At 33.7% G+C, this 144,179-nt stretch overlaps 1 pseudogene; it reads right to left on the bottom strand.

Annotated features, from left to right (window-relative positions):
• Window positions 1-96,349: 96,349 nt before the first annotated feature.
• Window positions 96,350-97,976, bottom strand: LOC128566442 (leiomodin-3-like; annotated as a pseudogene).
• Window positions 97,977-144,179: the final 46,203 nt, after the last annotated feature.

Raw genomic sequence — 144,179 nt, 5'->3', positions numbered from 1 at the left:
ATTATTCAGCAACCTCTATTTTATGACAATCATATTGCTAAAACATTTTAACTGGAGATTGTTGCTATGTCTAGACAACATCATTAAAAACAGTAAGTAATACATTTAATATGTATAATTTGAGGTATATGAATTAGAGCTTTTGAGTCTTAGTATAGCAAATTATTTTTAATAAATGTTTTAGCATGTTTGTTTTAAATAATGCCAATTTATTGTCTTGATGTCATAATGCAACAAATTTGCAATTTTTTTCCTTTTTTTTTATTAAATCGTAGCTGTGTACATTGATATGATCATGGGGCATCATTCACTAGCATCACAGACCATTTACCAAGTTTCACATATACCCTTGTAAGATGCACCGCTGGTGTAATCCCACCAATCCCCTTCCCTCTACCCACCTTCTCCCTCCCTACCCTCCCTTTCCCCTTTCCCCCTATTGTTAGGTTGTAACTGGGTTATAGCTTTCATGTGAAAACCCTAAATTAGTTTCATAGTAAGGCTGAGTACATTGGGTACTTTTTCTTCCATTCTTGACAAACTTGCAATTTTAATGAATGCTGTTGTACTGATTTTTGTTATATCATTGCACTTTACATATCTAAATACTATTTTGCACTTCAATGTCCTTTGAATAATAATTTTATTCTGTAATATAGAACATAAATAATTTTCTAATACAGTATGATCATTTAATAAATCATTGCCTAAAATATCCTGGTTCCAGAGGCTAACATATATTTTTAAAAATCAAAGAACGTGTGTGTGTGTGTGTGTGTGTGTGTGTGTGTGTTGCTCTGTTGCCCCAGGTAGAATGCCATGTCATTGTCATAGCTCACAGCAATCTCAAACTCCAGGGTGAAAGGATCCTTTTTGCCTCAGCCTCCTGAGTAGTTGAGGCTTCAGGTTTCCACCAAGATGCCTAGGTAATTTTTCTATTTTTTGTAGAGGTGGGGGTCTCACTCTTGCTCAGGCAAGAGTGGTCTCTAACTCCCATGCTCAAGTGATCCACCCACCTTCACCCCCAGGAGTGCTAGGATTTCAGGTGTGAGCCACTGTGCATGGCTCCAATCAATTAATTATATGAATCACACATGAGGACAGGCCCAGGAAACAAGAATTCTTAGAAATTTATAGTTGGAATTACCCACTGCACAAATTTGTATAAAAATACATTCAATTTTAACTAGATTCACAGAGAAGAATCACAATATGAGAAATGTATAAAGATTTTCAAAGTTCAGCCAGTAAGAATTACATCATTTGGTTTTCATAATTTGTTACTTTGATTTAAACCACATAGACAATTTCAAGTGAAAATCTGGTTACATGAAAGATATCTGACTGGCCGAGGATATTAACAAAGATTATACACCAAAATAGAATGCTTTATTTTGTAGAATTTGAAAATGTGTTTGCATTTAATGTAAAATTAATTGTTAATTAAAGGAAATACAATACTATTGAGAGATGCTAAAATATTTTAAAGTACTGTGGTAAGGTCACAATTACTGACCCAGAAAGAGTGCAATGTACACATGCAATGTACCCACTGAAAAGGAATTTACCCATCACTTTCTTACCTCTCCCACTCTCTTAAGTCACTAGGCTTTACTTCCTTATGCACACAGATCTGCTGATCAACTAATTTCACTTTAGTATTGAGCACATGTGTGTTTTGTTTTTCCATTCTTGTAATACTTCACTTAGAAGAATGTCTCCCAACTCTATCTAGGTTGCTACAATAGATATTTGATCATCTATTTTTTATGGTTGAATAGTATTCCATGGCATACAAATACCACATTGTTTTTGATCCATTCATGAATTGGTGGGCACTTGGGTTGCTTCCCCAGTCATCTTTTTTTCAGTTATCATTGTATGAGGTGAACTACACTTAGTTTCCACTATGTTTCCATATGCCCAATATAAATAATTTAATGTAATAGCTATATTGTCACATTTTGCAAATAATATATACATGAACACATGCATACATACGTATATCTCTCTGTGTGTATATGCAAATAAACATATGTGTGTGTATATACACAACATACACACTATACACACACATACATGTTGTGTGTGTGTGTTTTCCTAAGAAACCAATACATGGCTATGAAATATTTTTGGTAAAAATTTGTTTTTCAAAATATTTTCAAAATAACATTATTTTGAAAAATGTTCAAAATAATGTTATTTTGTTCCTCAGGTATGAAATCAATTTTCTTAATAATCTTGTTACTATATTAAAAAGATAATAGTAGTGGCTAAAGATAACTCCCCTCAAAGAGAAACCAAGTAATAAGTCATTTTTCTCTTTATAATCTTTTTCCATTAAAAAATAACTCACTCTGTCTAGTATTTGCCAACATTGTTATCTGCTCATTCTGAACACTGCCTATTGTTACAACCTGCCAAGTACTTTAAAAAAACTGGTTTTTTTAATGTAGATAAATTATCTGACACACTTGTAAAGAGGGAGAAAATTAGTTATTTAAAATAAATGAAAGGTCAATATTTCCAATTTGGAAATAGAATAACATTTTTAAGGCTCTCAATTGTGGAGCAATGGACTTGGCAGAGAGTTGTAAGGAGTACTTAAAGAGATACAACTCATTCCTTAAATAATTTAATTCTATTATAGCCCTAATGTACAAGGGTAAAGGAAAATCCACAAAGTGTACAAGCTTGAGTTGTGTATTTATTTATTTATTTATTTATTTATTTATTTATTTGACAGAGTCTTATTCTGTTGCCCTGTGTAGAGTGCTGTGGTGTCACAGTTCACAACAACCTCAAATTCTTGGCTCAAGCAATCCTCCTGCCTCAGCCTCCCAAGCAGTTGGAACTACATTTGCATGCCACTATGCCTGGCTCATTTTTCTATTTTTAGTCTCACTTTTGCTCAAGCTGTTCTTGAACTTCAGAACTCAGGCAATACAGTCTCCTCAACCTTCCAGAGTGCTAGGATTACAGGTGCGAACCATCCCACCCAGCCTTTATTTTTCAATTTTAAAAATCTTTTACCTGGAATGACATATGGTCATAATTACAATTTTATATTGATTCACAGACTATGGCAAATGGTTTGGTTGAAAGATCAAAAATTTAGATATCAATGGAGAAGAGAAATATCACCCAGAGAGTCTGTATTCTTTTCTGGAAAAATGCTTAAAAGGTTTTGATTATATGCCAGGTAGCTGTGTTTTGTAAATGGAAGCATGATTTTGTGATTGTCTACAGTTAAGAGATTAAGTGCTATTTAAGGAAATGTGTATAGGTGCCTAATTGACAGTGGTGAACTATGATGACTTTGTGGTGTGTTGAATTGAGTTGAAGTGTGTTTCCCAGTATTTTCTTACTAGTGGGTCAAGGTAGGATGGAATACAAAATATATTCTCTTGTGAGACTTGGAGAACAAGGGAGATCCGGTAGCCATTGGTAGCACCCACAACTCCTCAAAGTAACTCAAACACACACTAGTCAATGTGTTCTATGAAGAGATTTTTTTGGATGAAATGAAAGCCCCCAGTTTGATAACTGTAAATTAATGAGATTATCATGGATATATTTGATTTTATCAGTTGGAAATTTTTAAAGTGAGTTTTGGCCTTCTCTAGAGAGAAAGAGAGTGGTCTTCACTTATTACAATAGCTTTGGTTCATGCTCATGTGGGTCTAACCTGTTCTTTATCTTACAGACATTGGACTAACTGAACCAGCAACTCCACGTTTTTGGATTTACTGAACAAGCACCCAAAATTGCTTTAGCAAAAATTCCTTTGTACATCATAGTATCCACTGGATCTTTCTTTGGACCCCAGTTAATAAGAATTTTGATATCAAAGGTGATAAGAGAAGAACAGATTCGTCAGCTTATGTTATTTTAAATTATCCAGGTTTGCTGAAATTGGTTTTCTAATATTATAGTACTTAAAGACATGAATGGCTCTGTTTCCAGTGGTAAAGACAGCATTTCTAGTCTGTGGTACAAGATGATTAAAATGTTATTCATTGTGTCTTCGTAATTGCCATTGTGTCCTTGTTATTCACTATCTAAAGAAAATGAGGTTCAGGGAAGTCTTTCAAAGAGAATCAACAGATCCAAAGTTAAACATATCTAAGAAAGTTGAAGCAGTCTAGACATTAAGAAAACAATGATTTTTTAGAGAGTTCCACATGACAGAGAAAAATAAGCAGCCTTTTAGATGAGAGGCCCTCAATCCTGCAACCACAAAATACTAAGTTCTACCAAAAATATTTGAGCTTGGAAGAGAACTCCAAGACCCAGATAAGATTCCAGGCCTTTCTAAAACCTTAATTTCAGCATGGTGAGATCCTGAGTAGATGATCCACCTAAAGTGTGCCTGTACTTTTGACTGGAAAAATTGTTAAATAATAAATTTGTATTTCTTTTGTTATAAATGCTGGGTTTGTATTAATTATTATGCAACAATTGAAAAATAATAGAAAGGATAATATCTAGATTTTATTAATCAGGTATTAAATACATTATATGGTAAAAATTGTATACCACACAGTATGTATGTACATAATATGTGTATATTATTGCACAGAAAGATTATATATGCACCATTCATCTATTTCATTCATTCATTTACATTTCTTCATTATGCTGGGACTATGTGATTGAGTTTCACTCAATAGAATCTGAACAGAAGTCTATATACAATATCTAGTCCTGGATATAAGATACTTTTCGAGATACCCTAATGTGTCTCTTGTTTAATCTTCCCACAAATTGGAAGGACTGAGATCTCTGTTACCACTTGCCAGAAGCTTGCAGTATTACATGTGAGCTTCAAAGAACTTGATTTTAGACAATAAGATATAAATTTTAGTTATATTGAGCCACTAAAACTTGGGATTTCAATGCAGTAGATAGATAGCATTAATTGACCCAATCCACTACAGTATATGTATGATTTTCTGGTAGACAATATTGTTACCTTATATAAAGTCTGAGTCTGAAGGTTGGAAGCCTTGATGAAATACAGACAGTAGATCAACTAGAAAGTGACTTTGATAATATGTTATGCAATTACAAAAGTATGAGTTCTAGGACACGGATAATGCTAGAAATGTGGATACCGTCTTGCAACTGTGGGCTGCTCTTTTCCTCTTCCTTCTCTTTTCTCCTTTTCTTCCACGTCTTTCTTACTCTCTTTATCCTCCATGTCTTCTTTCTCTTTGTCCTCTTTCATTCCTTTCTCCCCACCAACTCCTCTAACTTCTGCCCCTTTTCTACCTTTTTCTCCTTCTTCGCTTTGTTCTTTTTGCCTTTAGTTTTGTGTATTTTGGCTGACATCTTGAAGTTCAGTGATTTGTTTTTCAATCATACAAAGTGACAGAGGTGTCCACAAACACATCCTTTGCTTGTTATTGTTTTATGTTTGTTATTTATAGAATTAACATTTAATATTTCTCATAATTTTCATATCTGTGCTGAAATTTATCATTTGATCATGTGTGCAGTTGACCTTTTCCATCAGAGCTTTTAACACGTTATTTATTGTTATTTTCAATTCCTCTTTGTTTCCATTATCAATAGTACAGCTGAATTTACTCTTAATCTCTTCTTTTCCATTTCCTACTTTGCTTGTTTGTACTTTTTAATGCTTTTAAATTTTAAATATCTCGGTTTGAAAACACAATTTATCTTGTGGAATGTAGAGCATGAGATAAATCTCTTTTTAAAAAATTGAGATATAATTTATATACCATGAAATTTGCCCATTTAAAATTTAAAATTTACTTATTTGGGTTAGATTCACTGGTTGTTTAACGATCATCACCATTTATCCACTTAATTTCAGATTTTTTTTTATGCTGATAAGAAACGTCATATTCATTAGTAGCCACTTGCCATTCCCTCTTTTCTCCTGCCCCTGGAACTCACTGATGCACTTTTACCCTATTAATTTGCCTATGCTGGACATTGTATATCAGTGGAATCATATTCTTTTGCATCTAACTTTTTTCACTTAACATAATGTTCTTTTTTTTTTTTTTTGTGGTTTTGGCCAGGGCTAGGTTTGAACCTGCCACCTCCGGCATATGGGACTGGCGCCCTTCTCCTTGAGCCACAGGCGCCGCCCAACATAATGTTCTTAACGTTCATCCTTGTTAGACGCTCCTGTGGATATTTTATTCTTGTTTACAAACATTCCATTGTATGAATAGATTTTTTTTTTATATATCCATCAGCTGAACATAAATGGTTTTGTGGTTTTCATTTCTCTTAGGTACATAAGTAATAGTCAAATTTCTTGGTCATATTTCAACTCTATGCTCAAATTTTGAAGAATTATTTTCCAAAACAATTGTAGCATTTTCTTTTCCTATAAGTAATTTGTGAGTATTCTGATTTTTTAAAATATTTTTGCCAATATTTGTAATTGTGTTTTCAACTTAAATTATACCAATAGGTATGAAGTAGTATTTCTCTGTAGTTTTATATTACCTTTCCTAAATGACTAGTGATACTGGGCATTTTTTTTTTTCTGTGCTTATTGATAGTTCTTAAATCTCTGAAAAAATGTCTATTTGATTCCTGTATCCACATTTAAAAAGTCACTTGTCTACTTATTGTTGAATTTTAAAGTTTTTGAGTATATATTATATGTATACTATAGTTTTACCCATATCAAATACATAATATTTAAATATTTTCACGTATATTGTGAGTTATCTTCTCACTATTTTGATGATGTCTTTTGAAAAAAATACAAATATTTCATTTGATGAAGTCTCCTTTAACTATTTTATCCTAATTGTTTGTACCATGGGTGTCATGACCATGTGTTGAAAATGTTACATAATAAAAGTCACAAATTTTACGCTTATAATTTCTTTTGTTCTTTGAACTTGTTCTTACATTTAGATCACTGATACATTTTCATCTAATTATTGTATATGGTGTGAAGTAGGAGTCCAACCCTGTGTCTCTTCTGTCTCTCTTTGTCTCTCTTTCTCTTTCTTCTTTCTGTGCATGTGGATATCCAGTTTTCAAATAAATACTTGTTGAAAGACAGTTTTTCTTATTGAATCATATTGACACCTTTGTGGAAATTATTGACTCAAAATCTATGGGTTATTTTCTTGGTTCTCAATTCTAATAGTACACGTTCTCGATTACTATAATTTTGTAGTGAGTTTTGAAAAAAAGGACATGTAAGTTTCCCAACTTTGCATTGTTTTCTCAATATTGTTTCTATATTTTGTGTCAATTTCCAGTTTCAGATGAAGTTTAAGAACAGTTTATCAATTTGTGCAAAAAAAAAAATGAAAGACAGATTGGATTTTTTTAGCAAGTGCACGGAACTTATAGGTCAATTTGTAATATATTATTGCCTTATAATAACAAATTTAGAAATCCTCAAAATGTGTTCTATTTCAATTTATTTAAGTCTATTTTCTTTCAGCAATATTTATAATCTTTAGTGTTCCATATATTATATATACATATTCATATATATATATCCATATATACAAAATACATCCATATATATCCATATATATTTGCATATGTATAAAATTTGGTGTGTGGCTACTGATTTACTAGGTTTTGTTGTCCCATTAGATAAAGTATTAATGACACTGGGAATAGATGAGTAGACACGTAGCACAAAACATAGGATCATGCTCTGGTAGGAATTCTTAATTTATATTTATCAAATAATCTTTTTTCCACTTTTGAAATTTTATTTAGGGCTTATTGTTATCAGAGTGGCCACTTATATTGTTATAATACATTTCTCTTGTTTATGAGTTTGTTCTTATGCTCAATAAAGTAATTACACATTAGGACAATATCTCTCATAAACATGAAGATCAAATGTTATTTTGTTGAATTAAAACTCTGTTAGATGGAGTTCTGATTACAAAGAACTCAGAAAAAAAGCTTCGTTTCCTTTTATTTATTTATTTTTGAGACAGAATCTCATTTGGTCATCCTTGGTAGAGTGCTGTGACCTCTTAGCTCACAGTAATCTCAAACTCTTAGGTCCAAGTGATCCTCTTGCCTCAGCCTCCCAAGTAGCTGGGACTACAGACGATGGCCACAATGCCCAGCAATTTTTTAGTGACAAGGTCTCACTGTGGATCAGGCTGGTCTCGAACCTGTGAACCCGGGCAATCCGCCTGCCTTGGCCTCACAAGTTCTGGGATTACAGGCATGAGCCACCATGTTCAGCCCTAAAAAAAAAAAAGAAAGAAAGAAAAATTTAGTTTAATTTCATCACTTGCTCAGTAGAATACCAAACACAAATAATTTTTTTATGAATGCAAAATTATGATTTTCATCAGAAAATGTATTTCAAAAGTATTAATACTTATTAACTTATCACTTGTTTGAAATAACAGAACCATGCAAAAGTAAAGAAACAAGTATCGAATCACTTTTACATTTCCACCAGATGAAAATTCAGTTATTCATGTTTATCACAATTTAGCATTATTAATAACCAATTAAAAGACAATCTGTGCATCTATATTGTATAAATTGAGTACCTTTAAGAATAATAGAACAAGAACATGAAAATACAGAGATATTTTCAACTCTACTATTCCATCTTACATAAGAGAATAGCTATAGATTTTCCAAATGAGGTAACAAAAATAAGTAAGCACCCAGGCAGGTGTGCTTTAAAATAGCTACTTCTTTCTAAAGACATAGATTTGAAACAAAGTAAAATTGTAAGATGATCAGAGACTTGAGGGAGCCTAGCTAGAGAATACAGTTCAGAAAAATTTTGGCTCAGAAGCAATGAAAAATATCTTCAGTTTTAATTTTGAATTAGGATTTAGACTTAGATCAGACTGCTATTGCAAAAATCACCCACTGAGTGAATACTACCCTGTATGCTCCACAATCACCACCATCCCACAAAGTGCGGAAAAGCACTATTTTTTTTAGATTATTGAACTTTCATTTTTTCACACCTCCTTCACATGCAGCTGGAGTGGCTTAAAGTCTCAGTAATAGGCTTGATTCATTGCTGCTGTTCTGAAGACTCGGCTTTCATATTTTTAGATTTTCACTGAAAGGAATAAAACATATTAAGAGTTTATGTGTTTCATGATGAATTTTCTATTATTACTGATCCCTTTAAATATATGAATTTTAAATTAAAAATGTCTCATCTGGAAGTAAAAAAGTGACCGAAAAATATGAACACACAAGGTTAATGTTTTGATCATACTTTCAATGGTACAATTAAATAAATCATGGAATTCTAAAATAATAAATCAATATTTTCTAAAGAGCCTATACTGAATACATAACACATAATAAATTTATGTATAAAACTAAGCCTTATATTATACATGACAAGTGTGTAGATACATATATAAATACGTAGATTGTTTACATGTGTATGCAATATACATACAATACATACACACATAAACCATTTTAAATTTGATAATGGGTATACATATACATTTATAATTAAATGCTATATTACATATGTGGTGGCATATAGAGATACAAATATGTGTATAACGATGCTGTATATATGTTTGTATATTTGTGTATGAATATATTAAATTCTTTTTTTATACCATTTGACATATTTGCATCATACTGGTTAACATAGCCTTCCTGGCATTTTCTTAGTTATTGTGTTGAGACATTTACACTCTACACCCAGTAAGTTTTACATGTACCCTTGTAAGATGCACCGTAAATGTGATCCCACCATCACCCTCCCTCAGCCCATCCTCTCCCCTCCCCTCCCCTCCCTCTCCCACTTCCCCATATTCTTAGTTTATAATTGGGTTATAGCTTTCATGTGAAAGCCATAAATTAGTTTCATAGTAGGGCTGAGTACATTGGATACTTTTTCTTCCATTCTTGAGATACTTTACTAAGAAGAATATGTTCCGGCTTCATCCATGTAAACATGAAAAAGGTAAAGTCTCCATCTTTCTTAAAGGCTGCATCATATTCTATGGTGTACATATACCACAGTGCCCATCGATTGGGAATGGATTAACAAATTGTGGAATATTTTAAATTCTAAGATACAGAATCAAGATATTGAATTTAAATATAATGGTGAATAAATACTAATCCCTCATACTAATTCCTACCCAAGTTAGCTACTGGTCTACAACTACACATGCACAAACATAATTAACACAGTGTAAAGCATAAATAATGCTTCTTTTGTATCACAATTTATTAACCCTATAATCTGTATTTATTTTCCAAAGTTCTGATTGCAAAGGAGTTTGGTAACTTACCATCCACCAAGTATAATGTATGGGTAGGACACACTTCCTGGGTGAAGAGCACAACCACAACCTGGACTGTATCTTACAAATGTAGACAATGGGGCCTGGCACAGTGGCTCACACCTGTAATCCCAACACTCTGGGTGGCTGAGATGGGTGGTTTCTTGAGGTCAGGAGTTCCAGACCAGCTTGAGCAAGAGTGAGACCCCATCTCTAAAAATTGCTGGGTATCATGGTGGGGGGGGCACCTGTTGTCGCAGCTAAACAGGAGACTGAGACAAGAGGATCACTTGGGCCTACGAGTTTGAGGTTGCTGTGAGCTATGACACTATGACTCTCTACTGAAGGAGATAAAATGAGACTCTGCCTCAAAAAAAAAAAATGCAAACACTGTAACCTCATCGTATGTGCCTTCACATTAACTTAAAATTAAAAAAAAAAAAGATTGAATAGAAATATCAAGATAAAAAGAAATTAGTGATTGTATTTTTTTTTCCTGAATGCATGCACTCTTAATATGCAGAATTGTGTCTTTAGGGAGCATTTATAATATATCTTCTACACACTATTGTGACTGCAGACTTTCTCAGCTAACAGTTTTATTTAAACATTAAATTTTTCATGTTTTACTCTCTTTATATAAATACTAAAAATAAATTGTACTGGAAGAGTAGTCCTTTTGACTGTTACATCTAGGGGAAAACTGACCTAATGGTATATTAAAACTAAACAAATGCTTTAGGTTAAAAAGTTTTAACTTCTCACTGTGGTCAAAGGAGAGAACAGGAAATCCCTGGGCTCTTTTATCTGTTTACCTAAAAGTGGGACAGAGTGGGAGTGGATTGGGGAGGGTTACAGTCACTCAGTAATCAAACATCAAAAAATAGAGTTAGACTATTACAATATGATAGAAATAAACTATCTGCAAGTATTATTTATTAAAAAGAGTAGACAAATTTGTATTTAATTAAAGAGAGCATGCTTTAAAATGGTTAGTGGTATAACATGTGTAGCAATATTCTTTATAATGAGTTAGGCAGACTAACATATATCTCATGCATCATATTTTAAGCAAATTTAGTTGAAGAACTCTGTCTGTCACTGTAAGACTCTGTTTTTAAAATAGACAATACGTCTGTCTTGTTTGCTGCCAGTCTGCTTGGTATTTTCCAGTTTTCTTAAGCGTCTCTGAGTTTTGTCTTTAAGAAATGAAACTTTGTTATTCTAGTTTGTTACAGGGTATCATCATCAAATAGATTTTCACCCTTATCTATCTGGCTTTCTTTCAAGCAGATGGTAACACCATGTACATTTTTCCTCAACTTAAAATTATTTTTTCTGTCTTTTCATGTCTTTTACAAGACCTCCCAATAAGATAAAAATTGCTTTGCCTGATGGATATTCACAGTGATGTTTCTGCTTCTTCAGGACATGCCAAACTTATATTTTGGGCAGTGCAAAACAGGAAAGATAAACATAAATGTTACATGGGATATCTGAGGTTTTTTTTCTTTATTCATGACTTTAATTTTCATGTATTTGTAAGGAAGCTCCTTAAAGCTCCTAAAGCTCCCTTTGAAATATGGGTCATAGGTGGCCCCTGTGGCTCAGTGAGTAGGGCGCCGGCCCCATATGCCAAGGGTGGTGGGTTCAAACCCAGCTCTGGCCAAAACTGCAACCAAAAAAAAGAAAAAGAAATACGAGTCATAGATTAGATATTTTTATAAACTCATGAAAACTATTAGTAAAAATTTATTAAGACTGAATAAATATTTTATAGTGACATTACCTATTAAATAAGTTAACTTTGTCAGAACACACACTCAATGATAACTGTATCATACTCATTTTTATGAGGTTACCCTTTCTGAGACATACTTCTTTCATAACTTAAATGCCCACATCCCTTTCAGAGAAAAAGCTAAGGAGATATTATGCCACTTGGACCCTATATTATTATGAAAAATAATCCTAAAATGTTCCTTATCAAATATGAAAATATCAAATATCTTCCACCACAGATTGGATAGTAAAGCTAGAGGCTAGTGGTATACTATTCATAATAATGAAGCTATGGATTCTGCTGGTTTCAATCAACAGATGAATAATAAAGAAAATACAGTATACAAGGATTGTAAAGCTTCTGATATTGCCATTCGAACTAAATATAGAGGTCTGAGGTGGCTCTTTTCTTTAGTTAAGCATCTAAAGCACAGAAAAACAAAACAAAACAAAACAACACGGTTAGAATGTTTTGTAGAATAACATAGCTATCTTTCAAAAACAACAACAAAAAGAAAAGGTGAGGCAAAGCCAGGGGCTTTGGGGCAAGTGCAGACTGAGAGGGGGGAAGACAGTAAACACAAAACCATACTATTTACCTATAAAAAAGAACAAAATTCTATCTTTTGTGGCAACATGGATAGACTTGGAGGACATTATGTTAAGTGAAATAAGTCTGGCATAAAAAGGTACATGTTTCACTTATTTGTGGAAGTTAAAATAATTGAACTCATAGAAGCAGAGAGTAAAATAGTGGTTACTAGAGGCGGAGAAGGCTAGGGGATAATCAAATATTCGTTAATGGATTGAAATATCACACTTTGTCCCATAAATATATATAATTATTATGTGTCCATTAAAAATAATAATAAATGTGGAAAAGGATTGAACAGGGTTGGAATATGCTGATGATTCACCTATCTTATCTTTATCATTTATAAAAAAAAGAAATATTCCATGAAGATATGTCTAGAAAAGTGTTCTTATTTCTTTCACTGCATCTCTTTTAAATAAAAAGTGACTTGGAGATACGGAGAAAGATAAAGTATTAGAAACAATTTGAAAGTTAAAATTTGGAGACCTTGTTGCTTGTTCATGTATATGACATTAAGGCATGAGACAGCACAGTTGGTATAATTAATTCTGTGATAAAACATTGGGAAAATGTGGTTTCTAACCATTAGTTGAATGTTGGGCACATTGAGGATTTGGATTCTCTAGGTCCTCCAGATGGGATGTACTGAGTTTGTCTAATGCTTATTTGACATTTGTAACAACTTAAGCTACAGCAACTTTGTCATGTTGACATTTCAAAGCAGAGAATACTTTGCAGTGGGAGGAGGCATTGTTCATTATAGGTTGTTTAGCAGAGTCCTTGGCTTGAGCTCTCTAGGTACCAATATCACCTTCCCATCCAGTTACGACAAATCTTCAGATATTTCCGATTGTCTCCTGGGTGGAGGGGAAAAATCATCACTGGTTGAGAACCGCTGAGCTGAAGTAAAAAAGAAATTCACAGGCATGTGGAGAATTGCCTGTGACTATAGAAATAGAGGAGAATAAAACAAAGGACAGAAATCTTAAAAAAAATAATATTAAATGGTGAACAGATGAAAAAGAATGTGAAAGGTGACTTGAAAAGAGCAAATAGGAAATATAAGAAGGATTAAGACAACATGAAAACACAGAAACTAAAGGCTAAGAGAGTCTGACAGAGACCAAAAAAAGGATTATATAAGTGTTAAGTTAGAGATAAGACTTTTTTAAGAAATCATTTTGTTACAAGTGTAATTTCAAAGTGCAGTGTTGACGTCTCTCAGTCTCTAGACATGGTGATTATGGGATTTCATGTGCACAGGTCACCAGTGTGTCATGAAGAATCTTCAAGAATCCCAGGATAGTTTTTATAACCTTGTGATGCCTAATTTATAATGCTAAATACTCTTCAATATTATTAAATACTAAAATACCCCAACCCTATAGAAAAAATAATTCCAGTTGATATAATCAGACATTAAAGGGAAGAAAGCACAAATACCTTTGGTGAACACTTAGGTGGTATATAAAAATCAATGGGTTTGTAAATGTTTTTAAAATATTGAATTAATCTTCAAAGAAGAGATAAATTACAATTTAATCATATAAACTGGAAATATTTTCATTATCTACCTTCTATTCAAAAAATATAAATTTGGATATATTTCACTTTTTAAAATTGATATAAACACTTCCTCAGAAATATTTTAGTCTAACAAAAATATTAAGTGATATTTAAATGTGCATTTTTATTCTATATTCTATAAGAATAAATTTGATTGTTACAAGATAATGACAGGACAAAGACTTTCTGGATGAACTACTAGAAAAAACACTTTAGCACTCCTAGTGATAGGGAAAAGTGGAGTAATGTGAACTTGAGAACTTGTGTGAGTATAAGAACTTGCTATTAAAACAATTTTTCTGATTTGAGAAGGAGTGGCTAATGAATGGTTTGAAATCTGTCTGCTTATTTGATATAACACTGTGTGTGAATCAAAATCCTTAGTCCCTTTAATCCTACTTAGACCCCTTGCTGTTAGATATTAATTTTTTTTTTAATTTAGAATCATCTAGTTCTCCACACATTTGGCTTGACTCTGTTATTAGTACAGCAGGTCACCAGGAGCAAAAATTATGCAACTGCACACTTTCTCTCAAATGGAATTAGTGACTACTCCATATTAAAATGAATTTGATTAGGAGTAGGGCACCAGCCCCATATGCCAGAGGTGGCAGGTTTAAACCCAGCCCCAGCCAGAAACCGCAAAAAGAAATGTATTTGATTGTTTAAATTGGTGGTATGTAAATTTTCAATTTAATTACTCTTGCTTTGGAAGGGAAAAAGTATTCTTATAGTTTATATCTTAAGTATTATTTATTAAATATTCTTCCAACATTAGGTAAATTCTGTGTAGAATAAAGCAGTATTAAAAAATTAAAGTATTTCACAATCTAAAGACCTAAGCATGGTACAATGTGAAATTGCTCCATATTTTTTGGACATGTAATCATCTTTAAAACCAAATGAAATTCATTTTCTAATAGTCAGCTTTCCTACCTAGCACTATATGGATATGACTCTTTCTCAGTGACCAGAGGAATTCCTAGGATTGTATTGATTAATTATATCATAATAGTTTTAAGACGTTCAAATTATAAAAAAGCCCAAAGAAGACAAGATCAGAATATTAATTAGCCTGGGAGACCACAATAAGTGCAGAGAAGTAAGAGAATCTTATTTAAGTATGTTGTTACTGAAAGGTGTAATGGATAAAGGGTGCTAATGACAATAACTATTTCACTCCAACATATAAATACTTAGCTATACAAAATGATTATAGAAATAGATTTTATATATTTTTAAAATTTTCTTTTTGGTTATAGGTGATGAGGAAAAGTTTATATGTTAACCATTTTATGGGTTTTCTCACTTTCCTTGTCTATTATTTTCTTTTTCCTTTGGTGATATTAATGCTTCTATTAATTTATCTGAAAGTAGGTGATTTAGATAGCCAAATATGTTTTAGAAATGCTTTTCAAATGAGAATAATTTAAGTAGAAAGTAAATAGCATAAGGAAAGGGATAGAGATGACATTGACTAGAGCAGATAATGTTCATTGATGGACAAAAAAAAAAAAAAGTGGCTGCATTAGAGAATAAAATCTAGAGTTTTAAAAATAGGGGAACCTTTCCAGTTGTTATTCAGCAGATATTACAGCTGTAATGAATTTCATAATAACCAATTGACCTAGGGAATATTATCTGGTAGAAAGCAAAGTGGTTTGGAAAGGGAGAAATTGTAGACAGCAACTCCAGGTGGGATGGAGGTGGAAGATAACCAGCTTTCATCAAACTACTCAGAATGCTGCTCAGGTTACAAACTATGAATTGTTTGTTTATGGAATTATTACTTTTTTTGAGACAGAGTCTCACTCTGGCACCCTATTATACTTAGTAGGCCATGACATCATCATAGCTCACAGCAGGCTCAGACTTTTGAGCTTAAGTCTCCTAAGTAGCTAGAACTATTGGCATGTGACACCACAACAGACCAATTTTTTCATTTTTATTAAAGATGGGTATCTTTTTTTATTATTATGTTTTATTGAATCATAACTTTGTATATTGATGCATTTATCAGGTTCAGAGTACTGCTTCGATATACAATGTGAAATGTTTACATTGAACTAAGTAACACATTTATCACAATTATACTCATATCTTAATAGTTTTGTAATGTACCATTGCATCAAGCATATTAGGTGAGGTCCCCCAAAATGCCCTCCTTCTTCTCATAAACCCCCTCCCCTGCCCCCTCTCTCTTCCTCCTTACCACTCTTGCTCAGGCTGGTCTCAAGCTCCCAAGCTCCCAAGCTCAAACAATCCACCTGCTCAGCCTCCCAGAATGCTAGGACCTCATAAGACACTGTCATTAACCCATTTCTGGAAAAATTTATTCAATGTGTTCTAACTACTTTTGACCCCAGGTAACTGAAACCATGAAAAGTAAAACTGTCAGTAAAGTGAGCCTATTATGACAGCCACCCAAAGTATTTTTATCCTCATTTTAACCTTAGAACCTGTGAATAGTCCCTTATAAGTTAAAAAAAAGTATAGATATTAAGAATCTCGATGAGAAAGGGAAATTATCCTGCATTATTTGTATGGACCCTAAACACAATCACATACATCCTTACAAGGTAGAGAGAAGGGAGAAGGCAATGTGACCTCAGAGACAGAGATTGGGTCAAGGAATGCTAGCAACCACTAGAATCCAGAACAGACCATGGCCCCATCATAACTTGATTTAAGCCCAGTGGATGATACTTTTGTTTTCTATCATCCTCAATTAGTGAATAAATCTCTAATGTTTAAGCAACTAGGTGCCTTTGGGAACTAATACAAATAGAATGTTATTTAATTCAGAGGCAACAATCACAATTTGTACAGTATCCATAGTATTAAGGTAATATTGAAGCAAGTGAGGGCAGACACTTTGAAATAAAACAGGTATTTGTGAATCTAAAAAATACAACGTATCTTTGGAACTTGACTTAAATTTCTAAGCCTTAGTTTTCTATCACATAAAATAATATTAATCCCTAGCTCATGGAATTATTATAAAAGATACTATAAATAGAGACACCCATGTAAAATACTTTGAAGAATATAAATATGCCCTACACGGTAATGTATTACATTATTTCCGTATCTATTTTCACTTCTAGTCTCTTAACTTCATATCAACAAATCTTTGCCATACTTATCTTCTTATTCCATATGCTTATCACATAGCTTATGTTCAATGTATTTCTTTTTGAGCAAGCAGATGGCTAGATAGATGAATAAATAGGGAAAATGAATAATGAAAATTATTTCCTTTTCAGAATTTGGCTACTAACATATCTGATAGAGGGGAAATGTTTAATTTAACTTTTATCATTTAGTTTTATTTCAAAATGGGATTTTGTAATGGTGATTTAAGACAAAAAAGCTTTCAGTAACTACCCATAAGGAAATGCAAAACTGAATCCTCTGGATTTACTTAGTTTTGTGAGTGGTGAAATTCTAAAGTGAGGGTGTAATAACTAAACCAAATAAAGGTGAGGTCCTGACACCAGATTTAACTAGAATAATTTTGTTATGTAGGGAATATAATAAACTATAGTAAAGATACATATCAAAATCGTGTTGCCTTTAGCACCACTTCAAATGATATTTTGCTATGTTTATAATAATTAGATTCATTTCTGGAAAAGTACCAAATGTTCATAACACTAAGGTCAGTCCAATGTTTATTCTGTGTTCAAGAGGTCATGCAGCAGTTTCAGTTTTCTATATTCCTTCTTTAGGCTTTTGCTTGCACTTGATAAAATACTCATCAACTGTTAGATTTCTAATTAGGGAATGTTTTGCCATAAGTTTGTGTTTATACAGTTAAAATTTCATAGTGATTCTCTTAAACACATTCCCAACATATAATTCTTCATGTAATTGCAGGCTTTACAAAGGATATTTTCTCTCGTATCACATACTTGCTTTTTCAGGTTCTTTTATTTTAGATTTTCAAATAATATTATGAAGTGCCTGCCTTGTCTTTTCCATCACCTGTCCACATCAGTAGGTGAGTGCTATTTTATCATTTGGGTGAAAATGTTGTTAAGATAGAATGCAACTGTTTCAACTGTTATAAGCAACAGCCAATATCCATCAGTAGTTGAAGTGAAGTGGATGAAGAAGGTGACAACACAATTGTCTTTTAACAATTCAGATAGTTATTTGATAACTACTTTTATTATTACTATATTTATTTGCTTTATTCCCATACTGAATTTTTCACATGTATTATAACATAAGCTACTGCTTTTCAGGAGCTAATGTGGATATAAAAGAACATCTAAAAAGGGAATGCTATTTTTTAAGTAGTCACATTATTTTACACTCAAATATAAAACATTAGAATTATTGTTAAATTAAACTAGTATTTCTGAAAAAAAGGTGATTGTATTAAGTCCTATAAAATAATATAAAAAGGAGTATAGTCCATATATCAGTTTAATTTTATATACATTTTTTAGAGATAGAGTTTCACTTTGTCACCCTTGTTAGAGTGCTGTGGCATTATAGCTCACAGCAATCTCCAGCTCTTGGGCTTAGGCAATTTTCTTGCCTTAGCCTCCCGAGTAGCTGGGACTACAGGCTCCTGCCACAATGCCTGGCTATTTTTTTGTTGCAGTTTGGCAGGGACCGGGTTCGAACCCGCCACCCTCGGTATATGGGGCCGGCACCCTACTCACCAAGCCATAGGCACTGCCCATTAGTTTAACTGTAAATTCTAGATTATGCAAACTCAACAAACAGTGTCCATAGTCAAAATTCATTTTAGCCTTACTAAAAGTATTGAAATTTTGTGAGATAAATTTCTGCTATATATTAATATTATATGATTATTAGAAGAAATAGAGGCTTATTACCAATTATAAACATTTTACTTCAAGCATGGATTGAATTTTGTTATTTAATATGTCTGTAACATATTTCTATTAGAGACATTACCTACTAACCTACTTCTATCAGCCAATCAAAACAGGCACTTTCAAAACACCAGTGTAGATTTCTTAACTTCAATCTCATTTTTAAATCTACTTGAGTCATTCGTTGGAACTGAAATAAATTCATTTCAAAGGAATGCTGTCACAAGATCAATAGCTTTGAAACTGCTTTGCTTGTGACTGAGCATTTTTGTGGAATCATGGTCTGTTATTGGGTGAATGAACTCCACCTCTGTTTTAGGTTATTTCTCCACGTAAATATGCAATCCTATTCATTCTGAATGCTTTGTGAGCATTCTTTATTGATTATCCATTCTTTCCTATATTTTTCAAGAACTTCATCTTTCCTTGCCCCCTATCCTCAGCCTTTAAAACACATGAAAAATCATGCTTTTCACTATTTAACACTTCAGTTCTCAATTTGCTTTCAGAGCAAAGTTAACTGCTACCACTTTTTTCAAAATCTATTCACACTTAAACCTATTGCAAATCGTGTATAGAAAAACCCCTATCCAGTAAATCAGAAGGTACTAAAATTCTTCCATTAACTTATTATCCTAAAAGAGAAGAAAATGGCTCCACAATATTCCTTCTTGCCTTAAATAATATTTTATTCATTTTACCCATTAGGTATGACATTGAAGAAATGCATAATCTTTATTTAGTAAAAACTTAGAAATTGAGATAAAAACTAGTTTCCCTCTTAAGAATGAGGGAAGGATGGCATAACTTCTCCCACATTTTTTCTTACTATATGATAAACATCTCTTTCATTCTATGGCTTCTTGAACTATACTCACACTGCTTGGGAATAAGTAGCTTTAATGGCAAAATATATAGGTCAAGCATTATAAGGTACCAAATAATACTAATACCAAAAATTAGGTCATTGTTGAGGACTTTATAAAAATATCACATTGGCATGAAAAAGTTAAAAAGAGAATATTCTGTAAGATGAAGTAATAAATAAAGCAGATGGGATGAATAAAAATATTAGCAAGAAGAATGGGAGAAAAAAAGTCAAGATAGAATGAAGACCCATCACACATTCATGGAATTATGATCAGCTTGGGGGAGAATATTTTGTTCAGAAATAAATTGATAAAATATGTGAGTGTTTGCATTAGTCTGGGTAAAGAAATGAAAAAGAAAAATATTTCAGACTTAGGATGTAATAAAAGTAATTGTTTAAAAATATTTTGAAAATCTAAAATAAAAAACAATTATTGTGTATGCTAAGAGTAAACGAAAGAGAAGCAACATCAGATACCGAGGGGGGATTGTACCTCTGAAGTCAAGATTACTATAAACCCTGATCCTTTAAAGAAATTCTTGATTTGTTTTTGTTTTTGATCACTAGTTAATGGCTTTTATTTGCTGTTTCTTCACTTCCATTTTTAAGTGAAGTATAGACATAATTCATGATTCATACAGATAACTGTAATTTTGGGGGCATGATTATTTGTTTTGGATCAAAGTTCTAGTTCAGAATTCTAGGACTTTGACATTATATAGGAATTCTTTAATATTCTTTAATCTTTAAATTCAACAAGTTGATTATCACTATTAAAAATAATTTTCTTGGTTCTGAAATATGAAAATATATGACAAGAACATAATATCTTCTCCATCTTAAATAACAGATTATTTCAACTCTTAAGCTAATATCTCATCAATTGAAAACAAATTGTTGCAAGTGATGATTCATTATCTTATTATCTCAATTAGCTTACAAGACTGAAACTCATAATTATTTGCCATAGATGTTCAAGAACTTTTTTTAATAATTCAAATACAAAAAAAATCAAATTTATAAATTTTAGTAGTATAAATTTGATAAATGTGATTTAATGTATATTTATTATATAATTAAATATAAACTAATGTAAACCTTTGTCAGAAGTATGGCATCAAGTTTAATATTCAAGTAAATTCCAGGAAGAGTTGTTGGGGGTGGGGTCATGTAGAGAACAATTGTAAGTAATACAATTGGAACTGGAAAATTTATGGGATATTTCCAGGTGAAGAAGAGATTGTGGTGTTATCCACATGTGTATCACTGAGGAATAGATTGTGCAATATGCATAGTTTATTTTGGAGAAGGCAGGCTGGGTATCTTCCTTGTAGGAGACCCTATCTGCATGAAGCAAAAAGTCAAGAGAGACATCTCAATGACTGACGGTTGCCACTATGACATCTGTTTCTTCTTTTCTTTTGGTGTAATAAATGTGGTAAGAATTTATTAAGAATACAATAAAAAAAGGGTAAAAAGGAATGGCTCTTTGGAACTCTCAGGTATTTTCTGGAAAGTATCAGGAGTTGAAATTGGATCTCAAGATTGTTAGTTCCTACATTAATGACAATGGTTGCCTAAAAACGTGGAAAGGATTTTTTGTTGTTTTTCCATTCCTTATTGCTTAGTGAGGCTTTCTAGACTAATGATAACATTTCCTGCTTTATTTCAGATCAGGTTCTCCTACCATCAATAAAATCTTAAAACTGAACATTGAGCAATTTCATCCAAATATCAGATAGGATGTTGATATATTAGATACATTTGGGCGGCGCCTGTGGTTCGGTGAGGACAGTGACCCCACATACCAAGAGTGGCAGGTTCAAACCTGGCCGTGGCTGAACTGCAACAAAATAAATCCGGGTTTGTAGCGAGCACCTGTAGTTCCAGGTACTTGGGAGGCTGAGGCAAGAGAATCGCCTAAGCCCAGGAACTAACTGGAGGTTGCTGTGGGCTGTGTAATGCCACGGCACTCTACTGAGGGCGATAAAGTGAGATTCTGTCTCTACAAAAAAAAAAAAAAGAAAGAAAGAAAAAAGATATTAGATACATTTGAACAAATTAAATATTCTGTATATTTTGAGCATCTACTGGTGATAAAAAGGTTCTAAGTTCTGAAGTTATAGATATAAACAAAACAGAAAATAAATCCACAAAATAAATATACTATAATGTAAAATCAAGTAATGCTAAATGTTATAGAGAAACAAAGTATATGAAAGAGTAGCTAGTGTTGTGATTAGATTAGATTAATATCTGGAGATCAAAGAAATCTTGGAAGCATTAAATTTGTACTCACATGGAAATGAAAATACTCTAATATTATCAACAAGAATATTTTATAAACTAAGTTTTTCTCATCTTTATTAGTAAACAAGAGGAGAAAATATATTGAAAATAAGAAAAGGATCAATTTCTAATGCTTCTCCTTGATGATATTTAGCCTAATCCAACTGCCAACCTCCCATTGATTTCAAAGTATTGTTACGCTTTGAATCCTCTCCATAGAGATGTAGGGCAAAGTGTGAAATTAACTTAGAGGTGCTTGACAACCAATGTTTTCTTCATCTTTTCTGAAATAAACGAATATAGCATATTCTCAGATTATAAAAAATGGAGTATTATATATATGGCTTTATTGAACCTAAAGTTAATTTTGTGACTCTTCTTCTGATATTTTTTTATAAATAATTATCATTGTTAATTTTCTTCTGATAAAGCATTACTGAAAATTATCACGAAAAATGTAAGAACTCAACATCCCATGTTTTGAATAAAAATTTTCAGCTACTAAGAAAAGAAGTTATTAATTTCTCAGCTTAAGAGATATAATCAGGGGCATTTTATATGATTATAAGTACAAACATGTTTGGATATTAGATATGATTCTTAAATTGTTACTTTTATGCATTTTTTAAGTGTATTAAAAATAACAAGTGTTTGAAAAATTTTATATTCTGATATACACAAATATTATTTGAAAAGTCAGATTTATCCTCAAAAAATACAAAAATCTCATTGTATGTTCTTCATTACAAAATTTAAATTCTGGGCGGCGCCTGTGGTGCAGTGAGCAGGGCACCGGCCCCATATGCCTAGGGTGGCGGGTTCAAACCCAGCCCTGGCCAAACTGCAACAACAACAACAACAAAAAATTAAATTCTAGTATCCACCCTCAGATTTTTTCTTTTTTTGAGGCAAAATGTCACTCTGTTGCTCAGATTACAGTACTGTGGCATCAACCTAGCTTACAACAACCTCAAACACTTGGGTTCAAATGATTCTCCTGCCTCAGCCTCCTGAGTAGCTGGGACTATAGGCATGCTCACCACCACGCCCAGCTACATCCTTAGATATACTTTGAAATAGCACAGAGCCCTTGCTGAAAGAAATGTAGCAAAGTTTAAACATAAAAAGACATTCATAAATGTCATGTTTCAAAATCTTCTCTGACAAGTCTAACATCTTGTTAGAAGGAAATAGTCTAAAGATGCCGAACCAGGTACTTCATCTTCCATTCAGCAATAATTATTAACATATAATATATTTGTTTCCATAAATTGTCCTGGTGTGAATTCAAAGTTTTAAATTGCTTTGGTGTCTTTGTAAACTCAACATCTTATTTCATTTGTAAATACGCCTTGAGGTAACATTACAATAAGGATTCTCATAGTTGGGGTCCTGTAATATTTATAGCATATCATCAGCGACCAGTTTCTCATCACATGAATAGAGGAATAACTTTCAATTTCTAGAAATTTATTAAATCCAGTTATGGAAATGGGACCACATTTTGCAATTTAGGTAAATAAATAAGATATAATTGATAGGTAACAGTAGTATCTTGGACATACATACACATAATTAATGTATTGCATGTTTACATTGTAGGTATATTAATGGTTAAACACTCCTTCAGTCATATATTTCAAATTATCTTTTATAATCTATTCATTCCAAATTCAACATACACTCCTTGTATATTGGTTTATATATTTAAAAACTGACAAGTCATTGTTTACCAGAAAAAAAATATTCTTTTCAAAAATTAAGGAGCTTTTTTTGTCTACATCTATCTTTTGGACAGAGAAATCCTGCTGGTTTTATGATGAGCTTCAAGGGACACGGAACAAGATAAAACAAGCCTAGTGCTATCAAGATCTGCCAGTCAGCAGGCATGATTTCATATATCACTGTGGTCTCTTAAAAGAGAACAAAAATATACAGTGCCTGGGGAAACTAATACTATGCACTTTCCTCTGCTTATGCTCATATTAATGTATCCATGAATTTTCATGATAGAGAAATTTCTTGTTTCCAAAATAAAATTCATGATGGCTTGCAATTTTTTTTTAATGATACTCACATTGTGAGCTAATGTAAAGAAGGAAACAGAGTTATATCTGTTGAGTAAATGACTTATATTCTTAGGAATAATTTCCTTTATGGCCTAGAAGTGTGTTTTATTCATTCACTTAAAAATCCATTCATTTGACAAAATTCTCTGTAAAATCTTGAAAGGCTTTCTATACATACTGCGATGGAATAAAAATCTAAGATACAAATATGATTAAGACAGACCTTATTATAAATTGCATTTTATAACCTGCTGGGTAGAAATCAAAACATGTAAATGTGTAAAGTAAAGGTGATCTATAGAACTTTCTACAATGATGACATTATTCAGTACCAGTGCTTTCAACTCCATGTAGTAGTAGCCATTAGACTTACGTGGTTATTGACCACTTCAAATGTGGCTAGTATAACTGAGAAACTAATATTTAAAGTTTATTTAATTGTAACTAACTTAAATAATCACACACAACTAGTTACTATTATTACATAATGCATATGTGGGATACGATGTTACAATTGTGAATAAATGTATATTTTTTAGTTTAAAATAAACCTTATTTTTTGAACACCTTCCTTCTTTGGATCTAGCACATTTTTACGAGGTAGAACTATTTCTTAGAATAAGACACAGAGAATACCTGCCTTAAGGGAGTTTATATCTAGGGAGGTGAAATGGAAAATAAATAGGCACTCTTTCTGGTGATGATAAATTCCACAAACAAAAAAGGTAAAAGAAGGTAATATACTAAAAAGTATCTGTGAAGAATTTTTTATATGTGATGGAAAGTTTTGCTGTTAAATTGACATTTGACTATAGACTTCACCAAAGTGACAAGAGGAAGCCAGGTTGATATCTGGGAAAAAATAAATAAATAAATAAATAATTCTGGGAAATTGGAATAAGAGATACAAGACCCTACTGTGGGCAGACTCTAAGGAAGGTTCTAGGATAGACAATTCCTGATATTTATGCCGCATGTGATCTATATGCAGGTAAGACAATAACTTGCCTTATTAATAGAATAGTGCATTACTCATTGGAAGTTATTTCTGAAATTAAGTTGCAAAGAGCTCTAATAACTATCCAGCTAGAAAAGATTCTTTTTTTCCCACTTTGATTAAACAAGTAGCTGTTTAGGGAATTAGCATGTGGTTAGAAATTGAGGACCGTGTCCAGAAAAAAAAATCGTCTAGGAACAGTAGTGCAGCCTCTTGCTGACAATTCTCAAGAACTGTGGCCTTCTGGCCAACAGGATGCAAAGAACTAATTTCTGCCATAACCACAAGAGTTTGGAAGAAGATATTTCTCAAATCAAGTCTCAGGTAAGACTGTTATCCCAAATGAAACCTTTTTTCCAACCTTGTGAAGCCCTGAAGAAGAGGACCCAGTTAAGTGAAGCTTGGACTCCTGACCTATAAAGACTATAAGCTATTAAATGGATGTTGTTCTACACCAATAAGGTTGCAGTGATATTGTTGTTCTGAAAAAGGTAACTAATTCAGTCTTGAAGAGCATATTTGAAAGTCATAAAGTAAAATGGTAGTGAATGAATTCACAGAAAAAGTCAGAAGTCATTTAGAAAACAAGCATTAATTTAAATGTAAAAGAATGTTATTAGGAGTAAGGTATAGGAATTTGGAGTGTTTTATTCAGATGTTTACAATATTGTACACTTGGAAGAATCTGTACAAACACTAAGTGAAGAAGAAATGATGGTAGGCCAGACATAGTATGAAGAAGACCTGGTAGAGGCTATCAACGTAAAATGGATAAAAATGATGATGCCCTTGACCAAAGTGATACCAGTGAAACTTCTTGAAAGGGGCTGAATTTTGGATATGCTTGGAAATTGTGGCACAAAAATTTGCTAACACTGATGAATTAAGATATGGCTTCTGAAAGAAATAAAGCAATTCTAATAACCCTAAAATTTTCAGTTTTGAGATTTATGTATCAACTTTCATTTAGCCTATTTGTAATGCTTTTAATGATACAATCAGGCAAAAGTATATATATTTTTATTTTTAAATTCATTTGAATCAGTGCTTGCCTGCCCACTGTATGTCTGAGTAAAGTAAATGGCTCCTGTATATAAAAATAAATACAGATTGGGAAGGTATACTGAAAATCTATCATCAACCTTTTTATTATACTTTTTCATTTTACTTTATTTCAGTGGAGTTTACTAATATAAATTCTGTAGATAATAGCCATAAATATAAATATAAAGAATGTGAATTTATCATTATGGTTCATCACTGAGGAAGAAAACAAATGAAATAAAACCATTAGCTTTTTATATGTTTAATTTATTATAATTTTTCCAGATAAATTACATTTTTTCTATTTTCTGTTAATACTTAAATATCTATATTCACATTATATTTTTAAACCAAATGAATATAAAATCAAAATAATTCATTTTGGTAAAAAAATCAATAGATTGTATGCATGTAATTATATGTATATTCGCTAAAACAAAATAATTGAAGTACACACCACCAAATTATATAATCGATTAATATTTTGCCTTGATTTTTTTCTCATCTTGTATTATTTTTGTTTATCTTTCTATTTTCCTCATATACAAAATAAATAATATTTTCAGTAATAGAAAATTGACTAATGAGAATTAGGCAATTAGAAAAATTGAGAAAATAGTTTGTACAAAATAAATAAAATCATATCCTTCTAAGGAGGCATATTGAAAATCAATCTTCCGAATCTTATTTCAGCCCAACAGCCTCAGAATGGAGATAAATCATAGTGCTAACTTAATTATAACTTATGAATAGTTTTGGTTTTTTTCATTGTACAAGATTTTTAATTTCTCCTAGGATCACTTTGGATTTCTTCTCAAGAAACCCTCATAACAATGCAATAGATCCAAGTACAATAACATCTGTATATTATCTATAATAAAATATGTGTAATGTATTTTTTATGAATTATTTCTTGAGAGAATATGTAACATCTTTTTATCTTTGGTCTACTTAGCATGATAACAGCTTTAAATAACTCACTCATGACTATTGCAGAACAGTTTTCACTTATTTAATAATGATTAAGTAGATTGGAAACCAAAATGATATTGTTTACAGTATGGCCTTTTGAAGATTAGTAGCTCTTAACTATATAAACTCAGATATTAAGAAATTAGGGAAGCATTTCAATCCATTGTATCCCAAATATGTGTAAGAATGTATTAACTTACCTAGAAATGCCATAGTGGCAAATTGTTAAACCATTTGATTGTGGATATAAACAGATTATTCTGAAGGCTTTATATATGAGAAAGAGTATTAGTGTATTGCATTGTATTAGGCTATTAAAAAAACAAATAAGAGGCAAAATTACTTGTTAAGCATATGTCATATTAACAGAGAAACATTTTGATAAGTGTTATAAAGAGTCACGTAAATAATTCAAATAAAAACCTTCTAAAAACAATTTTTATAAAATGTAATGAGTTGCATCCCTTTATATATTTCAGGATCTCCTAAATATAATATTCCAGTGGAAATTACTTGCATAATTCCTTTCTCTAACAACATGTGGAATAATATTCAGCCATTATTTGTATACGGTGCTTTTCTTTAGATCAATTTCCTCTTTATTTTTAAATTTAATTGTACATGATGAAAACAAAAATTGGGAATTACAGGTACTCAATTGAGAATAGTTGTTCTGTTGCTATTTCTTCTTTAGTCATGATACTGCAGTCATAATAGCCACTTGGAATGCAACTACCACATGTTGAGCAGTAAACTAGATACTTATGATAAGTAATCTCACTTACCATTTATAAAATAAACTGAAAGTGTGGATTGGAATAAAACAGTTGACAGAAAGTATGATAATGAAGAAGTGATGATGATGAGTTTAATCAGTCTTTCCCCAAATGTGGTATATGAAACTTCTGATATAGAACCATCTGTGGTGGTGTTTAAAACTTCAGATTCAGAATAAATTATTGCCTGAGATTTGCACATCTGCATTTTAAATAAAAATACACTTTGTCCTGCACAATAACATTTAAAGTGAATTGAACTGTGCTGTCTAGGAATATAGAATATTTGTAAACTAAATTTTATAGTTTCATAATATTACCTTCCTGAACTACCTTGTTCCTTATGGTTTTATGACTAACTTGAAATGAGAGTCTCATAAATGGTAAATGAAGAAATGAATGTGAGTTTAAGAAATGTAGTGGTTTCTACCAAAATTCCATGGATCTGAAATACTTAAAAAAACTTGTTTTGTTTTGAAAATATCATGTAATTATAGATAATATGCAAAAAATCATCTTTCTCAAGTATAAGGAAAGAATAACAAAAAAAAGTGTGTTATTTTGAAGCAGCAGACTTCTTTATAAGAGGTCTATTCTAACTGTCTTTATATTCAAATGAGATCTGTTTCAATCAAGATAAAAGAATGTACTAATGTGCTCTTTCCAGAAAGAGATTATCAATCGTTTACTTAGAAGTTAAAATCTTTCTTCAAGTAAATGCTTAAAAAATATATCCTAGTATAGAATGCAGATAAAACTAGAACAGCCAACCTCCCTTTTTTCTACCACCTCCCTAAACCACTTTGTTGAATCTTCTAAGACTTCACAGAAAATAGTTTGAAAATCATACCTTTAAATACATAAACAAAATAAATTATTTCAACACATATATACAGTTAATGAGAACAGGTTACATGGGAAAGGTGTAAGACAGTATGATGCTGCTTATTCTTCAACAAAGCATAAAACTGCCTTTAAAGTACAATGCTAGAAACAAACAAAAAATGCATATCTAAAGCAAATTCATGCCTTTTACTACCATTGTTTTCTCTATGATCTAAAGAAGATTTTTCAACCTTTTTTTAAATCTAATGGCACACTTGAATTAGATGTTCACATCTAATGATGGCACACTTAAATTATGTTAATAAAAAAGGTGTGATTAAAAAAATACACTTACCTTGCTTTGAACTTCTTTTGAAAATAATTTAAGTTATGATCTTTAAAAATTTTCATGGCACACCAGTTGAAAATCTCTGATCTAGAGGATAAAGGATATGTGAATATTCAAGAAACTCAATTATCATATAATAACTATAGCCAAGGGTAACTTTTTCACAAATGTTTAGTATGAAATTTCTATTAACTTTGCTTCCCCAGAACAGCATGACCTGGCAGTGTTATTCATTTATTCACACTCAATTCCAAGTCATTTGATTTACCTAAAAGTCTGCAGAAAAAGAAAAAAAAAAAAGTATTTTCAAGTGAAAATTAAAGTCTAAAAATTAGATAATAATGTAATTAAAAAATAATTGTAGTAGGGGAAATGAAAATGGTGGACTAAAAACATCCTTTCTAGCCACTCTCAGTGAAGCAGGGAAAAGAAGACTCCAACCACCTCTGCCTGTGTGAATCCACTCAGGGACATCACACAGTGAAGCAGTGGTGGACTACAGGAGCCAGTAAGGAGTTGTAGAGCTGAGGAAATCCAGCAGACAAGGCCAGTGCTTGGAATGGTTGGGGACCAGCCATCCAGCCTGTCCAAATAACTGGGGACAGGAAAGGGCTGTCCTGTAGTTTTGGATTTGGGGCTAAATCTGATCACCGGAGTGGCCTTGGAAGGCTTAAAAGAGTGGGAGTTTTGAACAGTGTCCTGCTGGATTATATAGCAGGTGGGGTATATCTCCCATTGGCTTGCCTCTAGTTGGAACTGCCATTGTGACAAGTCTGTGTGGGGGAAACACTCCACAGGGTCCTAGTGCATGGCTGGTTCTGGTGGGTTTGCTGAGACCAGATGATATGAGATGCCACGGAAATAGTTGTCAGGGGGCACTATGTGACATGCCCCCCTAAGGAATATGGTGAGAGTGTTAGGACCCTATCTCACAGAGATTGAATGCAGAAAAAGCAACCAGGCCCAGAAGGAGGGCACCTAAGTCAGGAAGACAGGACCTAACCTCTGCAACTAAGAAAATGGATTCTAGTCCTAATTTTTCAGGGCAAAACCACATATATTCTCCATCTCCTATCATAACAGCACCACCTGGTGTCCAGAATATATATATATATATATTTTTTTTTTTTTCCCACACATATATATATATATTCTCACACACATTATTTCTTTGTTTGGTTGTATTTTTATTTTTTATCTTTAATTTCTTCAACAACAAGGGCTCCTCCATTGTTGTTATGGTTTTTCAATCCCTGTTTTCCTCTCTTTAATTTTTATTTCTCTCCTTTTTTCTCTCTTTTAATAGAGATTTCCCCACTTTCCTCATCTTTCCCACATATATTTCTCATACAAATATTAAGATATCTTTTTCTTTATCTTATACAATTGTATTTTTAATAATCTATCTATTTTTTATTTTATTATTTTTTTCTTTTTTTTTGGAGTGCTAGAAAGTCATGGCATTGGTCTGGATGGGGGAGGGGGAGTTGCAATATTGTTCTGCCTCAAGGAAGTTAAGAGCTTATGGTCTAGGGTGTCCTAGCTTTGGCCTTGTGAAAGACAGGATTGGCAGGTCCCCACTGTGACATATTACTGAAATTTTAATTAATTTTTGCTTTTTTAAAAAAATTTCTTTTTCTATATTTGTTCGATGTTGGGTCTTGATTTTTCCAGGCACTTTAGGAGCTCCTGAGTTCCAGGGAACTGACCAGTCCAGAACCCCAAAGGCCTCAAGTTACAGATGTGTTAACACCATCCTGTTGAACAACACTATTTCTTCTGTTACCCTCTTTCTCTTCTTTCACCCCTGTTATTTATTTTTTTTTCTTTTAATTCTTTTTATTTTTGTTTTCCCTTGTGGCTTTTCACCCTTCTCTTCCTTTTCATCTTGTACCAAATGCCACTTAAAAACCTAAGCTCTAAGACAACATAATTTAAAGCAAAGGAGGTAGTGAGAAGGAAAAAGTAGGGAAAGGAAGTGAACAAGAAGAAAAAACACATGAGAAGGAACCAAAGAAAAATTCCAGCAACAAAAAAAGCAAAACAGAACAAGCTCCCCCCTCCAAAGAAACATGAGGCAGCCCACACAGGGTATTCCACTTATAGAGAATTAATAGAGATGACAGAGAGAGAATTTAAAATATGGATGGAAAAAGCAAAAAATGGAATTAATGAGAAAGTGGAAAACAGAACCAAAAAATGGATGAAAGATATGAAGATTGTGGAAAGGATATGGTGGAGCTTAAGGAATTGAAAGAACCAATAAGAGAAATAAAAGTTGTACTAGAAAGTTTCAATGACAGATCAGAACAAGGAGAATAAAGAATCTCAGAACTTGAGGATAAAGCTCTTGAGCTCACCAAGGCAGTTAAAGAGGCATAAAAGAAGAGAGATTAAAGCAGAACATTTCCTCAGAGAATTGTGGGACTTCAAGAGGCATTCAAATATATGAATTATGAGGATTCCTGAAGGGGATAAAGATTGTCCCAAAAGAATTGAACACTATTGGAGGATTTAATAATAGTGTTGTTTTAAATGGTCCGGGCCAGAGTCACAGAGGTAAAACCAGCAGTCAGAATGTTTATGGAAAAGCGGAGGACTACAACTCACTCATGCATGCAGCACCTAACTTTATTTTTTGCCAGCTATATAAGCTTAACAACACTATGTTCTGCACATATACATTCTAATAATAAAACTAATTGTCAGCCAATGGTTCATATGATAAGAGTACAAAGAAACTATACAGAGAAACCATAAAAACTTATTCAGACATTTGTCTGAGAAAACAGGTGCAACATGTAACTGAAATGCACATTAACTTATCTTGTTTTCCACTTCCAAGGTCCCTTCCAGGACATTCCACAGACAGCCAGACTCTGCCTGCAGAGTCTCTCTACCAGATGACTAACTTGCTCATCAGTTCAGTGGGTCTTAAAGGAACATCCCTTAATATGGACTCTGAGAAAGCTTCTTCATATATAAGTCAATGGCACTTGAAGTTACATTGAGGCTACATAATAGAAAACATTCCAACTATCACTAAAGATTCTGAAACACTCCTTATATAGGAATATCAAATCCCAAGTCATCTCAACTTAAACAGAATATCTCCAAAACAAGTTGTAATGAATCTGTCCAAAGTGAAGACAAAAGAGAAAATTCTGCAAGCAGAAAGGAGTAAGTGCCAACTGACCTAAGGAAAAGCTCCATCACGGTGATAGAAGACTTCTCAAATGAAACTTTCCAAGCCAGAAGAGTACGGTCATCTACCTTTAACTTTCTTAAATCCCAGAATTCTGTGTCCTGATAAACTAAGCTTCAAAATCAATGGATAAATCAAATCATTTACTGATATGCAAACATTGAGGAAATTTGCCACACATGACAAGCTCTATAAGAAACACTTAGACCTGTTCTCCATACTAACCATCACAACGGACACCAACAAAGTAAACACCCAGAAACCAAAGGAAAAACATAGCTTCCACAAAGGCAAAAAAGATAAACTAGCAACAGACTTTCACAAAACAAAATGAAAAGAACTCCACAACACCTGCCAGTTCCTTCAATAAATGTTAATGGCTTGAATACCTCCACTGAAAAGACACAGGGGTGGCTGATTAGATAAAAAATCACAACCTATCCATATGTTGTCTCCTAGAAGTATAACTAACCTAGAAAGACAAGACAAACCTCAGGGTAAAGGGATGCAAAACAGTATGTCATGCCAATGGAAATCAAGGAAAGGAATTGCAATCTTATCAGATATGAGGATTTAAAGTAACTAAAGTTAGAAAAGACAAAGATGGTCACTAGATTCTGGTAAAAGGAACAATACAATAAATGGACATTTTAATCCTACATATATATGAACACATAAATTTTATATATATATGTATATATATGCACCCAACTTAAGTTTTCCTAGATTTATGAAACCAACCTTGATTGGTCTAAGCCAGTGGTTCTCAACCTTCCTAATGCCATGGCCATTTAATACAGTTCCTGTGGGTCACAACTCACAGGTTGAGAACTGCTGGTCAGCAATATGATATCACATAACACCATGATAACTAGGGACATTAACACCCCTCTAGCAGAACTGGTCAGTACCTCTAAAGAGAAACTAAAGAAAGATATAAGGGACATAACCATGACACACAGGAAAAAATGGGCTTAATAGACATATACAGAACCTATAATCCCAAAGCTAAGTAATATACATTCTTCTCATTAGCCCATGGAGCATACTCTAAAATAGATAATATCCTGGGCTACAAACCAAACGTCAACAAAATTAAAAGAATTAAAATTATACCTTGTATCTCTTAGATCACAAGGCAATAGAGGTGGAATTCAAATCCAACAAAAATTTCATCCCTTTACAAAGGCATGAAAACTAAAAAAACCTATTTTGAATGACAGTTGGGTCAAAGAAGAGATAAAGGAGAAAAATTGTTAAATTTCTTAAACATTAAAAACAAGATGCTACAAGTTACTAAAATTTATGGGATTCTGCAAAGGCAGTCCCGAGAGAGAAATTTATGACATTAGAAGCTTACATCCAAGAAACAAAAAGAGAGAACGTCAACAGCCTATTGAATCATCTTAAGGAAATGGAAAAGGAAGAACAATTTATTCTCAGACATGGAAGAAGAAAAGAAACAAACTAAATTAATTTATAAATAAATTAAATTGAAAACAAAAGAATCATTCAGAAAATCAATGAAACAAAAAGTTGATTCTTTGAAAAAATAAACAAAATTGATAAACTTTTGTTCAGATTAACCTGAAAATTTTTCCATAAAAACATATTCTCTTACATACTCTGAGTAAAATAAAGAGTCTTTTAAGTTGAAAGTTTATTTGATCAGGCAACAATTTCATAACAAATTATCCAGACATTTTTCTATATCAACATTGAAAAAAGATGTCGATCAAGTATTAAGACACGATAGCTTATTATTCTCCTATCCTGCCAAAATATTTTTAAGGCCTATGTTATAGTCACCATGATGAAAAGTCTCTACATTACTAATTTAAAAATAATAATTAACATAAATCTTTAATATTATTTTCCAATTAAATTAAAATCTAATTAAAAAGTGTGTGTGTAGGGATTTTTTATATAGTAATATACTATAAAATTTATTTTTTCTAATATATGTGACTATATTTCCATATTCAAACTTTTCATAAATAAAAGTAAATTTATACCATAAAGCTTAAATATAAAATGCTCTAATGTACTCTCTCAGAGAAAATAATTACTACAGTATGTAGAATCCTTTAAAGACAAAAGTATTATTTAATAATCACAAGTGTACCTTATTGGATAGCAAAAAGAAAAAGAAAAGGAATTATATACTCTGTACAATGCCAGGATACAGGATTGCATTTGCTACTCAGTATTATAATGAGCTTAAAATCTACTTATAATAGCTATCTAAAGAAGAAAGTATATCTTGCTACCTACCCCTCTAATTCTGAAAAATATGGACACTATAATTAACAGCTGCCAATGATGCCCTCTTCCAAAAGAGTACTGCTAAAGAAAACCATACTCACAGGACAATAGTAGAGCTGATCTATTTGTAATGCCCGTGATGGTCATGTATCAAAAATATATAAATAAAAAAACTAGAATTACAAAACCAGAACTGTTTCTTTAGTCACTTTCTGGCAATTTTCAGTGTTTTTAAGAAATGTCTTCTTTGCTGAGTCTAACCAGGAAAATCATTTTACTGCTGGTGCAATAGAGACCTAACTATGCACTTTTTTTCCTGAAATGTGATTATAAGCCCTCTTTTATGGTCAAAAAAAAAAAAGCTAATCTTGCTATTTTATTCTTTGAGTAAGGCAATTTTAAAACCCAAAATAAGAGATTGAAAACCAAGTCTTATTTGATAGTTCAATTTGTAGTTGCAGGTATAGGAAGGGAATAAATTAAGATCTGGGCACTTATCACAGAAAGCAGTAGGTTATTCTCACAATTAAGTGACATAAGCCCAAAGTCACATTTTAATGCAAAAAAAAAAAAAGAAGAAGAAGAAGAAGAAAGAAAAGTAACAAATCTTTTGAGTAGTTGTCCTTTAAGAATTAGAATAGCATAGTGTAGAATATTAAAATTCTAATTATTTTCACAAAAGATGATTTTATCGAGCTGAAAAACACAGTCTTAATAACTAGAGATGCTAGCATGATACCACAGAGTGATTCTTTCAACATAGTACAGAATATTATGAAAAAAGAAAATTTTCATACAGAAACCATATCACCTAAATTCTATATTAGACTTAAATCTTCCAGATGCCAGTCTATTTTATACTTTATACTTAATTCATATTTAAGAATTGTTTCAGAAAATGAGACTAAATTAGATGAGATTTTCATTATTCATATGATATTTAATATTCAAAAAATTAGTTTAATGTTACCTATATTATCATATTTTATATAGTTATATAATTGAAGCCAGAATATTTTTCTATATTCTGTGGTTTTTTCTACTAAAGATATAACAAATTGATATAGCTTGATGAATGTGATATTTTATTTTATTTATTTATTTTTTTTTTTTGAAGTTTTTGCCGGGGCTGGGTTTGAACCCACAACCTCCGGTATATGGGGCCGACACCCTACTCCTTGAGCCACAGGTGCCGCCCAATGAATGTGACTTTTTAAAGACTCAGCTCTGATAGGTTGGCTGCATTTGCTCAATTTTTATCAGTGCAATGAATGATCATATAAGTTTCTCTGTCAATTTGAAATAATTTCTATCCATTTTAAACTAATGTTTAAAAAAAGGAAAAAAAAACTAGCATAATATTTTATTTTAAAGTATTTGGTGGGATTTAATACTACATAAAATTTGTTTTAAAAGAAAAAAGCTTTTTCTGCTTCTCTCATCCTAACTAGTTATTTTTAATCAATACTGATGTCACATTTATTGTAGATTCATTACTATCTGCTTGTTTGTCTATTCTTTTCTGTATCAAGTTATTTAATTATGGAAAAGCAGATCATAGATCACAGACCGATTCATTGCACTAAACCAATTATCTGGGATTCAGTCCTTAGTAAATCCATGATTCCTTTCTCTAATATTCTGTAAATTTTATTATCAATGAAGTCTTTTTCTCTTTTGTGTATTTCACTTGTTTAGAGCTAATTTTATATTCACTAGAAGTTTTAAATATAGTGCAGAGGGGCTTCATGTACTTTCACTCAGTTTCTCCTAATATTTTTTATCTTGTATAACTCAAATATTACCTCAAAACAAGGCAATTTACATCAGTAACATGTGTGTGCAGAGTTCTCTGAAGTTTGTACTGTGTGTAGATTCTTGTAAGTACAAAGACAAACAAGGTGAATAACTACTCTGTCACCACAAAGCTTTGTCTTACTTCCACTTTATACACATCTCTCAATCTCCTCAAGCCATTGTATTTATTATCTCCAATACACTAATTTATTCTTCTTGTCTATAATTGTGTCATTTGAAAATGTCGTATTCAATGAATCTCACAGTGTGCAATCTTTTTTGATTGACTTTTTGCACCCAAGATAATGCTCTTGAGATCTTTAAGATCTGCCAGTAATAATAGTTTCCTCCTATTGCTGCCTAAATCATATGTCATGGAATGAACATAACAAAGGTGACATAATCATTGACCTGTTCTAGGGCGTTTTGGTAGTTTTCTTGTCATAGCTATATAAATGAGTCTGCTGTTAACATTAGCGTACAGGATTTTGTTGGAATAAGGTTTCATTTCTTTGGGATAAATGGTCAAGTATATAATTGTTGGGTTATGTGTAAGTGTGTGTTTTTTCACACTGCTAAACTATTTTCTAGAGTACTGTGTCATTTTGTAATCCTACCAGCAATGTAGGATATATCTAGTTTTTCTGCATTCTTTCCAACATTTGGTGTTATGATTGCTTTTGGGGGGAAGGAGTGTTGCTGTTGGGATAGCTGTGTAGTGACAATTCATTGTGGTCTTAGTTTGCATTTACCTTTTGGCTAATGTTCCTCACTTCTTCCTGTACGTTTCAATGCACCATCTTCAGTCAATTAGGAAAACAATTCTTCTGTTATCAGTTTTCTAATGGGATTTTTTCTGTCGTTTTTCCCATTATTCCCTTTTATATTTTATAACAATTCTGAAACGTGCATTTGTTACTTTGTTAAAGTTTTTTAATTTTTTTTTTTTTTTTTAATTTGGCCGGGGCTGGGTTTGAACCCGCCACCTCCGGCATATGGGACCGGCACCCTACCCGCTGAGCCACAGGCGCCGCCCAAAGTTTTTTAATTTTTTAAAAAGTTTCAGAATACTATGGGGGTACAATGTTTAGGTTATATAAATTGTGTATAGTTTGAGCCACAATTGTAAGTGTACCCATAACCCCGAGATTGTGCATTGTATCCAGGGATGTGAATGTGCCCAGTCCTTTCCTCTCCCCACCTACCTACTTGATTTCTGATCTGAGTGTTTTGTCCTTTTGTGCACATGAGTGTTGATCAATTAGTTTCAATTTAGTAGTGAGTGCCTGTGGTGTTTGTTATTCCATTCTTGTGATACTTCACTTAGAAAAATGGTGTCCAGTTTAATCCAGTTTAAAACAAGAGGTATTAGTTCACCATCTTTTTATGGCTAAGTAGATAGTACTCCATAGTATACATATATCATACTTTATTAATCCACTCTTCAGTTGAAAAGCAGTTGGGGTAATCCACATCTTTGGAATTGTGAATTGCAGTGCTGTAAACATTTGAGTGCAGATGTATTTTTTAATAAAATGTCTCTTTTTATTTTTTTAATTTTGATAAATATCCAGGAGTAAGTGAGAGTTCTGGATCAAAGTGTAGGTTTACTTTGGTTCACTGAAGTATCTCAATACTACTTTCCACAGAGGTTGTACAAGTTTCGGTGTTCCTATCTCTCTGCATCCACACAAGCATTTGTTTTGGGACTTTATTATTATTTTTAAAGTCATTCTCACTGGAGTTAGGTGACATATCATTGTGATTTCAATTTGCATTTCCCTGATGATTAGAGATGTTGAACATTTTTTCATGTTTGTTGAACATTAGTCTATCTTCTTTTGAAAAGTTTCTCTTCATAGTTTTTGAAGAGAACCCCACTTTTTAATGGGGTTATTATTTTTTTTCTTGTTAATTTGCTTTAGTTCATTGCAAATATTTCTCCCATTCTGTAAGTTGTATATTTACTCCATTGACTGTTTCTTTGGCTGTGCAGAAGCCAAATTTAATTAGTTTCTATTTATTCATTTATGCCATTGCTGAGATTATTTTTTTTTTGGGGGGGAGTCTTCTTTATAATTTTTTTGCCCAGGCCAATGTATATAAGAGTTTTTAAAATATTTTCTTCTAGAATACTTGCAGTTTTATACCTTACGTTTAAGTCTGATATCCATCATGAATTAATTTTTTATGAGTGGTGAGACATGCAGATCCTGTTTCAGTTTTCTACGTGTGGTTATCCAATTTTCCCAGAGCCATTTAGGAAATAGAGATTTTTTTCCCTAGAGTATGTTTTTGTCTGCAAGGGCAAAATGAGGATGCCTTTATATCTGGGTTCTCTATTCTAATCTATTAGTATATGTTTCTGCTTTTTTATCAGTACCATGATGTTCTGGTTACATAAGCCCCAGTCAAGCAGGGGTCCTCGAACTGCAGCCCGCGGGCCACATGAAGTGGTTGTATTTGTTCTCGTTTTGTTTTTTTTACTTCAAAATAAGATATGTGCAGTTTGCATAGAAATTTGTTCATAGTTTTTTTTTTTTTTTTTAACTATAGTCTGGCCCTCCAACTGTCTGAAGGACAGTAAATTGGCCCCCTGTTTAAAAAGTTTGAGGACACCTGTAAGATATAGCTTGAAGTCTGGCAAATTGATGCCTCCCAATTTGTTCTTTTTGCTTAGGTTGTTTGACCACGTGGGGTCTTTTCTCACATAAGGACATTTGTCTCTCTTTTTCTTTTTTTGTTGGGTCATTTCCTGGCTTTGGTATCCAGATGATATTGGCTTTGTAGAAGTAGTAGGGAGGGTTCTTTCCTTCTCAATGCTATGAAATAGCTTTTTTCAAAATAGGTACCAGTTATTTTTTAGGTTTGGTAAAATTCAGCTGTGAAACCAAGAACAAAATGGAAATACCCATTTCCTCTGTTCTCAACACCTACTCTACAGCTACAGTAATAAAAACTCTGTGATACTAGTAGAAAGACAGACACATAGATTACATAAATACACACAAATTATTTTCAAAAATTTAAAAAAAGCAATTTGATAAAGAATGCTATAGAAATTGGATATTTATAGGCAAAAGCACATCTTATAAATAAATTAACTTCAAATGATTAAAACTATAAAACAAATAATACTTTAGAAGGTAGCACAAGAGAAACTCTTCTGGCAATGAACTCTTAGATATGAAATCCAAAACATGATCACAAAAGAATAAATAAATTGGATTTCATTAAAATCAAAAAGTTTTATCCTACTGAAGACCATATTGAAATAAAAATACAAGTCATGTTCAGGGATAAATATTTTTAAACCACAGAGCTAACAAAGGATTAATAGTTAGAAATATAAATAAATTTTAAAATTCAATAGAAAAAAAGAACTTAACTATTTTATGTTATTTCAAATTTTAACCAGTTTAAGTTAATTTATGTATAAGGTTAACTTGCTAACAAAAACAACTGTATGTTGTATACATCTTAGCTTTAAGATGTGAGTTTTTTGGGCACTGCCCATGGCTCAAAGGAGTAGGGCGCCAGTCCCATATACCAGAGGTGGCAGGTTCAAACTCGGCCTCAGCCAAAAACTGCAAAATAAAAAAATAAAAAAAAAAGAAAGATGTGAGTGTTTACATCTTACTACATTATAATGCAAAACAAAAAGTTTCACTAGCAATTATTCTAACATAAATATTCTAACATTAATAATTATTAATAGAATAAATAATTCTAACCAATAATGGGACAGTGGTCAGTAACATTTTAAATACTTAGGTGTTAGAATGTTAAAGCTATATGTGTATTTTTATCATATTTGTCTTTGTATGATTCACACATTTCCTTCATTTCAGAATGATCATGGTTATTTGATATGGGCTGATGTGATATTCACCATGAAATTGTAATAAAATTGGAAAGTAACTTAATATTTCAAGACAAAAGGCCCTAGTTGGCATGTAAGTGAGTTCTTTGACAACATAAATGATTGCTCCACTATTAAGAATATCAGAAAAGAAAATGAAAATATTTGGAATTCAGTATATTTTAAACATTGCTGTATATGATTGTAATGCATAGCCAAATTCAAAAATTTCAAAGAATAGATAAACTTAAGAAACAGAAAGACTTTAGAATAAATGTCTTTTTGTGACCTATAATAATTGAACGGAGATCAAATAGTTGAAATATCCAGATCTCTACATCTTTATTTCCTCAGCATTCAAATGAAATGCTGCAAATGACCCGAGAAACATTATTCAGTCATTTTTATTTCCCCCTTCCCTTACTCTTCCTTTTTCTTTTATCCTTTGCCTTGCCCCTCTTCCATCCCTCCCTCGTCCCTTCATTTTTGCTCTCTTCCCATTTTTTCAAATTTCCTAGGTGACCTTACCCAGTGTTATGGCATTAAGTAACTATTATGTTCAACTAACTCATGCACTCCAGCTCAGACCTCTTTCTCAAATTTCTTGATCTTATATTTTCTAATTTCTGATGTTTCCAAGTTGATAACTAAAAGTTGTCTTAAACCTAACATGTACACAAATTAATATCTGGTTATTTGTTTTCCCTTTTCCTCCTACAATCTTTCATCTCTACATTCCCCCAATTTATTTATTATTATTATTTTTTTCAGCCAGGGATGTGTTTGAACCTGCCACCTCCGGTATATGGGGCCAGCACCCTACTCCTTTGAGCCACAGGCACCATTCCCCCAATTTTTTTTCTTTTTGTAATTTCATATTAATTTATGGATACAAATGATTAGATTATATTGTTTGTATTTGTTCTGTAAAGTCCAAGTTGTAGTTAAGCCCTTCACCCATGAGGTTTGCTATGTACCCTACATTGCACCTGTTAGGTGAGAACTTACCAAACCCCTTCTCTCCCTGCTCTTCTCCCCTTGCTTCCCCTACCTCCCACTTGAATTTAATTATGTTTTTTCTTGTGTGGGCTTGTAGTTCTTCATCTATTAGTTTCGTATTAGTATTGAGTGCATTGATGCTTGCTTTTTCACTCTTGTGACACTTTACTTAGGAGGATGTTCTCCAACTCCATCCAGGTAAATACAAAAGATGTAAAGTCTCCATATTTCTTTATGACTAAATAGCTTGACATGGTATAGATATACCATAGTTTATTTATCCCTATTGAGTTGATGGTCACTTGAGTTGTCACATTTTGGTGACTGTGAATTGAGCTGCAATAAACATTTCAGTGCAAACATTCCTCCAATTTCTTAAGTCGTGATCTTTGAGTATTTCTAAATCCACCTATTTTTGTATTGTACATCCAAACCACTTGTAAATTATTTTTGGCTACATACAAAATATATTATGAACCCAGGTAATCATCTTTAGCTCATTTGATAATCTCTAGATTATCCTCTCACTTATTATTATAATTATTATTAACCTCTCACTTAAATTATTTCAACAGCATCTCTAACTTCCACTGGGTTCCCCAACTCCAGTTGACGTGACACAAAGTCTGTTTTTCAGAAAAGGGGTGATCTCTGCCCATCTAAATTGTTACTTCTTTGTGTCTAAACCTATAATTAAACCCCATCATTCTCAAAGAGAAAGATAGTCTTTACGTAGACTCCCACCACTGCTTTCATCTTCTATCTCTGACTCCCCAGTTTACTCTCCTTGAACTACTTATGCTAGCTTTCTTGCTTTTCTTTGCTCGTGATTCATTCTCCAGATGTATATTTAGCTTTCTTCTCCAATTCTAACAATGCACCTTTTCTAGACACTCTGGCCCTTTTACATAAAAAAAAAAAAAATACCCAAATATTTGATTCTTTCTATGTCCCTTAATCACTCTTAGTTCTTCACTGTAATAATTATCATCAATATGTATTATATTTGTTTGTTCCCCTGTTTTCTATTCATTTCCACAAAAATATAAGCTCCAACCTGGAAGTGGTCTTAACTGTTCCTTGTAGCATTCAAAAGACACAGCTGAGGTTCAGCAATTATATAGGAAAGAAGTTTATTTGGCTCACAGTCTTGCAAGCTGTACAAGTATGGTGCCAATATCTGCTTCTGGTGGGATTTAGGGAGACACTAGGCAAGATCAAAGATGAAGGAACAGGTGCAACACATGGCAAGGATCTCACCAGTTGGGCACAATACAATGGTACATTTGAGACTATTAAGAGTGGAGTATAAATGTCTTAGCACAACAAATGGGTGAGTGGGGTGATGGTTATATTAATCAGTTTGATGTGAGCATTCCACATTGTGTATCAAATTGGCACACTGTACCCCATAAATGCATAAATGTACACAGTTATGATTTAATAAAAAATAAATAAAATGTAAAAAATAAAAGAAAAATTGTTAATTTATGTTTTAAAAAAGAGAGAGAGAGAGAGAGATGGCAGTATCTGTGGCTCATTGTGTAGGGTAAGCCCCATATACTGAGGGTGGCAAGTTCAAACCTGGCCCCCACCAAACTCCAAAAACAATAATGATAAAAAATAGCTGGGTGTTGTGGCAGGCACCTTAAGTCCCAGCTACTCGGGAGGATGAGGCAAGAGAATCACCTAAGCCCAAGAGCTGGAGGATGCTGTGAGCTGTGATGCCACAGCACTCCACCGAGGGCAAAAAAGTGAGACTCTGTCTGTAAAAAGAGAGAGAGAGAGAGAAGAAGCAAGGAGCCAGGCTCTTTAAACAATCAACTTTCACATGAACAAATAGATTCAGAACTCATTCATTAGCTTGAAGAAGGCACTAGGACATTCATGAACAATCTGCCCCCCAAACCCAAATAACTCCCACTCAGTCCCACCTATAACACTGGGATCAAATTTCAGAATGAGATTTGGAGAGGACAAATATCCAAATCATATCAATCCTGAAGACCTAAAATACTATTTGACATGTATAGGGCACTAATTACATATTTTTTGGATAACTAAATTAATTTCTCCATCTACAATGTAAATTTAAAAATTTTAAATTATATCTAGTCAGTGAAGTTTAAATTACAATCTTATTTCATAATTGATGATCAACGTATATTACCTTTACTATCTTTAAATTGCCATACATTCATATTTTATAAATAGTATTTATCAAATATGTATCTGTAGTTGTATTTACTGTTATTGCTAATTTGTTAGCACAAGAATTCTGCAAATTTTGAATTATAGGGACTTTTTTCTTTTACATTGCATATTCTAAAAAAATCTAATTCAGTTGTCTATCCCTTTGAATTGACATCTTTTTGATTTATCTGGACATTAACCATCAAGAAATATTTTTCATTGCTTCATTTTACCAGGAGAAAAAAATATAATTAAGTATCTTAAAATCACTTTTATAACATTTGTGTATGAATTGCTTGTTGATATTTGTTTATGCCGCAGTCCCTAGTGTCCCCTATGGACCTGGACTCAATCACCGCAGGAAGGAACCAGATGTGACGCGGATTAGAAGTACAAGCTTGCAGGAGGCAGGCTAACCTTGCTTGCAGGATACCCTTGCGCAACACAGCACAAGACAAGTGAAGAGAGTATTAGATAATGATTGCGTGCTTCAGGATCACCACAGGCTCAGCCTCTTTCTCCACAAGGAGCACCTGTGGAGAAATCACCCGAGGGTCCATTCCCCAGCTGCAAATCATTTTGCTCAGAGGTTGTCTGGCTCTTGGCATCCTCTACATTTCCCCCTCCAGTGTGTTAAAGAAATTTCTGGGTAGGCAAGGGAGAAAATCTGTCGTTGGTTATTTCAGTTGTTCTCATGGAGGAGCTTTCCTTCCTGCTAAGTAAAAGAAACAAAGGGGCATATAAGCATAACACAGAATTATACCAAGGGAACTAATCCCGGCATAAGGGAAACTATTTTAGCCAAACTAGGTATAGGGGAAAACATGTACCCTTTGTGCTAATCTCCACCCAACTATGTTCTACAGGCTGACCCATAGGGTCCATGATGCTTCCATAGGAAGTATTAACCACCACCCGAAGTTAACATTAGTTGGGGAAAGGGCTATATTGAACTCAGACCCTTTCCAAAGAGCAGTATAACTTTAAGTAAAAATCAGGTGCTCAACTAAAACAAATATAAATCCAACAAGTGAAATTCTCTTACCTTAGCCGATACCAGTATGACCGTTACCTTAAAGCCTGCTGTTCGAGGTCTTTGTTGTCACACTTTTTAAAGGTTTAGAAGATGCATACTAAGCTTACCTGGGGCTTGTTATTCAACCCCAAATAATAAAATCCTGTATCAATCTTCCTACTCTGCATAGAAGCTCCAACTGCCTCTTAGGGAAACGGGACACTGACTGCTTTTAACTGCTTCCTGCTGAAGATGGACGGTGATATGGGAGATGCAGCTAGAGTTCCCACAGAGGAGATTGATCCAGGGTTTCTCTATTATGAAATTACCTAGCCTCCAAAAATCCTGTGAATAAAAGAAAAGTTAGTGAAAACTAATTTGTTAAGGTGCTGGCAAGGTGTCCTGCTCATGTCGAGGCTTAATCCAGCAGGCTGGTAACCAGTGTTTCTCTTGATGTTCTGTACATAACCAGTACATAACCAGGCTTCCACTCTGACATGTCAAGTTTTCTATAAAAAATAGGTTGTTGTATGGGAGAGGATGGTGGATGAATGAGAGATGTCCAATGGCGTTCTGCAGCTGTCTTTCCATTGTTGCTGAGATTCAGGAAATTGAGAGTGAAGAGAGCTCAAGTGATCATATACTTAGGACTATTATTCAAGGGGAGGATATCCTCTCCCCCACCCCCGTTTATCTAACATATCTTTCAATGTTTTATGATGTCACTCAATAATGGCTTGTCCTTGAGTATTGTAAGGAATGCCATGAGATAAGTGAATATTCCAAAAAGATAGGAAGGTATTTGATTTGTGAGTAGAATAAGAAGTTGCATTATCAGTTTTAATAGATTTAGGGAGACCCATAATATTAAAGCACTCTAATAAACATTAAATGACATGGTGAGTCCTTTCTTCTGGTAAAGCAGTAGCCCAAGAGAAATGAGAGAAAGTATCTATAGAATGATGAACATGTTTCAGTCTACCAAAGGATGAGACAATGGTCACGTCCATCTGCCATCTCTAATTTGCTGCTTCTCCTCTAGGGTTGGTTCCCTCTGGAAAGGGAGGTAAGTGTATCCTGGAACAAGAAGGGCAGTTATGACATCTAGGACAGTACAAACTGACCCCTTCTTTTAAAGCAGCAGCAAGCAAATTAGCCTTATGGAATTCTGTTCCTATATCAGCCCATGCCCATATATATTCCTCTAAGGGAGCATTTTGTACTCTCAAAGGTCACAAGGCCTTTTGACACTCAGAGTTAGCATTCTCAAATGCTAAAGTTTGGAATAGCATGTCTCTGACCTCTGGCTGAGCAACAGCCTTATTGACTGCAGTTTTTAGTCAGGCTAGAAAGTCAGTATAGGGTCCTTTCCCCAACTGCAATATCTTAATAAAAGATTTAGAGATATCTCCAGGAGCCTGAACCTTTTCCCAGGCCCAAGACAACACAGCCTTGTCTGGACTACAACTATGTCATAGTACTGAAGTTGATTGGAAATCCCCAGCCACTGACCAGAACCAGTGAGCTGTTCTGATGTTATAGGGACGCCTCTCTGCTGGTTTTGGCAACTCATCATGTAAGCCTCCTCCTTCCACCAGGTTTTGAACTTTAAATACTGTCCACACACAAGAACAGTTCTGGTTATCATGTCCCAGTCATTAAGGAATGAGCCACTGCTCTTGTGCAAGCCCCTGTAACAGACCTCTAGAAAATGGGGATTGCATAACATACTGTGCTATAGCCTGTTTCAGATCTTTCAGAACTGCAAAGGTGATCATATAGTGATCAAAATGTTGGCCCCCTTGAGAGTGTTGTGGATTGGGAGGAATATCAGTGACTGTAACCGGAAAAAGCCCTAAAGTGTCTTCCCACTTAAAGTCACCAGTTTTACACCCTTTTAACACAACCTTCATAACAGAAGTCACAGGCATTTGATCTACATAGGGATGTGCTGAGGGCAATTTTGGGTGCTCTAAGTTGACATTTCTGACTGTGAGACTATTTACCCGGTCTTCCAATTGTCTGATCTGAGCGGCCATAATGGCCATAGAGGTAATTCCTTGCTTATTTGTGTCTGTATCATATGCTTTTGATTCCCAGTTCTCCTTAGGTCCAGCTTCCCTCTGAACCTCACTATTCTCCTCACTTTCAAATTCTGTTTGAACATTGCTTTCTTCCTCAGTTTCTAATTCTCACAACTACCCAAACAGGAAGTTACCCATTGTTTTCTCTAAATGTCTTTGCTTATTTATAAAAGACCTCATTTATTCTGAGCGAGGTTCCCTAGATTCTAGATTGGCCAAAGGTCCCACTTGCCCTGAGCAGAGTTTCCCTTTGGACTTCCACCCACTGTCTACCAAAGGCCTCACTTACTTCCAAGTGTCATTTTCCCCCTTGGTCCATGTCCTTGGTGTCCTATTGTCCTTCTGGATCCTGCTGCCTACACCAGATGCTGAAGCCCCTGATGGCCCCTGTGGCCCTGGACTCTATCTCTGCAGGAAGGAACCAGACATAACGTGGATTAGAAGTACAAGCTTGGGGGGAGGGGCAAGATGGTCAACTGGAAACAGCCTCTGACAGAAGCTCCTATCCAGAGAGAAGAATAATGTCCAGAAAATACCTAATTAAGCTGAAGACAGGGAGCCCAGCTAAGAGAGAAGTGAGATAATTCCAGGTCACCCCTGCTGAGACAAGCTGCGACTCCAAGACAACAATCTTCAGGTACAAAACTCAACCGAAAGGAAAAGTGCCTGGCCCCTCCCCCAAGAAAGCTGCAGGTTATTTTTTCCTTTTCCTTTTGCTCCTCGTTTGCTCCTGTGGGTTTTCTACAGGCGAGCAGTGAACTGAGGATCTCTTGTCTCAACCCATGGGTGTGAGCAGTAGGAAGAAGGGACTACTTCCTCCAGAGGGACCCTGAGATGACTCTGAACATTCTCTTACCAGGCAGAAAAAATTGAACTAACATTATCCCTGCCATTCTGAACTTCCAGTCCACCCTTCCCACCTCACAGGATAAACCAGATCCCTAACCCCTGAAAAAATTGAACTAACATTATCCCTGCCATTCTGAACTTCCAGTCCACCCTTCCCACCTCACAGAATAAACCAGATCCCTAACCCCTGCAGAAACTGAGGGAGGAGGCTCATGAGCAGTGCCTCCCCCTCCCAGCCAGCCTGACTGAGTGCCCAGCCCTCCACTCGGAGTCACCTGGAGCCCTGTGCACATACCCTCCCCCACCCACCCTGTCTCCAAGCTGCACTGTAGGTCCTGAGCCGTGCACCATGCCCTGCCTGGAGGGAGACCCACCGAGGCTGCGCACTGTACTGCACCCCGCCAGAGACACACTGAGGCTGCACGCTGGACCCTGCCCAGCCAGAGATAGCTGAGGCCATGCACCGGGCCTGCCCTGCATCCATGCCAGGCCCCTGCCCAACCAGAATCAGTAGTGGAGTAGTGTTCACCTTGCTGAAGTCACTGGGTGTGGGACACTGCCAGAGTCATGTGGAGTGTACCCCTGCTGCCAGATCCATGTGCAGCACGCTCCTGGAGCTGCTCCTACAGCCAGAATTCTCTGTCTTTGACAGTGTCAGAGGAGCTGTGCAGGGGCACTTTCCACAAAGATCCAACATCAATAGTGATCACCCTGGGATTTAATCTTGGAGAAACACCCCCCAACTCTGTGCACTACCAGAGGAAACCAGAACCCACTCTATAGGAATACTGGTGCTGCAGAACAGCAGGGGCAAAGGCACGATGGCTCAGAGAGATAAGCATTTGCTGGCCTGGTACCCCCAGGATTAGACTGAGCCCAAGTGGAACACTTGCCAGTGGATATTGAACACTAGAGGCAGGCAGGCCTCAGCTCCCCCAGCTGGCTGGTAGTGGAGGGCAGTGGCCGGGCCTCAGGGGCATTGACCTTCCTTTGACTCTGACAGGCGCTAAACCCTGGCACTTCGCATTATTGGAGGGAGCAGGACTGCAGCCCTGTAGGGACACCAGTGATTGGGCATGAAAAAGGAACAAAGTGGAAAAAGAGACTCAGCCCCCTGGTCCTACTGTGCTACCAGCGGCCCTTTCTGACTCCATAGAGCACCAGACAGAGACAAATCTGAGCAGCCAGTAGACCTCTGCTATCTAACTGCTGGAGATCTTTCAAACTCTCCCACCTGAGAGTTCATACTGACTGGGTCAATTGGTTCAGAACCCCTGACTTGGGAAAATCACCAAGGACCCTAACGGGTGATACACTGGTTGTGTAGTAACAGGAAGGGTCAATTTTCTCATTCCAGTTGTTGTCTGGGAAGGTGGGGTTTCTTAATTGCTTGTATTTCTTCACAGCTAAGACTTCACCAGAATCACTGATCCACCAGGATCAAAGAAGAACCTGTTGAATACAAGACTAAGCCACCTAACCCCACCACACCAAGCAGGTTTTCCCAGCCTCAGACTGTAATACTGTACAGGTCCTTTGCAAAATTAAAGGGGAAAAAGTCGCAGTCATCAGTCCCAGATCCTTTAACAAAGGGCTGGTTAACCACAACTCCAGGAAACCCCAATCTAATCTCACCTTACCAAACTACCTAGCCAACAGTGAAAAACAATTATGAGGCAGAATCAGCGGAAAAACTCTGGCAACATGAACAATCAGAGCAGATCAACTTGCCCAAGAAATGATAAAGCAGACACAGCACAAGATCCTATTCACAAATAAATGGCTGAGATATCAGAAATCAAGTTCAGAATTTGGATAGCAAATAAGATCGACAACATGGAAGAAATTATGTAATTAGAATTTAAAGCAGAAATTCAAAAGATGTCTCAAGAATTCAAGGAATTTAAAAATAAAATGACCAAAGATTTTGACACATTAAAACAAGAATTTGCAGCCCTCAAAGATCTAAAAAAATACAGTAGAATCCCTCAGTAACAGAATGGAGCATGCAGAAGAAAGGATCTCTGGTACTAAAGACAAAGCTTTTGAATGCTCCCAAACACTCAAAGACTAAAAAAAGTGGGAAACAAAAACAAATCATTCTCTCAGAGAGGTCTGGGATAATTCAAAGAGGTCTAATATTTGCCTTATAGGAATACCTGAAAGTGATGAGCTTGCTGCAAAGGATACAGATGCTTTGCTTCATGAAATAATTAAAGCGAATTTTCCAGACATGCCCAGCAATTCTGAAATTCAGATAGCAGATAGTTTTAGAACACCAGCATGACTCTACCCAAATAAAAATTCTCATAGACATTATAACTAATTTCACTAAAGTTAATATGAAGGAGAAAATTATGAAAGCTGTAAGACAGAAGAAAACTATTACATACAGTGGGAAGAACATTAGAATGACTGCAGATCTCTCTGCTGAAAACTTTCAAGCTAGAAGAAGGTGGTCATTAACCTTTAATCTCCTTAAACAAAATAACTTTCAACAACTTTCAACCCAGGATCCTGTACCCAGCTAAACTGAGTTTCATCTATGATGGAGAAATTAAATACTTTAATGACATTCACATGTTGAAGAAATTTGCCATAACTAAACAAGCTCATCAGAATATTCTCAGACCGATCCTCCATAATGAACAACACAATTCTCCACCACCAAAGTCAAATTACTCAGAAACATTTGATCAAATTCTAACTTCCATAGTGGCAAAAGGATTAAAAATGTCCACTGGGGGCGGCGCCTGTGGCTCAGTGAGTAGGGCACCGGCCCCATATGCCGAGGGTGGTGGGTTCAAACCCAGCCCCGGCCAAACTGCAACAAAAAAATAGCCGGGCGTTGTGGCGGGCGCCTGTAGTCCCAGCTACTCGGGAGGCTGAGGCAAGAGAATCGCGTAAGCCCAAGAGTTAGAGGTTGCTGTGAGCCGTGTGACGCCACGGCACTCTACCCGAGGGCTGTACACTGAGACTCTGTCTCTACAAAAAAAAAAAAAAAAAAAAAAAATGTCCACTGGACTTTTAAAAAACTCGATAACCACAACTCTGCCTGGTTTATCATTACTCTCAATAAATGTGAATGGCTTAAATTGCCCTCTAAAGAGTCATAGGTTGGCTGACTGGATACAAAAACTCAGGCAAGACATCTGCTGCATTCAAGAATCTCACCTTGCCAGACTAACTAGAAATAGAAAAGTAAAATCTCTAATAACCTCAATCAGAAACGATAAAGGGGAAATAACAACTGATCCCACAGAGATATAAGAGATCATCTCTGAATACTACCAGAAACTCTATGCCCAGAAATTTGACAATGTGAAGGAAATGGATCAATATTTGGAATCACACCCTCTCCCTAGACTTAGCCAGGAAGAAATAGAGCTCCTGAACAGACCAATTTCAAGCACTGAGATCAAAGAAACAATAAAAAAGCTTCCAACTAAAAAATGCCCTGGTCCAGATGGCTTCACTCCAGAATTCTATCAAACCTTCAAGGAAGAGCTTATTCCTGTACTGCAGAAATTATTCCAAACAATTGAGGAAGAAGGAATCTTCCCCAACACATTCTATGAAGTAAACATCACCCTGATACCAAAACCAGGAAAAGACCCAAGCAAAAAGGAGAATTTCAGACCAATCTCACTCATGAATATAGATGGAAAAATTCTCAAAAAAATCCTAGCCAATAGATGACAGCTTATCATCAAAAAAGTCATTCATCATGATCAAGTAGGCTTCATCCCAGGGATGCAAGGCTGGTTTAACATACGCAAGTCTATAAACGTTATCCACCATATTAACAGAGGCAAAAATAAAGATCACATGATCCTCTCAATAGATGCAGAAAAAGCATTTGATAAAATCCAGCATCCTTTTCTAATTAGAACACTGAAGAGTATAGGCATAGGTGGCACATTTCTAAAACTGATTGAAGCTATCTATGACAAACCCACAGCCAATATTTTACTGAATGGAGTAAAACTCAAAGCTTTTCCTCTTAGAACTGGAACCAGACAAGGTTGTCCTCTGTCACCTTTACTATTCAACGTAGTGCTGGAAGTTCTAGCCAATACAATTAGGCAAGACAAGGAAATAAAGGGAATCCAAATGGGAGCAGAGGAGGTCAAACTCTCCCTCTTTGCTGACAACATGATCTTATACTTAGAGAACCCCAAAGACTCAACCACAAGACTCCTAGAAGTCATCAAAAAATACAGTAATGTTTCAGGATATAAAATCAATGTCCACAAGTCAGTAGCCTTTGTGTACACCAATAACAGTCAAGATGAGAAGCTAATTAAGGACACAACTCCCTTCACCATAGTTTCAAAGAAAATGAAATACCTAGGAATATACCTAACGAAGGAGGTGAAGGACCTCTATAAAGATAACTATGAACTCCTCAGAAAGGAAATAGCAGAGGATATTAACAAATGGAAGAACATACCATGCTCATGGATGGGAAGAATCAACATTGTTAAAATGTCTATACTTCCCAAAGCAATCTACCTATTCAATGCCATTCCTATCAAAGTACCTACATCGTACTTTCAAGATTTGGAAAAAATGATTCTGCGTTTTGTATGGAACCGGAAAAAACCCCGTATAGCTAAGGCAGTTCTTAGTAACAAAAATAAAGCTGGGGGCATCAGCATACCAAATTTTAGTCTGTACTACAAAGCCATAGAGGTCAAGACAGCATGGTACTGGCACAAAAACAGAGACATAGACACTTGGAATCGAATTGAACACCAAGAAATGAAACTAACATCTTACAACCACCTAATCTTTGATAAACCAAACAAGAACTTACCTTGGGGGAAAGAATCCCTATTCAATAAATGGTGTTGGGAGAACTGGATGTCTACATGTAAAAGACTGAAACTGGACCCGCACCTTTCCCCACTCACAAAAATTGATTCAAGATGGATAAAGGACTTAAATTTAAGGCATGAAACAATAAAAATCCTCCAAGAAAGCATAGGAAAAACACTGGAAGATATTGGCCTGGGGGAAGACCTCATGAAGAAGACTGCCATGGCAATTGCAACAACAACAAAAATAAACAAATGGGACTTCATTAAACTGAAAAGCTTCTGTACAGCTAAGGAGACAATAACCAAAGCAAAGAGACAACCTACACAATGGGAAAGGATATTTGCATATTTTCAATCAGACAAAAGCTTGATAACCAGGATCTATAGAGAACTCAAATTAATCCACATGAAAAAAGCCAACAATCCCTTATATCAATGGGCAAGAGACATGAATAGAACTTTCTCTAAAGACGACAGACGAATGGCCAACAAACACATGAAAAAATGTTCATCATCTCTATGTATTAGAGAAATGCAAATCAAGACAACCCTGAGATATCATCTAACCCCAGTGAGAATGGCCCACATCACAAAATCTCAAAACTGCAGATGCTGGTGTGGATGTGGAGAGAAGGGAACACTTTTACACTGCTGGTGGGACTGCAAACTAGTACAACCTTTCTGGAAGGAAGTCTGGAGAAACCTCAAAGCACTCAAGCTAGACCTCCCATTTGATCCTACAATCCCATTACTGGGCATCTACCCAGAAGGAAAAAAATCCTTTTATCATAAGGACACTTGTACTAGACTGTTTATTGCAGCTCAATTTACAATTGCCAAAATGTGGAAACAGCCTAAATGCCCACCAACCCAGGAATGGATTAACAAGCTGTGGTATATGTATACCATGGAATACTATTCAGCCATTAAAAAAAATGGAGACTTTACATCCTTCGTATTAACCTGGATGGACGTGGAAGACATTATTCTTAGTAAAGCATCACAAAAATGGAGAAGCATGAATCCTATGTACTCAATCTTGATATGAGGACAATTAATGACAATTAAGGTTATGGGGGGGAAGCAGAAAGAGGGATGGAGGGAGGAGGGTGGGGCCTTAGTGTGTGTCACACTTTATGGGGGCAAGACATGATTGCAAGAGGGACTTTACCTAACAATTGCAATCAGTGTAACTGGCTTATTGTACCCTCAATGAATCCCCAACAATAAAAAAAAAATAATAATAATAATAAATAAATAAATAAATAAATAAATAAATAAAAAGAATCTCACCTTAACTGAAAAGATAAACATAGACTCAGGGTGAAGGGATGGTCATCTATAATTCAGGCAAATGGAAATCAGAAAAAAGCAGGTGTTGCAATTTTATTCGCAGATACAGTAGGCTTTAAACAAATCAAAGTAAGAAAAGACAATGATGGTCACTTCTTATTTGTTAGGGGCAATACTTAACATGATGAGATTTCAATTATCAACATTTATGCACCCAACCAGAATGCACCTCAATTTATAGGAGAAATTCTAACTGATGTCAGCAACTTGATTTCCCCCAGCTCCATAATTGTTGGAGACTTTAACACTCCTCTGGCAGTTTTGGATAGATCCTCAAAACGGAAGCTAAGCAAAGAAATTTTAGAATTAAGCTTAACTTTTCAACATTCGCATCTAATAGACATCTATAGAACATTTCATCCTAACAAAATCGAATACACATTCTTCTCATCAGCCCATGGATCATCCTCCAAAATTGATCACATCTTAAGTCACAAGTCCAACCTCAGCAAATTTAAAAGAATAGAAATTATTCCTTGCATTTTCTCGGACCACCACAGAATAAAAGTTGAACTCAGTAACAACAGGAATCTCCACACACATACAAAACATGGAAACTAAATAACCTCATGCTGAATGATAGCTGGGTCATAGATAAGATTAAGAAGGAAATTACCAAATTTTTGGAACAAAACAATAATGAAGAAATGAACTATCAGAACTTCTGGGATACAGCAAAGGCAGTCCTAAGAGGAAAATTTATAGCATTGCAAGCCTTTCTCAAGAGAACAGAAGGAGAGGAAGTCATTAATTTAATGGGACATCTCAAGCAACAGGAAAAGGAAGAACTTTCCAACCCTAAACCCAGCAGAAGAAAAGAAATAACTAAAATTAGAGCAGAACTGAATGAATTTGAAAACAAAAGAATCATACAACAGATCAACCAATCAAAGAGTTGGTTTTTTGAAAAGGTCAATAATATAGATAAACCACTGGCTAGCCTAACCAGAAATAGAAGAGTAAAATTCCTAATTTCATCAATCACAAATGATAAAGGCCAAATAACAACAGACTCCTCAGAAATTCAAAAAATCCTTAATGAATACCACATAAAACTCTACTCTCAGAAGTATGAAAATCTGAAGAAAATAGATCAATACTTGGAAACATGCCACCCTCCTAGACTAGCCAGAAAGAAGTGGAAATGTTGAATAAGCCTATAACGAGCTCCGAAATAGCATCAACTATAAGAAATCTCCCCAAAAAGAAAAGCCCGGGACCAGATGGCTTCACATCAGAATTCTACCAAACCTTTGAAGAAGAACTAGTACCTGTATTACTTAATCTTTTCTAAAACATAGAAAAAGAAGGAATACTTCCCAACTCCATTCTATGAAGCAAATATAACCCTGATATTCAAACCAGGAAAAACCCAACAAGAAAAGAAAATTACAGACCAATATCTCTAATGAATATTGATGTAAAAATGTTCAATAAGATCCTAACAAACAGGATCTAACAATACTTCAAACAAATTATACACCATGACAAGGCGGGTTTTATCCCAGGGTCCCAAGGATGGTTTAATATATGTAAATCCATAAATATAATACATCACATAAACAAATTAAAAAACAAAGGCCATATGATTCTCTCAGTTGATGCAGAAAAACCTTTTAACAATATCCAGCATCCTTTCTTGATCAGAACGCTTAAGAAAATAAGTATAGATGGAACATTTCTTAAACTGATAGAGACCATCTACAGCAAACCCACCACCAATATCATAGTGAATGGAGTAAAATTGAAATCATTTCCACTAAGATCAGGAACCAGGCAAGGATGCCCACTGTCTCCACTGCTTTTTAACATTGTAATGGAAGTCTTAGCCACCACAATCAGGCAAGAGAAGGCAATCAAGTGGATCCAAATAGGACCAGAGAGATCAAACTGTCACTCTTCGCAGACGATATGATTAGGTATCTGGAAAACCCCGGGGAATCAACTACAAAACTCCTCGAAGTGATCAAGGAATATAGTAACATCTCAGGATACAAAATTAACACTGAGAAATCTGTAGCCTTTATATACACCAACAATAATGAAGGGAAAAAAACAATCAAGGATTCTATTCCCTTTACAATCGTGCCAAAGAAGATAAAATATCTGGGAGTGTATCTAAGGATGTGAAAGATCTCTATAAAGAGAACTATGAAACTCTGAGAAAAGAAATAGCTGAAGATGTTAACAAACGGAAAAATATACCATGCTAATGGCTGGGAAGCATCAACATTTTTAAAATGTCTATACTACCTAAAGCAATTTATAGATTTAACGTGATCACTATTAAAGCACCTCTCTCATATTTTAAAGACCTGGAAAAATTAGTAGTTCATTTTATATGGAAACAGAAAAAACCTTGAATAGCCAAGACATTACTCAGAAATAAAAACAAATTGAGATGAATTACACTTCCAGACTTCAGACTATATTATAAATAGATAATGATCAAAACAGCATTGTACTGGCACAAAAATAGAGAGGTAGATGTATGGAACAGAATTGAAGACCAAGATGTGAACCCAGAAACTTATCATCATTTGATTTTCATTAAGCCTATTAAAAATGTAAATTGGGGGAAAGATTCTCTATTCAATAAATGGTGTTGGACGAATTGGCTGGCAACTTGTAGAAGACTGAAACTGGACCCACACCTTTCTCCTCTAACAAAAATTGACTCTCACTGGTTAAAGGACTTAAACTTAAGACATGAAACTATACATATTCTTAGAGAGACTGCAGGGGATATGCTTGAAAAAATTGGCCTGGGAGAATACTTCTTCAGGGAGACACTGGATAATCGAAGCAACATCAAGAATACATTACTGGGATCTGATCAAATTAAAAAGCTTCTGCACTGCCAAGAACACACTGCATAAAGCAAATAGACAGCCCTCAGAATGGGAGAGGATTTTTGAAAGTTATACTACCGACAAAGGTCTAATAATCAGAATCCACAGAGAACTCAAACTTTTTATTAAGCAAAAAACAAGTGATCCCATTTCATTGTGGGCAAGAGACATGAACAAAAACTTCTCTGAAGAAGACAGGTGCATGGCCTACAGACACATGAAAAAATGCTCAACATCTTTAATTGTCAGAGAAATGCAAACCAAAACTACTCTGAGATACCATCTAACTCCAGTAAGAGTAGCCCACATCACAAAATCCCCAAACTACAGATGTTGGCATGGATGTGGAGAAAAGGGAACACTTCTGCACTGCTGGTGGGAATGCAAGCTAGTATGTTCCTTTTGGAAGAAAGTTTGGAAAACTCTCAGGGATCTAAATGTAGACTTGCCATTTGATCCTGCAATTTCTCTTCTAGATGTATATCCAAAGGACCAAAAATCATTTGGCAATAAAGATATTTGCACCAGATTGTTCATTACAGTGCAATTTATAATAGCCAAGTCATGGATGAAGCCCAAGTGCCCATCGACCCATGAATGGATTAATAAATTCTAGTATACGTATACCATGGAATACTATGCATCAGTAAAACAAAATGGAGACTTTACCTCTTTTATGTTTACATGGATGGAACTGGAAAATATTCTTAGTAAAGTATCTCAGGAATGGAAAAAAAAATATCCAATGTACTCAGTACTACTGTGAAACCAATTTATAATAACTCACACTTGCATATGAAAAATGAAACACAACTTTAGCCTAAGATGAAGGAGGGAAGGGGAGGGAGAAGGATCGGGAGGGAGAGGGGTAGAGAGGGGGTGGGATGGATAGTAGGGGATAGTAGGGGGACCACAACTATGGAGCACATTGCAAGTACAAGTTGGATCTATCATTTGTAGAGCACAAATGTCCTAATGTTATAATTGGGTAAATGAGGCGAAAGCTATATTGATTAGTATGATGTAAACACTCCAATTTGTACAAATAATCAACACACTGAAATTGGCATAAATGTATTTATGATCTACATGCAAAAGAATTAATAAAAAAAAAAAGTAGAAGAAGAAGAAGTACAAGCTTGCAGGAGGTGGGCTAACCTTGCTTGCAGGATACCCCGAGCAACCTCCGCAGTAGCCTTTTATTGACACAGCACAAGACAGGTGATGAGAATATTAGATAATGATTGCATGCCTAAGGATCACCATGGGCTCCAGCTCTTTCTCCACAAGGATGACCTGTGGATGAATCGCCAGCTGCAAATCATCTTGCTCAGAGGTCGTCTGGCTCTTGGTGTCCTCTACATGTTTGTTTTTATGATCAGCAAAATATAAAAAATTTCTATGGTCATTAAAGACTTGAGACTGTTTAAATACTTTACACATACTGTAGACTAGGCTATACTTGTGATAGTACTCAAGTCTCAGATAAAACCATTTTATAGACTGGGGTTGCATGTCTGAGTGGGGACGTCTACCGTTTTAAATAGGTATGTAATGTCTATTCTTATATATTATAGGCCCACTTTTTTCTTCCTATATCTTTGTTCTATGATGACATTTACTGTTCAAATGTGAAAATATGCTTTTAATTTTAAAAGCATCAATATTAAGTTTACATATTTATTTAACAGCAAAGACTTATTTTGGGGATAAATGGACAATCTATTCAGTTTTGATACAAAACATTGTAAATTTTATTTTTATATACTTTCATATATTCTCTAATGATTTTTACATTGAAGGTAGTGTATTTATTAGCCATTTTTATAAACAATACATGTCTTGTATCATGATTTTTAAAAATATATTTGAATTATTTGTGTATGTTACTGCTGAAAGTACAACATAAGTACATTTGAAGACAACAATTTCAGATGACTTCCTAAAACAATAAATGTTGAGTTAAATTGAAATCAAATTTCTTTAATTTTAATTTTATTTTTTTCTACCTTTTAAAATACAGTGGCTATACACCAAAGGAAGAACTTATCATAGCCTCTTGTATTTATGGGCCACCTCTTAATACACTAGATAAATGTGTGTACTTGTGTGAGCCCACACTATGTTAGCAATTTAGAATGCTGTATTGAATAAGACATTGCTTTGTCTTTGAAAACATTCTGTTTGAAAGAGAATAAAATTAATTAATTATTACAGCATGAAAGAATGACCTACAAAAACTTGCCCAATGTCATATTCACATAGAAGAAGGATAAAAAGGGATTAGAATTTTTTACTAAAACCGGACGTACTCTGTTTTTATTTCCCCTCCTTGAATCAAGTGACATTTTTGTTCAATAGTGGCTTTAAATTTTAAAGAAAGAATCAACAAGGTAATGGGTAAAGATATTTGGTGAGATGATCACTCCATGAAAAGGAACAAATAAAAGTGAAAACTAACACCAACCAAACAATCAAACAAATAAACAAACAAAAAAACGAAGCTTTTTGTCAGGTTCAGACTATAGGTATTTTATTTTAGCTAGAGTGTATACTACAAATAATTGTCATAGTAACGATAGTAATTTGAAGTATTCCTAATACATTCCTGTCAGAGTATAATCATTTGCTTAGAATAATTTTCATAAGTGGTGGCTACATTTATTATGGTATTTCCTTTTACTAATTATTTCCACTACACTTAGAAATGAAGGCCATGTTTGTCACCTTATCCTTAAAAAGAGAAATGAATGGCATATTCATATTGAGGGCAATTTTAAAATTGAGCACCAATGGTTTTTATCTAAAATATTTTATTTTTTTAATTTTTTATTATTTTGGGTTGAGAGAATGTTAACATTAAAACTATAATATCAGGTAATGGTAATCTTTTTAATGCTTAGAATTATATGCAAATTTAGAGATTTCAGTATACATAAATTATGATTCTTTACTTATGCCTTTGAAAAAGAAAGGAAAAATAGTTTGAGAAGACAGTTTAAGAAAAACAATAATCACAACAATTCTATTGATCTGATGAGGAGTTTCCTTTGGATTGGCAGCTCTTTGTTCAATGACACTGGACAACTTTGTGAAGTTGGCCTATTTCTATTTCACTAGATTCTTGCTATTTATACTTCTATATTCCATTACCAGAGACATCTACTAAAAAATAAAAAAATGTATAGCCTGATAATATTTATCTATTCAGTTGACAAACATTTCTTGAGCACTGACATTGTGCCAGACACTTTTTTTTTTTTAAACAAAGTGGGTAAAAAACAGGTTGCAGTTTGGAATATTCATTTTAAACACTTTTAAAACTCAAAGAGAGGCATCTGTAGTTGGGAATTTGCAGGTTCCAAGAGAAGTGATAGATAAAATATTTTGACATTGTATTCCGTTTCTTTTTCAATAATGTCATGTGGGATTTTAAGGTCCCTACAACCTATTAAAATCATTATTTAAGAATATAATGAATCACCAGGCTAGCTTACTAGTTGACTACTAGTGATTATCTTGGTATATTTCTTGTTTTAAGAGATTTCACATTTATATTATTAATATAGTATTCATCTGTGTGAAGAAAAAATAATTTCATAGGCATAAACTCTATTGAAGAAAAATAAAATTAATATAATTCATAAAATGGTTGAAGTGTTAAATGAGGCAATAAAATTAGTTCTAATGGCAACAATTTATTTATTTCAATGAATAAAATATGATTCAATGATCATAGCTAGCTAAACTTTTAATTCTTATTTAATTGAAAACCTCTGAAAAATCATACTTTACCCTATGAAGTATTCCCAGTTGTAAGAGCTCTATATCTCATCAAAAGTACCTTCTTTGACTTCAATTTGCTGAATAATACTCCCTGTGATTTTCATAGGCAATTACAAATCTTGAATATAAGTTAAATTTTAAAAATTATAAACATAACTGATCTGAAAAAGATCAGTATTGGGGAGTCTTCACAATATATTATTGGATTAGCATTTAATGACTTTAGAAACAGTGTTAGACTTGCCCCACATTATGATTTAGTTGTGCAAAAATTCTGTAAATAAATTCTTTTTCCAAGTATCCAAAGTAGTCAAGCACAACAAGTGGACAAAGGCATGTGTGTTAAATCCTGTGTTTGCTAGAATGTGACTGTCTGATTTACCCTTCAAAAAATTATATGGCAATGATACAATGAAAATATTAGAAAATATTAAATTTTTTATCATATTTATGGAAGTTTTTAATTTTATAATTATTATGCTTACATTAATAGTTCTATGTATTCACAGAATACATGTGATTTTTGATACAGGCATATAATATGTATTAATAAATTAGGGCAATTGGTGGATCCATCAGCTAACCATGATTCATTTCTTTGTGTTAGAAATGTTCCAATTTGATTTCTTCAGTTACTTTAAAGTATACCCTAAATTATTGTTGACTATCGTCCTTTCCTTGTGGTATCAAATACTGTTCATTCTACCCATATGTATTATCAACTCATTAACCATCACATTGTATCCCCACCACATCATTGTACTCTATGTCTCCATGAGAACAATTGTTTTGTAACTTATTTCCTACATGTGAGTGAGAACATGCAAGATTTGTATTCCTGAGCTTTATTTATTTCACTTAATATGATGCTCTCCAGTTCCATCCTTGTTACAAATAGCAGGATCTCATGCTCTTTTTTTGACTATATGATATTCCCCTGGCTATAAGTGCCACAATTTTTTTTTTTTTTATCCATTCATCTATTTATGGACATTTAGGTTGAAGCCACATTAGCTGTTATAAATAGTGTTGCAATAAACCTGAGAGTAGAGATACCTTGTTGATATACTGATTTCCTTTCTTTTGGATACATGCTGCAGGTGCATGTGGGAATACTTAAGGGAAGAGTCATATCCTGATGTGCTTACATTCCTAGTAATAATGATTTAATAAGCTTAAAACCAATATTCAAGTATTAGTTATAAGTATGTTAGGAATTGAGTTAAGAAACAATCGCCAAAATGTGGAAACAGCCTAAATGCCCACCAACCCAGGAATGGATTAACAAGCTGTGGTATATGTATACCATGGAATACTATCCAGCTATTTAAAAAAAATGGAGACTTTACATCCTTTGTATTAACCTGGATGGAAGTGGAAGACATTATTCTTAGTAAAGCATCACAAGAATGGAGAAGCATGAATCCTATGTACTCGATTTTGATATGAGGACGATTAATGACAATTAAGGTCATGGGGGGAGAAGGAAAAGCAGACAGAGGGAAGGAGGAAGGGGGTGGGGCCTTGGTGCGTGCCCCACCTTCTGGGGGCAAGAGATGATTGTAAGAGGGACTTTACCTAACAAACGCAATCAGTGTAACCTGGCTTATTGTACCCTCAATGAATCCCCAATAATAAAAAAAAAAAGAAAGAAAGAAAATGATTGCAGAGAATGGGCAAAGGAAAACAGAAACAGGAGAAAAGTAGATTTGGAGAACCCTGAACCCAGTGCAAAATGTGCTGCCAGAGGTCTGACATGTTTAAAACTCAAGAAGCATCTTGCTAAAATTTCACACACACACACCCCCCAGTGCAACTCTTCAGCTGCAGAGGTCTCTAAGCAGCCAACACTCACCTAGGTGGGCAGGACTACTTGCTCTGATAAAGGGAGTGCTTTTGTAAAGTCAAGAGTATGCAGAATGTTTAATCCTTGTTAAAGATGGCAAGCCCTTCTCCAGCCCTGAAAAGGAGATAACATATCTCTTTTCTTCTGTTACCTTGTTATGATCAGAAGCGTCCTTCTGTCTGAGCAGAAAGCTGCTTGACTATTAATTGTCACTCCTGTGATTTGTGTGTATGGCCTAATTGAGGTCTTCTCTGAAGTACCACTCTTAGATGGTTTCCATGGTTCCATGTTTGGTTTGTGTTAAAGATCATATATACCTTAGAGCAAGAAAAGTAAAAAGTAAATTCATCCAATTAAAATGCAAGCATGGTAAGAACCATAACATAATTGTTTGCCATTCCCTCATGAAATTTATTATTAAAACATGTGGTATGAAATAAAAACACAGCTGCATGCTGTGTTGAACCTCAGGAAGAAGGGTGTGCAGTTTCCTGGCCCAGCTTCTTCTTAAACTTTCTCTTTGTGTCTTGATTTTTAATTTTTCCTTGTCTTCTCATTTCAGCCAAGCCACTGGGAGGGAACCCACAGAACAGTTGGGGCTGTTACCCCCACATTTACCAAGCTGTGGGATTATTACGTCCTGTAGTAGTTCTATTTTTAAGTTTTTGAGAAACATTTATACTGTTTTCCATGATGATCACACTGATTTAATTTCTCACTAATGGTATACGAGGGTCTCCTTTCTTTACATCCTCACTGGCATCAGTTATGGCTTATCTTTTACATAGAAGCCATTTTAACTCAAATGAGAATTTGAGTTATTGTGGATTTGATTTGCATTTCTCTGATTACTAATGATGTTCAGTTTATCATACACCTTTTGGCCATTTGAAGGACTTCTGAGAAATGTCAATTTAGATCCTTTGCCCATTTTAAAATCACATTATTTTATTTTTTCCTATTGAGTCGTGAGAGCTCCTTATATTTTCTAGTTATTAATCCCCTTTCAGATGGGTGGTTTTCAAATATTTTCTGTGGGTTGTCTCGTCACTTTGTTAGTGGTTTCCTTTGCTGTGCAGAAGCTTTTTAGCTCCATATAATCCCATTTTTATCAATTTTGTTGTGGTTGCCTGTGCTTTAGGGATATTTCTGAAGAAGTCCTTTCCAAGATCCATTGGTTCTGAAGCATTTCTCCAGTGTTTTATTCAGTAGTTTCATGGTTTCAGGTTTTAGGTATTTAAGTCCTTCATCCACTTTTCTCTTTTTTTTTTAGACAGAGTCTCACTATGTTGCCCTTGGTAGAATGTTGCGGTGTCACAGCTCACAGCAACCTCAAACCCTGGGCTTAAGCGATTCTCATAGCTCAGCCTCCCAAGTAGCTGGGACCACAGGCACCCACCACAACGCCCAGCTGTTTTTTGGTTGCAGTTGTTTAGTTAGCCTGGGCCAGGTTTGAACCACTACCCTTGGTGCATGTGACTGGCGCCATAATCACTGTGCTATAAGTGCCGAGCCATCCTTAATCCACTTTAATTTGATTTTTATATTGTAAAATGTTAAGGTATAACTTCATTTTTCTGAATAGGATTATACAGTTTTCCCAGCACTGTATAATTAATAATTAGATTGTGCTTTCCCCCACCTATGTTCATGGCACCTTTGTAAAAATGGGTTCACTATAGAGGTGTGCATTTATTTCTCAGTTCCCTGTTTTTTCCATTGGTCCATATGACTGTTTTCACACCAGTGCTTTGTTCTTTGGTTATACATCTCTCTAGTATGATTTAAAGTCAGGTAACGTGATTTCTTCAGTTTTGTTCTTCTAGCTCCGGATGGCTTGGTCTAATCTGGGTCTTTGTGATTCTACACAAACTTTAGGGTTCGTTTTTCTATCTGTGAAGGATGTCATTGGTATTTTGATAAGGATTGCATTACAGGGGAAGATTGCATAAACCTTGTTAAAGATAGCAAGATCTTCTCTGGACCTGATAAGGAGATAACATCTCTTTTTTTTCTGTCACTGTGTTATGACCAGAGCATCTCGTCTGTCTGAGCAGATGCTGAACATTATTTGAACAGTATTTATTCTTCTGATCCACAATTCATTTGTGTATGTCCTATTAAATTTCTTTCCTAAATGTTTTATAGTTTTTGTTTGGGTGGAGAGCTTTCATTTCTTTGGTTAACTTTATTTCCAAGTATTTTATTTTATTTTATTTGAAGCTATTGTAAAAGGCATTGTTTTCTTCATTTCCATTTTAGATTGTTTACTATTTGCATATGGAAATGAATTTTTGCAGTTGATTTATTATCCTGCAACTTTATTGCGTTTGTTTATCAATTCAATTAGGAATTTTTTTGTGGACCATTTTGGTGTTTCTGGATAAAAGATCATGTAACAACAAACAAGGTTTATTTGACTTTTGCCTTTCCAATTCGGATCCCCTTTATTTATTTCTCTTGTCTGTTTGCTCTAGCTAAAACTTCCAGCACTTTGTTGATTGACAATGGTGAAAGTGGGCATTCATACCTTTTTCCAGATCTTAGAAGAAATGCTTTTTTTTTTTTTTTTTTTACCATTTTACCTGTAGTAAAATGGTGATACCAAAGCATATGGGTTAATTTTTCTGTTTTGAATAGTTTTCAGTGCTCTTGCTTTCTATTTTTACTCCATTATATTACACTCAGAAAAAAAGTACATGGTATTTTTTTTTTTAATTTTAAGACTTTGGCCTATCATACGTTTTATCTTTGAGAATGATCCATGAGCTGAGGAATAGAATGTGTGTTCCTCAGTTGTTGGATAAAATACTCTGTAATATCTATTAGGTCCGTTTGGTCTCTAATACAATTTGGTCTGATGTTTCTTTGTTGATTTTCTTTCTAGATGCTCTGAACAATGATGAAAGTAGTGTGTCAAGGTCTCCACTGATTATTGTATTGGTATCTATCTCTGTCTTTAGCTTTGATAATATATGTTTTATATATCTGGGTATTCCAGATATATAATTTGGCTGGGACTGCAAACTGGCACAACCTCTTCGGAAAATACCATGGAAATACCTCAAAGAACTAAAAGTAGACCTACCGTATGATCCCACAATACTAGTTATTTACACAAAAGGGGGGAAAAGACATTTTATAAAAAGAACACTTGTACTTAAGTATTTATAGCAGCATAATTCACAACTGCAAATTGTGGAAACAGCTCGAGTACCCATCAGTACATGTGTGCATGTGTGGATTAATAAAATGTAGCATGTGTATACCATTTTACTCAACCATAAAATTGGCAATTTAGTATTTTTTATTTTTAGACTCTCACTTTGTCACCATTGGTAGAGTGCTGTGGTGTCACAGCTCACAGCAACCTCAAGTTCTTGGGCATAGGAGATTATCTTGCCTCAGCCTCCCGAGTAGCAGGGACTATAGGCACCTGCCACAACTCCTGGCTATTTTTTGTTGCAGTTTGTCTGGGGCCAGGTTTGAACCTGCCACCATCAGTATATGGGGCCAGTGCCTACTCACTGAGCCACACGTGCTGCCGCAATTTAGTGTCTTTAGTATCCATCTACCTGGATGGAACTGTAGACCCTTCTTTTAAGTGAAGTATCACAAGAATATAAAAACAAATACCACATGTAGTCACTACTAAATTAGTTCTAGTTAATCAACACTTATATGCACATATAGAAGTAAAACAAGAGGAATTAAGTAGGGAGAAAGAGAGGTTGAGTTAATTCACACCTAGTGGGTACAATGCCCACATTTCCAGGTAAAGGGCACACTGATAACTATGATTTAAAATGTAAAAAAGCAAAACATGTGTATCCATGTTATATTGTGAAATTTTTAAAAAATGCTGAGAGAAGATTTTCAATTGGAAAAAAAATGATGTTAATGAACATAAAAGATCATTTAAAGTTATAAATTCATAGGTAGCAGTAAGTACACAAATACAGAATACTCTATTGTATAAATGTGACGTATAAACCATTTATATTTTCAGTAGGAAGATAGCATTGAACGTTTAAATTACTTTGTGTATTTTAGCTTTAACAATGTTGATTATGCCTATCTGTGACCATGATGTGTTTTTCCATCTGTTTACAGCCTTTGTGATTTCTTTTCTCAGTGCTTCATAGTTGTCCCTACAGAGGTCTTTCACCTCCTTACATATTCTAGATATATAAAACATTTATTATCAAAGCTCCTTAGTTAAATATATTCCTATGTATTTTATTTTCTTTGTTTATACTGTGAAAGGTATTGTGTCTTTGATTTGATTCTCAACTTGACTATTGCCAATATGAAAACTACTGATTTGTGTACATTGATTTTTATAATCTGAGACAGGTCTGATGTTCATGAAATACCTCAGCTTTTGTATATCTTGGAAATTTCCTATTTTTTCTTCATTTTTTGAATACTTTTTTGAAGAATATAATATCCTAACGTTTCTGATTATTGTTTCAACATATGATATGCCCGTTTCTTAAATTTTTTTTTGTTTTTCACTAATTACCTAGACATCTTTTTACCTTTCTTTATTTATATTTGACATTGAAGATTTGTCTTTATTTTCTTTCATACTGATCAACCACATCAGTTCTCATGTTAATACACTCCATCTTTTCTTGTTTATTCTTAACTTTTTCTTTATATTGTCATCCTACATAATAAAGTTTTGGTTATTATTACCTAAAAATAAAAGTAGTTTCTTTAGCTCTTTAATTTTATTTGTGTGTTGCCACCCTGTAATTATCAGATTATCTCCTGAAGAATACATCATATACTTTGACTCTTATCTGTTCACAGATTAAGAGTAGTTCCCTAATGCCCAATTGACTTTACTATAAAGTCCAAATTTTGTAGCCTGAAATAAAAATGTCTTCTTTATACAGCTCCATTGCCTACTCCTTTTGAAAGGCAACATTCTCTGAAGAAGTATTAAAAGTATTTCCAATACTTTCATAGTGTTTCATTTAAACTTTTCCCTTAATGTCTAGAGCAAAAATCACCATTTTTTTAATGTATTGTTTAAGCCTCAGCTCAAATATTAGCTTCCTCCAGGAAACTTTCCATCGTTTTCCCACATAAAAGATATACTTGATCCTACATTTTACTTTATTTGGACAAAATACATATGTAACAATTTACTAGGTACAAGTTCTATTTTCCTAAAGTACTGTATGTCCCAGAATGCTTTCATATGGTGGGTGCACAATCAATCTTAATTAAGGAAGTAAATGAATTATATATATATATGTATATATTTTTTTTTTTTGAGACAGAATCTCATTATGTCACCCTTCGTAGAGTGCCACGTTGTCACAGCTCACAGCAACCTCAAACTCTTGGGCTTAATTGATTCTCTGGCCTCAGCCTCCCAAATAGCTGGGACTATAGGCACACACCACAATGCCAGCTATTTTTTGTTTATAGTTATCATTGTTGTTTGGCAGATCAGGGCTGGGTTCCAACCCACCAGCTCTGATGTTTGTGGTTGGTGCCTTAGCCGCTAAGCTATAGGTGCTGGGCCAAATTAAATAAATTGTTTACAAATAAATGGATTCATTCAGATTTTTTTAAAGAACTTTTTGCTTAAGAACAAGTAAAGTATCAAAAGTTTTGTCTCTTTTTTATTTAGGTTACCAATACTTAGGGGGAATGATATTATTGCAAATGCATTCAAATTAAAGTGGCCAGAAATATAAGAATCAATAGTAAATTCACACTTTGGCTAGCATCCGTTATATAGCATACTATTTTTACTCCAGGTTTTATTAGCTTATGATAACCAAAGTTATGGAAATATAACTTAAATGTGACAGCTTATGGTAGCTCACCACACTGGGACTGCATTTTCTTTTGGCAACATGGAAATCACACTGTTCAGGTATAATAAGCTTGGTATATGAAATTTTTAGATGAGAGACTTTACTTATGCTCCAGGTTCAAGATATGCATGGGCTCTAGCAGGTTTATACCTGCCGGGCTAAAGATTTATAAGTCGTCGGGTGGTGCCTATGGCTCAGTTGGGAGGGCGCTGGCCCCATATACCGAGGGTGGCGGGTTCAAGCCCAGCCCCAGCCAAAACTGCAACCAAAAAATAGCCGGGCATGGTGGCGGGCGCCTGTAGTCCCAGCTACTCGGGAGGCTGAGGCAAGAGAATCACTTGGGCCCAGGAGTTGGAGGTTGCTGTGAGCTGGGTCAGGCCATGGCACTCTACTGAGGGCCATAAGGTGAGACTCTGTCTCTACAAAAAAAAAAAAAAGATTTATAAGTCGTCAATGATTTAGCATAATCATTTTTTATTTGTACAACTGGTTTCACCATCATGTCAACTTTAACCTGATTGAGGTTTTATAAACACTAACGTCATTGTTTTCAATTTTATTGTAGTCCTTATATACATGAAACTTGCCGTCTGTCCTAGGTAGCCTATTCTCAGAAAAGATTTGTTTTCCCCTTGTAACTTAACATAAACAGTTAGTGAAATAAATCTTATAAATTAAAAAAAATAAATGAAATATACATTTTTTTCAAATATAGAGACATGAGGTTTCTTGAAATTATATGGCTGGCCATGGCATTAAACATGTAACAAATCCATTACCCAGTGCAGTTATTTTACTCTCTATATGTGTGTATTTGTAGAGGAATATCTGTTTTATTGAGTCATTATTTTAACAAACATTTATTTAGCATTCTTTTCTTCAAGAAGCCACTAACTGATGCCAAGAGCAACACACACATTTCTATTTATAATATATGTTAAAATTAACTTTTGAGAAGATTGCCTAAGATATAGAGTGGTCTCAAGAAAAAAGACTCATTTGCTATGCCTCAGATTTAGAATGGAGATTAAGGGAGGTTCTGAAAAAACATAGAATATCATTGAAAGAAGCAAAAGTTCTAATAGTCTTATCATAGTGAGAATGGTAACAATTTAGGGGGATGGAAGTCATAAGTTTAGAAATCTCTGTAGTACTGTTTATTGTCTTACATATTTCTAGTGAATTTCTGGACTGGTGAGGGTAAGTGAACATATGTAATTCATATTAAGATAGTCAGAAAAAGTATCTCTCCTGGTATGGTCAGGTTTTCTAAAAACTTGAAGCTGAAAGATTTGTCAACCATCCTTAAATCTCTCATTCTCCACATCTCACTATACCATAACTTCACAGACAGAATTTCTTGGTTTCTTCTATTTTCAGCATACTTGTGCATTTATTGCTTAAACTCTATATAGTATGGTTATGAGATTAAATTGTTTATTTTTATTTTTTTCTCACAGATAAATGTACTACAGTATTTTCCCAAATATTTGTGAGATTATAGACAGAATATATATCACATATTTCATATAAAAATAGACACACACTTATGCATGTATGTATGTAAGTATTAAAACTGTAAAGACGCCCACACTCACATACACATATATGGCATTTGTATAATAAGGCCTATACTATATTTTTGTAGTACAAAATAGTTCAAATTTTAAAATATTTTTTTTCAGATTTTATGTTCAGCAACATGTTTCTCCATGTTGGTACATTAACCTAGCTACACTGTTGATTTGGAAGTTACAAATGTAATTAAATCATACATACTATGTTGAGCACATGATGTAGTTAGGAAGTACAGGTTCAAGTTAAGAAAAGGAAGCTATAATTCAGGAATTTCAATTTAAATGTTCACATAAATGAAAGTAATTAGAAGAAAGAGATCTTTTCTTTACCATATTATAAATGTAAATACAAATACATATGACATAGTTCACAAAGTAATATATTCCTTAAAGTAATGAAGAGTAAACATCCATGTACTACACGCATGATGCTGTATTTATTATAAACCACAAAATACTATATACAGTGTGGTATCACCTATCACCTAAGCTTACAAATATATTCAGAATGAATTCCCAACTTTTGCTACTTATAAATGCAATTACCATAAGAAACGTGCAATTATGTAAATTAATTGAGCAAAGTGACCTACTCTCTAAAACTCAGTAGAGATAGTTATTTACAACCACAAGCATTCCAATCACAAAGCCTTTTATATAGAGGAAAAAAGAGATAAAATTTTTAGATTTCTTTATTCCTCCTCCCAAATATGATTATATGGTAGTGTTCATGATAACATCAAGTGCTATTACAGACAGACGAGATATTTCTCATTTCAAGGTGAATAATCAACCTGAGAAAGTAAAAAAAAAAGTGAACCCAACATTGAAAGTTCAAATTCTAACAACAAATATTTAGCAATCAGCAGAAATTCAATAAGACTTTTTTTCCGTTATAACAGCTATTAATATCATTTCAATGCTTTCAATCAAAAATAAATGTATGAAATAATACTACTTTCCACAAAAATCTATATGAAAAGATTTATACTTTAGTATGGACCTAACACTTTGTAGAATCTTCATGACAGACTAAAGTGTTTGAAATAAAAGTAGCTGCATGTTAGAATAATCAATCTACAATGTCTTAAAGAAGGGACATGGAATTAAATTACACTTGTTATAAAAAAATCATTCTCCAGCGCAGCTTGTGTCATGAGACTGGAGCTACTCATTGTTTTAAGGAACTTCCAAATGTTACTTAATAGTTAGCTATTTAAATAGATGCTGTTTTGGAAAAATAAAAAATAAACACCACAATAGATGAAAAACTATTTTTAGTTTTTTTAATCAAACTAAAATTATCATTGCATATAACAAAACAGAGATTTCATAAATTTAAAATAATTGTAAATTGTCTTTTTACATAAATGTAATCAGTATAACCTTCTCCAGATGTTTCAAATGCACACAAACATGCATATGGTCTATACACACACACACACACACACATCCTCTATACAAATATTACACAAATACACACACATTTATATGCAATGGTTCATATCTTTAGCAAAAGTTCGCTTTTATTTTCAATGAGATATGGTAATAAGACATTTATACTTAAGTCTGGCTTTAATTCCCCATTAGTATGTTGCAAAGAATCTAGATGTACTTTAATAAGAAACTAAAGTGTAGTATGTGACCAGGCAATCAATCTCTAAAAGTTACTTAGGGCCTTTTATTTGTTTTAAAATTTTCTGTTTCTTACTTTAAAAAAAAAAATGACAAAAATAAAAAGTGATATCCTCCTAGAAATTTCAAAGTATTTGAAAAGGAAAAATATCCTAAAATGTTTTAATAATTTATCAAATGTGAATATAAATGTATGTTAATAGGAGCAAAAATATGGGAGCTTAGAAAGAAATTACTTTGTGTTGAAGAGTTTGAGGAAGTCCTAATACACTCCTTAATTCACCAATGCAGACAGAAACATTATAAATAATATAAGGAAGATGAAACTGGGGGGGAAATGGAAAGGAATAAGATAATATTTTAGCTGTTTTTTTTTTTAATTTATTTTTATTTTTTTAGAGACAGAGTCTCACTTTATCGCCCTTGGTAGAGTACTGTGGCATCACAGCTCACAGCAACCTCCAGCTCTTGGGCTTAGTTGATTCTCTTGCTGGGACTACAGGCGCCCACCACAACGCCCGGCTATTTTTTGTTTCAATTCGGCCAGGGCTGGGTTTGAACCCACCACCCTTCGTATATGGGGCCGGCGCCCTACCTACTGAGCCACAGTGAATCAATTTACAACAGAAATATAATTATAAAAAGATAATTTGGAAGCTTTAATTAAAATACTCAAAGATATGAAAGTCAGTGTAATATTCTTCTGAAACATGTGGAGACTGATTTCTAGGAACACTTGAGCAGAAAGAAGTAAATACAGTCAGGATTGGATTTATAAAATTGTGGCTGGAATCATATCTATAATCATTATTTTATACCAATAGAGAAGCTAGAAAATCAAAATGGGCTCTTTCTTGGTGTACATTACAGTTTTATTTTAAGAAATAAAAAATTGATTATTTTTAATGAAATTTAAAAAAATTGATTATTATTTTTAATGAAAAGATCATTTCCATAGAGACTGTACCAGCATTCTTTGCCAAGACTGAAAAATGATTACGTATTTTATTGTTTAAAGAAAATTGAACCCCTGTGGCTCAGTGGGTAGGGTGCCAGCCCCATAAACTGAGGGCGGTGGGTTCAAACTTGGCCCTGCCAAACTGCAACAAAAAATAGCCGAGCGTTGTGGCAGGTGCCTGTAGTACCAGCTACCCAGGAGACTGAAGCAAGAGAATTGCTTAAGCCCAAGAGTTGGAGGTTGCTGTGAGCTGTGATGTCACAGCCCTCTACCGAGGGCAATAAAGTGAGACTCCATCTCTAAAAAATAAATAAATAAATAAATAAATAAATAAAATTGAACCACAGTCAGAAAATATCACTAGGGTTTCACTTGCATCTTCATTTAATAACTTTACATCCAAATCTGCTACTAAATATTATTTACTTTATTTAGTTGGTTAACATCTTTGTGTTTTAAGGCCTCCATCTGTAAGAGATTTTATAATGCTACACACTTCTTAAGGTTGTTCTACGAATTAAATTGGATAATTTATGTACTACATTTAGAATTCGGATCACAGCACATATCTGTCACATAAAAAGTAATTAGTAAATGTTAAGCTAAATAAATTGTTATTCATATCATCTTTACTACCACTTTCCTTAATTGTTATTGAATTTTTAACTTTAGCTTTGAATTTTTTTTCCACTTACTTGCCTTTTTCACAGGATTCCTTCCTAACAAACTCGTACTTCTTGTGAAGTGATCAGTAACTGAAAATTTATAAAAATTTAACAGAAAAAATTCAGCAGTATTATAGATCACATGCCAAAAGAGTGTTTACATATCCATGACACATAAATATTACATATGATATAATACTATTGGAAATAATTGAAATGTCCACATAGAGGAATGGTTAATTATATTATAAATTATTATATATCTTCCCAATAGCAAGGTATATGGTAATCAGAAAAAATATTGAGTAAAAAGTTAAGGGGTATGTTGTTAAAAATTATAATATAATACGAATGCGCATGCTGATAACTTTGCAAAGAATGTATATGTATTAAATTTTTTTTTTTTTTTATTGTTGGGGATTCATTGAGGGTACAATAAGCCAGTTACACTGATTGCAATTGTTAGGTAAAGTCCCTCTTGCAATCATGTCTTGCCCCCATAAAGTGTGACACACACTAAGGCCCCACCCTCCTCCCTCCATCCCTCTTTCTGCTTCCCCCCCATAACCTTAATTGTCATTAATTGTCCTCATATCAAGATTGAGTACATAGGATTCATGCTTCTCCATTTTTGTGATGCTTTACTAAGAATAATGTCTTCCACGTCCATCCAGGTTAATACGAAAGATGTAAAGTCTCCATTTTTTTTAATGGCTGAATAGTATTCCATGGTATACATATACCACAGCTTGTTAATCCATTCCTGGGTTGGTGGGCATTTAGGCTGTTTCCACATTTTGGCAACGGTAAATTGAGCTGCAATAAACAGTCTAGTACAAGTGTCCTTATGATAAAAGGATTTTTTTCCTTCTGGGTAGATGCCCAGTAATGGGATTGCAGGATCGAATGGGAGGTCTAGGTTGAGTGCTTTGAGGTTTCTCCATACTTCCTTCCAGAAAGGTTGTACTAGTTTGCAGTCCCACCAGCAATGTAAAAGTGTTCCCTTCTCTCCGCATCCACGCCAGCATCTGCAGTTTTGAGATTTTGTGATGTGGGCCATTCTCACTGGGGTTAGATGATATCTCAGGGTTGTCTTGATTTGCATTTCTCTAATATATAGAGATGATGAACATTTTTTCATGTGTTTGTTAGCCATTCGTCTGTCGTCTTTAGAGAAAGTTCTATTCATGTCTCTTGCCCATTGATATAAGGGATTGTTGGCTTTTTTCATGTGGATTAATTTGAGTTCTCTATAGATCCTGGTTATCAAGCTTTTGTCTGACTGAAAATATGCAAATATCCTTTCCCATTGTGTAGGTTGTCTCTTTGCTTTGGTTATTGTCTCCTTAGCTGTACAGAAGCTTTTCACTTTAATGAAGTCCCATTTGTTTATTTTTGTTGTTGTTGCAATTGCCATGGCAGTCTTCTTCATGAAGTCTTCCCCCAGGCCAATATCTTCCAGTGTTTTTCCTATGCTTTCTTGGAGGATTTTTATTGTTTCATGCCTTAAGTTTAAGTCCTTTATCCATCTTGAATCAATTTTTGTGAGTGGGGAAAGGTGTGGGTCCAGTTTCAGTCTTTTACATGTAGACATCCAGTTCTCCCAACACCATTTATTGAATAGGGAGTCTTTCCCCCAAGGTAAGTTCTTGTTTGGTTTATCAAAGATTAGTTGGTTGTAAGATGTTAGTTTCATTTCTTGGTGTTCAATTCGATTCCAAGTGTCTATGTCTCTGTTTTTGTGCCAGTACCATGCTGTCTTGACCACTATGGCTTTGTAGTACAGACTAAAATCTGGTATGCTGATGCCCCCAGCTTTATTTTTGTTACTAAGAACTGCCTTAGCTATACGGGTTTTTTTCCGGTTCCATACAAAACGCAGAATCAAAATTTTTGAATGAGATGCACACAAAGTAAAATATTAGTAGTCAGCTTGGTTTAATGAATTTTTTTTCCATTTTAAAATTCTGTAATGTCCAAAAATTTTTAAAACAAAAATTATAAATTCACTTCAACTCTGGTTGCATAAAGATTCAATTCCACATTATCCCAAAAGAAAAATACCAAATTCCTTACCATGATTAGCAGAATGTTTCACCAGATTGCCAAAATCTACCTCCTAAGCTTATAACATATCATTCTAGTTCATGTGTGTAATGTTGCTGTTATGTGAAATTCTCATTATTTTTCAATATGTGCACAGAAAGTTCTCTTATTAAAGGCAATGAGTTATTAATTAACATAATTATAATAATAATGTGGAATTCACATTGGAATTCCAAAGATGACATTACTTAACATCTTGGTCTCATTGTCTTCAGTTGTAAAATAGGAATGAAAAACTATGTTAGATCTAGATTTGTTCTTAGTATTGAAAGAATTAACCAAAAAAAAAGTACATAGACCTATGATAATAAGTACCATGTGAATTTAAGTTTTATCATAAAATAGGTAACCTCATTCAGCACTTACTCTATTAGTTTTTAAAGCAATTCCTATATCCTTTTACTTAACTCTCTAAACTCAAAGATTCTATGATATAGGTAATTATAGGTGATATGTTATTTATCAGTACAATAATAATATTCATTAATATGAAGAAATTAAGGCCCATTAAGTTTAATAATTTACTTGTTGTAAAAGAGATAGAAAGTATTCAAGACGAGAGTTTTAACTTAATTTTAAACATATATATCTTTATTTTTGCTGTTATTGAATTCGAGATCAGGGAAGAGAGTAGCCAAGATTTCTAACTTCCAGTCCAATTTTTTTTCCCATTATACTGTACTGTATCATTTAAAGGTCCTGTGAAAACTTTGCTACCGTACATCTCAAAATTGTGTTTATGTTGAAACATATTTATAAAGTGTTGATTTATTAAATTTCCTACTAATAAAATTATAAACAGTTCTTCCTTTCATATGACTTTAAGTCAGTGGAAGCTCTAAGATTCCTGAGCAATACATGAATTTGCATTCCACAAAAGAAAGAAAATTTCTACAAAGGTAGATAAAAAGATTTGTGATACTTTGCCATTAGAATTGTTTTTAAGTGTGGGGTTAAGTGGTATTAAGTATATTTATATTGTTGAGCAACCATCTGTCTCCACAATACTTTTCACTTTGCAAAACTATGATAAAACTCTATATTCATTAAATAATAACTCTACATTTCTACCTCCCTCCAGCCCTTGGCAACCACCATTATACTTTCTATCATGAATTTGACCATTCTAGATATCTTTTATAAGTAAAATCACAGTTTTTTTTATTGTATTTTCTTTCACTTACCATAATGTCCTCAAGGTTCATCTATAGTATAGCATTTGCAGAATATCCTTTCTTTTTAAAGTTTAATGACATTCTATTGTGTATACACACCACATTTTGTTTATCCATTTATCTGCTGATGGACTCTTAGTTGCTTCTACCTAATGACTATTGTGGATAATGCGTTATGAGTGTATGAATATCTCTTTGAGAACTTGCTTTAAAGTCTTTGATATATGTACTCAAAAGTGGACCATGCAGTAAGTTACTAAGGAATTGCCCTACAGCTTTCCACAGCGGCTGCACCATTTTACATTTCCATCAAGTTTACAAATATTTTGATTTCTTCACATCCTTGCTAACACTTCTTTTCTTTTCTTTTTTCCTTTTCTTTTTTTTTTTTTTTTTGAGGTGATATTAATGGTGTTAGCTGGTATCTTAGCGTGGATTCAATTTCCATTTCTCTAATAATTAGAGATGTCGAGTATGTTTTCATGTGCATGCTGGCCATTTGTATTTCTTCTTTAGAGAAGTGTCTATTCAAGTCCTCGCCTAAATTATGAATCATAAATGTTGTTTTTTGTTGTTGATTTTTAGAAGTTCTCTATATGCTCTGGAAATTAATCACTTAATTTTCCAGCATTTTTCCCATTTTGTGGAATGCCTTTTACCCCATTTTTAGTTTCTTTTTATGTGTCAAATGTTTAATTTTATGAAGTACAATTTGTTTTTATTTTTCTTTTGTTCCCTGAGTTTTGGTGTCACATCCAACACATTTTCTATCCTTTCACATTCAACTTAGTTATTTCTTTGAATGTAAATGGAGTCTCTTATAGACAGCATATAGTTTGATTATGTTTTTGAAAATCCATTGTGCCCAGTTTTATTTATTATATATGCAATATAAACTCACACAAACTCTGTTGTCTTTAATATTTGCTATTTTGTGTATACAACAATGATCAGTTTTGCCTGTCCAATTATTGATTTTGGAGTCAGGCATTCTCAATGAAATGTAATTCACTTCTTTGGTTTCCTGAGAACATTGAAAGAGGTCATTATACTGAATCAGCACAATGATTAGACTAGAAGATTTCAGCAATCACCTTCACTTCAGAAATTCTCCTTATTAACAAATTGACTGGAAGGGGATATCCACAAAATCTCATGTTCTAAAAATTCATATAGCTGATGTAGAAATTGAAAGAAAAAATTTGAAACAAAAATAACTGCTAAGCTAAATCTTCATAAGCTAATAAAACAAGGGCAAGTAAACCAATAAAATAAATGCTACTTTTTCAAGTAATTGATAAAACATTCCAAACAGACCCAGTTAAACCTTCAATCTGATCTATTCTTGTTGATAAGCTTCAAAGAAACAAAACCCTTATGATATAGTTTGATAAAGATATAATTTGAAAAAAAGAAGTAAATAATAGAACTCAAAGTTTTATCAGGCTCTGAAAACATAATGTACACATTTTCACCATTGGATTATACTTGGTAGAACCAATTGATGATGGCTCAATAGTCTGGCAAGGAATTCTCTTACATACAAAATGTTTGGATGAATAAAACTCTTTTGACTAATATAATATTTCTGCATAGAATTTGTCCTTGAACATTACATTAACTTATAATTGTATTTGCACTATGATCTTGATTTACTTGACAGATTTCTATTATTAAAATACAGTCCTTACTATACGTTAGGTTAAAAAAAAGAACTTAAATTCTACAACCCACTCAAGTATTTTTAGATTCTGATAGGATGCGGTGATTTTTATCACTTATCTTGTCTGTACTTTTATGATATATTTTCTAAAACAATCTGCACCCTGGGATGCTGTCATAAGTTACACATGTCATTTCCTTCACTTACATGAAAAGACAGCAGCAGTATTGATCATCATTCACTTTAAATAAGTGTTTGAAATATAACCCTTCCCCTGTATGACAATATGTAATGTGAGTTTTGCAAAGGTGGGGCAGAAAGAGCAATTGTTCAACCTATGGAAGGGTAATTACTGGAATACAGGAGGAGTCAATTATATGATCACAAGGACATCCACATCTTGGCTGCCAAGGGTGCCTGAGAGCTTCGAGGGTATCTATGCTTTATACGGTAGAGTAGAATATTTTATTCAGGTCACTCAGTCTAATATGATGGGCCAAATTGAGCACTTTCAATTTCAGACTTATTTACACTGACAAGACATTTTAAAATAGGAGATTACAATTGTTTGAAGCCAGGAAAATTGGTCCCCATTTTATAACCAGGTAGCGTATCCTGGCTGTTACAGGCCTCCTTCTCAAAGTGGTTTTATTTAAGCAGTTTAACATTAATAGACTTATTTGAGCAAAGAACATATTTGAGGTTGATGTATTCTCAGTAGAAGTTATTTCAATATCACATGCCCATGTGTACTTTGAGCTTTTGTTTTTAATAGCTTAGAAAAGAAAAGGCTACGTAATTTATTACTATCAAAAGCTATTGAGAAGTCATGGGTTAAGGCACCCTTATAGAGCTAGTTAGAGAAGAGATTGATGGAATCAAGCTACCTAACTAGATGGCTTATTAAAAGATAGATACATGTAAATAGATAAATAGGTGATACACCTTCATATATGCATGCGTATACATAGCCCTTAAGATTTGTTACTTATATGATTGGATAGATAATATAATTTTTATGACCCTACGTTACATAATATTTTACACTGCTCTTTTATTCTTAAAATAATTCAGACTTTTAATGTGATGATAAGTTTCATATGTGATTTCTATTAAAATTTTTGATTGAAATTGTACCCCTAAGAAATGGCTGGCAATTTGGGTTTCTACAGAAAAAGAATAGCTGCTATAATCCGTACAAAAATAATGAAAAATTATAGATAAAAAGGCAGCATGCAATTTTACTGATATGAATTTAAGAGAAAATCATGTTTACTCTGTGAATTATTTTCTTATATAATTTTCTAAGACATAATTTTATTTCATTGTAGAAGTCTCCATTATATTTCACAATAATGTCTAAGGTTTTGTAGAATAGGGACATATGTCCACTTTACTGTATTTACTTGCTTTTACAGAAATTTAAAAAATGGGGGGGAGACAATTACCATCTAAATCTTTACATGATTCATTTTATTATCCATGCTTTGGATGTTGAAATTTTGAAACTTATTTTAGAACCATGAAGCATTACACTCTGAATATTATAGGTTGCTTATTTATGCTAAGCCTCCAGAATTATTTGATTATCTTCCATTTATGACAATATATTTCATTAATTTTTGAATATTTATTATTTCCCAGAAAATTTAAATGCAATGTTCTTTATATTTCTTATATCGCCTTTATGAACTTGGTATCATTATCTTCACATTACTTATGAGGAAACTGGGACTCCAATCAATTTTTCTAAAATAATAATTTGTACTAGAGAGTAATAGGAATCAAATCCTAGACTATTCAATTAAAAATATTCTTCCCTCCTTATTCTTGGTTATTTACAGTCAATAGAAATAAAACAAATAACTCTGCTTTCTGCTGACATGTAGCATACATCTGATAATTTTTTGCATTATAGATGCTGTGGTTATGTTCTCTCCCACCATCACCCACAGAGAAGATTGTCTTGTGCTGTTAACAAATTTAGGTCAAGACAGTACAGAGTACTAACTCTCTAAGCATATATGTCTTAGAGTCAAATAAGACTATTGCTTCTCAAAGTCCTATTGCCCCAAAGAGGGCATTAGACAATGTCCAAATATGTTTGTGGTTGTCTCATGGCCAAGGAGTGCTACTCATACTTAGTGGGTAGAGATTAGGAATGCTTCTAAACATCCTATTTTTCACATGACAGCCCCCCACAAAAAAACACATTATCAAATATGGTAGAAACAATACTTAACTTCAGAAATTCTGGTAGATTCTAATATTAAGTCTTTATTTCATAAAGTAGGTCATTAACCTGTTCAAAGTGTCCCTGAGCTTTGGTTTTATAATCTTTAGAGAAGTGTATACTGATGCTTTTCAAGACCATAAGGTAAATGGAAAAGTTATGTGGGTTCATATGTGAGTGCAACTAATACCATGTCAGAAACAAAGTCAACTAATTCATTACTCTTGATATGTGCCAATAATACCTGATACTGCTGATATATGGTCTTCATTCAAGATATTGTAATATCACAATGAGATTAAGGGTTAATTAAATATTTTTTAAATCAGCTGTATTTATTTAACTTCATGTATAATTGTCCTTATTAGTACAAAAATCACCACTTGGTTAAATACTTATTTTTAATTTTTTTCAAAATAAAATTTTGTATTTTAACATTTAAAATCTAGCAAATACATAGATGTTTCATTTGATCCAATTATAAAATCATTAAAATTATAGTGCTTATGTTTCCAATTTTTCTATGCATCCATACACACAAGGATATAGATGTGTATATTTGTGTGTGGATATGTATGTTTGTACATATATAATAAATTAAATATCTATATTATTTCATCTCTCTATATGAAAGAGTAATATTTCTTACTTTTTATTTCATATACTATTATTTTTGTTGTTGCAGTTTTCGCCAGAGCCGGGTTTGAACCCACCACCCTTGGTATATGGGACCGGCACCCTACTCCCTGAGCTACAAGTGCTGCCCCAATATACAACTTTCATAAAAATAAAGTTCTTCACCTTGTTATTTAATATATAAAAATTAATTGATATCATCACTAAAATGTAAATGCCTCGTACATTTTCCCCCGAAGATTTAGATATTTGTCTTATAAGGGGAAACAGGTTGAAATCTTAAACTAAAAAGCTATGCTATTTTCATATATGTGGCTGGGCATGTTTGCACATGAATATGCAAAACCTGTACATTTATTTATGTTCAGGTATGTATAGTATATGTATGTATGCCTATATTCTCAGTCACGCACAATAATGGACATAGAAATAGACTTTTTTTCCTGTCTTTCTAGCATCAATTCCACCAATGTGTACTGATTGCTTAAAAATGAGATAGGCCTCTGATGGCACAATTACACAGTAACATACAGTCCTGACTCTAAGAAGGTACAATTTGATAAGTACTTTGACAGATGTGGGAAATGTAGCACATGAACTGATAAAAATAACCAATGTGAGAGATAATAAATAATGAACAAATGCTGCCAAAGCAGTAGAGGTGGAAAAAGCTTTCCACCCTCCACTCCAGGAGGCTGAAGAGCTGGGAGGTAAAGTAATGTTAGTTCTCTGTTTCCCACTATTTGATCTTAAAAATTGATTTGCTAAAAAATACCAATCTTAAGATTTAATATAAATCTTAAATTTATATTTATATTTTAATAAATATAAATATAAATCTGATTTCCAGAAAAACATATTTTGATTTGTTAATAAATACCTACACATTTCTATAAGGATCGATTCCATAGACCCCCCCATTTGAACTTTTGTCAAATATATGGTCTTTCCTAATTTTTAAACAAAAACACATGAAACCCTGCTAGAACAAGATTGCTAGGAGTATAAATGCGCTTTTATTCATGCTTTACTTTTGCTTTTTATTGTAAAAATTGAAATTGATAGGGGAAAAAAAGATAAAGTTGTACACATGCATATTGAAGAAGACAAGAACGCAGTTAGAGGCTCCTCAGTCAGAACTTTATAGCAGTGTCTGACCTCAGAAACTGAAGAGAGGTGAGCACCTTAAGGTCATTGCCAGGCTACTAAGAAAGAGCTGAGTCTGTTGACTAGACTCATATATATTGTTACAAAAAGAAGAAAAGAAAAAAAAAAAAAAAGAAGAAAAGAAAAGAAGGGAAAAGAAAGTAGAAAAAAAAAAAACAGTGAGAAAACTCTATTGTTGAACATTCCTTTCTTGTAGCCACATATTTCTCCTAATTTGTAGTAGGTCCTGGCTCTTAAAGGTTCTAACTGTACTTTTTGCCTCTGCATCACTCTCCAATGAAATGGTCTAATTTAATTTCCTCTCAGGGTATTCTGACAAGACTGGGGTCTATTCTGAAAGACATAAAGTAGAAATATTTGTTATGGGACTTGTTCTCTTTTCCTGTTAAACCTGCTCTATGGGTCTAACTGAAACTAATGCCTGAACAAGCATCCCCTGGGCACGATCACACCTCTGCTTTCTTCCAGTTTCTTGTTAGCTTCATGCATTTCTTTGTCTGGCTTCTCTTTTCACTTCCTTGTAACTTACTTTTTTTTCTAATACTTTCTTTGCCTCCTCTTTCTGTGAGTGTGTGTGTGTGTTTTGTAAGTTCCTCTTCATTTGCTTTTCAGGCGCTTTTGTTTCCTCCATTAAATTTTTTTTTTTTTGCTTACTGCATGTCTTTATTCATGCTCCCTTATTTTTTTCTTTTTGATATATTGTTTATTTCTTATTTCTTTTTCTATGACTCTTCTTCTGTCACCTTATCTTCATTACTCATTATGCAATATTTTAATTGTTGTCCATATTTTAAAATTTCTTCTAATGTTTTCCATCCTTGATGGTTTCCTTACTTTATCTTTGTTATTACATTTCTTTACTTACAGTATGATTTTATCTTTTTGTTTAATCTTGTCCATTGCATATTGCTATAACAAGAAAGAAGGTGTTATCTCATATGTATTCATTTATACCACCCTATTATCCTGGCCACTGTGACACTGCACTTTATTTCATTTTATTATTTTTTTTAAATTTTAGGTATGTATTAGGGTACAAACAACCAGGTCACAATACATGAAAGTGTTAGGTAGAGTCCCTCTTATAGTGGTGTCACACACTGAAAAGATCTTCCATACAGCCTTATATTGTACATGTTAAGTGGGAGCACATCAAACCTCCCCTCCACACCTTCCCCATAATTCCCCCACCCCCCCCACCACCTTGAACTAAAATGAGTTTTTCTCCTCTGTGGGCATGAATTAGAATGTCTACTGGCTTCATATCAGAACTGAGCACATTGGATATTTGCTTTTCCATTCTTGTGATACATTGTTAAGAAGAATATGTTTCATTTCCATCCAGGTTAATACAAAAGATGTAAAGTCTCTATCTATTTTATAGCTGAACAGTATTCCATGGCATACATAGAATTGTTAATCCATTCCTGGGTTGGTGGGCACTTGGGTAGATTCTACATCTTGGCAATTGTGAATTGAGCTGTGATAAACAATCTAGTATAAATGTTTTTATGACAAAATGATTTTTTTTTTTCTTCAGGGTAAATGTCTTGTAGTGAGACTACAGGGACAAATGGGATGTCTCATTTGAGGATTCTCTATACTTCTTTCTAAAGAAATGTATTAGTTTGCAGTTCCACCAACAGTGTAAAAATGTTCCCATCTCTAAACATCTGCAGCTAAGACTTTGTGATGTGGGCTATTCTCACTGGGGTTAGGTGATACCTCAGGGGGTTTTGATTTGCATTTCTGTGATGATTAGGGATGATGAACATTTTTTCATGTTTGTTATGCATTCATCTGTATTTCTCAGACTCTTGTTCATGTCTCTTGGCCAGTGGGAGATGGGATTGATTGCTCCTTTTTTTTTTTTGGTGATTAATTTGGGTTTCCTATAGATCCTAGTTATCAAGCCTTTGTTAGATTTGTAACATGTAAATAACTTTTCCCATTCTGAAGGTTGTCTATTTGCTTTGATTTTTGTATCCTTAGTTGTGCAGAAGCTTTTTCAGTTTAATTAAGGCCCATTTGTTTATTTTTGTTGTTGCTGCATCTGCCATGGAAGTCTACTTAATAAAATCTTTCCCCAGCACAACATCCTCAAGAGATTTTCCCTTACTTTCTTCCAGAATTTTTGTCATTTCACTCCTTAGATTTAAATATTTTATCCATCTGAATCAATTTTTGCTAGTGGAGAAAGGTGCAGGTCCAGTTTCAGTCTTGTACATGTGGTTAGCCAATTCTCCCAGCACCATTTATTGAATAGGTATTCTTTTCCCCATTCCATGCTTTTGTTTGGTTTATCAAAGATCAGATGGTTTCATAACAGATTAGTTTCATCTCTTAGTTTTCTAATCAGTTCCAAATGTCTATGTCTCTATTTTTGTGCCAATACCATGCTGTTTTGATCACTGTGGACTTGTAATATAGCCTAAAGTCTGATAGAGTGACACTTCTGGCTTTGCTTTTTTACTAAAAATTGCCTTGGCTATCTAGAGTTTTTTTCTGGTTCCATACAAAACAAAAAACTATTTCTTCCAGTTCTTCAAAGTATGGTGTTGGCATTTCAATGGGGATTCATTGAATCTGTAGCTTGCTCTAGGAAGTATAAACATTTTAACAATGTTTATTCTTCCCAGCCAAGAGCATAGTATGTTCTTCCATTTGTTAATGTCTTCTGCAATTTCTTTCGGTTTCTTAATTTTCTTTGTAGAGGACCTTCACCTGTCTTGTTAGACATATTCATAGATAATTCTTTCTTTCTTTTTTTGAAGCTACCATGAAAGGAATTGTATCTTGGATTAATTTCTTCATGTGGCTGTTATTGGTATAAACAAATGTTACTCTTTTGTGAACAATGATTTTATTGATTTATTTTTATTTATTAAATTATAAGTACATAGATCATGTATACATTAATGCGTTTATGGGGTATATTGTGCTGATTTCATATAGAATTAGAAATACTTACATCACACTGGTTAATATATACCAAATCTTGTTTACTTAGTTATTGTGCTAAGACATTGATACTCTATACCAGGCGTCCTCAAACTTTTTAAACAGGAGGCCAATTCACTGTCCCTCAGACCATTGGAGGGCTGGACTATAGTTTAAAAAAAAATATGGACAAATTCCTATGCACACTGCACATATCTTATTTTGAAGTAAAAAAAACAAAACGGGAACAAATACAATCATACCATGTTATGTGGCCTGCGAGCTGCAGTTTGAGGACACCTGCTCTATACTAATAGATCTGACCTGTACCCTTCCGATATGCACCATAGGTGTGATTCCACCATTTACTCTCCCTTGATCTGACCTCCCCACTCCTATCCCATCCCCCCACCTCCCTCCTTCATCTGGGGCCATAGTTGTGATCTATTCTTCGTACGAAATTGTGAGTGATTGTAAATTAGTTTCATAATGGTACTGAGTACATTGGATATTTTTACTTCCATTCTTGAGTTATTTTACTAAGTAGGATATGTTCCAGCTCCAACCATATAAACATAAAAGAGGTAAAGTCTCCATCTTTTTTTAGGCTACATAATATTCCGTGGTACACATATACCACAATTTATTAATCCATCAGGGGTTGATGGACACTTGGGCTTCTTCTGTGACTTGGCTATCATTAATTGAGCTACAATGAACAATCTGGTGCAAATATCTTTGTTATAAAGTGATTTTTGGTCTTTGGATATAAACTTAATAGAGGAATTACAGGATCAAATGACAGGTCTACTTTTAGATTTCTCAGTATTCTCCATACTTTTTTCCAAAAAGGACATATTAGCTTGCATTCCCACCAGCAGTGCAGAAGTGTTCCCTTTTCTCCACACCCACACCAACATTTATAGTTTTGGGATTTTGTGATGTGAGACACTTTTACTGGAGTTAGATGATATCTCAAAGTGATTTTAATTTGCATTTCTCTGATGAAAGATGATGAGCATTTTTTCATGAAAGATGATGAGCATTTTTTCATGCACCTATCCTCTTCAGAGAACCTTCTTTTCAAGTCCCTTGCCCACAATAAAATGGGATTACTTGTTCTTTTCTTATTAATAAGTTTGAGTTCTCTGGGGATTCTGGTTATCAAAGCTTTGTCAGAAGCATAATCTGAAATATCCTCTCCCATTCGGAGGGCTGTCTGCTTGCTTTACTTACTGTGTTCTTGGCTGTGCAGAAGCTTTTTAGTTTGATCAGATCTCAGTAATGTATTTTTGGTGTTGCTTCAATTGCCCTGGGGGGTCCTCCTCATAAAGTATTCTCCCAGGCCAATTTCTTCAAGTTTTTCTCCTATACTCTCTCCAAGAATCTTTATAGTTTCATGTCTTAAGTTTAAATCTTCTATCCAGTGAGAGCCAATTTTTGTTAATGGTGAAAGGTGTGGGTCCAGTTTCAGTCTTCTACAAGTCACCAGCCAATTCACCCAGCACTATTTGTTAAATAGGGAATCTTTCCTCCAATTCATATTTTTATGGGCTTATCAAAGATCAAATAACCATAAGTGAACATTGATTATTATATTCTCAGATGTTACTATATTTTCTGATCATTTTCAGGAGTCTTGTGGTTGAGTATCTGGGATTCTGTAAGTAGAAGATCATATCTCTGTCAAAGAGTGAGAGTTAGCCCTTTTTGCCCCCGTTTGATGCCCTTTATATCCTTCTGTTATTTGACTGCATTGGCTAGATCTTCCAGAACTGTATTGAATAGTAGTGGTGGTAGACAACTTCTTTGTCTGGTTCCAGTTCTAAGTGGAAAGGGTTTCAGTTTTACCCTATTTAGTATGATGTTAGCTGTGATATGGTTTCAGTCAGTTTTAGAAGTGTGCTACCTATGTCTATTTTCTTAAATGTTCTTGTTACAAAGGGATGCTGAATTTTATCAAATGCTTTTTCCTCATCTGTTAAGAGGACCACATGGTCCTTGTTTTTGCCTCAGTTAATATGGTGAATTACATTAATGGATTTGCATACATTAAACCAGACTTGCCTCCCTGAGATAAAGCCTACTTGATCATGATGTATACCTTTTTTAATGTGTAGCTGTAATATATTGCCTAAAATTATGTTTATTATTTTTGCATCTATATTCATTACTGAAATTTGTCTGTAGTTCTCCTTTTTAGCTGGGTCCTTTCCTGGTTTTGGATTTAGAGTTATGTCAGGTTCATAGAATGTGTTAGGGAAGATTCCTTCCTTCTCAGTGTTTGGAATAATTTCTTCAGTATGGTACAAGCTCTTCTTTGATGGTTTGATATAATTCAAGTGTGAATCCACCTGGTCCAGGGATTTTTTTTTTTTTTCCTGTTGTTAGAAGGGTTTTGTTGTTGTTGTTGTTTGTTTGTTTTTGTTTTGTTTTGTTTCTCAATCTCAGGGCTTTATACTTGACTGTCCAAGAGTTTTATTACTTCTCATTTAAGTCTAGGGAGATGGTATGATTCCAGATATTTGTCCTTTTCATCCTGACAAATTTCTGGCCATAGAGTTTTTTGAAGTAGTCATTGATAATCTCTTATATCTGTGATATCTGTTGTTATTTCCTCTTTTACAATTCTGATTGAGGTTATTGGAGATTCTACTCTTGTATTTTTAGTTATTTTGGCAAAAAATTTATCAATTTTACCTTTTCAAAGAACCAATTTTTCTTTTCACTGATTTTCTGAATGATTCCTTTGTTTTCAATTTCATTTATTTCTAATTTAATTTTGGTTATTTCTTTTCTTCTGCTGGGTTTGGGATTGAATTGCTCTTCCTTTTCCATTTCCTTAAAATAATTCATTACTTTGTTGATATGTTATTTTTATGTTTTAAGGATATAGACATTTAATGTGATGAACTTACCTTGTAGGAATGCTTTTGCAGTATCCCACAGGTTTGCATAACTTGTAGTTTCATTATTGTTGTGTTTGAGTTATTTAATGATTTCCTCCCTAATCTCTTCCTTAAACCAACTGTCATTCAGCATAAGGTTTTTAATTTTCATGTCTTTTGTTGGAGGTGAGTTCCATCTTTATTGCCTTGTGATCTGAGAATATATAAAATAAAATTTCAATATTTTTAACTTGGTTGAGACTTAATTTATTGATTAATTTTGTTGAGGACATGCTCCATTTTGTAGTATGTTCCATGGGCTGATAAGAAGACATATATGCCTTAGCTTTGGGAAAGTGTTTTCTTTAAATGTCTATTAAGCCTATTTGTTCTAGGGTCACATTTAAGTTCTTGTATCTTTGTTTAGTTTCCCTTTGGATGATCTGTCCAGTTCTGCTAAAGACTGAAGGCTGGTTTGAGGAGGATATTTTAGAGACAAAAGAGTCTATGTAGATAATTGTAGATAAATTAGCAAAAACCTGCAAGAATTCAAGTAAAAGACAAATTGCATTGAAATAGCAATTCAAACTAGATTTTTAAGAATAGGAGGATATGGCATTTGACAGGAATGTGGAAAAATAAAAGGACAAGCATAGCAAATCAACAAGGAGCAGACTTTGGCAGTTAAGTTAATATGGAGATAAAGAAAAAATGGATATGGTAGTTGAAGCAGGGTCTGTGAATTAGTAGAGCATTAATTATGATCTAACTAATGACTAATAATCATAAGTGCTATCATATGTTTAGTCATTATAATATTTTGGGTGATTTTAGGCAAAAATTATAAATAAAATGTTCCTCAATTTCTTTCTTAAAACTTGAACTTCTAAGTACATGATAACCTTTATAGTTATTCTTTTTGAGCCCTCAGTTATACTTTTGTGTGTTATACCTTATTCAGTGTAGTTTGGAAGAAGCCATTCTATTCTTGGCATACCTACCAAGATGATATACCATTTAAAAATGATTGCTTTCATAACTAAGAGAAGTCTTTTCCTCGTGCTCTCAGAAACTGTCTTCTATTTCCCAGCATTTGAAATATGTAGGCAAAAAGAGTTACCAAAAAAGGATAGTGAATTTTTTGGCAAAAAGTTAAATTTCTGCACCTTTTATAACAGAGTTTGAAAGTAGTTTTAATGTTATTTTGTAGTAAAAACATTTTTTTATATTAATGTAGTAGAGTATTTGATGAAATCTTATGGTAAAGTTTGTATAGGTCTTAATATTATACTACTGTTGAACAAATAATTGAAGGTTATATAATCAGAAATAATACATGTATTTTTGCACTGGTAAATACGAGGCTACAAAGCTCAATACGTGGAATAAATAAATATTGTAGTGTATTTGAGTAATGATAATAAGTATAAAGTAAGTCATATTATACAATAAATTTGAATGAATTTCTATACAACACATGCAGACAAGGTAAATACAAATAAAAATTCATTCAGAGCAAACAGTGAATATAATAAATTTTAATGAATTTCTATACAGTTTACCTCAGTACATATACATAAGACAAATATTTCAGTAAAATGAGTTCTAATAAAAATAATGTATTTAAAGTAATTTTAATGACATGCTCATGCATTCAGTAAAAGTAAATTTTACTAATTATTAACCTACTACCAGCAGTAGGAAATGGTATATAAATTAATGTTTATTAGTGAAAGGTATTAAGGTAAATCATACCTTGACAATAATCAGCAATAATATCCGTTTAAAATTTTGTCATAGATTTAAATCTTCATTTTTAGAATCTAAGAAATCATTTCAGATGACTATAAAATTAAGGGCTAAAACCTCAAATGTTCAGCAGCACTTTTTGTCGGATAAGGGGATTTTTTCCCACTGGCCTAAAAGGTTTCACAGAATAGTCTGCAGACCTATTTTCCCAGAACTTAAACTTTCCCTACTTTCTCTCTGCCTTAAACTTCTTCACTCAGCATAGAAGAGTAGGGATCTGGAAGATAGGGAGTATTATGATTGACTAAACTGAGCATAGATGTTGCATTTGTAACAAAGATCCATTTGATGTGGGATTTTTTTTTTTTTTTCACTTTTCTTCTGCATAGGAGGTTATGTTAGGTAGTTTGTATTTTTGTAACAGTCACTAACCCTGAGAATCTGCAATAGATTAGAGGGATATTTATTTCATCAATTCAGATGAATCAGTTTTCTCATATTTCTTTATTTTTGTATATACTTGCCTAAGATAGATGGATCCTTGACTGAAAATCACTTGACAACAATATTGTCTCTCAATTTGCACAACATATATTCTTTCCCATTTCATACTTTTCTGTACAATATTCATTTCTTTCTGCATCTTCATGCCTTAAATTAAAAAGGTTAGTAATAAGGCTGAGTAATTTATAAACAAAATGTTTTATTTGGTTCAAATTCTGATGATTGGAAAGTTTAAAATTGAGTATCTGCACCTGGTGAGGATCACAGGCTGCTTCTACTCAGGGAAGAACGTGAAGGGAAAATGGCACATGCAGAGATCACGTGGTGAGGGAGAGGGGGAAAGTGTTTAGTAGGTATTTCTAACATGTCCTCTTAGGAACTAAAAGAGGAGGCTCACTCAGCCCTGAGAAAGGGCATAAATCTATTCACAATGGATCCACCTTCATCACCCAAATGCCTGTCATTAGGCACCACCTTTAACACTGGGAATAAAATTTCAGCTTGAGACAAACATCCAAATGATAGCATAAGTGCTTCCATTTTCTATGCTTACAAAAGATAGGCTTAAATTTTCTTTCATGATTTTTTGACACATTTATTCACTCAGATTTTTAACACACTTAAGTGTCAAGATCAAATATGCATTGGACCCAATGTGCTCAAAGGGAACTGTTCATTTTTGTCTTCTTCGAGTGTAGCAGCAAGTTCTCTGTTACAACAGTCTCCACCAAGTAGACTAAATGCCCTCTTCATTCATTGCGATTATTAGCACAGGAATTCATAAGTATGTGCTGAATAAATATATGCTTTTCCATTTTAAAACTGATCCCATTGTGCATTCTTGTTAAGTATCCAGCTTATTTCAGACAGCTAGTAACCTGTCACCTGCAAGCATACAGGATTACCATTGCCAAGTGTTTGGATCTGCCGGAGTCTTCAACCATGATTTCATTTATGAGAAGTATCTGAGTAAATATTTATGCAAGAGAAAAGTTTCAATATCCTTCTCTTCAACATCCGTCAGAGAAAAGTGAGTCATATTTTGTATCCTTCTCACTGTATGGATTAAGCTTTCATTGAAAGTGTTCCAATGGAGTGGAAGGATCTGAGAAATATTTATATCATTATCAATTTGAAAATGTGTTTTATATGTTAACATTTGCTGTTGATTCAAGTATTATCTATTGATTAATTTTTTCCCTAGATATGTCAGAAACAGATTAATGATAGAATATAGCTTCTAGTGTGAAAGAGTAACACAACTTCACGTGTTTTTTTCTTAACTGATTCCCGGGAAGAATTGAGCAGATTGTTACAGATGCTTCATAGGGGATAAGGGTGTAATTAAAGACTTCCCAGTTATTCTAAGAGAATGAGTTCTTTTATAAAGTAGTATCCAACAAGTGTTTCATGAGAACTTGCTACATGTAGTACACTGTGTTCCGTAAGGATATAGAGGGAAAATGCCACTCACGTTGCAGTTGTAATTAAGCTAAGGTTATAAAGATTGAACATCTGTGAGTAGATAAGGAAAGAGGAGATGAATAGGCTGGGTATAGAATCTTTATAGGAAAACAAGTTTTGAATTTTTTTCTTTTTTAATGTTTCATAAACTATATATATTTAGTTTTAATTATTATTTTTTACTAAATCATAATTTTGTACATTGATGCATTTATGGGGTTCGGGGTACTGCTTTGATACACTATGTGAAATGCTTACATTGAACTAAGTAACACCTCTGTTTTTCCATTGAAAAGTATGGAAAGGAATTACCAGAGGTATAGAATAAGAGATTTTATTTGGAGCAATAGCATGAAGGGCATACCAGAACATAAAAAGGTTTAGCAGGCAGATTTATAAAGGAGCATATTTTCTAGTAGATATGCTTTGATAAAATATTCACTAAAGATTATATTTTCACTAAATTTAGCTCTGTCTAATTTTACAGCAAATTTTATGTCAATATGTCTTGTTCTATTCTTACCAAACCACATTAATATTTTATTGATAACTTCAAAGAAATTTGAAGTAGCACCTTCTTTATAAGGAAAAAGAGTGATTTTTACTCATTCAATAGCATAATACCAGCTAAGAGAACCAATGATTTATGTGAATACATTTTTATGTAAAGAAAACTATTGGAGCTCAGAAAATAATACTCCGAAGTGCAGCTTACTATCATGCGAGGTACTTCTAGGTAAAAGATTAGAAGTGCCACAGAAGCTGTAAGGTCTATCTGTCTTTCTCCATTCCTCCTGTTTCTTGCCCCTCCTTCTTCCCCAGTGCAAGAATTATACTTCTCAATTATACACCCAGAATTATACTTCTCCAAGATAAGTCATAAAAACTAGAATCCCTTTTCCCTAAAACAACCAATAAAACCAAGAGGAATCACTTTCTCCTTTCTCCCTTGAAAGCTGACAATGCAGAAGAGTCTTGCTCTCTATCTGAAAGGAAGGGATGCTACACACACAGGCCAAGAAGAATCTAGACAGGACCTGGAGGGTTTGCCTTCACAGTCTATTACCTCTAGATTATTTTTTTTGTCCGATCACATTTCTACAGGGCTGTCCAGTCTTCATTAAACCTAAGCATAAAAATACATAGCTTTCCCTGGTTCTAAGTCTACCATATAATGTAAAGCTTTGATTAAATAAATTTGTTATGTTTTTCTCTTGTTAACTTGCCTTTTGTTATAGCTGTGTCACCTGCGAGCCTCATTATGGGTTAGAAAAGGTATTACACTTTTCCTCCCCTATGAGCCAACCTACTTTAGCAGGTTTTTAGGAGAAATTGATATCCTGTAATTTGAGTGTGTAAAAGATAAATTATCAGCATAACCTTTAAGCACCTTATATATGTTATTGTGGTGTCCAGTGAGACAAATATCAATAGGTGATATTTGACATAAACAGGAAAGTGTTTAGTACTTTGCAGTAGAAAACTCATGTGCAATTCATGATGATATGAATATCATAAGATATAAACAAATGAAACCGCACACCAAAAATTGAACAAAAACTGTAATGGCTAATAAGTATAAAAGATATTTTCAATCCCCAACATTAAGATAAGAAATCTGAATTAAATGCACTTTCACTTTCTAAATAGCTAAATATTTTAAAATTAATAATATTCAAAAGAGAAAGAATTGTAAAAGAATAGTTTTAGGAAGCTGCTGGAAAAGTTAATATACTGATTCTTTCAGCAGAAGCTAATAGAAACTCAACCAACAGAGACTAATACATACACAAGCAATTATGTGTTTCACGAAAAAGATTGAGGTCAGAGGTGAGACAGTTCTAAATTGATGTGGCAATTTGAAGATGCCACCTACTAGGCATTACATTATCTCAACTTTATATCAATTACATATATCTTTTGTGTTCATTTATATCTTCAGTGTCACAAGATAGATGGAACAGAATTTTATCAATGCATAATTTTTTATCCCTAATTTATATAGTAAAGTGTTTTTGTGAACTTTATTTAAAAAATGGAATTCCTCTTTTAAATGATGCTATTTTAATTCAATAATTTGTTAAATTTTATTTCAGGTGTATCTAGCTATTGAGTGTAGCTATAATTAATTAATCTTACTATAGGTTTTTCTATGGACTTTATCATTTAGATGCCTGTTTCCTCTTATGTCTCTTTTATTTACTTTTAAACTATTTAAATATATGTTTTTTCTTGTATATATAGAGGTGGAGTCATATCTCAGTAGAGTGAGATGGAGTCATAGCTTACAGCAACCTCAAACTCTTGAGCTCAAGGATTCTCTTCCCTCAGCCTCCTGACTAGCTGGGACTATAGGCATCGGCCACAATGCCCCCCCACCCCCACCCCACACACATGCACTTTTTTTTAAGAGACGGAGTTTCACTCTAGCTCAGGTTAGTCTAAAACTCATAAGCTCAAGCAATCCACCCACCTGGGCCTCCCAGAGGGCTGGGATTATAGGCATTAACCACCACACCCAGCCTTCTTGTCAATAATATTTTTAAGCACTTCTTCTAGATTGCTAATTCTCTCTTTAGTTTATTCTAAATATTCTGATCATCATATGAGACTTTAATTTCAATTATTTTTCTTTAGGTATTTTGCTTTTCAATGTTGTGTTAATTTTGTTCACAGTTACAAGTTTTTTTTTATAATCTTCAGCATATTAAGAGTTTAATTTATATTTTGGGACTGATCATTACAGAGCCTCATGTTTTGCAGTCTTAGTTATACTTTGTTATTGAGACTTTGTGTGTTTTTCCTTGAATGTTTTACGAATTTCCACCTTGAAAATTATGCCTGTTGGATTTCTTTTTGTTTTAGAATAGCATTGGCCTCCCATAAAGTTGGCATGTGTTTTCACTAGCTGTCTAGTGGACCAACTCTGGACTCCCAATGAAATAAATTCTGATCTTGAGAATATTAGACTATACTAACAGTGTTTGCTTATGCTACAAACCATGTGAGAACTAACTAGTGGATATAAATTCTTAGGGGAAATAATTTGATTAACTAGCACTGATTTCTATCTTTGAGAGTAGTAATTTTTATTCCAGTTCCCCGAAGGTGCTTAGTAGAAAATTTTATTTCTCTTTCACTCCTTTAGAAGGGTCAATAATGTGGAATAAATTGATGGCAGATTCGTACTAAACTAGTCATTGAATTCTTAATTCAGTATTAGCATTTCTTTCGTTAGGGCTGAAACCCAGGATTCTGGAAATTATAGGAAAAGGTAGTAAACAGATGGTGTTATAGTGTTGAGTGAACACTGACTCCCTACTGTTTTCGGAAGGAGGAATTCCACTAAAATTAATACCCTTTTTCTCTCTTCATCCACTTACCCACATTTCTTCTTTCCTACTATATTTCCACATGAATCTGTTATGCCGTTCATTTTACAAAAGCATATCTGTCCCTGTAAAGGAAAGCTTGTAGTTGTTTCATGAGATCTGTGATCTAATTCAAGGACTAATCCTTGTGTTTGATATACAGGAAGCCTGCATGCTTAGCAACATCCTTCACCCACATCCTTCAGCAACAGCAGCATTCACATTTTTATCTGTTTTGTTAGATAGACAGGAAGAGACCTCTGAGCCTCCCCTATAATTGTTGTATTTTATTTTTACTAAAATTTTAGAGGGTAGTGTCTGGAGGAAATGCCTAATTTTAGAAAAATACCAAAAGCTTAAAAACTATAAAAGTTTCCCCTCCTCTAAAAATTATAAAAGGAATGTTGCCTGCTAGGAAAATAAAACAAGTAACATAACTGAAAGGGATAAGGCATCTATCGTTGATTTAATTTTAACTTCATCTAATATTGTGGAATGATACATCTGATACTTGCTTTGTACACGTAGAGCAATCACCGTTTATAGTAATACAAACTTTTCAAAAATCTACGTATGTTGTTTTTTTCTCAATATTATTTAAAAGAGTTTTCACTTTTACAGAGATATAATTTATAGACATTAATTGTATATATTCAAGATTGTGATATATAGTTTTGATATACATTTACATTGTAAAATTGATTCTCACAGTACAGCTAACTAACATGTGCATCACCTCATATAGGTACCTTTTTTTGTCATGAGAATATTTATGATGTACAATCCTATCTCTTAGCAAATTTAAGTTATATAATACGTTAAGTACAGCCACCATCTTATATATTTCCAGAAATTATTCATCACTTTTAACTGCATGTTTGCACCTTTCAATCCTTTCCATATATTTTTCCTTTGTATCCTTTCCGTATATTCTTTGTTCACAAACTTATTTTTTCCTGTGTTACTAATTAAAAATCATAGTTGAGGAAGAAAAGTGCCTGCTGCTTACCAATATGAAAACGTGGACAGAAACTTCCTCTGCAGATCAAATTCATGAGCCTGGGAATCAAGGGTAGACTGGGAGAGGAACCACTCACTATTACCCATAGGGATTGGCTAAGTTTTGTTTCCTTTCTTTGTGCCCTTAGCTCTCTTGGTCTAGAACTATTAGTTTCAAAGGGAGGAATGCTTCCTCTAGAAGATACAAGTTATTTTATTTTTTTCTGTTTACACTTTGTATTTATTGTTATTTACTAGAGGAAAGCAATAGTAAAGTGAAAGTTTACCTTCTCTCCCCCCTCAGATTTTTAAACTTCTGCTTCTGCAAACATTACTCTAAATGTCACCTAAGTCACCCAAATTGAATGGAAGTAGAAAATGTTGCCTCTGAATATTCTCACTTTATCTCCTGCCCTTTTCTCTTCAGCCTTGATTTCTTCATGGCCCAAGCATTCTCCCTCCTACAAATACCCCCTTAAGCACTAGCATTGTTCCCAGTTCTGCCACCTGCACCCAGAAGCATAGCTGCTGAAGCCGTCGTCAGGCTGTCATCCAAGAGTCCTTCCAGTTTCTACTCTTATAGGTGATTCAGTTGCTCTACTGCAGTTCTTTCCGAAGCTGGGCAGGTTTAAGATAGGCAACTGAGGAATGCTGTGACAAAGGTCGTCAAGGGCTGATATCTGGGAGTGATTTCCACCAATGCAGGTGGCCTGTTTCTCGGCACTGGTTTCCGTGTTTTGATCACATCTTTGAGGCTGGTTTTCTCAGTTGATTCTTTGGCTTCTGGCATTCGAGATTTGTGTTGGATTCTCTTCAGCTTCAGCATCTGGAAGAAGTCAGCGTCCAGCCTGTATTGTGGAGGCTGCGAGGCTTTTTCATCCTTTCATTTTTTTGACTCCAGGGTACTCCTTGGGGGTTGGGAGGCTGCGCGGGCAGCTGCAGGAACTCATGTGTTCCGGGGTCCAGCGTGGGTCCTCCCAGTAGTTCCCACGTCCCAGGAGGCAGCCCCTGACCATTCTCCAACATGGCTCTTAGCTTTCTCTGTTCTTTGAGTCGGTGCTGTTTTTGCTCTTTTCTGCATTTGTTTATCCTGAATCCTGGCGAGCTGGTTAGTTACCACCATTCTAGAACCGGGAAACTCACAATGGTAGCCCATCTTCAGGAGAATGGTGTTTCTTTTCAAAAGCCTAGCTATTTCCGTTTTAGCGTGGTGGCTCACCATGTGACTTTGGGAAAATGAAGTTCATTGAGTGTCTCATTGAACTGGAGATGACTCATGATGGCCACAATTCCTATAATGAAATTGGACTGAATGTTGAGAGTGGTAATACTCCTGTTTCCCCGTAACATGTTACCCAAGGCAAATGCCATATTCTCATCTGCACCCACATTTGCTAAGCTGAAAGTTTTGATGTGTTTGTTTTTCCTCATTGAATTGACAAAGTCAAGTAACATTTGTTTAGAGATAGTTTCAATGTTGTTCAGGTTGAGTGCCTTCATGTCAGATCATTTTATCTAACTGGTCTCAAGTTCCAGTCCTGGGTCTGTTTGGTTTCCTGAAAGCTTACCTTCAAAACACTGGTAGTCAGGGCTAACTTTAGGATGTAATTTTAATATTTTTTTCTCACTTTTTTCTTGGGCTTCTGGTCTGTCTCTCTGTTTTCTGAAGGCTTTATTAATTGCCTGTTGGCAGTCGTCCTCTAATTTGCTTCTTTGCTTCACCTTCCTCTTCCTTCTTTGTTTTTTCATCACCCTCCTCACCATCATCTTCTCCATCATCACCACCATTATCATCATTAGCACCTGTTTCTTGGATATTGTTGCTGCCCTTCAATTTTCTTTTGTTTGTAGTTATTTCATTATTTAACTTTTCTTTTAAAAATTGATACAGATTTTTATTACTTTCATCTATTTCTTCTTGCTGCTCTTGAGTGTTTTCCTTGGATTTGACAAAGGTGATGGGAACACGTTCATCTTCTAGCATGTGCCTGGATGCCTCTTCCCAATACATGTAGTCAATGAGAGATTTATGATCAAAGTTCCTGTCACTGGCTTGGGAGTTTTATCTTTCTGAATCATCCCCATGGGAAGGGGTCGGGTGCCGTGACTTCCATTTCTGCTTGCAGCTCTTTCAGTTCTTCAGGGGACAAGTTGGCCAAGATTTCATCTTAATTAATCTCCTCACCAAAAAGTTCTTATCTGAATTTCTGCCCTGCTCTGACATTATGTTATTTCTCTATGTTTCTCTTTTACTGGAATGCCACAAGCAGCTCCAAACAACAGCAGTGCTCTCTCAGCATCCTTACTTGCAGGGACTACTGTGCTAAGTTTACCCTGGGGGTTCGGGAACTGAACAATGAGTCCTCTCCGCCGGTCAGGTGCATTGAAAGAGGAGGAAGAGGACCCCTTAACCTTGAGCAATAGTGAATTGTTAACCTTTTAAGAAGTCTTTTTTTTATTATATATATATTTTTATTTTTACATATACATGCATTTATTAGGTTTCCATTTTTTGCCTTCAAAATGACTTAATAAAATTGACCAATCAATAAAAATAAAATATATGGATGATGGATAATTAAAAAAAAAAGAAAGAAAGAGAAGGAAGAGGATTCTCTGATGAGAGGAAGGGGTGGAAAGGCCAGATTGCACTCCCAATAGTTATTTTATTAAACTGAAAGTTAAGACTGATTCCTGGTGAGCAGGTAGATTAGTTACCATCATTTCATCATTTCATTTGCCCCATCACTTGGGCTTCTCATGCCGTTAAATCAACAGGTATTGAAATGAGTTACTTTACTGACTGGGATGATTATCCTGATTACACAGTGAACATTGGACTTCTACTGCACAAAATAGGTAAGAAAGAGCATGTCAAGTAACCATCTTTCTATATTCTGTCTCCACAAGATCAATTATTTTTGTATTTAATTCCCACATATGAGTGAGAACATGTGAATTTTGTCTTTCTGTGGCTGGCTTATTTCTCTGAACATAATGTTCTCTGATTCCATGTATGATGTTGCAAATGGCAGGATTTGCTTCATTTTTGTGGCTAATAAAATACATTATTTCATTGTGGATTTGTACAACAGTGAGTGTAATCAACAATAAGTTAGGGTACACTCTAAAATAAATGTGAGATTGAAATTGGAATGTTTCTAACACAAACAAATGATAAGTGCCTGAAGTGATGGATAACCCTGATTTGATCAATCTACACTGTATGCCTGTAATAAACCATCACATGTACCATATAAAGATATACAACTATTCTGTACCCATAATAATTAACAGTTTTTAATTAAGAAAAGATATATCTATTGGGCAGTGCCTGTGGCTCAAAGGAGTAGGGTGCTGGCCCCATATGCCAGAGGTGGTGGGTTCAAACCCAGCCCCAGCCAAAAACTGCAAAAAAAAAAAAAATTAAATGAATATATATATATATCATATTTATTAATAGAATGGAATAAAATACATCCCTTAGGATATCTATCTTAGCTTGGGATGTTAAGACTGGATGACTACAAAAGATTGGATTACTTAAGTAATACATATTTATTTTTCACAGTTCGGGAGGCTAAGAAGTCCACATTCAAAGTGATGTAAGATTCATTCCTGGTAAGAGCACTCTACTTGGTTTAGGATAGCTGCCTTATTATTGCATCTTCATATGGTAGAGTGAGAGAGAGGAAGAGAGGAGAACAGAGAGAGAGAATGTTGTTATGAAAGGAAGAGAGAGAATGAAAGAGAGCATGCACTCTGGTCTCCTTGTAAGAACACCAATGTTAACATCTTGGCCTTTCCTTATGACACAGTTAGTGTCCCTTCAGTTGTAAGCAGGATAGATATACCATTGTAGGAAAGTAGGATCTTGCTTTGTCTTTGTTTGAAGATAACATGATTTAGGAAAATTTATATGGTGTCATGTTGACATGAAGTAGAATCTTCAGATTGAGTTTATTGTCACCTTTGCTGGGCCACAGTGCTTTTTGGTATTAGGTCAAGCAAACAGCCTAGATATTGTTATGCAAGAATGACTTTCGTACATGTGACGTGATTAACATCTAAGTTGGAAGTGTTTGAGTAAAGCAGATTATGAGTCATAATATGAGTCTGCCTAATACAATCAGTTTAAGTCCTTCAGAGAAAAGACTGAGGTCCCTGAAAGGAAGGATTTATGTATCTCAGCTCTCTTCAAACTTCAGACTACATCATCAGTTCTTGCTGAAATGTATAGCCTGCTGGTGGGCCTGCACATTATGAACTTGCCAGCTCCCACGATGAACTGAGCTAAATCCTTATTAGAAATTCATATCTCTGTGTGGTGCCTGTGGCTCAAAGGGGTGGGGCACCAGCCCCATATGCTGGAGGTGGCAGGTTCAAACCCAACCCTGGCCAAAAACTGCAAAAAAAAAGAAAGAAATTCATATCTTACTTTCTCTCTCTGTCTCTGGTTTGAATGTATCCCCCAAATTTCATGTTTTAGAAACGTAATCCCAAAATATATATACACTGATAAGGGGTGGGGCCCTTAGAAATTAATTGGGATTAGATATAGGTATGGTCATCAGGATGGGGTGTTCATGACGGGACCGATGACTTAATAATAATAACAGAGACCTCAGTTGACATGTACGCTCCTGCCTTCCCTTCATGTGATACCCTCCACCATGTTACGGTGCACCAAGAAGGCCTTCAGTAGATGCTAGTGTCATGCTCTTGGACTTAACAGCCTCCAGACTATAAGGAATAAATTTATGTTCTTTCTATAAATTACCCAGTCTCAGATACTCAGTTATAGGAACAGAGAATAGACTATAACATAGTGTACTGAAAAAACTACAATTTTTATGAAATAAGCAAAGAAAAAAATCTAGGAGCATATTAGCAATGAATTTGCTTTCCTTTCCTTTTTAACTAAGTAAGGGACATCAATATCATATACATTATGTAAACTATCGGTGGGTTCATATTTCATATTTCCACACAAATATTGCATTATCAAAAATGTTATTGCACGCTTTTTTCTTTTATGAAACTTTCATTTTGACATAAATTAACATGTAAGTATAAAAATAATACAGATAAATTATGTGTACACTTTATCCAGGTTTTTCCAGTGGTAATATATTTGAATTAGAATAACACAAACCAGAATATTCCAGTTAAGTCAATATAAAAAACACTTACATGATCATTTGCCTTTTATTATAACTACACCAACTTCACACCAGAAGCCTTTATACTCAGGCAACTGCTAATCTGTTCTTTATTTGTATAATTTTATCATTTGAAAAATGTTATATTAATGGAATAGTATGATTTGTAAACTGTGGGAATTGTCTTTTTTCATTAACCATAATTCTCTGAAGATTCATAAAATTTGGATGGGAGTAGTAGTCATGGTACTATGCCCCAATTTTTGTTTATCCATACTCTTCCTGATGGATATCTGAGTTGTTTTCAGTTTGGAGCTAGCATAAATAAATTTGCTATGAACAGCTATGCATAGGTTTTGATGTAAACAGAAATTATAACTCAGGTGGGATAAATGTCTAAAAGTGAAATGGTTTGTTCATATGATGGTTGCAAGTACTATCCTAATTAACTCTCAGACTCTTTTTTTTTTTTTCCAGAATGGCTGTATCATTTTGCATTCTACAGCCATACATGAGTAATCTAGTTGCATCATATTAGCCAACATTTGGTATTGTCACCACCTTATTTTACATTTTTACTAGTAATATGTGTAGTGATATTTCATTGTGGTTTGAATTTGAATTTTTGTAATAGCTAATGGTGTTGAACCTGTTTGCATATACTTATTTACCATCTGCACGTCTTTGGTAGAAAGTCTGCTCATAACTTTTACCCAATTTACATTGGATTTTTCTTCTTTTTCTTTTTTGACTCATTAGTTTTAAGAGTTATTTTTTTAATTTCAAAATATTTATGGAGTAGAAATGTATTTGTCATGTACACACACACACACACACACACACATATATACACACATACCTTATATAATGCTTAACGTGAACTTTTAGCATGCTTGTCAAAAGATTAGTGTTCATTATACTCAAGAGTAGTTTTCTCCCCTTCCTCTCGCTCTTCTCTTTCCCCATTTCTTGGTTTCCAATGTCCTTTATATCTCTTTGTGCCCTGGGGTATCAATTGTTTAGCTCCCATTTATTAATAGCCATTCATCTGATATCTGCAGAAAAGTTTCTGTTCAAGTCTCTTGCCCACTTATGGAAGGGGTTGTTTGCTCTTTTTTGTCGTTGTTGTTGTTGATTAATTTAAGTTCTCTGTAGATTCTACTTACCCTGACTTTGCAGAGCTTAAGGAATTAAAAGAGGCATTCAAAGAGCTTAAAAACACAGGAGAGATCCTCAGTAATAGGGTAGAACATGGGGAAGAAATCATTTCAGAAATTGAAGACAAGACTTTTACCCTATCATAATCATTCAAAGAGGAAGACAAATAGAGAATGAAAGCATAATATTCCCTGAGAGAGTTATAGGATCATTCCAAAATATTAAACATCCAAATTATAGGGATTCCTAAAAGAGAAAATGATGGTCCTAAACACAGTGATGCTCTACTCCAAAAATTTATGTTTGGGAATTTCCCAAGCATTGGAAGAGACACAGAAGTTCAGTTAATAGGTAGTTTCAGAACCCCAGCATGAATCAATTCAAACAAAGCATCTGCTAGACAAATTGTTATTAACTTTGACAAAGATAATATGAAGGAGAAAATCCAGCCAGGCATAAGAAAAGTTTACCTACAAAGGGAAAAATATCATGATGACCACAGATCTTCAGCTGAAACTTTTCAAGCCAAGCCAGAAGAGGATGGTCATCAGCCTTTAACTTTTTTTTTTTAATTTTTTTTAAGCTTTTAACTTTCTTAAACAAAACAATTTTCAGCCCAGGATCCTTTATCCTGCTAAACTGAGTTTCATTCGTGATGGGGAAATTAAATATTTAACTGACATGCAAATGTTGAGAAAATTATTCATAACTAGACCAGCTCTACAGGAAGTACTCATACCCATTCTTCACAATGACCAGCACGATGGCTCATAATCAAAGTAAACTCCATTCAACTTTTGTTTCATTGAGCCACAATTACTTTCTGTGGTGTTGACTGGCATAGGGTGTTGTTACCTAATACCTAACAGACTATCCATATCCTATTTTTTTGCCAAGTAATAATAGGCTTTTGGGTGGTGGTTGTTTTATCTCTGTCCATTAGAGTTTGTAGATTACTAGCTTCTTCAACTGTAAGTCCAAGTTAAAAAATTAAAAGTTCAGAAATTTTGCCACTATGTCATGCTATATTTTGAAGTTTGTTGCCCTTCAACCCTTACCTTCACCTTTGAGACCATTATACTTTTTTAAAGATATTTAGTATACAGAGTTCTCAATTGCATTTAGTGGAAAGATGAGGGAAAAGTCTATCAACTCTATCTTGCCAGAAACGTAAACCCTACCATGTTGTTTTAAATTCATAAAATTTATTTTTCATCTAAGCTTATATTTAAAAGCATTCAATTTATATTTCATCCAAAAATTTTTTTTTTTCTATTAAAAGAGTAATAAAACTGGTGGTGCCTGTGGCTCGGAGTAGGGCATCGGCCCCATATACCAGAGGTGGCAGGTGCAAACCTGGCCTGGGCCAAAAACTGCCAAAAAAAAAGAGTAATAAAACTATTTTAATCTCTTCTTCTTTTCTTACAGTATTTCCTTGGAGACACAAGAAGTCTGAATTCTTATCCTAATCTTTGGAAAATAGGTACATCTCCCTAGGAATTAATACCAGGCTGAAATTTTTGCAAAGTAGAGAGATCTCCAATCTCATAGTCCAAATAAGCTATAGATATGTAACACATACCTCTAGAATTAACTCTGGGGTCTCTTTCATGAAATAGATGGGAAATTGTCAGTTAGTATAAGCTGTGACTCCAGAAGACGTAAGAGAAATTAATGTGCTGTCTTGTACTATGCTATATAAATTAAGTACCATTTGGCTTAAATTTGTAGTCACTTTTATATCACCTTACATGCATATAATATGGCAATGCTTATTCAATACCAAATTGTGTTGTTTCCCACTTCTATATTAAAATAGAGTATTTTTATTGGCAGGATTGTTTAATTTCCCCAACAATATTTTGATGGTAATGGTAGTCTGGCAGTTTCTGAATAGCATGGACCAGCTGAAGGCTTTTGTGGTCACTCAGCAGTCAACTAGACACCCTAAATTATAAATTTGCCTTGTTAGCTCAGTTTTATTTTGGAAAAAGTAACCAGATGGAAAGCTGCTTCCAAACTCTAAATTTAATATTGATTAAGCATGTTGATCTGGTTCATAAGGATCATCATTAGTTTAATTGTAAAAAAATAGAGAGAGATTGTTTACTGGTAAATGGCTGAAATCTCTCTCCTGCCATATTAAGAACAGGTAAATGCAAACCCGAATTTACTATGTGACCCCCAAAAAAGTTCACTTGATTTTTGTAGGTGAATTTGTTTGTAAGGATACTTAGAAGCATCCCATTACAAGCAAAAGAATTGTTTATGGGATGAATATCATTGTAGGAAGAAAATTAAAAAGGAGTTGCATAGGCAGAAGGAAGTGATGAAAACATTGCAGAAAAAAAATTATGAGAATACCTTGAAACTGATACTTTGGGAATATTGTAGAAGCAGGAAAGGCTACACCAGATGTCTTAATAAATTTTCCTTCTGTAATATTTATTTTATTTTGTCATTCCCACTGAAAAGTTCTTGTTTTTTCATCTGATGTGAGATCCATGCAGGTTTTTTATATTTTTAGTAAGCCTTTTACAAATCCTTTTTCTCTCTTTCTTTTTTCTTTTATTTGTTTGTTTGTTTGTTTATTTATTTATTTATTTATTTATTTATTTTTTGAGACAAAGTCTCACTCAGTTGCCCTGGGTTTGAGTGCTGAGGTGTCACCATAGCTCACAGCAACTGCAAACCCTTGAGCTCAGATGATCCCAATTAGCTGGGACTACAGGTGCTTGCCACAATGCCAGGCTAACTTTTGTATTTTTAGGAAGGATGAGGTCTCACTCTTGCTCTGGCTGGTTTAAAACTACTTCTGAGCTCAAGCCATCCACCCGTCTTGGCCTCCCAGAATACTAGGATTACAGTGTGAACCACAGTGCCTGGCCTTACATATCCTGGTTTCCTTTCATCATGGTTCCTGTACAGATAGATAGGGCCTCTGAGAAAGGGCACACTTTCTAATTTCTCCTGGAATTCCTGCAAATCCATTGAAGAGAAAACTTCTGTGAAAATTGAAAGCTACCATATTCAATACTCAGGATGAATTGTATGACACACCAGACACTCGAGCCTTGATTTGGTTGCAATGTGTCTTCCTTAACAAAACCAAATTAGAAGAAAGTGGCTTTCTGAGATGAAACATGTGGATGCTTCACTTTGTCCCCTAAGGAATAATAATATATATTTAATCACAGATGTTTGGCCAATACAGTAGTTTACTAAAAGGATAAGCTATGTCTATGTGTAAACAACATCCTTTAGAAAATATTCAGTTAAAGGAAATCAACTACTTAAAAAAATTAGACACATGAGGGATATAATATATTAAGGAAGTAAAAAAATTTGCAATTCATTTCAATAGTCCCTTTTATCTGTATTACTTTGTTTTTCTTTTGTCAATTCTGTTCTGAATATTTCATTATAATATCTAAGTCACTCTCATCATATGAACAAAATAAAATTTTTAACACTTGTTCATTTTCAGGACTTTACTCTTTTCTGAAAAGTATCGCTTGAGAGTTTCAGAAGTCGTCCACTGAGATGCCCAGTGGATTCACCTACCAGAGCCTACTCAATTTGGCCATCGGAGCAGTGCATTGTCTGGTTGGCACAAAACTGGCTTTATCTTTACTTGATGTCTAGAGGTGAATTCAAAATAGCAGTGGGACTTTGTTGATTCTTTTTGAAATTTTAAACTTCTATTGTACTAATTTTGCTTCTCAAAAAGGAATCAAAAAATTATTTTCTGTTTGCAATTAGGTTCTATAGCTGGATGAACTCTATAAATGGATTGCAGGGATGGGTTTTAGAGATCTATTCTCTGTAGCTTGAGAGGTGATACAGAATCTGTTCTGTTGCTTGTGCTATTGTTATCGGTTTTTCCATTTGACTCTGTCACATTTGAATTCAAGTCAATTAAGAATTTCATGCTTTCAGAGATGTGATATCTGGACTTAAACATAGTACCAGTGCCTTAAAGACAATGGATATTTTTATTGTCTCTCATAGTTTGTCTTGACAGAATTTTGGGGAAAACTTCCCTGCGTAGGTTACACCTGTTTTCTCTTAGTCAAGAGCAACTGTATGGATTTTTTTGGCAAAAATTAATCACACAAACTTCCTTAGTAGGTTGGGACTAACATTCAGGAAATGTTTATGTGGTCCTCTTTACAGAGCTGTTTGTTTATTCTGAAGACAAGGAAACTGACTTTTCCCCAGAGGGAGAAGTTAAAATTTTTAAGATAGAAGCTTCAATACCTTTTATGACCTCACCTAACAAGAAATATGCTTGCTTCCACTATATTCTATTGGCCACAGGGCCACAGGCTAACATGGGATGTGAATAGAGAAAGGCGTGAGTACCAAGACGTATGGATTATCCAGGACTGTTTTGCAGGCTACCTAACTTTCCTTTGCCTTCTTTATATACTGTTTTCTTTGTCAAGTAAATCAGCTGGTAGCAAAAGTCCAAGAACATCACCAACCTTCACATCCAATACCTGAGATTATTTTATAGAGTATTCTAATTCCTGGGTTAGTCAAGGTCAAATCAGGAGAAATAAATCAAAGATAAATTTTAACATAAGTAGCTATGAACCATGATTTGAAGATAGAAACAGTAAATTGTTGAACACCAAAGTTTAAAAAGGTATAAATTCCAGAAAATGCCATATAAAGGTGACTCAAACAGGAAATTTCATAGGTAGAGCCAAAAAATAGTATATGTTGTTAAAGGGTTATAGGGCATATATTTTTAATTTGAAGTGCAAGTTGTGAGAAAAAAAAACATTTAATAACACAAAGTGCTTTGAGTTGCTATTCAAATATGAAGTTTCTTTGTCTTTTAAAATTGTATTGTTGAAAATAAATGTTAGGGTTCGTAAAAACTTCATAGAACTTTTTATTTCAACACTTACTGCTCAAACACACAGACACACGTTTACACACTAATAGAATCACTGAAGAGATGGAAGTAAGAGAACTCTCTCATTTTCCCACAAAAATTTTGAGAACTGATACTCAGTAAAAAAATTTTTTTTTTTGGAAATGCTTTAATCACTTTGAAAAATAAAAACAACAACAATAACAACACAATTTCTGGGCCGGGCATGATAGCTTGCACCTGTAATCCTAGTACTCCGGGAGGCTGAGGTGAATGGACTGCTTGACCTCAGGGGTTCAAGACCCCATCTCTAATATGGTCAGGCATTATGGCAGGCACTAGTGGTCTCAGATACTTGGGAGGATGAGGCAACAGGATCACTTGATCCCAAGAGTGTGAGGTTGCTGTGAGCTCTGATGCCATGGCAATCTACCAAGGGTGACAGAGTGAGACTGTCTCAAAAAATAAAAAAGGTAAAATAAAATAAAATAAATACTATTTCTGTATCGGAAGTTTCTGAGATGGAGTATTATAGTAGCCAATAGAATTATGTTGCTATAAAATTAGGAACAAGAAAGAAGCAGGATAGTAGGACACTCAACAAGTGTGGTTGAACAACAGAGAGTCAGAATGACAGCTTGGTAAGGAGAAATTAATATCAGTAAGATTCATACACAATTGCAAGGGAAATGCAATTCACATTCCCTAATTTTTATAATGTGGACAAAGTTAGAGTTGAGAAGATATGGAGCCTGTTATCTTATGAGATAACCAAGAACTATGATTTTGAGACTTGCCTCAAAATAATCCAGCTAGCAAGACTCAGAGAAAGAACTTGATGAGTTCAAACCTTTTCACATCAGAATAATGCTCTGTTTACCCTGAAGGCCAAGGACTATATAGGTGAGGACGAAGATTTAGTTCAAATGTACACATTGTGTCGGTTACTAAGAGAAATCCATTTTAATAGGAATATGCATAAATTAGAGACGACATTAAAACCAAAAGACAGTGATTGAGACTAGACAAGAGGGGCAGCACCTGTGGCTCAAGGAGTAGGGCGCCGGTCCCATATGCCAGAGGTGGCGGGTTCAGACCCAGCCCTGGCCAAAAACCAAAAAAAAAAAAAAAAAGAGACTAGACAAGAAAAACAGGAGCATATACATCCCAAACATCCTGAAACTAGCATAGTTTGATGCCTCTGCTTCCTCTTTACAGAAAACAGTGAACAGTAGGATCACTAATACCTGAAATGAATACATTACTCATTAATAATCACATCATGCTGTTCAGGTTATTTTGTGTGTATATACATATACAATACAATCTATATGTTACTATATATAAAAATGCTATCTATAAAATTTGTGTGTGTGTAGTTTTCCTCCATCATTTTTATTTTATTTTATTTTTTATTTATTTATTTATTTTTTTTATTTTGGCCAGGGCTAGGTTTGAACCTGCCACCTCTGGCATATGGGACCGGCGCCCTACTCCTTGAGCCACAGGCGCCGCCCCTTCCATCATTTTTAATGATAGTTTCTCTGACTAGGACACTTTTTATCCCTCCTTATTTCAATTGATCATTCAAAATAAATGTGTCCTTCTTCCTGCACTTCAATTAAGGAATAAAGCCTTTCTCTTTTCTGCTGTCATAACATATTACACATACATATGTGTAATATACATATTACACATATCCTCTATTTTATGATTGTATGTTATGTTACTTATGACTTCTATATTTTTGGCTTTCTCAATAATGACTGAACTATTCCGAACAAAGCTTCTATTTTGTTTACAAATGGTCAATCATAGCCATTGTCCAGAAGTTAGAGGTACTACTTTTTAAATTAATGTTAGCTACTGTTAATATGAACTCCAATATTTAAATGGCTTCTAAGAAATTAAAGTACATTATTCATTTATTCAAAATACAATGGATGGAGGGAGTTCTCTACATAGTCATGTAGGATGTTGTTGACCAAGAAAATGTTATCTTGACTATATGTCTTAGGGTTGAAATTCAACCACCAGGCAGCAGAAGACTATAATAAGAATAATGTGTTAGTTTTTATATGGACAAGCCTGAAGAAGTATACATTACATCTGCCAAGACTTCGCTGGCCATAACTTAGTTACATGGCCACAACTAAATGTAAGAAAAGTTGGAAAATGGGCTATAGTTGTATGCTCAAGGAGAAAGATTAAAAAAAAAGTTTTAGCAAATATCTAGAGATGCTTTACCAGAGAAGTTTTTGATAAATATTGATTGAACTAATTAATAAATAAAAGGATATGTGACTTGATTAATATATGAGTAGATATTTAATCAGCATAGTCAGTTCCTTGGGAATTGCTGCTGGTTTTTATTCTTCCAACATTAAGGCTTTGTGGTGTTTAGTTTGTGCTATTCACTGTGGTAAGACTAGACATAGATAAGCTTAGAATAGATGAAGAGAGAAAAGACACCTTCTACTTTATAGCCTTATCTTTAAAAATACAATATTTAAATGATATATTAATGGCTTCATACCACATATCTGTTCTCAAAAATGTTACATAAATACTACCATTTTTAGATAAAAATATAGAGTGTCTGAGTTTTTTCTCTCAGTTCTACTTAACTAAAACTGGGGATATATTTGACCCCAAAGACTGTCTCCTTTCATAACCAATGTATTCTTTTTTTAGGACACAGTAGAATTATATCTTCTGCTATCTCTCATTCCCAAAAGTACACTGCTCAAACTCTAAATGGTCTATTTAAGTTAATAATCATAGAGAAGTAAATTTGTTCTCTGATTTTAAAAACTATACAGGAAACCATAATGGATTATAAAATAAGCTATCCTGAGATATGCAAGATCAAAAACTAAGTGGGAGAATCATGTCTTCACAATATGTTATAGTGTATTTAGAAATTGTAATAATATTTGACATATTGATATTTTCCATCTGAGTGCCAATTTTAACAAGAACTGAGGAAGCAGATGTCCTGTGATGTCTGTGTTTCTTTTGTAGTTCTATGCATTTTATTCCTTTCTTTCAAAAATAACATAAAACCATTATGTTTTACCTTTTAATCTACTAACTTTTGCACTTATTCCTACCAGAGATTAGAAAATAACATCTTGACAGATACACTGTGCCAATTTTTAAGGAAATTCTATGTCTTACCATATGCATGGTTCTACTTTTAATACCAGAAAGAGAGAAAATAGAACATACAGCGAAATCATTAAGCCATTTGCTATAAATTATAATGGGATGTAATACATTGATAATTATTTAGAATAGAGAGGAATAAGTCACAGAAGTAAGACTGTGTCTCAAAAAGTGTGTACTAACAGATTAATAGAGAAAGAGAGACAAAGAGAGAGGGAGAAACATGGAAGGTGTACTGGAGTGGTGGTATGATGCCATTGGATGGAATTTCTAAATTAGCAGTGCCTTATCATGCCAATAATTGAAAACAATTTTGAGATTATTAAAGCATTTGGAGAATTAAGCCAATCACTGATTTTAACTATTCAGTATTCAATCATTTTCAAAACACAACAAAAGATATAAAGCATATATTCTGCTCACTAAATATCGGAAAGCTTAAAATTATTTAAAATTATAATTTCCCTTATGATTAATATTATAAAAACATTATTATAAAATGTTATTGTCTATAAACATTTATGAAAAAATACTATATAGAAAACAGTATTTTAGAAGTAATAATAGATAATTGAAGTTTCTCTCTTCCAGAGATAGATGGGGTGAAATCTCCTAACTGCAAAAACTGAGTAAGAATGATTTCATTAGAGCAGCCACTCATTGTTATATAAGGAACGAAAATACAGATATTTAACTATTTATTTGTCATTTAAAATATCAACAATAATGAACTAGTTAATGTAAATAATATATTTTATGTGAAACATATTCTAAAATCAAAGCAATAATTTATTGCAATTAACATAATTGTTTTTCATGTTTTGGAATACCTTTAATATCTTACTTAGTAAAGGTAAACAGGTCTCTCGGAGATGCTTCTGTAATCACCCTGTTGTATATTATTTATGTTGTGTGTTATTTTGGTAGTAGTGTATAAAGAGAATCCATCCTTATGTAGATTTGTAGTTGAAAAAGGCTATCCTTTCCAGATAATTGGGGATATTATTCATTGATGTCATTCCAGCACTCAACAATTGGTAGTTTCATAAACTTTAGTCACAGTTGGAAACTTGAAATCATCTGAACTTGTTGAACTCTATTACATTCAAGTTTGTTGGTTGATATTACCCTCTGAATGCATACTTTACCCACACATGAATGTGTGTAACACTATGCATTGATTGTTGAGAAAGTATTTGACCCCTTATACATGTCTTCTAAATTTTGACATATCCTATCTTAACATATTGAAAATAATGACTTTGTTATTTAATTCATGAGAGACATCTTTAAGTATCAAGAATGTGTTGCCTGAATGCGATGGCTCATACCTGTAATCCTAACACTCTGGGAGGCCAAGGTGAGTGGATTGCCTGAGCTCCACCTTAGCAAGAGCAAGGAACTGGTCTCTTATTAAAAAAAAAAAAAAAAAAAAAAGCTGGGCATTCTGGAGGGTGACTGCAGTCTCAGCTACTTGGGAGGCTGAGGCACAGAATCTCTTGAGCCCAAAAGTTTGAGGTTACTGTGAGCTGTGACCCCATGGCACTCTACAAAGGGTGAAAAAGTGAGACTCAGTCACAAAAAAAGGTTGTCAATATCATGAATAGAGATAAAACTTTTCCAAAATTCTAATTTTCACATGAAAGTATGAAGTTTATCTTTGTTTAATAAAAAGTACTGGGTTATTTTCCTTGAAATGGAAGGCTCAGTTTATTTGAAAGAAAATTCTGCTAAATACTCAAATAGCATATCTATCAGTTGTTATTGCAAGTAAAATATTGTTTTTCATGAAAATAGCAACTAGTTGGTCTTTCAACCGAAGGAAAAATCACAAGTGCTTTTCCTGTAAACAAACAATTACATGTTGGAGGAAAAGCTGAAAATCTCCCATTTAATCACACAGTATATTTAGATATTATATACCCAAAGGCTCTAATTTAATAAAACTGATTGTCTTTACAGCTTCATTGAGAAAATTATTCAATAAAACTATCTTTTTCTTGTTGTTTGTAATGTGCTTTCTCCATTCTCCCCTTCCTCAAGGTATGAAGTTGAATAACTCATTTGGTATAGTGCAGTTTAGTACCACTCCCTTTATAATCATTTATCAGGGGCTTTACCAACACTATTTGGAAATATTAGCACAATATTAGCATTGTTGGAAATATTAGCACAACAACAGAGAAAAGAAATAGGAGTTTTGACCCCATGGAGCTCCTAAATTGGTCCTTAGAACGCTCTGGGGATTTAGAAATCGCCTTAAAAATTTTGCTGAAGTCTCTCTCCAGTCCAATAATTTCAAGTACTTTCCTCATAGTTTCTTTGAGGATTTTTATTGTTTCATGACTTAGATTTAGATCTTTTATCCATCTTGAATCAATTTTAGTGAGTGGAAAAGGTGGACTTAATTAAATTGAATAGTTTCTGTAAGGCTAAAGAGACCACAAGCAAAGCAAATAGACAACCATCACATTGGGAAAAGATATTTGCATTGTATGAATCAGACTAAAGCTTGATAACTAGGATCTATAGAGAACTCAAATTAATCAACATACAAAAAGCCAACAATCCCTTATATCATTTGGCAAGAGAGATGAATAGAACCTTCTCTAAAGAAGATAGAAGAATGGCTCAAAAACATATGAAAAATGTTCATTGTCCCTAATTATCAGAGAAATGCAAATCAAAACAACCCTGAGATATCACCTAACCCCAGTGAGAATGACCCAAAACACAAAATCTCAAAACTGCAGATGCTAGTGTGGATGTGGAGAGAAGGGAACACTTTTACATTCCTGGTGGGACTGCAAACTAATACAACCTTTTTGGAAGGAAGTATGGAAAATCCTCAAAGAACTCAAACTGGACCTCCCATTTGATCCTGCAATCCTATTACTTGGCATCTAACCAAAAGAAAAAAAACATTTTATCATAAGCTCATTTGCACTAGACTGTTTATTGCAACTCAATTTACAATTGCCAAAAAGTGGAAACAGCCTAAATGCCCACCAATCCAGGAATGGATAACAAGCTGTGGTATATGTACACCATGGAATACTATTCAGCCCCTAAAAAAGATGGAGACTTTACATCTTTTGTATTAACATGGATAGAGTTGAAACACATTATTCTTAGTAAAGCATCATAAGAATGGAGAAGCAAGAATTCAGTGTACTTATTTCTGAAATGAGGACAATTGATGACCTTGTACATGGTGGGGGTTGGGGAATGTGAGAGCAGAGAGAGGGAAGGAGGGAGGGGGGTGGAGGATCACAGTGTGTGACACATCTCTTGGAGGGAGGACATGATTATAAGGAGGACTTTACCTAACAAATACAATCACTGTAACCTGGTCCTCTGTACTCTCAATGAATCCCCAACAATTTAAAAAAAAAAAAAGGGTTTTGCTGATGTAAAGCAACCTATAAATGAAGTAGTATAGAGTTTTATTCCATTCCTTACTATACAGCCTTATTCATAGTAGCCAATTGAAATATTAAATTTTTGACATACATTATAAGTTAAGCTATAGCAGTGTCTAAAGGATAAAGAACTTTCTCTTAAAATAGGGAAAAAGAAATATTTGTTGCACATCAATTTTTTTACTCTATATCAGCAATTTCTAGAAGAAAAGTTGTTTCAGGGTGAAACTTCCAATTTGCCTGAGAGTCAGCATAATAAACAACAAATTTCAAGTTTCAATTTCAGTCCTATTTTATGCATATGAGCAATTGTATGCCATTAAACTCAACACATATTTCATTTATTTCTTTGATTTTTCTTATAAGGAAAGATACATCCTATAGAAAGGAAGGTCAGTGCAAGGCAAACATCTTCTGGACATAATGAAAATTACTTCACCTTCTTCCATTGTAAACATACTGCAAAACAAAAGCCTCAAAGTATGTTACAAATATTGATATGCTAACTGTAGATGTATTTAAAAGCTTCCTATTTATTCTTTGGAGCTAAGAATTGTTACATGCACAATATATTATTTAATATTATTGAAAATGATGTTTTACAATATGAACTTGATAATCAATTATATAATACAACTTAATAAGCCATACAGTATAATCAGTCATCAAAGAATAAATACTTTGAAGGATATACATTAAATTTTAAATTATAATTAATATTAATCCTAAATTATATTCAAGTTCTAGATCTTTCAAAGATTTGCTTTTAAAAAGATGATTCTCTAAAATGATTTAGAAGACTATTTGCAAGTGAAATTCTTTTATTTATTTTTATCTACAATAGCCCCAATTAAAGCCGTATTCCATTTAAATATTCATAACTGCTACATCTCTTAGAATGAGAAATAGAACAGATGACAGGCCAATTTTATGCAACTATGCAATAAGAAAAAAAATTTCCTGGTTGTTTTCATAGGATTAAAAACCCTATAACCCTACTTCTTTACAATTTCAATTAGACCTCCAAGTAATTGATGCCAAATTCCTTTGTGATCTTAAGTAGAAATAATATGAAGATAATCAAAATTCATTTTATATGGAATTGTAAAGTACAACAGTAGTCAATTCAATATAAATGCAATTCTAAGTAATAACAGTAAGTAGAAAATATAGTTCTCTAACATTCTTTTTACTAATTTTCCATTTCATTCTAGGTGCTGCTATGCCCTGTGGAACAATTTCCCTTTGCTTTTTACCCAAAGTGTGAAATCCAGAATTATATGACAGTGGATTTCAAGAAATTATTGCCAATAATTAATTATGTTATCACTATTTCACATTGTCATATACCCTCTCAAAATCTGATTTAATTCACTCTGTCAAATGTTGACCAATTGATGCCTTTATTTATGTTTAGTTTTTTTCTGTGTTGATTATTGATTCCCAATTAGCAGAAAGAACATTATTCTTTGTCTAAATTCTTACATTTGAAAACTAAATTATATGGAAGTGTTTTATGAAACATATGACATTCATTTTTTTCATTTTATGGATAAATTTTAAAAAATAACCTTTGCTCCATCTGTGAGGTAGCATCTATTCTTTACCTCTCTCTAAATAACATTTCCATTGCTAAAAAATAAAAAATATAAAAACAATTTTTAAGTCTTTATGGTCAATGTGTTTGGATTAAATGTTTATTGAACATCTATTTAACATTAGGTCTTTATAATACATTGAGTACTAAAAAACAGTTAGTAATCCAGCACCAAGGATAACTGCAGCCTAGTGGAGAAGACAGTCATTTCTCAAATATTCACACTTATTAATGTAACAATGCCACCATAATATGCACTTTGATGAGTGTATAGTTCTAGTGAACATGAACATGTAATAGAAGATTTATCATATAAGGGAAGTTAGTCATGTTTCCTTTAGGAAGGTATAATTAAACTAAAACACATAATAATATACATAATGAGTTTATTGTGTAGTTAATCATTTTCTAAAAAGAGTAGGAAGGAGTGTGATATTCAGAGAGAACTGCAAGGGCAAAGAGACTTTGGTGTGAGAAAGTTAAAGATGGCCAGTGGGATGATAGTGGAGATCTGAGAGATGATGTTGTGGAGAAACAGAGAACACTTTTAGAATTTGGTGATAAATTCGATATGGGAGCCTTAGGTAGGCAGAAAAGAATTAGATAAGACTTCTAGATTTTTGGCTTACACATTTATGTCAAGTAACTGAAATAGGAGATATTGGAAGACAATCAAGCTTTCTCTTTTGGAACGAAGGGAGGGAAAAGGGGTACGGGTGGTATGAGGAAGGAATAAAGAAGGCCACAGTTAAATTCTGTGTATGTTAAGTTTCATTTGACCTTAAAATACTTAAAAAGAAATATGAAATTGGAATGAATATAACTCAGAAAGTCAGTGGAGTGGTTTTACTTCATAGGTAAATTTGTGTTATCTTTGTGGAGAAAAATGATATAAATTTGCACTTTAAAAATAAATCATAAAAGGAGAACAGGTCCTAGGACTAAGACTAGGGGGACCATAGGAAGTTGAAGCTGAATAAAAGAACTGGAGGCCAAGCATGTAGGAGGAGCCCCAGGAAAGTGCTGTGGTGTGGATGCCAAAGAAAGGCAGTGTTTCCAGAAAGAACAGGGATCAACAGTGTGAATTCTACAAAGAAAGAAAGAAATGGAATAAGCTTTACAGACATGGAAATTGGCAGAAACATTTATGTGAGGGTCTTTGAAAATGTGGTAGAGTGATAGGCATTTCAGAAGGGATAATGAATGAACAGAAGGTGGTGAAAAGGAGAGAGAAACCCCAGAAAGCATGAATGAAATAACAGTTTAAAAGGGAGAGTTTAAATGCAAGAGAGCACTATAGGTAATGCAGGCTTCAGCAGTGCCAGCAGTGCTGATAAATTTTCCTTGTCAATGTGCCTGAGTTAAGGGATACCCAGAAACTGAACATGGTAATACATTATTTCTGAGGCTATTTCTGGAAGATATTAGCATTTGAATCAGCAGACTAAGTAGAGCAGCTTGCCCTGACCAGTTTGAGCTGGCATGATCAAGTCTGTCCAGGGACTAGATAAAACAAAATGGGAGGGAAGGGCAAATTCTCCCTCTCCTTGACCTGAGAAATTCTTCATCTTCTGCACCTGATCATTAGAGCCCCTGGTGCTAGTCCTCTGGACTCTGAGACTTATACCATAAGCCCCCTTCTTCCCAGTCCTTTGAACTTGAACTGAGTATCTTCTCTGGTTCCCCACCTTGAAGAGGACATACAATGAGACTTTTCACCTTCCATAATTATATTAGCCAATTGTCAAAATACATTTCTACATGCTTATCTTCTGTATAGCTCAGGGATCTTCAGAGAACCATGGCAAATAATCTTTATGTTCTAATACTAAGTAAAAATATAAATAGTTCTTAATGCTTAGACATTTAGTATATGTTGCAAGAGATATATGCAAAATTCTGGAAGAGGAACGTCTGGGATTGGAAAATCAGATCAGGATTCTCACTTGTCAGGTTTGGTATAAAATCACCCTTTTTTATTTGTTAGTATGATACACATTTAATGAATAAATTTAGCAACTCACATTAAACACATTAATGGAACACAATTTGTACTAATCTAAATCCAAATATGAGCAGCATATCCTGGAGGAAATAGTAATTTTGAGGATAACTTAACATTTTATGGAAAAATGTATAAAATTTTAGAATATTGATCCACTGTTAGAACTTAAAGTACTAATAAGTCATTTTCTAAGAATTTTTACTTTAGTTTTGACTGTTAATATTCCTATAATATACAATTTTAATTTTTTTCCAAATCTGATACATACTTTTATATAAATATACACATTAATGCATATACATTTTTAGAATATATCTTAGATAGAACAATATTTTATACTGCCTCTTTAATCATGGGGTACATGATAAGAGTTGCTTTTTAAAAAAACATTTGTGGACATATTTTATCTTTAATAAGTTTATTGCTATCAAGAGGATGGCATTTTGCTTTCAATATTGAATATAGTGTCATATTTACCTAAAATTACCCCACCATTTTCTCTTTTTCAATGAAATATACAAATTAATTATTTGAAGATAATATGCTATATATTAGAGGAAACACAGTGGAAAAGAGTGCACTGTATTTTGTAACACATAAAGGCAAGAAAAGGCTAATTTAACCAGTCGGAACACTAACAAGGAGTTAGGAATGAGAGGCATCGCTGGGGAAAACTGTGCAGGGCTGGCTGCCACACTGCATATATGCTAGCTGATCATTTAATTTTATTGAAGATTACTTTTTTATATATAAAATATTAATTTTTTTAATATAAAAATGTCTAACAAGGTAGCAGAATATAGTCTCAGGAAGTTCCAAAAACAGGAAAAATGTAGTTTACCTGGGAAAATATTTGACATCAGAAAAATCCAGTAGAGTAATGGAAGATAATTGGATCATGACAGGATAGTGATAAAGAATCAGAGTTCTTGTCACCAAAAGGGCTTTAAGAACAAGACTCAAGTTTCTGGGCATTGGGGAATTTTAAAAACATATGAGGGATTATAACCAATGAATAACAGAAATTATTAATATGGCGCTCTAGCCCTGGTGTATAAAACACAAATTTAGAACTGGAATAAATAGCTCCAAAGTTAGGGAGCTAATATGTAATATATATATATATATATATACACACACACATTATACATAACATATATGATTATTATACTTATATATGATTATTAAAATTAACATATATATTACTAAAATTAAATTAAAAATTTCACACATTATTTAAAGAGAAAATAACACATAAACTTCTCAGACACATAGCGTGTCCTGTTTGTTAGTCTTACTTCACCTGACGCTTTCCTAGGACATGGAAGTAATAAGGAATTCTGACCACACAGACTGAGAGACTGAATGCACTTACTCATGTTTCTAAGGTTAAAACCTGATTAACCTTTTAAACTTTTGGTGTGGAAACCTTAATGTAATGGATACATTCTATTCAAGCTGGATGGTGAATATTAATGAAACGGAATCTTAGAAATAGAAGGTCAGTGAATGTCTTTTACAACTCTGAACATACTTTATCCCTTTCACCTGTAGAAATAATATAAATCTTATGTTTATTACATTGCAAAAGACAAATTACAGTAAGCTAAAACAGACACAGATTATCTAAAGAAATCTAAAGCAATTTTCTGGTCTTTCCATTACTATGATGTATAAAAAGTGTGAGTACTATTATAAAATTTAGACATATGATGAGAACAGTTATCAAAAGTAGAGCATGGTGGTTTTCTACAAATTTATGAGTGATCTTGGATATTTCTTTAAGAAGAAATAGAAAGTAATGTGTCTAATGTGCATTAATTTGATTATGAGTTGTCATCTAAAAAAAAAATAAAAATTCTCACCATCTAGAAAGTTTTCCAAAAACTGAAAATGTACAAGTCTTCAGATATTCATATACTAATTGTTTTTAAAGATACACCTAGTATTATGTATAGCTCTGGCAGTTATTCTTTTTTGGGAAAGTCCCAACTTTACAGGGCTACAATAGTGTTACCTTATGAGTAAAGTCCAATGTATACCTTCTAAAAATTGAATACCAAATATTTTTCTTCAGGTAAAACATTTACCTACTTGACAATAATTTACAAAATGATTCTGATTATTTCCATTAAATATCCTTCCAATATTGAAGGTCAAACTTGAAAACTGGAACGTGAGTAAATCATAGCAATTTGCTCTCACGGTATGACTCGTGACCTTCATTTATTGTATGTAAACAAGCAGGAGAAAGTTTCCATTCTCTCTACTCCCCATTTACCTCCCACCTTTCCCTCGTCCCCTCTACCCTGACTTGAATTAAGTTGTGTTTTTCATACAGCACACCCCCTGGGTGGAAGGCTCCATCACTTGAACTATACCTAAGAAATGCAGCAAAGTCACATTAATCACTTGTATCCATCTAAATTAAAAAAAAAAAGCAAGTCCCGTTCATGTCTACTGAGTTTTCAATCAGAGATAAAAGATAGGATTTAGCACATTTCTTTTCAAAATAATAGAAATTAGAGTCACTGCTGTAATAAATCACTACAAATTTACTGGATTAACCGAAGATGATTTATTATTTTACAGTTCTGGAGATGAGAAGTCCAAAATAGGTTCATGGCTCTATAACAAAGATGGCATATCTGCCTTTTTTCTAGAACCCTTAAGAGAACATCCTTGTCCTTGCCTTTTCTTTTTTTTTTTTTAATTAAATCACAGCTGTGTACATTGATATGATCATGGGGCATCATTCACTAGCTTCACAGACGGTTTGACACACTGGTTAACCGTTAACACTGGTTAACATAGCGTTCCTGGCATTCTCTCAGTTACTGTGCCAAGACACTTACATTCCACATTTACCAAGTTTCACATATACCCCTGTAAGATGCACCGCTGGTGTAATCCCACAAATCCCCTTCCCTCTACCCACCTCCCCGCCTCCCCTCTCTTTCCCTCTTCCCCCTATTCTTAGGTTGTAACTGGGTTATAGCTTTCATGTGAAAACCCTAAATTAGTTTCATGGTAGGGCTGAGTACATTGGGTACTTTTTCTTCCATTCTTGAGATACTTTACTAAGAAGAATATGTTCCAGCTCCATCCATGTAAACATAAAAGAGGTAAAGTCTCCATCTTTCTTTAAGGTTGCATAATATTCCATGGTGTACATGTACCACAATTTATTAATCCATTTGTGGATCTATGGGCACTTGGGCTTTTTCCATGACTTAGCAATTATGAATAGGGTTGCAATAAACATTCTGGTACAAATATCTTTGTTATGACGTGATTTTTGGTCTTCTGGGTATATGCCCAGTAGAGGGATTACAGGATTGAATGGCAGATCTATTTTTAGATCTCTAAGTGTTCTCCATAGCTCTTTCCAAAAGGAATGTATTAATTTGCATTCCCACCAGCAGTGCAAATGTGTTCCCTTTTCTCCACATCCGTGCCAATATCTCTGGGTCTTGGGATTTTGTGATATAGGCCAGTCTCACTGGAGTTAGATGGTATCTCAAAGTCATTTTGATTTGCATTTCTCTGATGATTAAAGATGATGAGCATTTTTTCATATGTCTAAAGGCCGTGCACCTGTCTTCTTCAGAAAAGTTTCTCTTCAAATCCCTTGCCCAGCCTGCGATGGGATCCCTTGTTCTTTTCTTGCTAATGCGTTTGAGTTCTTTGTGGATTCTGGTTATTAAACCTTCGTTGGAGACATAACCTGCAAATATCTTTTCCCATTGTGAGGGCTGTTTGCTTGCTTTACTTACTGTGTTCTTGGCTGTGCAGTGCTTTTTAGTTTGGTCAAGTCCCAGTAGTGTATTTTTGAAGCTTCTTCAATTGTCCGGGGGGTCCTCCTCACTTGCCTTTTCCAGGTTCTGCAGGCCACCTACATTTCTTACCGCTTCCTTCTCTCAACTTCATAGACCGATAGACAGCAGGGCAGTATCTTCAAATTTCTCTTAGATTTGGTTTCTGTCATTCTATCCCCTTCTCTGGCTCTGTTAAGTATTCTTGTGATTACATTGGGCTGCAGGAGATAATCGGGATAATCTTCCTATCCTAACATCTTTGATTTAGGCAAGTCTGAAAAGCCCCTTTTTCCACATAAAGTGACATATTCAAAAGTTACATAAATTAGAATGTGGACATTTAGTGGGAGCATACTGCCTGCCACAAGTATTATATTCCTTTGTGATTCAGAAAAAATATACATTTCCTCTATTTTACTAATTAAAATGAAGAAGGAAAAAAGCAAAAACCTTATCAGCTCTCTAACACATATTTAATGAAGCTTCCTTAACAAGTTCCTCATTATCACATATCCAGGAGTACCTGAGTCCTCTCTTTGCCTGAGTTCCTTGTTAGCACCCTATTGGCACCTTAACATATTTCTATTAGCACTTCACAGCTGTATATATGCGTTTTAGTCAATTTCAGATTTTGTTAATTATTTAAGCTTTGAAATAAAAGTATCTCAAAAATTAAAATATGTAATCCAAGAGTCAAACAACAAGTCTCTGTCCTCATTATAATATTGTTTTGCTTTCCATGAATTTTCTTTTAAACCATGACAGATGCTGAATGCTGATAATACATTTTCTAATAAAAGATATTTGAGGCCATTACTTTGGAAATCAAACAACAGAAGCAAATCACACATGAATGAATTTATGACAGAATATTTGGGTGTATCAGCAAGTACTATAACTGAGTTGTTTCATTTCAATAATTATAAGCCAAAATTATTATGGAACTTTGGAGTTAAATTTATAGAAAAATAGACATAAGTGAAACACAATGTCTTAATAACAAAAGAGTAAACAATTTCTGAACAAATACTGGCTCAAGTCTCTTTAGTTATTTTACTGTTTAGAAAAGAAAAAGAAATCAAATTTTTAAAAATCAATAACAAATGAATTAAAGAATTAAGACAGGTACATGTGAAATTTACTAAGTGTAGAATATAAATGTCTTAACACAATAACTAAGAAAATGCTGTGAAGGCTATGTTAATCAGTAAAATAACTAAAGAGACTAAACATTTTTGTAGGTACTATTTTTCATTTGCCTTTTATTAAATATGCTAAGAAGTATATTTTCACTTGAATTCTTTTTTGAATTATGTTTTCCATGTATAGGTTGGACATGTTTGCTTTTTAATTGAATCTTCTTTTGATATAGTAATTAAGTGTTCTGATTTGCAAAATGGGAGATTATCTTCTATAGAGAACTTTAAAGTGAAAAGTTTAATAAATTATAAAACATTTAAGAAATATTTTATGTGATAATCTATAAAACATGTATTTTAAGCATATATGCTAGATTAATCCTCAAAATACAAATTTACTCAAGTAAAATTATAAGTTATAAATATGGCACTTTTGGTTTTCTTTGCTTGAAAATTATACAGGAAACACTATTGTGTTTAAACATTTGTTTAAAATTTTTACATATAAAACAGGCAGCAAAGTCTATTCAAATCTACCTGAATGATAAACTTAGTCATTAGGGATTTAATTTTTTGTTTGTTTGTTTTGAGACAGAGTCTTACTTAGTCACCCTCAGTAGAGTGCTGTAGCGTCACAGCTCACAGCAACCTCAAACACTTGGGTCTATGTGATTCTCTTGCCTCAGCCTCCCGAGTAGCTGGGACTATAGGCACCCACCACAATGCCCGGCTATCAGTCATTAGTTTTAGACAAATAAATTTATCATTTATTACAAATTATTTTTTTTTAAGATTCGATTAATTCAAAATCAGCTTGGCAGTATTTTCTATTTTCTTGTGCAAAAGGCTTGTCTTTAGGTACAGTATAAACAATACAACATGTTGCAGTAGACAACAATGAATTTCTTTATTTCTTTATTCTTTTTTATTTTTTAAGTTTTAGAGTGTAAAAGTATATGTTTATTTTATATTAGGGAGGGTTGAGAGAGTGGGAGGAAGAGATGAGAAAGAGAGAAGGAAGCAGAGTGCAGGGAGTGAGAGAAAGGAGATGAGGGGAGAGAGCAACCTTCATTCTTCATTAAAACCTTGGAAGCTGCTGCTAGGGAAATAAATGAATATCACCAATGAATTGGGCCCAAAATCATGTATTTATGTAAAGCATATAGACATGGATTTCTGCTTATGGCTCATTTTTATACACAAAAAAAGATTGAATAATTACATTATGACAACAATGATGCCATAATTTCAACTGCAGAGAACATGCATGTGCAAATGTCAGGAATTCAAACTTAAATCTGAAACAGAAGCAACCACCTCGACCTTAAATATACTTACCTCAGTATGATAGTAATTGTGGACTAGATATGTCTTCAACATCTGAAAATGAGTTTTCCGTAGAGGATTTTCTGACAGTAACATGCTTTTAGCATGGATTATTATAAGTTATAATTAAATTTAAAGTTTTGAATTATAATTAAATATGAGAATATTTTAACAGGTAAAACTTTGAATTAAGAGCCTCTAATAAATGATTAGCATTCTTAGCAAAGATATTTATTAAATAAAATGCTTAAAATAATCCAATTAATTATTTGATTCAATTGATCATTGAATAGAAAAATAAAATTTTTCTGTTAATATAATTAGTTTGCTTTCATAAAGCTGAGGTGTTGACTCCATGAACATTTCATATAACCTAGACTATTGTCCATTTAATTTAAAATAAATTGAAATAAAGAAATGAAAAAAAGAGAAATATTTACCTATTAAATTCCTTATGTAACTAGTTCAAGTAATTGTACACATTGGCCATTTTTTATGAAAATTTGCACTTTGGGTGTTTTTTACTATTTACATATACATATGTACATTCACTTTTTTCATTTGGAGTTCTATATGAATCATAATACATCTGTAGATTTCTTAAACTACTGCTGTATATAAGCTATAGAAGAATTACATGATAATACATCCACAAAAATTATGCCTCATGATTTCTCTTTGAACAAATTCTCACCTCTACACTTATCACTGATATGATCTTCATCCTTATGGGTTTACAATTTTCTGATTGTGGTGTAAGAAAGAACAAATGGATTTAACCTTTTTGAGACAGGCTGCTTTCAAATAGTACAATAAAGTTGAGATTCAAGTCATTGTGTAAATTAATGGTTCCTTTTCCTTGCTGAATTGTATGCCAAAGTATGGAGGAACCACAATCTGCTTATCCATTTACTTTTTGAAGGTAATTTTGGTAATTTCCAATGTTTTTCAAACATGGAAAGTGCTGCTATAAAGTAAAGAAAAAATTCACTGGGGACCAAATGAGGTGAGTTGGGAGGGTGTTGCAATACAGTTATTTACTGTCTAAAACCCTCCTTGCAGACAGGCTTGGGTGAGCTGGTGAGTGATCATGATGCAGGAGCCACACTTTTCTCACGCCAAGATTTCTGTTAATATTACCCTATTTCTCTATTGATGTTTACTTGATCTGCTCTGCTTCTCATAGTCAATAGAAGATTTTGAAGCACATTTCAATATTTTTGTAAGTTGTATTCATTACTGGCTGCCTTGACTTCATCAGTGGCACTTTCTCTCCCTTCAGAAAAACATGTAACCCATTTGTACAGTGCTGTTTTCTTTCCTTTTCTTTTTTTCTTTCTTTCTTTTTTTTTTTTTTTGAGACAGAGTTTCACTTTGTCACCTCTGATAGAGTAAAAACATCTTCCTGTACCATGATACAGAAAAGAATATATCATTTTTCTTTTAAAATACAGATAATATGTATTTAATTAACCCTGTTTAGTCCTATTGATGTTCTCTTTTAAAAAAGTCTTACATTTCTGTATCATTATTATACGTAATATAATAGACTACAAAAATTGAAGTATCCAGTAGTTTAAAGAAAGCAACAACAATGCACTATATCAGAATACAGAAACATTATTTTTTTGTACATGTTATTTAATCATATATTTAATTGATTTTACTGCTAATCACTACTAAGTACCATTGTTAATTTGAACCATTATATTGTTTAAATAATAGGGTACAATTCAGAGAAAAGTAGTTAATTCATAATGAAATACAATTCTAAAAATTCTATATTTCATATTTTATGGTAAAATAATGCATGTATAATTTAATTTATCATTACTACTGTCTTTATTAACATGTTGTTTAGGTATGTTTGTGTTCTGTGTCAGCGTACCTCGAGGTTATAGAAATGGCAATATCCTGAATCTTTACAGGGTTGATGTTTCACCCCTTAGAGTGTGTGTGCTTGTCCAGCCCTCCAGTGTGTTAGACAGCCCTTGTTTATTCTGCCTGATCAACATAAAATAATTAATAAGATTTTTAGTGATGCTGTTACCACTCTCAGAAAAAAATATCCGATCCGCATAACCTTAATACTTGGCAGTCTTCCTAGGATCCTTCATGACATATAATCCTCTGCTAACTCTTCCCAGCACACATGGGTATATAGTACATTGATTACATCATGCTTATTTCTCTGAAGCATCTGACAACAATTCTGGCACATGTGCTTTGCTCAGTATGGGATATCTGATAATAATTCCATCACTTAGGAAATGTGTAGGGTGCTAAGTAGTGTATATTGGGAGAGCATTCCTAAATAAAAAACAAAGCAAAACAAAATTGGAAAAATCCCTTAACTATGCAATTACAGAGAGCATCCCCAATTAAAGACCCTCACACTTAGGGGCCTCGCCAAACAAATGCAAATATTGTAACCTTATAGTTTGTACCTGCATATAATATGAAATTTTGGAAAGACCCTCAAATTTCTCTGTTTCTCACCACAGATCGATACTGAAGTCATAAAGTAAGAGCTCCTTTGGAAAATAGTTCCTTGTTTCCCTCTTGTGATCTGGCATGTTTCCATCTGAGTTATGCTATAATTTAATCTTAATTTTAGGATGAGTGGCCAGGAGCAGAGATAAGGGCAAATTTGAGAGTAGTAGAAACACTTTCTTTTGGGATAGTGACCTCAACTTACATTTTTGTGTAGAACAGAAAGAGAAGCTAGCTTTCAATAGGTAAAAATGAGCCACATGTACAGACCCAAGATTAACAAAAAAAATTGTAGTTAAAATTTTAGGGCATTTATGCAGATGTCATTATTTCATGTTTTGGGAAAGCAAATTTTTTCAATTAAGACCTTGGTTATGTCAAAAAAAGAAGAAAAAAAAGCTTCTTTTGCTACACATTTACCCATATATGACATTTAGCTACTTGCTCTTAAGTCTTGGGCTTCATTTTGAGTTTGAGTCTACATTCCACTATCCAGTTGTGTAAGGAAAGAACTTCGCTCATACAACTCTCTATGTTTCTCATATGACTTTTGTTTTTAATTGGGTTAATATGAGAATATATACATTAGGTTACATTATTTGCATTTGTAAGGTAAAGTGCAAAGCCCAAGTTGCAGTTGAGTCCTTCACCCAGAAAGTGTGCTATATACCCCTACACTGTACCCCATAAGTAGGAACCAATTGATCCCTTCCTCTCCCTCCCCTTCCTTTAAGTTAATTGTGTTTTTATCTTTGTGTGGCCTGCAGTTGTTGGTCTACTATTTCAAGATTAGTACTGAGTACACAGAATGCTTGATTTTCTATTCTTGAGATACTTTACTTAGGAGAATGTTCTCCAGATCCGTTCAGGTAAACAATAAAGATGCAAAGTATCCATCTTTTTTTTTGGCTGACTAATGTTCCATGGTATACATATACCACAACAACCTGGCTTTTAATTGCCTGGTATCCCAGCTGTAGAGTATTAATGGCAAATAGCAATAATTATCTCATCCTGTTACTTTTTATAATGACTACTTTTTCTCTGTATCTCAAATATTTGACAAATGACACTATTTTATTCATTTTACCAATACATCCACCCTAACCACCACTAGCAAACATTTTAGAAATTGACTGGGCACAGACTATTTCCCATTTCTTGCTAGTGATGATAGAAGACTGGATTCCAACTGGATTCTCTTATAATTTATTTTCTCATGCCATTTCTGGCATTGATTCTGAAAGCAGAAATTGGAATGGAGTTTGTGGGTCAGTTGTTTATTATCTATCAAGAAAGGGGCAAAGAAAGAAAAGAGGCAGGAACGATTAGACAATTTTTTTTTTTTTTTTGAGACAGTCTCACTATGTTACCCTTGGTCACCTCAGCCTCCCAAGTAGCTGGGACTACAGGTACCCACCACAATGCTGCCTATTTTTTTGTTGCAGTTGTCTTGTTTAAAGGGTGGCAGGGTTCGAACCCTCCAGCTGGTGTATGTGGCCTGCACCCTACCCACTGAGCTAAGGGTGGCTGAGCCAATCAGCCAATGTTTTTAATCACAAAGTTGTTACAAAGACTTTGCCAAATTGCCAGGGAGCCCTGGAGCAAACATTTTATACTTAGCTGAGAAGAGCAGAAATTTGTGAGTCCATCTTGCTCAGGAAATGACTTCAGGGAGAGTCTGGAAGAACTTGAAATGGAGTCTGAGTGCTACTTATCTTCTGGATTGAACAGCAAGTCCTTTCTAGGAGGAGGATCGGCCAGAGTATCTCTGTATCTACACACTGGCCCAACAAATTCCAACACAGACAAGGTTTAATTACAACATGCTTCTAGGAAGTAGGCTTGAAATATTGCATCACTTAAATTTCTAATGTTTACAGCATTATTAAATCAATGAAATCTTCTAAAATTCATGAAAGAAAGTAATTTCCATTGCCACCAAATATTGGGATTTCCAAAGAAGATAGAATGTTATGACTATATAAAGAAAAAGACACAAAAATGTTGGGGGATAAGAGAAAAGTGAGATCATAGACTTTTGAAGATTTCTTTCTTTTTTTTTTAAGAAACAGAGTCTCACTTTGTTGCCCTCAGTAGAGTGTTGTGGCGTCACAGCTCACAGCAATCTCCGGTTCTTGGGCTTAGGGGATTCTCTTGCCTCAGCCTCCTGAGTAGCTGGGATTACAGGCGCCTGCCACAGTGCCTGACTATTTTTGTTGTTGTTGTTGTTGCAGGTTGGCTGGGGCTAGGTTCAAACCCGCCACCCATAGTATACGGGGCTGACGCCCTACTCACTTAGCCACAGGCACCACCTGTGAAGATCTTTTTCTATTATTATCTAAATACATAAGTTATAGAGGAAAAGTCAACCAAATATGGAGAGTAAAGTTGACAAGATAAATATTCCTAATAAATGCAGTTGGCAGAAACTGTGCACACTGTAGTGAAATACTTAGTTTAACTACAGATATGAAGCTAGTAGGCAACTTAGCCCCTTGGGAGAACACCAAGTAAAAGTTTTCAAGAAATAAGCAAAGAAACACTGGAGAATTTATGCATGTTGAATCATCAGGGAATTTGTTGAGGAGTATTTTAAATACTATAATGAAGAGTTCTAAATCACTTGAATAATGTATAAATGTATTCAATTGCTTTAGGTAATATTGAGAATTAACACTACATAGTGGCCTCAAAAGGCTACAATCAAGCCTGATACTGCTGCTGTCTTATATTTTAGATTTTCAGGAAAAAAAGGGCAAAAAAAAAAAAAAAACCCAAAGAAAGAAACACGATTGCTTATAGCTATTTTGTTCATAAAATGTAACTTGAAATAAAGGGTTGTTTTTTCATCTTAAATTAAATTTGAGTTAGAGAGCATGCAAAAGTTTTTAGTTCCTTAAAAAACTAAGAAAATAAACATCTTAGAAAAATGCAAAAATTGATGTTTCTTAAAGTGCATAAATTTACTAACAGAAAGAATATAGAGGAGCTTTCTACACAGAATCTTATTCATTTTGCGACTTCTGTTTCTGAAAGGTGCAAATTTGTCTGTGTAAACTTTGAAAATTAATACAGCTATACACAAAGGAAAAAAATCAATGCTACATGGCAACATGCATATATTATAGTGGAGTTTAAAAGGAAAAATGTGTCCTGTGTTTGTGTACTATTTTTGTTGTCTTCAGCCATTGAAATGCTGCATAAAATTCAAGTTCTCTTTCTAATATGAATTATTAATATTTATTTTTTCTTTAGCCATCATTTAAGTTCTGAAATAAAATAAACATGACAATACCATTTTAAGATCTTTGGATCAAATTTAATTTTATTACATACCATCTAAAGAATATAATTTCAATATTGTTTTATAATAATAATGGTAGCAATTGACAGAGTATCTTTTACAAGAATTATTTTAGTTTATTTCTCAAATTTTTTATTATTTAGTTGTTCCATATATACAAATGGGAAAGCATCATGAAGGGAAACTAGCCTGCACTGACTGTTGTGATGTTCTTTGTGTTGTGCTAAATCTTTCTCCAAATAAAAAAGGAAATTAGGCAATCTTTAAAATGCACCCTGTGAATTCAACATTTTTATCATTTCTGGGAAGGAAGAATAGTATATCTCAGAAAATCTCTTACCTGTGTCACCAGATGACCCTTTTTTCCCTTTCCTTATATAAGGAAGAAGGTTATTTTGATACTCCAAGGAAAGAATGAACTACAAATTCCAGAGAAATTCATTTGAAAAGAAAAAACTGGATTATATTCATTACAAGACTATCATTGCTAAAAGACAATTCTCCATGAGTTTCTTGTTAAATAAGAGCAAAGCCCTTGAAAACTGATTTTGTTTCAGACTATTATTTATTTATTTATTCCTTTATTTATGTATTTATTGGGACAGAGTAGCAACTTCAAACTCCTGGGTTCAAGGGAGACTCCTGCTTCAGTCTCTTGAGCAGCTAAGACTACAGATGCCTGTCACAAAGCCCAATTCATTTTGTTTGTTTGTTTAAGTAAGGATGGGTCTTCCTCTTGCTCAAGCTAGTCTCAAACTCCTGACTTCAAGGAATGTTCCTGCATTGTCCCCCCAGATTGGTAGTATTACAGATGAGAGCCACCATGCCCTGCCCAGACTCTTTTCAAACATTTTGTGTCATAAACAGCTCAGAGCCTTATACGGTTTAATATGAGAACTGCAGTTGCACAACACTCACTGATCCTGAACATTAGTTTTTATTTTTTGCTTGAAGTATTGAGATATTGACTGTAGTTTTAATATTGATTCCCCTAATGTTTATTTGAACACCATTCCATTTTTTTATTGGTAATATGCCTTTAATTTTCTTGGCCAAATTTTAAATAGCTTGTCTATCTTTTTTAAGAAGTTAAGTGTGTTGGGCAGCACCTGTGGCTCAAAGGAGTAGGGCACTGGCCCCATAAACCAGGGGTGGTGGGTTCAAACCCAGCCCTGGGCAAAAAAAAAAAAAAAAAAAGTGCAAACAAAAAAGTTAAGTGTGTTTTAGGCATTATGTACATTATACATGTAATATTAATAACACATTGTCAGATAAATGCACAACAAAAGCATTCTCCCACATTCTGGTTCGTCTTTTCATGATTTTAATAAGTAAAAATCATTAATCAGTGAAATTCTGATCATGAATCTTTGATTTATTTAGTTTGTATTGTTTGTGCCTTGGATTAAAATATGTACTTTGACTCCCCAATATCAAACTATATTCTCTTATTTAATCTTCTAGATATACATGATTTTGTCTTGAGAAAAATTCAATTTATATGATATTTTTTCAATATTCTACATAATTTGCTGAAATAACATTTTGGTTTTGGTGTTTATATCTATTTTATGGGATCGATTAGATTATATTTTTCCTTTCTTGAAATATCCTTAACAGATATATGTAAAAATGTCATGATGTCTTCATATACTGCTGTAGAAAATGTTTCCTACTTTTTCCCTATAATATGAATGAATTTTTGGAAAGTTATCACTGTTTTGTTCTGTATGTTTTGAGAATTCACAAGTGAATTCATCTAAGCCTGGAATTTTCTACTTATAAAAGTATTTTACATTTAGATTTGACTTCTTAATAAATGTAACATTATTTATACAATTTTCTTTTATAAGTTTAATTTGTTGTTTTCAAGGATATCCTTATTCATTTCCAAAATGCATTAAGACTTTTTTTATAATACACTTCTTGGTAATTTCATACTACTATAGCATCTAAAGCATTTCCCCATCTTTTATTAATTTATCAATTGCTGCTTATCTAAATTTCCCCTTAAAAATGTTGGTAGAGTTTATTAATTTTTGTTCTTTGGTGAACACTGCTATGTAACACACATATGCCTCTTCAGAAAGTTAAGACGCATTCTTCTAGCTTCTCAGGTTGCTTCTGAGGACGGTGCTAGGCTATAGCCAGCTTTGGCAAGTGCTTTGGAAGTAGAATACTAATTCTTCCAAGATCATCAGGGTTTCCAGGAATAGTCCAACTCAATGAAAGAACCAAGCTTTTGGAGGCAACTGGAACAATTTCGAAAAGCTGTCCCATACCTGTCTGTTAGTCTGAGGCTTCTTTTAGGACATCCGGGTCTGTAGTCTGACTAGAGACTAGGTCTATAGTGTGGCATGTAGGGGGCTAAAATATAAAATTAGATAAAGGAATTACCAGTATATAAGAATTCTCTCCAAATGTGTGGTTTAACAGAAAAAAATTATTATAAACATGTTATAAGAATAAATTACAGAAGCATGGAAAAGAAAACAAGGGCACAAGCTGAGGTAAAAACAATAAAATAGCTCTGATGGACGGCAGAGGACAGAACTGAACATCTCAGCATGAACATACTGAGAGGATTCTCCAAGGCCAGAAAAAATGCGGACTGGCCTTAGGAGGACTGAGATGATATGCCAGTCATTTACTAAAGCAAGAGGGAAGGGCCTGTGCATGGGCACCAGAGTCACCAGAAAGTTCCACTGTTGACTCAATTCTATATGCTAGGTTGGTTATATGAAATGTCATTAGTGATTGGGTCCCTTTAATAGTAATGGAATTATTGTAAGAGAGAAATAGTAAGTGTATTAGTGATAGTAATAGAGACTCCACCTTTGGAGGGTATAGGTTGTATGATTTAACTGCAAAAAGTAAAGTGGTCTTAATCATTATAATAAGTGGTATTGTATTATTTAACTGCAAAAGACAAGTGGTCTTAATTATAATAAGTGGCAGAAACTTTTCAAAGTCTCTTTGTCTCTTCTTCATTGCATTTTTCTTCATTTTCTCAAACTGGATATTTTCTGCTAGTCATTGTTCAGTTCACTTATTCTGTCTTCATCTGTTTCTAATCTTCACTTAAAGTACTAATTTATGCATCTCAACTATTGAATTTTTTACGTGTAAAATTATCATTTGATTCTACTTTGTTGGTCAAGTTTCTATCTCATTAATATTTTTCAATATTTTAATAACAGCTATTTTAAAGAGTTCTTTAAAACTACCTCTAGAAATGCCTCTGAGCCTCTTTTTACTGCTTCCTTTTTCTGATTTAGTTTTATTAATGTGATTATGTCTTTGCTCATGATTTGACTGATTCAATGTTTGCCTTGCTGCATAAATAGTTTAGAATTTTGAACTTAATTTTCATCTGTCTGTCAATTATAGTACAGGGATATTGGTTTGATCCAATCAAGGTTGGATTTTAGAATTTGGAAAAGCGATACTATTTCTTGTTTGTCCTAATTTATTTGGTATAGAAATTTGGAGATAACATGAAAATTTGTATATTCACTAGAGCTTCACTCCTTTACATGCCATTAATCCTGTAGTTTCCTGACTTGGATATTACTAAAATTTTAGCTTTCCTTTTTAGCATGTTAGCAGTTTCTTTCTTTTTTTTTTGGCCGGGGCTGGGTTTGAACCCACAACTTCCAGCATATGGGGCCAGCACCCTACTCCTTTGAGCCATAGGCACCACCCAGCAGTTTCTTTATATACTTTGCCTACGTCTCTAATTACATACGTGAAAGTTTAGAACTCAGCAAGTATGTTGAAAACCAATGTATCATAATATCTCTACGTTATTAACAGATCTTTTTTTCTGCAATTTGATCTCTTAAATCCTGTCTGAATCAGTAATGTTGAACAGATTATGCTCCCCTTTTTGTCTAGTGATAAAGTTACAATTTTTAGGCTGCCGCTTTTTGCCAAACCTTTATATCCCTCATTATAGTAAAAGCAATGCTAAAAGTATGGGTCACTTCAGTGAATTTTTCTTATCTCCAGGATCATTGCTCCTAAAGTCAGGACAGCCTCGGCATATCTTCAATGCTTTTTCAGTGTTTAGTTCTGCCTTATGAAAGAACTCCATCACAGTGAGAAGATCTAAACCTCAAAATTCAAGTGTTTTGTGAAATGTGAAATTCTTCATAGTTAGTGCATTCTCAGAAATATTTAAATTCTCAGAATTACTTTTCATTAGTACAATTAAACACTTCCATATTATTTCAAAATAATAATATATCTCCCCCGAGTTTTCTTTTTCCCCACAATCCCTATTTACCATAACATTCTTGTGGAAAGGGTCCAAAGCTAATACTTCCTCAGGCTGAGAGTACTTGTTGCTTCATATTTGAACGAATGTTTCCAGGTATCACTGAAAGGGAGAAGTTCTTTATATAGATTATATTTACTTCTCTGATATATATTTATTTGTTCAGCTGTATTCTAAATGATAAGATGATTAGTGTCAACAGCTATTTTAAATTGTACACACTAGTTATTCCCTTAATATTACAATAAACCCTTTCAAAGTTTTTTCTACATACTTTCCTCAACCCAATTCAACCCATTAGGCATAAACGTAGAATGAAAGAATACCTTAAAGCTTTAATATTTCTGTTTCATGATTTCCTTAAAATTTTCATGGTTGAAAAAAGAAAGTTTTGTGTTATATATCGCGTAAGAGTTTGAATATTTTCTTTGTTGGAAAATAATGCTGTAAATTAAAGGTTTAAAATTCTTTTCACAAATAATTTCTTTTTACATGATCAAATTTGCATCTTAAAATATATGAATATACATTTATAGATAGATATTTGCATGTTTTCTATTTAAATGATTGACAGAAAGGCCCTTTTTTGAAAATAAGAACAGTTTATTCAGATACAGATGCCACATAATGAAGGTGTTAAGAAAAGTGAGAATATATTTGTCTTCCTTCTCTCGATAATTTTTCCCTTTACTGCATAGATGATTTTACTTCTTTAGAAGAAAGACATTAAATGACTGTTGCTTCTGTTTCTTTGCTATGGATGCTATCTTTAATATGGAGAATTTCCAATTCTCTAGATTTAAGCAAATTTAGTACAGTCTTTGGACTTCTAAAGTGACATCCCACACGATTTTAGGATAGTATAATTTTGAAACCTTAAGGAAGCCTTCATAAATAAGGTCAAATACAAACTGAGACCTGAAAAATTAACAGAAGTACTTGACCAAGGAAATTAGTTGTGTTATAGGAATGTTTATTAGGTCCCAGAGGGGAAAGGGTATGAACAAGTTTGTGGAAATTGGGTTTGAGTGAAATTCATTACTTATTTTTTCTTTTACCCACAGAAACTCCTATAACCCCCTCAGACATTTGGATACACAGATAAAAATAATTTATTAATATGTTGCACTTATAAACACAACCCAGAAAAAGTGCTACATACCTCATTGCTGATATCACTATGGTGACCTTTGAAGTACTCCTATTGGGAAGTCACACACTAATGCCAACACATAGTCCACCCTTCAAAGCAAATTTGGAACTCTGTTTCTGGAATGATCATCAGAGCTGTCATCATATGAGATCTGACAATTATGTTTGCAAACTCATCCTAGAAAAAGTGCTTGTAAGGGTGGACTAGATGGTAGCATAAGAGCAAAGTGCATAGTTTCCTAAGTGGAATACTTTGAAGGTTACCATAGTGATATTCAGCAATGATTAAGTAAGCAACACTTTTCCTAGGATGAGTTTGTGAACTTAATTGTTTGACTTCATGTAGGCCTTAAATCATTAGTGAGAGTTCACATGATTTGTTCTCTTGCCATAGCGTTATTTAGTTATTTATCGTATTTTATTATTACACTTAGAATTTAATGTTAATTGAAAAAAAAATTAGTTAAGGTAGTATTACAAAAAACCCTTTTAAGGTAAAATCATTTCCGAAGTAGAGGTTCCTATGTTTCATATTATACAATGTCTCTTTCAATTTCAATAATAACTAATTAACATGCAAACCTAAATTATGAGCAGTGTTCCGTATGTTGAACAATATTTTGGCTAAAAAAACAGGAGGGAAGCTGGGCCAATTCCATTACTCCACCTTTCGTATTGATAGAAAGGAACTACCTCGGTAATTCTACTTTTAATATCAGCCGGAGTGGATAGATAACCTGGAGAAAAGTCATGAAAATACAGTGTTGGGTCAGAGGAAGTTGGTATAGAGCTGTGATTGTCAGGTCTCCTGTGCACTCTAAATTATGAAAAAGTCAAAATTATGACTTAAAAAATGGTGTGGAGACAATGTATATAAAATATAAAGAATAGAGATGAAACGCTGAATAAAAGCCCAAAGTGAGGCAGAACACACATATTGAGAGATAGAGAGAAAGTAAAAGAGAAAAAGAAAGGTTAGTTTCATAAGAAAAAAAATCAATCCCTAAATCTTCTTTTTTTTTGTTTTTGGGACAGAGTCTCACTATGTCACCTTTGGTAGAATGCCGAGTGGCGTCAGAGCTCACAGCAACCTCAAATTATTGGACTTAAGTGATTCGCTTGCCCTAGCCTCCCAAGTAGCTCAGACTACCGGCACCCACCACAAAGCCCGGCTATTTTTTGGTGGTAGTTGTCATTGTTTGGCAGTCCCCAGTGTATGTGGCTGGCACTCTAGCTGCTGAGCTACAGGCACAGAGCCAATCCCTAAATCTTTGGCTCACTTAAACCTCTCTTTTCTAGAAGTTGTATGAGTCCTTTAAGGCCTCAAATAATCTATATAAAATTTTTAACTTTTAAAGTTGTCATTAATTTAATGGCTCTATTCAGATAGATCAATGTGATCACTCTTGTGTTGTCATGCAGATGAAGGTTTGAATTTGTGTCTTCTATCAACACTACACATCAAAGAAAATGTTTATATGTCAAAATACCATGGTACTAAATGACTGGAATTCTATGCCCTTTAGAACACATGATGAAAATATCTGAAATAAGAAACCAGTTGTTTCAACAGTAGGACATGATGGAAATGCTCCTTTACAGAGAATTTTAAACTTATTAAGTACTATAGAACCATCTTTGAAATTCAGAACAAATTCTAAAGAGTAAGAAAGTCTTCAACACAGAAAGGCCTAGGAACACTACTAAACTTTCATCAAAACTCAATAGAACTCAGCATTTATTGTTTACTTATTCACAATAATATTTAACTACTGTTCAAAATAAGAGACATCACACTTAGTTCAAACCAAAAGATAAAGAATTGGCAAACTTACCTTCTTATGTAAGAAACTATTCAATAACAACCTGTTTTAGTTAAAGGGATCAGATAACAGGGATAACACGTGAGCCACCATGTTTGGGGAAAAATGCATAATAACAATATATGTAAACATATAGATGACGAATCCAGAAAATAAAACCGATTTTGAAAAGTGTTCCATTTTTATCAATTTATTACTAACTAGAAAGTAAAAGCCTCAGAGGAATATTTTTGTTTATTATTTTCTAAAATTTAATTTGAAAAGTTGTTGCTCAAAATTTCAGTTTGTATTTATTCTTAAGTCAGAAGCTACCATATATTTCTATTTTTGGTTATTAAGACTGATTAAAAGAGATTATATAAAAATTCTGAATTAAAAATTGCATAACACTTTTTATTTATGAACTATATGTTAGTAATCATGGTAACTTCACAATGACCTCCTTACTGTACCATCAATACATGTGTGGGCAACTGAAATACATTATCTAAAATACTTCTTTTTTTTCTACAATATTTTTTACCAGTCATTGTACACATTAATGATCAGATTAATCATCCTGAAATATCAACCTGTATCTTGAATAAAATCTACATTACCTACTTGTGCTGAAATATTCCTCAATAAATTCACTGTAATCAATCCTTTAAAATTATCTCTGTGCTTACTCTCAAATTGAGACTAATACATTTATATTTATTCTTTTCATTTGCTTCATTCACTCACATTGAAGCTAATTTAAACCAGGGAAGTCTTCTACACCTATCTGCATTTATTCTGCTATCAAAATTTAGTTTTTTACTTTTTCTAATTTTCTTTCCTAACCAGTAAAATTTTATAAGTTTCTATTACCTTAGTACTCCAAAGCAGCTTGAATATGACAAAATTGAGTATGTAACAAATCAATCTTTCCTTTTACTGAAATTTGCCATGCTTTTTAGTATGAAGAGATTATACCACTATTCATTTGTGTTTATGATTTCCACCAATACTTAGAGAAAATAAATTGCATGTTTTAAAATATTGTATTATAGCTATAAAATTGCATACTAAGTAACATTTTTATAAAAATGAGAGAATAAATTAAATTTGCTTTTGGAAGTCTAAAGAATAACAGACAATCTATAGTTATATTAAAATTTTTAGGATAAAAGAAAATACATTATTAATATTCAACTATAGTTACTGTAAGCCATTCAGCCAAAATAACATTGAATGATAAAATTAAAAATCCATGGGTTATCCCGTGGCATTTAGTTATCTTACTTATAGTTTCAAAAAAAATTTAAATTTTAGAATGTTATGAATTGAAATAAATTGTTGTCATCTTCTGAGTATAGTAGAGTACCACAACATGACTATAATCAGTAAATTAGGCTATATTTTAAAATAACTAAAGGAGTGGAATTGGAACATTTCTCTTTTTTTTTTTTTTAAAGACAGAGTCTCACTTTATTACTGTGTGGTCACAGCTCACAGCAACCTCCGACTCCTGGGCTTAAGTGATTCTCTTGCCTCAGTCTCTTGAGTAGCCAAGACTACAAGTGCCTGCCAGAGTACCCGGTTATTTTTTGGTTGCAGTTCATCTGGTGCCGAGTTGGAACCTGCTACCCTCGGTCTATGGGGTTGGCACCCTATCCACTGGGCCACAGGCGCTTTCCTGGAACACTCCTAACACAAAGAAAGTTAAATGATTGAGGTGATAGATATCCCTGATTAGATTTAGTTAATATTGTATGTCTGTATCAAAACAACACATGTACCCTGTAAAAATATATGACTATTATGTACTTATCCTAATGAAAAATTTAAGAAAATAAAAAAGTAAAAAAAAAAAGATCTTTCTGTGGCAAAAGAGATATAATTTCAAATTTTATTAAATTGACTAAAATGCTATTTATGTCATTTTCAACAAACATTGTGTATTGATTTTACAGCTGGCTATGAAAATCAACTCCTCTGAGAATTTTACCATTTATTTTTGATACAAGTAAAAATTAGTAAACAAGATACATTTCAAGATTTAATATCTTTTTTATACATCTACTTTCTCACTTCAGTTATTTACTTATCAAAGAAGGAAATAAATACGTCAAATACCTCTTAAAATGTCAAAGATTGAATGATATAAATATATAGTTTCTAATAAGTAAATAATAACCTAGTATATTTCATGACTAAGGTAATTTATTAGGAAAAATACAACAAAAAGAAATTGTATAAAAACCACTGTCTGAAGTAGAATAAAGTTTTGAATAATTTGATAGGAAAGCTTGAAGTATCTAATTGCTTATTTCAATGTCTGTGAAAGTTCCAGTTATTTATGAATTTTTCAAGTTATTTTCTTCATTCCTTGTTAATTGCTTGTGACAGCCAAGAGTTAAAATATGGGTGTCCTATTATATAAGGGAGGAGAACAGCTGCACCACAGTCTGCTTCTGCTGATGCTCTTGACAATGTGTCTCCCAGTGCCCTAAAAACAGCTTCTCCCTGCATGGCTGTTTCTTCACACTTCCAGGCCCTGAACAATTGGTCTACTGAAATATTCAAGTGCCACACTGAGGAAAATCCATTTCCAACCATGGCAAAGAGAGAGCAAGGCAAATGTGCAGTGAGGACACACAAACAAAATTAATTATCGACAGCCATGATTGGCCTGGATTATAGAGAACACAACCAAAAATTTGAATGTTTCAAGGAACTTTTATCAACTCTTTTTGTGTACAAAATTGTTACAGGAAAATTATTCAAGTATTAAAAGACATAAATAAATTGTACAAATATCAGAAATACATAACCATGAAATAGGAAAAAAGTCATCTTAATACAATTAGGAATGTTCGTGATAAAATTATGGACAGCAGTGACAGAAAGTTCTCTGAAAACATCTGGCTTGGTAACTTTCCATTAACCCCTAAAATGGATTAAAAAGTATTTTCTAAACACGGAACTTTCTTCACTCTCCCAGGAGAAATTCTTCCACAGAGAAATATCACAGTTAGTATTTACAACATGTCGCCTGTTAGTGAAAACTAGGAATATATGAAATAATTTCTCTAGGGAAATGCCTTTAATCATTTAAACCTGACCTAGACAAAACTGTTACTCTTCTAAAGGAAAATCCACTGTTTGATGAAGTATGAGCTTTATAACCTAAGTTTCTATTTTCTTCAAAGGCTTTATGTTTCTATATAAGTAAATGTTGATAAAAGATTCTGGAACTTTTGATTGATGTAGAAAAAAAAGGCATAATGAAGGGAAATTTTAAAATATGTCTTATTTCTGAACATCTGTCTATAGTTCCCATCACATTAGGCAATAGTAAAAATATTTGATCAAAATGATTCAGTTATATAAAATTCTTGTATACAAGTACTTTCACTCATAAATAATTAAGAAATGTGTTGAAATGTGCTATCAACATATGCAATTAATGCAGTAACATAAATGGGTCTCAAAATAAAAATAAAATGTGTCACAATTACTTGCAACTGATACCACAGTTCAGAAAAGGAAAGAGAAAGCACCCTACACCTAAGTAAAAACCAAAGACATTAATTGAGGTCAGAAAGCTGTGGGCAAAGTAGTTAATTCTCAACAGAAATCCCCAGAGTCAACGACATGCATAGGAAAGTATAGAGTTTTAATGATACTTGAATATTTATTAATTTTTTTGGTAGAAAGTAACTGAAAAGTAACATTAGAAAGCATCTATAACTAAGCAGTTTATGATTCAGTAGAGAAAATTCATTGCACAAATAAAATAGCTAATGAATCTTAAAAGATTATCTGGCAGAATTGTGAGAAGAGCATTTGCTTACTCGCAAGAAAATGAATTGATGAGAGGAAACTCATGCACATAATAAAATGAATTGTGTTTGCTTAAATCTTTCCTGCCGCTTAGAATTGTGATTACTTGAACAAGAACCACACTGACTCGCAGACTAGAGACTCTAAAAATCAAAGGATAGTCTTTCTATTAAACAATGGAAATGCCTTTAACATATTTTGAAATGATAAATATGGCAGTGAAGAAAGGTAGTATTAACTTTTTGCTGATAAAAATCTGCATAAGGTAGCCAATGATAAAACAATTCAAGTCTCTTATTTTAAAAAATAATGTTATCCTTGTTAGTATAGTGGTGAGTTAAAAATTATTTATTTCATATTAAATAAGTATTTCATGCTTAAAATTGAAAAGTAAGAGAGTTTGTAAAAGCAACAAATTCTAAAATAACAATTTTCATTTCTCAGGTAATTATGGTTAATATATTTTATGCCATTTTCTCTATTTTTCCCCATATATAAATTTTCTTTAACATATTGCATATGTTGCTAAATAAATATTTTAACATTTCTTTTTATTTAAAAATACATAATAAAAATTTCTCTATCTTTATTCTTAAAAAATATTTTTAATGATGTTGTAATATCTTAGCCATAATTTAGTGTCTTCATTATATTGCATATCCACATAAATATATATGGCTGTGAAACTTAGTAATTTTTCATACTCACTGAGTTTTATCTTAAATAAATTTTCCACTAACAGGATTAGCACACAGGTTGGAGGATATCAATAATTGGTTGTCTGTGAACACTACGATGATAGGGAAAATATTTTATGACAATCTATGCTATTCCAGAATATTGAAAATATTCAAGCCCTTCAATCTATTTAAGACAAATATGCCATTGTTGTTTATTTAGATAAGGAAAAATATAATCTACCTTTGTATACTAGTCAAGTTCACTATCATCTCAATACATTTGTTGACCATCTGTTTATTTTTCCTTTCTCCCTCCCTCCTGACCTCCCTCCCATCCTTCCTTCCTTCCTTTCTTCCTTTTAATTCTTCTCTCTTGCTTTCTTCCTTTTTCCCTCCTATTTTGTTAATTAAAAAGCCTTACATTGCTTCATTTTAATTATGTGTGTTACATTTATTTTTTTCCATTGCATATGGTTTCAATTTATCAAGTAATACATCATAATTATGGTTTATTATAGTTGACAAAGACAGACCTATAGAGAGCTGAAAATAATAGTTGTCTTTCACTTGTTTGCCATTTCCCAATCCCTGAAATATTTAATAAAGCTTGTTTTATATTACTCCAACATTTTAAAAATTACATCATCATGTATATATTGATAAGATTATTGATATTATGTACTTTTGAACCATAATATACATATTCATCCGTAATTAGACATGGCCCATAAGTAAAGTACACATGTACTCACTTCTAATATAAAGGGATTATATAATATATAATATATATAATACATAGTGACCTATGACTTGTTCCTTTCTAAATTAGTAACACATCACTATCATTTTTCTATTGTAGTATATACAAGATATTCTTATTTTTTCTTGCTACATATAATCCATTTGGGATATACCTAATATATGCAAATTATGGGGTTATGTGTTCAATTGTGTTCTCCAAAAAGAATTGTTGAAGTCCTAACTTTCAGTATCTCAGAATATGACATTATAGAGTCATTGGGTATGTACTTCGTGAAAATGAGGTCATACTGGAGTAGGGTATGCTCTTACTTCAATAAGATCAGTTTACTTATGAAAAAGATAAAAGCTGGCTGGGTGCCTGTAGCTCAGCCGCTAAGGTGCCAGCCACATACACTGGAGCTGTCGGACTTGAACCCAGCCTGGGCCTGCCAAACAACAATAACAACTACAACCAAAAAGTAGCTGGGCATTGTGGTGGGTGCCTGTAGTCCCAGCTACTTGGTAGGCTGAGACAAGAGAATCGCTTAAGCCCAAGAGTCGGAGGTTGCTGTGAGCTGTGATCTGTACCGGGCAACATAGTGAAACTCCTTTCAAAAAAAAAAAAATAATAATAATAAAAAGAAAGAAAGGAAGATAAAAGATGATATGAAAACAAGGCCACAGCAGTGAGACCACCAAGTGACAAAGAAGGCTGAGGTTAAAATACTCTAGCTGCAAGTCAAGAATGCCAAGGATGATAGTCACTACTATGGTCAACAGTAGAGAAGTCCTACTATGGTCAACAGTGGGTGATGGTATATTTTAAAGAACTAAGAGACTGAAATTGGAGTGTTTGTAACACATAGAAATAATAAATGCTTGAGGTGATGGATGCCACAATTACCCTGATTTGATTAGTTCAAATTGTATGCTGTATAAATGTAAACAACTTTATGTACCCATAAAAATTAAAAATAAAAAAAAGAACGCTGAAAAATGCCAATCATCAGAGTGATTAGGTAGAGGTAAGGAAAGACACTCCTTTACAGATGTCAGAGGAAGTGCAGCACTGCTAATATCCTGATTTGGGACTTCCAGCCTTCAGAACTGTGAGACAATAGATTTCTGTTGTTTTAAACCAGTTAACTGGCTGGCATGGTGGCATTCTAATCTAGTGAAAAAAAAAAAAACAATAAAAAGTATATAAAATAAAATAAAGATCAGCCATAGGAAATTAATGCAGATGGAAAATAAAGATTTTGATTTTTTGTTGTTTTGCAATTTCTTTTGATATATGAATGGGTATTTGCATATATTCTTTTTTTTTTTTTTTTGAGACAGAGCCTCAAACTGTTGCCCTGGGTAGAGTGCTGTGACATCACAGCTCACAGCACCTTAAAATCTCGGGCTCAAGCGATTTTCTTGCCTCAAACTTCCAAGTAGCTGGGACTACAGGCACCCACCACAATGCCCAGCTATTTTTTGGTTGTAGTTGTCATTGTTGTTTGCCGGACCTGGGCTGGATTTGAACCCATCAGCCCATGTGTATGTAGCTGGCGCCTTAGCCGCTTGAGGCACAGGCGCCGAGCCTTTTCATGGGTTCTTGAAGGAGAATTACATCATTTTGACAATGCTGTCTAAACATGCTATCCCAATTTTATATCACATGACAAGTACATGATAATATTATTTTTCCTTCAATATTGCCCAGTGAAGGAAGAATTAATACTTAAATGTCGTGATAAAAATACAAATTGTTTCATTTGTATTTTTCTTTTTATTAGTAACTTTGGATTCAATCTTATATGAGTATTAGGTTGTGGAATTTTTTTTCATTTATGGATTACCTATTCATATAATTTCTTCATTTTCCGATGGCTTTCTTTGCTCCACTATGTCCTATTAATTTATTTATACTATATATTATATATTTGACTGCTATAAATACTTCTAATAATTGTTTCACTAAAATTAATATCTTCCTTGACTATGACAGAGTTGAGTAATAAGGGAAGTGCAACATGGCTGGAAAGCCTGGAATATTTGGGATAAGGCACTTTACAGAAAGTTTGCTGACCTCTGTTCTACATAGTTTCAGCGTATTAATAAAAATGATCAAGTTAGTATGGTTCTGGCATAAAAATAGGCATGCTGGAATAGTTCATGTTCTAGAATTTAGAATAGACTATTGCATTTATATAATTAAATGTTTTTTTTTTTGAGTTTGAAATACTGATCAGAGTAAGGATTTATTTCTTTTATTTCTTTTCATTTTTTATTTACAATTATTATGGATAGATAATAGTAGCATAGATTTAGACGGTATATGTGATGTTTTGATAAAGGCATACAATGTGAACTAAACACATCAAGGGAATTAGGGTGTGCAACATCATGGGAATTTAATATTTCATTATGCTAGAAACATTTCAGTTCCACTCATTTAATGATTTTACAATATA

This window comes from Nycticebus coucang, chromosome 15 (genome assembly GCF_027406575.1).
Source record: "Nycticebus coucang isolate mNycCou1 chromosome 15, mNycCou1.pri, whole genome shotgun sequence".
NCBI lineage: Eukaryota > Metazoa > Chordata > Mammalia > Primates > Lorisidae > Nycticebus > Nycticebus coucang.
The sequence above is the reverse complement of the archived record's forward strand: the minus strand, read 5'-3'. Positions and strand labels throughout refer to the sequence as shown.